Source organism: Lissotriton vulgaris, chromosome 12 (assembly GCF_964263255.1).
Source record: "Lissotriton vulgaris chromosome 12, aLisVul1.2, whole genome shotgun sequence".
NCBI classification, from domain to species: Eukaryota; Metazoa; Chordata; class Amphibia; order Caudata; family Salamandridae; genus Lissotriton; species Lissotriton vulgaris.
This window is the reverse complement of record NC_141700.1, coordinates 738,071,234-738,215,412: the sequence shown is the minus strand read 5'-3', so window position 1 is coordinate 738,215,412 and position 144,179 is coordinate 738,071,234. Positions and strand designations below refer to the sequence as shown.

At 44.2% G+C, this 144,179-nt stretch overlaps 1 protein-coding gene across 1 annotated transcript; it reads right to left on the bottom strand.

Moving 5' to 3' along the window:
• Positions 1-44,144: 44,144 nt before the first annotated feature.
• LOC147678462 (vomeronasal type-2 receptor 26-like) lies at positions 44,145-106,868 on the bottom strand. The gene is made up of 5 exons (XM_086946583.1): positions 106,611-106,868; positions 105,741-105,848; positions 103,820-104,047; positions 94,189-94,312; positions 44,145-45,040 (listed from the first exon to the last, which is right to left on the bottom strand). Exons 1-5 carry the CDS (start codon positions 106,866-106,868, stop codon positions 44,145-44,147), a joined length of 1,614 nt encoding a protein of 537 aa, XP_086802709.1.
• Between the last annotated feature and the right edge of the window lie 37,311 nt (positions 106,869-144,179).

Genomic DNA, 144,179 nt, shown 5'->3' with positions numbered 1-144,179 from the left:
TCTGTAGAAGTGAACTATTTCATTAAGTAAGATTGACAGACTCCTCATTTTTACAAAATCCAGATGTTGACATGGATTGGAAACGCTGTAGTGCTGAGAAGTGTTATCACCTGCATAAGAATCAAGTATTTTTAGTCGATAGAGCGACAGATTAATATTCTGACAATAAAACTGCTTGGCACGAAACATGTTGTTTCATAACATAAGTCTTACCAGATGAAGGGTTGGAGAAGAAAAATCTTATTTTTTCGAACACCAATTTAAATTCTTATTTTAAATCTAACCGGTGTAGATGATGAAGACTTATCCCAGTTCAAAACTGCAGATATGGACTTCTTGCTCTCCAGCTCGGTGGAAGTCTCCTCTGACCCTTTGTTATAAATCTACTTATTCTGATGCAGACTATTTTCCAGAGAATGTTAAAAATACTTATTTTAGCAAATTCACAAGAAGGATAAGCGGATTAAGCTCAAATTTGAAAGAAACATTTATAACTAAGGATGAGAGTAAAATTGGGTGATATGGTTGCAGTGATTGGGCTGGCCCAACTGAACACCTTTATAGCCTGCTGTCACAGTTTAATCTCTAAGCACGGTAAACATTATGGCAAAAAAGGTTCTGTCAAGATTATCTAGTTCAAACATCATTAAGGAGAAGGGTTACCCTGCCCATTTGGGAAGAGGCAGAGAACGAACCTGGGTCTCTAAGAAAGAAGTTGTATTGCTTGGAAAAAAGGAAGGAGCTCAGTCGAATCAGACCCGCGTGATGGAAAGGGAAGGCATCGCCCCCAAAAAGTAAGGAAATTGTCTGTGAAGCTTAGGCAGGCGAAATCGAAAATTAGATATGCCTCAAAGAGGAGTCGCTCTTCTCAGCTCTGGAACAGGGAGAAAGGGTAACCATCTGCCTAGAGGTTAGGAGGAAGAGCTCACCTAGATATTGTGTTTTAATCTTCCAACTGCATCAAAAAGGAAGTCAAACTTGCACCCCTTAAACCACTTTAGACTCCTAATCATATTTCAAAATGGTTACATCATTAAGAGATAGGTCAGCTTAACACATGTATTGTGGGGGTTAGTATGGTGAAAGGACAAAGGGCCTGATCACAAATTTGGCAGTGTGGGAGCAGGGCTGCACGCCACCCCCAAACTTGACCGCCTGACAGATTTAAAAGCTTTCAGGTTGTCTGGCCGGCGGTGCCTTTGGGAAAGGCACCGCAATGGGAATGTCAAACCAAGTTCCTGCATGGCATGGACTGATTTTACGTGGCCTTCCCAGGTATAATTGGTGGTTGACGTGTTCAATATGATCATATGAGCTTCAAAGAAACTGCCTATTAGTCTGCTCAAAATTTTTACATACCCCAAACTAAAGTTTGAGGAACTGGAAAAGCTTGATGTGTTCAATCTGCAATGCTTTTTCCCTTCAGTCCTGTTTAGATGCAGGTGATTCTAATTTAAAGATATCTCTTTCTAATTGATTACCTCAAAGGGCATATGAATTGCTATAAGATCCCTATGGCCACCCAACACTACAGTAATTGGATCAGGCAGAAGTAATCAGGTATTGAACACTGGGGTTCACGGTTCGATCCTGTATGTCTGGTTAGCACCTTGTGACTACAATAGCTCGCTTAATCTTCCTAACGGCACAATCGCTGGGACACCTCGCCTGATGTAGCTGTGCACTTTGCAAGTGCTGATACCTTAACATTTGGTTTGATAAACCCAATATGAACCATTCAGTTCCTCTTCCATCCGGGAAGAGGCACTGAATCTGCCCTCCTTGCCATCTGGGATGACCTAAAGAATACAGTTGACCGCAACAGGGTTGCTGCGCTACTCCTCTTGGACCTCACAGCTGCCTTTGACAAGGTTGGCTGACACAAATACCCAACCTCCTCCACGAAATTTGGGACAATGGCATTAGCCATAGTGCTAGGAGATTTGACGTTTAATTCTGGCTTTACCACTTTTCCAAAATATGCTGAGTGTGAACTCTATTAAAAGTCTGGGAAGGTTCCACAGCACAGTGGCATTTGCTTGGTGAGAGTAGTCCCGGATCTCACCATGGAACCACTCATACCCCCGTTGTCTAATGAGCAAGATGGGAACTATGAAAACAAATGGAATGTTATTGTTAATTATTTGCAGCCTACCCATGTGACAAATTTTGCGCTCTTAGGCAATCACTTTCTCAACATATTTTTCCACCCAGTTCTTTTACAGAGATATGCAAAACTTAAATCGCACTAAACATTGGTAGTAATTTTTTGATAAGAAAACAAGACCATAACCCAACAATAGTTTGATTTTACCCATGGGTAGAGAACACTCAGTCACATAGACCACTCACTAAAACGTGGGGTTGTGAGAACATTATGAATCTAGAAACAAGAAGTCATGCACTGTGGTGGTATTACGCCTGGTTCACCGAATTGGTTTATGCTAGTCAAACCATATCCTTCCTGTTACATCTGGCACCCTTGGTGTGGTTTTCCCCAAATGTTTTACCTTCATTCCTCCTATTTCGCTGAATTAGTTTTGGTTGGCTCTAGAACTCTGTAAACTTTCCACTGCTAAAATGCTTGTAAGCATGGTAAAACTGTCTTACACCCAAATGGCACTTTTTAATTTAATAGCAAATCCCTAGTAAAGTTACCGTATACCCATGGCTGGTCGGTTATATGCAAAGAGTGGGCCTGCAGCACTTATTGAGCCACCCATTTATGTTACCCTTTAAAATATGGCTCAGCTCTGCCATAGCAGCCTGTATGTGCAGTTTCAAACTGCCAATATAAACATTGTGCCAGGCCAAAACCACCCTCCTTTTTAACACCATCATGAACTCAGCCATCACCCAGCAGCAATTGATTGTTTAACACCTTGGCTGCTATGGCTTTTCCCCTCCTGTGCTGGGAGGCTTTGAAACCCATTGTTCATGACGAGCTCAGCTCGTCATAAGCACAGCTCCACTGTGCCTCATGACGAGCTGAGCTCGTCATGAGCAGCGAAGGGGTTAATGCATATGTCACTCTTAGGTAGACCCTAAACATCCTAGAAGGCAAGAAGTGTTGTATTTAAAAAGGTGGATATATATTTTTACGTTTTACGTGCCCAGGTAGTGAAAAATTTCCAAATCCATTGTTCACTATTTCAAAGCCAACCTCTCCCATAGGATAAAATTGGATTACCTAATTATATTTAATAAGTGGTTTATTTTGTTTTGGAGCAGGTAGGAATGCCTTGTTTGGTGTCTGCATAATTGTAATTTGAAATCCTCTTCAACGGTAAATTCATATTTTAGGTCACAACTCTTAAAATGCCAGTTTTAGAAAGTTTTTATATCAAAGGGGGTATGGCCCTAAATGGCAACTAGAAAGAGCCTACTATTAGAAAAACAAAGAGAATCTAGTCATCACATTCATGTTATGCTATTATCATATGGAAACCCAAGAAACAATCATTTGGTTTGGAGTATTTATCTACTCAATTATTCATAATTGTTTAATTGAGCATAGTTATTCACATATGTTCAGAACAGGGGAGACCTCACAATTCAAACAGTGAATGTTCATTAACACAATTGACAAAAAACAGTTGATGAGAAAACATTACAATGCACATGACCATACATAAACCTTAAAACCAGTCATGGTTTCAAAAAATAAAGAAACCTTAAGACCCTTAATGTGGCGCTGTATGTAAGAAAATGCACCATCTTTTCACTTTCTTAAGTAAACGTTTGGAGTGACATTTGGCACCGCACATGCGCGTGGTCTGTTTTCTGGCGCACATAGCCATAGTTGCAGCGCACAGAGACCCTCCACTGCCGCACACAGAGGAAAAAAATTAGAGGGAACATTGGCCACAAGAGGGTGGAAATGGCTAAAAGGAGGGAAGAAGTGACAAATGCACAAGAGAGACATGAAGGACTAATGAGGGGGAAGAACAAACTGATTGTGAGGGTTAAAGTGAAAACTAGGGGTCAAAAGCGAAATATGTGTGTGGGAGTTGAGGCTGCTTTGCAAAGACTAACATAAGGAAAGAGTAGAAGTGAAATGGCAAGGACTAAGGGGATTTAAAAAGAGGGGTGGGTGTGCTTGAGGGTGCTGTTGTAATGGGCAGACCAGGTAATGGAAGAGGTGCGAGTCTTTATTAGTAAAAGCTGATATACTTATTAAACACAGACATAGGATGTTCAGACATATACTTGCAAAATGCATGATGGGCGTTTTTCCCTCAGTAATGTGTGTAGACTAGCAAGGCTTTACTTGGCAGGCAGTTTATAGTGAGCCAACACGTCTTAATAGACCCCATCGATATTGCCGTCAACAACTATAACACACTTGGTATCGTACTGCGTATTATTTTTGCATGAAGGTTTTGTTTGCCTCCTGCATAAAAGTTTAATATTTGTGGCTGTTTGTTTGCAAGTAATTTACTAGGGAAAACGAATACTTCGGTGTTTCTGTTGCTTCACCATATTATGGTTATTTAAATGAGAAGCACAAATACTGTGTCGAATAAGCAATTTGCATAATTTTTGTCTTCGAGCCTGCACAAGAAGCGTACCTTTTTGACTCATGTTTTTTTAGCATTTCACAAAGAATGTATCTGATGCAAGTTCACTTGTGAAGCAATTGCCGATGGTTTTCTTTTAAGTTTACTCTCCCATACTTCCAAGCTTTGACTTAACACACATGCCCGAGCTCAAACGACAACTGGTTGCGGTGGGAACCCAGCTCCGTAACTGACAAATAGGTAAACCGAAGAGCAGCCTGCTGAGCAGTGGCATCAAAAGGGTGTATGTAGCCTACCCCTGCAGACCACCTTCTGATATTTACACAAGAGTTCCATGTATGTAATTTTTTGTTTTACCGGCTTCTGGCCAGCGCCTCAGGAGGTTAATAGATCCTTGCAGTTCCTCCTCCTCCTCATTCCTGGCCGCTGTCAGCCTGAAAGTGGTAAAGAATTATTTAAGGTCACCAGGGCAAGACTCTGCTGTGCCCATGTCTTAAATCGTCTCTGGATGCAGTGGGACGGAGGGCTTCCTCCTGCCTCCCCCTCGCAGTCTGGCAGGGGGATTGGGGAAATCTGGCTAATTGAAAGGACATGCTGGGCTGTCCCCACGCGGCTGTCGGCAGATTGTGTGCTTTTGTTTCAAGTATTCTTGTTAATCGCAGTTCCTGACGGCACTGCAATTAACATAAATACTTAAACAAAAGCACACAATCTGCCGACAGCCGCACTCTACATTCAAAAGAAGAAATAAGTGCCCTCCATAACAACACAGGCTGCGGCAACACTTACCTGCCGCTCCCTCATCTTCTATGGACGTTAGTGTATTCGGTAGCTCTCACCAACCTGGAAACAACATTTTTTCGCGCCGCTTGCTTTTTAAAAGTAAGCGGTGCGAACGCTCTCACGGAATGTGCTGTGTGTGCGCGCTCCACACACAGCACTGCGCGCTCCGGTAAACAGATGTGCGCGCGTGCACATGCGCGCAGCTTATTGGGAACAGTGCCGGCGACACATGGTGCCACTAACTGTCTGCAACACAAGCCGATCCCACATGTGTAACTGTGTCCTGAGTCCTAAATGGCAGTGACCCTAAGTCCGTGGCAGCGACCACAGCACCACACTCCCTTCGGTCAGTGAGGCATATTTCGATATGCAAGGCCGGCGACACGTAGTCCCACTAACTCTCTTTAACACAAGCCGATCCCACATGTGTAACTGTGTCCTGAGTCCTCAATTGCAGCGACACCAACTTCGGTGCAGCGACCACATCACCTCACTCCCTCAATCAGTGAGGCATATTTCAATATATACAAGGACGGTGACACGTAGCCCCACTAACCCTCTTTAACTCAAGCTGATCCCACATGTGTAACTGTGGCCGGAGTCCTGAATTGCAGTGACCCCAACTTTGTGGCAGCGACCACAGCACTTCACTCCCTTCGAGCCACCAATGTATGCACCTGACTGTGGGCCCTTCCTCATCGCTTCCTCTGGCCTACCCTATGGTCAGCAGAGCTTACAATTCAGATAGAGTCTTAATTCCACATGACACAGTCCAGAAGGCAACACACATTACTCCAAGTGAGGCCGTTCACACCAAGCACCATCACAGACTCATACAGTCTCAATGCTTCTGGTGTCACTAACCCTATTTAACAAGAAGCAAACCCACATGTGTAACTGTGTCCTGAGTCCTGAACTGCATTGACCCCAACTTCATGGCAGCGACTACAGCACCAGACTTCCTTTAATCTTATTTGTTGTTCTTTCTTTAAAACATTTTTTATATGTAAATCTATACATGACTAAGATTCTTCTTTCTCCAACCGCACAAGGACACTTCCGGGCCCAAGAACGTTGTTGGGGGTATGTTGGTAATCTAGGGAGAGGGAGCATCAAAGGGGTATCACTCACAGAAATAACTCCGATATCTTTTCACAAATGCCTCGGACAAAAGCCAGCTGACGGACTGAATCACAAAATGTTTTTTCAATACTTATATAGTGTGAGTTATCAACAGTTGGGACCCAGGCTCGCAGAGGGACAGCTGCGGCCCATCCGCTCGACTCCCAGATGCAGTACTATGAGCCGTCCGCGTCATTGTGTCTATCCCTGCCCTGTTCTGTCGTATGCCACGCCACGCCACTCTGATTACGTTCCGACATTAGTCCCACATAGCTACCTGTCGCAAGCGTACTCGCTGTTGGTGTGAAGGTCAGTGGTCTAGTTTTCAAAATCTCATGGCCACTCCTTGAGGGCAGGTTTGCACACACACCACACCCATCCGGCACATGCGGCACAAGCCATGTGACCACGCAAATATAATAGATCGACAACATCACATCCTTTATTGACGGTGCTGACTAGCTGGCAAATGCTCCACGGGTCTCAACCATAAAGAGTCCCTGGAAAGTTGCACAGAAGGTTAGTCGCACCCTCAGCTGTATGGCCATCAGCGGCCTACCATCCCCTTGGTGCGGACTTCATATGCATGAGGGTACTGCCACCTCAAACTCATGTGGCCATCAGGATCCTACCACCACATGGCACAAACTTGAGTTCCACAGGCTTAGCGGCACCAAACCCTGAGGTGGTCTCTGCCATTGATGACTCAGGACTCAGCAACATGTCTCACATCTGGTGGGCGGCGGGGAAGCTGAAGTGGTCTCCACCATTCAGGACTTAGCATCATCTGTCACATCCGCGGAACAGCTAATATGGTCTCCGCCATTCAGGACTCAGGACTCAGAGACATCTATTAAGACCTGACACAGAATCTCATGTGGTCTTGGCCATTCAGGACTCAGGACTCACCAACACATCTGAGATCGGCGAGTATCTGATGTGGTCTCCGCCATTCATGACTCAGGACTCAGCAACACATCTGAGATCGGCAGGGTTTTGACGGGCACGAGGAGTCCACCCACTGCTGCACACTCCGCCAGCATCAGGTAATTATTCGCTCATGGATGCGCAGACGCGACAGTCTGTCTCTCTCTCTCTCTCTCTCTCTCTCTCTCACTTCCCTCTCTTCTCTCTCTCTCTCTCTGACTTTCTTCATTCCTTTCCTTCAATCTCTCTCTCCCTTCTACCTTTCTCACTCCCTTTCTTTCCTTCCCTCTCTTTTTCTCTCTGGCTAGTTTTTCCTTCTCTGTTTCTCTCGCTCAGTCCTTTGATATGAGCATTACACACGTCCTTATTTTGTGCTTTATTTTTCAGGCTCTGTCGTCGACATTCATGGTTCCCACAGGAGTCTTCCACCTTGTTTTTTTCTATTATGTTTGTTAAATTTCCTTTATTGGTTTATTTTTATATATCTAATGATACAAAAATAAAATTTTAAAATAGTTTATGGTTTATAAAAAAAAAAGTTTTACAAAAAAAAATTATTAACCTTTTCGGTTGTTTTCTTAACTGCTGTGTGACTCTTTCTTGTTCTTATTACTGTTATTTTCTGGTATCCACCATGGTGTTAAATTTTGGACACTTATCACAGGAATACTGGTGATCTCTGCAGTTTGCACCAACATTTGAATACTGTGTTAGATTTATCTCAACTTTAGTTGCATTAAAGTGCTGATAATGAAATGCAGAGTAGCCATGCCCATGCAAAAAGACACGAGGTGCACCTTTGCGATTTATTCTAAATACTAAAATCCTGTATTGAATTGCACTGATTTTACAGTGTACAGACAATATCAATGGAGAAATCTCATTGTATTTATATTGATTAGGAATAGTGCGTCAGGTGCTGGATCTTGACGGGATACACTGCCCAGTTCGTATATTGTTCTGCACACGAAAAAATGACATCACAACTTTCACAACTGCAATGCGAAATTAATTCCGACGATAACCCACGTTACCACCAGGAATTGTACACCTGCTTTCTGCTGGTGTTAAGCAGGACGACTACCTGCAGCATGAAAGGAAACACAGCCAAGAGCCACAGCAGAAAACCCACAGGTGCCAGGGAGTCAATGAGCATGGTACAGGGATACCCATGAGGGCCACAAGACTAATCGCAACAACCCCAGGACCACCAACGCCCCCCAAATCCACATCTGAGCAAGTGTGTCCATGTGGTTTTTGTGTTAGCATGATAGGCACGGGCACTGCAACATCACAGTGTGCTGTCTTCACCTGACGTTACCATGTCACCTCAGCGTTGGCAGTGACCCTGGACATGAAGCTACGCACGCATCCTCCTGCAAGCACAACACCCGTGTGCTGGTCTGGCCTACACAGGTCTGCGCAGGGGTGTGCCTATTCGGCAAGGGAAACGGGGTGTCTCGTACATGTCCGTGTGCAGGAAGTATGGTAAGTGTGTCTCTGTGTTCTGGTGTTGCCTGCCACAAGGCTCCAGCAGTAGATGTGGTAAAGTGGCATGCACAACCTCCAAACAACTCTGTCATGGTGTAGTTGGAATGCAGCAGGACATGGGCAAATAGGCATTACAATGGTGTGCCGTACAAGTGCACAGGATACAACAGCACACCGTACAAAAGTGTGGGGGCTCATGGGAAGGAGGAGCAGCTGTTTGGCAACTCAACACACAGTGAACCAGCCCATATGCCACGTGCTCGGCATCTCATCCTTGATGACCACGGTCGCACATATCTCGCAACACCCACAACCAGCCTTTGTACACAACATGTATGAATGCAGCGTGGTTTTCACTTCTATGCTTGTTCAGTGGTGTGATGTGGCCGGATTGTGTGACTTATGCGCCTTGTTCGTGTCTTTCATTTTGGCCATTGTTTGTCTATACTTGTGCTGTACTTGATTGTACATGTGTGACATTGTGCCTATCTCCAATGTCCCCCCACTCCCTGCTTCTTTCTCTTCCTGCTGCTTTTGTTTCTATAATTTTTCTCCTCCACACATAAATACATGTAAAGAACAAATTAGAATACGTCCTTGATTCTTTTACGTTTCAAAACTTATCTCTATTAGTTTCTTTTTATTTTCCCATCTAAACAGTTTTTTTCATATTCAGCGACACATCGAAGCCAGCAGAGCAACGTATTGTATCAACACACTTTCTAGAACATTCTACAACATGTGCAGGTTAAAAGTTAATCAATTATTTTAAACCTAACAATATTTGTTTGCAACATTTTCTCAAACATTTAACCGCACGTGCAGGTTAAAAGTTCACGATTGTTTTAAGTATGAACAGTGCCTTCCAAATGCAAGTGCAGGTTTGGTTGAGTTAAGCAAATTTTATGCTATAATATAAACTCCACGTTCAAACTTCTTTTTCTTAACCAAACACAAACAAATGTGCACCCTACAGGTAACGGCAACTCCCGGACCCACTCCAGTAACAGTTCATGGAACACTTACGTGAGTACAGAGGTTAGAAGTTCACCACACTATGTTGCTAATGGCGTTTAACTTTTTATTCTTTTGAATTAGAAATCTAAGTGGTAGTTATACACTCTGGTAAAGATCTGGTGGAGAACTAGCCTCAGAATTATACTTTAAAGTATAAATATCATTTCTATTGTGGGCTGCTACCCCCACACAAAAAAAAGACGTATGTACTTTTTTTATTAACTTTTATTGAAACAATAAATAACTGGAAGTATAACTAAATGATAACAATACAATAAATATGAAAAATTGGTAAAACAGAAAGAGGGTAACGTAACTATCCATGTCTGGTGAAAATGGAGCTCAAAACGGGCGAATACATCGCCCGAAAAAATAAGGGAGGCTTCCTCAGGGTGGGAAAAACCGAACCTCACAAATATAAACTATAATTCACAAAGTAAAACCAGATCACGGGTGGGGAGCAAACTAGGGGAAAAAAAATGTTCTCTGAAATTGAACCAAAAGGAGTTTTTCGGGAGCAACAATACTCACATCAACTTAAAACAATGCCCAAATGCCCAAATGTACAAGCAATTACCAAGAATATAAATAAATAAATGGAGACAAACCAGAAAAAAATCAAGATCCTCTCATGGAACGTCAATGGTCTCAGAACAATTAACAGAAGGAGAAGAATACTTGAATACTTGAAAGAAATTGAGAGTGAAATAATTATATTACAAGAGACACACCTCCTAAGCTCGGAATGGGATAAAATATTAAAAAATCTAAATTGGGTGGACGCTTGTGTATGCACTAACCAGGATTGCAATATTAAAGGAGTAGCAATTATCTTTAAAAAATCTTTAAAAGCTAAGATCGAATATAAGGTAGTGGATAATAGGGGAGATGGGTTGTGACTAAAGTAAGAATAAATGATAATACACTTTCTATAGTCGGATACTACGGTCCCAACCTAGATGACCCGACGCCACTTAAAACACTCTACTCTGAGCTGCTATCAATTTCTGCTCCTATAATACTAGGGGGAGACTATAATATTATTCTTGATCCTAAAATGGACAGATCTCCCCCCAGTAAATATGTTAACCTACCCAAGATGAGGGAATGGTTAGACAACTACAAAAAAGATTTAAACTTGATTGACATGTGGAAAACAAAAGGAGACAACAGACACCCATTTACATTTCACAAAAAAAAATTGGGACATAAATCTAGAATTGATTTCATCCTATTAAATAGAAGTTTACAGGAAAAAGTCGCAAGGATTGAACATCTACCTGCGCACTTATCTGACCACTCTGCAGTACACCTAACCTTTCTATTGACAAACAAGAAAACACTACCTAAATGGACAGTTGATCGGACTCTACTGACCAACCCGCAAGTTACTGACAAATTAATAACTACCTCCGCAAACTTTTTTGAGGACAACAAGGTAGGCACGACAAAAAAACAACTTGGGACGCCTATAAATCAGTCATCAGGGGGAAAATACTAACCTTGGGGGCTCATAGGTCCAAAGTTAAAAAGCAGGAGATTAAAACTATGGAGAGCGACATTAAACTGGGGAAAAACAAATAGCGTTAGCAAACACACGATAACTAAAATCTACACTAGAAAATAAAAGTCAACTACTAAAAGAAAATTTGTTTGATTACTTAGAGAATATAGTGAGAAAAAAGTGGGAAGCCAGCAAACTATCAAACCATGAGTACGGAGAAGGATGTGGGAAAATGCTGGCGTGGAGAACCAAAATAGACCAAACAGGAAATCAAATAACCTGCATTCAAAACCCCGATCAACCTACACCAAGCTTTGACGATCTCACAATAAAACAACAATTCACAACCTTTTTCTCTAACTTATACAAAGAAGATTTAAGATCTACAAAAGAACAGTCCTCTAACTATCTAGACTCCATACTACTACCAACATTGACGGAGGAAGAGAAAAATAATTTAAATAGCGAAATCTGCACGGAAGAAGTGAGAGCTGCCATAAAAGATCTGAAAAAAGGCAAAGCTGCTGGCCCCGACGCTCTTCCGAACGAATTTTACAGAACAGTAAAGGAATCAGTAGTGGATCAGCTAACAGATTTAATGAACGCAATATACATTAATCCAGAAAAAATCCCCGACTCATGGAATGAAGCGATAATCAGTATCATTCTAAAACCTGGTAAAAATCTGAAACTCTGCGAATCCTACAGACCCATTTCACTGCTGAATTGCGATTATAAAATCTTCATGCAAGTTATAACAAGGAGGCTAGCTACTGTAATTCCAAAATTGATTAATAATGATCAGAAGGGCTTCATAAAAGGAAGACAAATACACAAAATTACACATGAGTTGTTCGCGTCTATAAATATAGCCATCAACGAAAAAAAAACCCTCACCATAATCACCTTCAACGCAGCCAAAGCGTTTGACAGAGTCAATTGGACCTTTCTAAATCAAGTCATAAACAAATACAATCTAGGAAAAAACCTTGGTCATATGGTAGGGGAAATATACAAAATTCCGAAAGCAAAAATTTTAGTCAAAGGAAACCTAACCAATAATATTGAGATACAAAGAGGGACAAGACAGGGGTGCCCACTGACTCCACTTCTTTTTAATATTTATATTGAACCACTTGCATGCATGCTGAGAAGTCATCCACAAATAACGCCTTTTAAACATCAAAACTGGGAAAAAAAAGTTGCACTATATGCAGATGATCTGATGGTATTCACAGATAACTTCGAAAATTCTAAAGAGGCAATAGAAGATACAATACTAAACTTTGGTAAAGTATCAGGTTACTTAACAAACCAAACAAAAACGGAAGCCATGAGTTGGAACTCACATCCCATTACTCCATATAACAGGAATACAATAAAATACCTAGGAATTAATCTCGTTAAAGAACTGGAGAAAGTCGCCCAACTAAATTTGGACAGAGTCCTTAAAGACTCAAGGAGACTACTCAAAGTATGGAAAGGCCTACCATTGACTTTCCTGGGAAAATACAACATCATAAAAATGCTAATTTTACCGAAATTTACATACCTATTCAACACCATCCCGTTAGAATTCAAGAAAAACGAGCTAAAGAAAATCCAAGGGGAAATATCCAGTTTTATATGGTCATCCAAGAGTATAAGATTCTCTGGGAATAAACTAAGGAGGAAAAAAGAGCATGGAGGTATTGCCAGCCCGGATCTATTTGAATACTACAGAGCGTTTCAATTTAAAAACATGGGACCTCTATTAGGAAAATACACTTCCTACCCGGTCTTTCTACAGAGTATGACAGGCAAACTTGATCACTTTCTGTTTAAATTTGGCCACCCAAAATTTTTCAAAAAAATAAAACTAAAGATTATACTCAACGCTGCAAAATTATGGTACCAAATTAGAAACACAGTAAAGATACCATACTATAGCTCCTCAGCTCCAATTTGGAACTCTCCAGGCACACCAGATTGTTTAAACAACTCCCTGGCCACACCACTAAAAACGGTACAAAAGGGGGGTGGTGATGGACGGAGCATCTGAATCAATCAAACACTCACACCCAGTCAATGATCTGGGTGTAATCCATCACCGTTCTTTAGCCCACTCTGCCACCCCAGTTCAGACATGGCTATATGCAAATCAGTCTGACCCTGTGCCTCATGGGAACAGTCCAGCCCGAACTGCTAAGCCATGTCTTCCCTGGACCGGAAACAAGCTTCCGAGGACCGGTTTCTGGCATTCCAGCCGTCTTCAGCCAGGCTTGCTTGAATCCAGTGGCAAAGTGAGCAAGGGACTCACGTCTGAGCACACCCTGCCACACTTATGGCGGCCAAAAGCGGTACAAAAGGGGGTGGTGAGTCCAGCCCAGGCAGTTCGGGCTGGACTGTTCCCATGAGACACAGGGTCAGACTGATTTACATATAGCCATGTCTGAACTGGGGTGGCAGAGTGGTCTAAAGAACGGTGATGGATTAAACCCAGATCTTTTGACTGGGTGTGAGTGTTTGATTGATTCAGATGCTCCGTCCATCACCACCCCCTTTTGTAACACCACTAAAAACGGCAAAAATTGAATACTGGGGACAACTGCTGGTAGAGAATTGTATAATTACATGGGACCAAATATCCTTAATCACTAACTATTCTCTATCAAAATTTAAATATTACCAACTGACCAGGTGGGCCAAATCCCTAACAGAAACAATAACAGGCAATGAAGATCTAGAAAGGGAAATGACCAAAACCACACCAATAAAACAAGAAATATCCAGGTGGTATTGGGCTTTCATAATGGCCGGCGAAGAAGAGTGCATGGTCCCTGAAACAATATGGAAGAAGGAAATGCTGGGAATCGACTTACAACTTATTAGGCAAAAATGTTTTGAAAATTGCTGGTCTGCAATAAAACCAGCAAACCTGAAAAGAAATCACTTGTTCACAGTCCATAGGTCATACTGGACTCCAAAAAAACTATCAAAATTCAAAGGAGCAACTAAAAAATCGTGTCCGAAGTGCGGAATGGAGAAAGCAGATGATATACACATGTTTCAAAAATGTCCTTCACTCTCCTCCTTCTGGCAGGAAGCTGGTAAGACGATTAACATGGTATTGGGAACCCAAATCAAAGTAAGTACTATTTTAATTATTTTTGGGATTCATCTTACTAATGATATAGAATTGAGAAAACTGTCCAAAAAACAAGAAAAACTCTTATTTATGTTAATATTGCTAGCTAGGAGAGAGATCTGCTTAAATTGGATCAAACCAATCCCTCCCACACATACAAACTGGCTGAATTCTATTATAAAAACTAACAAACTAGACAGGAAAGGGAAAGCAAGCAAGAAATCAGAATTCTGGCCAATATGGGAATACTATATTCAAACAACTAATTAACATCCTCAGCATGGTCTCCGAATCCAAAATCCAATGATTAATGCGATAACAATAATTCAAGCGGAAATCATTTCCGCCGAGTAGCCGAGTGGGCTATCTCCTCCATTACCAAAACAGAATTATTGGAAATGACAAAGGAAAAGGAGAAACCTGTTTGGAAACGAAACCCAAAAAGGGATACTCCCCGATCAGATAAGGATTATGGGGCAGTGACGGTACAAAACGTTGAAACAAAGGTCTCCCGAAACTCCTTATACATAAGCTTCGCAAAATGAGGATTAAAAAAAAAAATACAATAAATAACTAGAACCATAACTTTAACAAAACAATATAACAAACAACATATAATATGGACTCCAATAGAAGTAGTGTAGTTAATCTGCAAAACAAAAAAGAAAATTAGTGTTTAAAATTAGATTGATGTGACTAAATGAGGTCACAAATTACAAGTCAAGGTAACACTTGACAATATTTTCTATTTTTTTAATGTGTGCAGTGTACCTGATAGATTTCACTTATGTTATAGGTTTGCATTCAAACAGTGTTTGCATAGAAGTGCCTAGTGCATCATATTTATATTACAGATGAACAGGTCTTTAAAATGATTCACAGATGAGACAGAATTAGGTGAGAGATGAAGTCATTATGCAGGACAATATTTTTTAGGGCTTAATTACAAAACTCTTGTGCCACTTTTGTGTTACTTTTCTCATGTTCAAAGTGGTGCAAAAGGGGCGCAAGGAGTTTGTAAATAAGCTCTTTTATTTTGAATGCATTTAATTGGAAGTATTGAATATCTAGGCCGCTCTGCTTACCTTGTGTAAACACTGTGGCCAACAGAGTTCACAACTTAGAACTTCGCTTTGGCTTGTTACTTGCTGGATATGCAAGACTGCTTTCAAGAGGATACCCCAATAAAGAGTACTGGTGTGGAACTGCAAGTATGCAGAAGGACTTGCAGACTAAGAATCCGGTCAAGTTTGGAAGGGAAGAGTTAAGGATATTGACAGAAACTCCTTCTGCATCATGAGAAGGCCCAAGTACCAGTGGAGCAACTCCGTCAACCTCCACTGCACAGCCTAATATTCGTCCCCAATTTAGAACCCTTTAAGAGAGAAAGTAAGAAGGTTGGGAGCTTTGTATGCCATCCTAATACCTAATCATCCATTAGTTATAAAGAGATCCACCCTGTATCAGACACATCCATACAAGTGTGAATTGGAGATTATCTGATATCAAAAACCCCTCAAGTAATTATATCTGTTACTTTTTAACTTCGTCGACTACTCATATTGAGAGTATGTACCTTAACGTTAACCGTTAAAAATGTGTGAATCTCCATGGTTCAGACAACTAATAAATGCCATATTTGAGACATAGGTGTAATGAGCTGGAAGAGGAGGATATACTTTTTTTCAACCTCAGCAATTTGCTGCTGATTTATGTAACATTCTGAAAACCGAAAAAAGAGTTATAAATGTATATGTTCAACAGAGAAAGTTCCAAAATCGCAAACGCTCTCAGAAATTAACACACCACGCCAGGCTTCACAATCCAAGTGTGTTTATTCACACCTACAACATGTTTCGGCTTGAGGACAAGCCTTGTTCACGTAAGTGCTGTTGTGTGCAAAGAGTGTTAATAAAGATACAATGTAAGGACATAGACAAAGGACATGGTTCCGACATCTTAGTGGCAGACATCTTGGAATAGTGAAAATTGCAAAAATACTTATGCACAGAATGTTAACATTTCATTCAAAATTACGACATGATTGAGTATATATGCATTAAATCAGGCACATGAGGTCAAAGAAGAGTGAAATGACTCAAAGGAAAGAGGTGATACCTGGATGAATCCTCAGTTTACCAAGCAATATAAATCATCATGTTGGCCAGTAAATAGATAAAATACCTTACAGCGTCAAAATCAAGGAAAATCCTACTAGCCAGATGTCAATGAAGTCTTATGTTGTCCCATATCTTGTAACAATTGCCCGACTGGGCATGCTCAGTGCAGTGATGTGATGTAACCGTAGAGACAAAAGGACTAAAAACGAGCCGTATAAGTGAAAGTGATATCATGGCCCTGTTCACCAACAGTGATCCTATTAAAAGATATATATAAAGCCAAGTTTGAAAAAATACACTGCAAAGAAACATTTCATAAATGTATACACACCATGAATAAACAGCTCAAAAACATTAAAAGTATGATGAAGAAAATACTGATTGTAAGTACAAAGCAAATTCATTAATGACAATACCTCGAAAGGGATTACGATTTGCAATTGCGCTGTCTAAAGGGAGAGAAGAGGGTATACAGAAGTGCCTTTGAGTAAAGAGTGCTTAGCAGTAAGGTTCTTTGAGATGAACTGCCAGCTCCTCATCCTGGTTCAGGCCCCCGGGCGTCTTGCACTGGAATTTAATGATATATTTTGATTCATTCTGTCTTAGTCTCAACACTCTGTTTCCACCCCTGGGGTTCCTGTCAATCTGTTACAAAATTAAAAAGCTTAACAAAGCAGGGTTGGAAAAATGTTTATCACGAAAGTGCCTCGCCACAGGATATTTCTCATCATTATGTGCAATGGCACGATAATGTTCCAGGATGCGTTTTTTGGCATGAGCAGTTGTGTTGCCAATGTACCAAAGCCTGCAAGGACACACAATAACATAAACCATGTACATGGTACCACAGGTGAGAAATTAGGTTATCTGTCTCTCAACTCCATTGTATTCAGCTTTCTTGACGTGTGTGCTGTTCTTGCAGGCCTTGCAGTGGCCGCACGGAAAAAATCCCTCAAGGCCCAGGCCTTTGGTGGTCGGATAGATGGTAATGTCACTACGCACACATAGGTCTCTGATGTGTTTTTTTTTTCCATATGTGGCACTGGGTTTATCAGGAATGAATTCTCCTATGACATTATCACTTTTTAATATGTCCCAGTTCTTACCCAGTATTTTGTGTACCTGTCGTGCCTCGGTGTTGTATGTAAGAATGAGACGTGTACTGTTCTCATTGTTCTCATCATTATCAGATATTTTATTTTCCAGTGTGGAGCTCCTGGGAATGGTATCTGCTCTGACTTTCACTTTTTTCAAAACCCATGCCGGATATCCTCTGCTCCTAAATTGTTCCAGCATTTCAGTACTTTCGTGCTGATAACCTTCATCGGTGTTACAGTTTCTCCTTGCCCTTAGCAACTCACCAAATGGAATGGTCCACTTCAGGGTCTCATGGTGGCTGCTAAGGGCATGGAGAATACTGTTACCAGCAGTGGTTTTTCTGAAAAGCGAGGTGTGGATTAGATTGTTCCTGATGTCAATTCGGACATCAAGGTACTCTGCCATGACCTTACTGATGTTACTAGTGAGAACAATATTATAATTGTTGATGTTCAAAAGGTCAATGAAAATATTGGCTTCTTCCTCTGTTCCGCTCCACACCACAAAAAGGTCATCAATATAACGCCACCAAGTGGCAACTTGACCTAGATGTTCCGACCACAATGGGTCCATGAAGATCTTCTGCTCCCAGTACCCCATAAAGAGGTTCGCAAAACTGGGTGCAAAACATGAACCCATTGCAGTCCCGGTCTCCTGTTTGTAAATCGTGCCATCGAAAAGGAAAAAATTGTTCAGAAGACAGAATTCTACCATCTCCAATAACATCTTGCTATGCTCTTTAAAGCGAAGGGGACGTGCATCCAGGAAATGTTTGCATGCTTCCAGGCCCTGTTGGTGGTCAATGATGGTATAAATGGCCTGGACGTCCATAGTAAGGAGATGGCACTCATCATCCCACTTCAGATTTTGTAATTTGATAAGGAAATCTTTTGTGTCCTTTATGTAGCTGGGCAGATTGTGGACCCAGTCACGTAAATAGTGATCTACATATTTGGACACATATTCTGAAACACATCCTCTTGAAGACACGATAGGTCTTCCCGGAGGGTTGTCTCTGCTCTTATGGAGCTTGGGAAACAAGTAGAGGACAGGGAGAATCGTGTGATCGATTTTTAAATACCTATATTTCTCCCACTCAAGAATGCCTCTATCTTTCCAAGTGTTAAGTTTTTCCCAAAGTGTAGTGATGCTGTTGTTGTACATCTCATAGGTGGTGGGAGTATAGAATTTAGAATTGTCTAACTGCCGATGGGCCTCCGCTACATATTGGTCTCTGTCTAGGATAACGATATTACCGCCTTTGTCTGCGGGGCGGATCACAATGCTGTCATCTTCCATGAGAGATTTTAAAGAATTCTTTTGAGCAACTGACGGGTTGTTATTGTGGTGGCTTTGTTTTCTCTTTTTATGTCTGTATTTACAAAGATGTTTACTGGCACAATCATGGAAGGTATCTATGGCATCGTGTGGCATGATAGGAATGAAAGTCGATTTGGGCTTAAAACCTGATGCCGCATTGCTATCTGTCATAAAGGCGGAGGAATTGAGTGTTGCCCATGGAAACTACCCCCCCCCCTCCATTAGGGAATCGTTGATGTCAACATTTTTCATATCACTCCTACGTTCTAATTGCAGTATGTTGATAAGGGAATCTACCTCACTTATCATAAAGTTGTCAGCAGGATTGTCGGGACGTGTTTTAGATTTGTTTGTTCCCCCTGTTATTTTTAGTTTTAGGCCACTTTTTGAGCTTGAGCTTGCGGACAAATCTAAATAGGTCGATCCTTGACTCACTATAATTAAAAGACATAGAGGGACAAAAAGAGAGTCCTAGACTGAGTGTCCTTTTTTCAGTGTCATTCATTGTCCTGGCTGATAAATTAATGGTTGTTTTATTTACCAGATCTGGATACATTATTGTCCTCTTTTGGAGGGCATGTTCATATTTCCCATGTTGCCCCTTGTGTTGCCTCTTTTGCCACCTCTGTAGGAGCCTCTTTCCCCGGTTCCTACGTTTCCTCGTCCTCTCGCTCGTCCATGTCCTCTTGGTGTGCTGGGAGATTGTGCCGGAGTCTCCTTGTTCGTCTGTATGTCCAAGATTAATTTTAATGTACATTAAAACATTTGTCCTCAATAGGGTTGGGGTTAAAAAGCAATCATCAGAGGTTATATTTGGCAAGCAAAATAGGAAATAGCATTGCATTATACAAATGGTAGGCGGTGATTGGTCACTCACTTCATTTACAAACTCCTGGCCTTGATCTGATAGCATATGGAGAGCAGTCAGTGAATCTGGTATGTCGAGTGGTTACCACCATCTGGGATAGTGCATGGGCAGGAATAAACAGTTTGTGGCAACCAGTACGTCTCATGGTTGAGATATCTGTATAATAAGATAGAACAGGGGACAAATCAAGTTTAAGGTCATTAAAAAACTTGGAGAGCGTTGTAAAATACAACATTGGTCAATTGATTACATGTGAACTGCATGGGGAGGAAGCAGCATGTGGCGCACTACTTAAACGGGAAAAACTGCATTGCATTAAGTTGAAAAGCATGTAGCACACTGTTGCGGGAACGGCCACGTGGCGCATGGCAAATTAAAGAAACGTGGCAAGATTAAGTGATTTGCGCAGAACTAAGGAAAGCATATCAAGTTTAACATTATTAAAAAACATGGAAAGCATTGTAAAATACAACATTGGTCAATCAATTACATGTGAACTGCATGGGGAGGAAGCAGCACGTGGTGCACTACTTACAAAATTAAAGGCAGCAGGATTAAGTGACTTGCCTAGAAACATCACCTATGAAGGCAAGTTATTAGATATACAAGACCTGAAAACCATGCTAAAATACACTATTGCCGAAAACATTACTTTTGCAATGCATGGGGCACATAACGCACTACTTACACCAGAAAAACTACATCGCATTAACTTGAACAGTACGTAGCACGCTGATGCGGGAAGGGCCACGTGGCGCTTGGCAAATTAAAGAAACGTAGCAGGATTAAATGATTTGCACAGAACAAAGGATAAGAAATCAAGTTTAACGTTATTAAAAAACATGGAGAGCATGCTAAAATACAACACTGGACAATCGATTACATGTTCACTGCATGGGGAGGAAGCAGCACGTGGTGCACTACTTACAACATTGAAGGGGGCAGGATTAAGTGACTTGCTCAGAAACAAAAGTTACAAAGTCAACTTTAACAATATAAAAAATTAGGAAAGTGTGTTTAAAAACAACCTTGTCAAATCGAACAAAAATGTGCATTTACCCGGTATTTAAAGATCATTTGGATTAATTAATTTAATTATTCTTAAAAAAGTGGTCACCTACGAAGAAGTGGATATGAACACTATCAATGGCTGTGACTGCGGAATAGGAAAAGTTCAAAGGTTGGCAGGTTATAAATGCTTTGCAGAAGGATGATTGGTTGAGCATGATTTCACTGGGTGTGAGAGCTGTGATTGGGCATGTTGTATTTGAGCATGAGCAAATAAAATGAAATACGTAAGGGGTACGTAGCCAGATGGTGGGACGTATTGTATGCATGCGTAACATCAATACGCATGCGCTCCCACAAACATGCATGCGCAAAGTGAAGGCAACTCCTAGGGGGTCCATACACAGATGGACTTCGGATGTCGATAGAACACTGGCTCCCGCGGGAGATTGGGAGCCGGTGGGACAGTGGGTGAATTGAAGACCCTCGCACGGTCCCTAACGGTGACGGCCATAATAAATAAATAAAAAAGGCTTTCCCTGAGGAATGGGGTCCCCGGGGCCTTAAAGTGGCTTCAGTAGGAGGGCTATGCAGCCCTCCTCCATAAAATAATAATATATAATTAGCCATGCCCCGGGAGGTGGGGACCTCGGTGCCCGGAATTGGCAACAATAAGGGGGCCACGGGCCCCATTCTCGTTAAAAAAATTGAATATGGATACTCCGCTTATTGTCATTGTACCATAAGCGCAGCCTTCTGATCACGCACTGAATGCTAATTGGCTGTCAAGTGCTTGTCAACATTCAAAATTTGAAACTGTTGGCAGCCATTTTATGTCTCGGTACAAGGGAGGCTAAAGAAGCGTTTGAAATGTGACTTTAAAATGTGAAAAGTGGGACGGTAGACACACCCTGACCCTCTAGATCTGCTCAGGAGGTTCTACAAGGACCCCCTTGGCCCCCCATTTTTTATTTTTTTGGGGTAAAATCGTGAGGTGCGCATATGATCCGCGCATTCTATGGATATAAAAAAAAAAAAAGAGGCGTGGGCTTCTGTGCGTCTTTGGTAATTTTCATTCTTTCAACTGTTTAGAGGTGATGCAGCAGTGCTGGATTCAGGATCCACCCCTGAGTAAGAAAAAGCAATAATAACACTATATACCTGCTAAGTGAATTCCCTTTCATAGGCTGAGATTGACTGGTTTCAGTTGCAAATTCTTCTAAGTGTGCAGTTTTCGAACTTTAAAATATTCACCTTAAGTGATCCGAAGAACGAATTCCGATTTATTCATTTGTTATCAGGAGAGAAACCAGTGCTGCATCTTTTAGCCCAGCTATGACCCTGAAAAGTAGTTCCAAGCATACTGACAAGTAACTTGTGTTTCCTTCTATAGGAATCCCATTCCTATAAAAAAATGAATACATTTAGATTTGCGGGTCAGGCTCTAGGGGATGGGATCCAGGGCCCCAAAAGAATAAAAAAGAAGGGGGCCACACAATGTAATGTAATTTAAAAAATAATATATATAAAAATAAATAGTTTAAAAAAAATGTGTAAATCAGTATAAAAAGAAATATAAGAATAAATATATTTAAAAATTGTCACATACAAAACCTTTCAAATTCACTGAAAAAACCATAGGTTTCAGACATGTTATAGTTAGGAATTAGCATTTAAAAAACCTTAGAAATTCACTAAAAAAAATAGGTTTTAGGGGTGTTATAGTTATAGCTACACATTTCACTCATATAAAACCATTGAAATTCCCCCGTTATAGTTAGTTGTACTAACTATAAATTGCGCGCCTACAATCCACTGCTGAAGATGTCACATATTACATCATTCATGACATGGTCAGTGACATCACTGATGACATCTCAAATGACATCACTGATGACATCATCCATGTGAGAAGCTGATACACCTGATCACACAGTAGTATAATCTTTTAACAAACATTATAAAATATGGAGTATCATGTTTGAAACCAGTGAAACACCAATACAAGTTTCTAAAAACCCACTCAGTGATTCCTACATCTACACACACATCTAAACAATTACGTATACATTCAGTCATACATGCTAAAAAAGATCAATAGAAACCTATTAAATATACTTATACACCTACATCAACATTACACACCAGAACACATCCTATTCACTTCTGCAGATATCCTACTCACATATGCAAACAATTGAACATACTTATATTTACTAAGCTACACTCTTACACAAACGCCACTTTATTTATTCATATAGTTAGAAAGTCATACTTAGTGTGTTATAAAATCACTATTACAAGTATACAGTTATCCATACATCAATCATATAATCACTGAGTCTTAGTTATACTTATTTATATATAACAACTGTCACATACACTGCCTTTTGCATTTCTAGTTTGTTGGACATGTATAATTGAGAAATATATTTACTCATCACCACACCTATAAAGAGATTCACTCACCCAAACAACTGTTTCCACATAGTCTTAACCTCCTATACCTACTAAATCAAGTATTTACACATCTTTCGACAGTCACACACTTCCCACCCAACCACACACACATTCATTCACTATCCCTTACAAATAATCACTTAACTAATTAATAACTAATATAGACTTACACGTAGCTAGTAACCAACTTATGTAATAAATTACACAACAAGAGATAGAGTGATACAGGTATTCACACAGTTTAATCACTATCCTATATATTTAGTGAGACACTTTAGATTGGTCACTTAGACAGTCATTCACATTGCTACTAAATCCTTCATTCAGACACTCTTTATCACTGGTGCTATAGTCCCACTAATGATTCAGAAAAGGGGGTGGTGATGAACAGAGCGTCTGAATTAAGCAGACCACTCTTACCCAGTCCAAAGATCAGGGCTTGATCCATCACCGTTTTTTAGCTCACTGCACCATCCCAGCTCAGAACCTGGCTACATGCAAATTAGTCTGACCCTGGCCCAGTGCATCATGGGAACAGGGCAGACCAAACTACCAAGCCAATTCTTATACTGGGAAGGAAACAAGCTTCCGGGGACCAGTTTCTGGCATTTCAGCCATCTTCGGCCCGGCTTGCTTGAATCCTGATGATGCAATGAGCAAGGGACTCACATCTGAGTATACCCTTCCACGCTTATGGTGGACAAAATCGTTTCAGAAAAGGGGATGGTGATGAACAGAGTGTCTGAATTAAGCAGACCACTCTTACCCAGTCCAAAGATCAGAGCTTGATCCATCACCGTTTTTTTAGCTCACTGCACCATCCCAGCTCAGAACCTGGCTACATGCAAATTAGTCTGACCCTGGCCCAGTGCATCATGGGAACAGGGCAGACCAAACTACCAAGCCAATTCTTATACTGGGAAGGAAACAAGCTTCCGGGGACCGGTTTCTGGCATTTCAGCCGTCTTCGGCCCGGCTTGCTTGAATCCTGATGGTATTGCAAACAAAACAGGTGATGGACAGAATGTGGATCAATGTCACACATTCATCCCAGTCAAAAGATCTGGGCCCAAATCCATCATTTTTTTGCACTCCACACCACCCTGGGTTAGACAATGGCGATATGCAAATCAGCTCTGACCCTGTGCCCCATGGGAACAGTCCAGTCCGAACTACAAAAGCCATGTCCTTCCCAGAACGGAATCAAGCATCCGAGGACCGGACCGGTTTCGAGGTAACACCTCTCATCAGCCCGGCTAGCTTGACTCCAGTGGTGTGGAGTGCCGGGGACCCACGTCTGAGCATCCCCAGCGCACTTATGGCGGTATTGCAAACAAAACAGGTGATGGACCGAATGTGGATCAATGTCACACATTCATCCCAGTCAAAAGATCTGGGCCCAAATCCATCGTTTTTTTGCACTCCACACCACCCTGGGTTAGACAATGGCGATATGCAAATCAGCTCTGACCCTGTGCCCCATGGGAACAGTCCAGTCCGAACTACAAAAGCCATGTCCTTCCCAGAACGGAATCAAGCATCCGAGGACCGGACCGGTTTCGAGGTAACACCTCTCATCAGCCCGGCTAGCTTGACTCCAGTGGTGTGGAGTGCCTGGGACCCACGTCTGAGCATCCCCAGCGCACTTATGGCGGTATTGCAAACAAAACAGGTGATGGACCGAATGTGGATCAATGTCACACATTCATCCCAGTCAAAAGATCTGGGCCCAAATCCATCGTTTTTTTGCACTCCACACCACCCTGGGTTAGACAATGGCGATATGCAAATCAGCTCTGACCCTGTGCCCCATGGGAACAGTCCAGTCCGAACTACAAAAGCCATGTCCTTCCCAGAACGGAATCAAGCAACGGACTGGACTGTTCCCATGGGGCACAGGGTCAGAGCTGATTTGCATATCGCCATTGTATAACCCAGGGTGGTGTGGAGTGCAAAAAAACGATGGATTTGGGCCCAGATCTTTTGACTGGGATGAATGTGTGACATTGATCCACATTCGGTCCATCACCTGTTTTGTTTGAATCCTGATGGTGCAATGAGCAAGGGACTCACATCTGAGTATACCCTTCCACGCTTATGGTGGACAAAAACGATTCAGAAAAGGGGGTGGTGATGAACAGAGTGTCTGAATTAAGCAGACCACTCTTACCCAGTCCAAAGATCAGGGCTTGATCCATCACCGTTTTTTTAGCTCACTGCACCATCCCAGCTCAGAACCTGGCTACATGCAAATTAGTCTGACCCTGGCCCAGTGCATCATGGGAACAGGGCAGACCAAACTACCAAGCCAATTCTTATACTGGGAAGGAAGCAAGCTTCCAGGGACCGGTTTCTGGCATTTCACCCGTCTTTGGCCCGGCTTGCTTGAATCCTGATGGTGCAATGAGCAAGGGACTCACATCTGAGTATACCCTTCCATGCTTATGGTGGACAAAAACGATTCAGAAAAGGGGGTGGTGATGAACAGAGTGTCTGAATTAAGCAGACCACTCTTACCCAGTCCAAAGATCAGGGCTTGATCCATCACCGTTTTTTAGCTCACTGCACCATCCCAGCTCAGAACTTGGCTACATGCAAATTAGTCTGACCCTGGCCCAGTGCATCATGGGAACAGGGCAGACCAAACTACCTAGCCAATTCTTATACTGGGAAGGAAACAAGCTTCCGGGTGATGCAGTGAGCTAAATAACGGTGATGGATCCAGCCCTGATCTCTTGACTGGGTAAGAGTGGTCTGCTTAATTCAGACACTCTGTAAATCACCACCCCCTTTTTGAATCGTTTTTGGCCACCACAAGTGTGGCAGGGTATACTCAGACATTAGTCCCTTGCTCACTGCACCACCAGGATTCAAGCAAGCCGGGCCGACGACGGCTGAAATGCCAGAAACCGGTCCCCGGAAGCTTGTCTCCTTTCCGGTGAAGAATTGGCTTGGTAGTTTGGTCTGCCCTGTTCCCATGAGGCGCTGGGTCTGACTAATTTGCATATAGCCAGGTTCTGAACTGGGGTGATGCAGTGAGCTAAATAACGGTGATGGATCAAGCCCTGATCTCTTGACTGGGTAAGAGTGGTCTGCTTAATTCAGACACTCTGTTCATCACCACCCCCTTTTTGAATCGTTTTTGGCCACCACAAGTGTGGCAGGGTATACTCAGACATGAGTCCCTTGCTCACTGCACCACCAGGATTCAAGCAAGCCGGGCCGACGACGGCTGAAATGCCAGAAACCGGTCCCCGGAAGCTTGTCTCCTTTCCGGTGAAGAATTGGCTTGGTAGTTTGGTCTGCCCTGTTCCCATGAGGCACTGGGTCAGACTAATTTGCATATAGCCAGGTTCTGAACTGGGGTGATGCAGTGAGCTAAATAACGGTGATGGATCAAGCCCTGATCTCTTGACTGGGTAAGAGTGGTCTGCTTAATTCAGACACTCTGTTCATCACCACCCCCTTTTTGAATAGTCACTCTAATGAGCAGTGGGGCCTTCTTGTGGCCAGGCATGCCGCAAATATCGCGAAGAAAGAGTTGCCTCCAGGCAAGAAGGCCACACACGGCAGGATTGAATCTTTTTATTTTGAGGATGACGAAAGCGTGCAGACTGGCGCTCCTCACACAAGTAACTGAGCCAAACATGTTTCAGGCGTGGTCTCACCCTTGTTCACTGGCAAAGGAAACTGGGGTTTTGTTTGGGTGGACTACAAGGACCAATATTCACACATACGCCCATTAGGGCGGGGATATTCTGTGAGTAGCTCACCTGTGCAGCTGTTTCCTTTACCAGTGAACATGGAAGACATCATGTACCATATCCGATATATATATATATATATATATATATATATATATATATATATATATACGGTCCGTGATCAAGCAACAGTGAGTTGCGAAACGCGTTGGTGTTGTGCGATGCATGCTGCTTCCTGATAAATAAACCGTGACGATTTGGGAAAGAATTCCTGTGTTGAGTGCTGACTTGCGCTATCGGCTGATAGCTTTTGGTGAATTTATGAAAGCGGGGCTCTGCTTTGAAGTCGGCACCGGTGGATGAGCGCCATTGGACTACAAGTTGTTTTGAGCCATACCTGTGGATATATATATATATATATATATATATATATATATATATATATATATATATATATATATATATATATATATATATATATATATATATATATATATATATATATATATATATATATATATTACCTACTGGCGGTCGCCAGTAGGTATATATAGTTAGGATTTTTTCTCTATGGGATTTTTGAAAATTCTATGTCTAATAACGTTGGCGTTTGTGGACGGAATTGGCTGAAATTTTCAGGAAAATGGAACATTTTGTTTCTGAGCAGCCCCTGACAATTTGGGGGGGGGTTTCATCAAGGGGGGGCTGAGAAAAAGGGGGGTCCCAAACACGTTTTTTCCATGTTAATTTCCATAGGGCGGTTGGCCTCACTTTTAGCTCGAACGGCTGAATGGATTTGCCCGAAACTTGGCAAAATTGTAGGGACTGTTAGCCCGATGTGCCTTTGCTAGGTCTCAATATATGTGCTCCAGTGGATTTTGAGTAATTTAGGTTCAAAAAAATATATATATCTGGGCGGAGCCTAACCACACATCTGATCTGATTGGCTGTCAGCACTTCATCCAAGAAGTGTTGGCAGCCATCTTGGGACCAATATACATGATAGCACCTCATTAAAAAGCATTGTAGTTAATAGAGGGTTTTAGGACTTTAGTTACATTATAAATCATTTGTTGATGGTACCATACTCGTTTTAGGAATTGTGGTGGGTTCTAAGGTGATTTTACCATGTGAAAAAACCTTCTGCTGTGATATCATGAATATTGTTTGAAAGAAAACTAATATCTCATGATTTTCCCACAGTGGTTTGGAAGGGGATCTATAAGCTAAACTGAAAGCATATTTTCTGTAAATTCACATTATCTTTCTCAGTCATGTGAAAATGAAGTCTGACATTCTCAGTAAAACATGTACATCCAACAAGGACAGAGACTGTCAGTTGATTCCTTTGTGCTCTACTGCAGCCTCCTAAAGTGTTCTAAAAAACAACTAGAGCGCTAACAGTCCTACGTATTACAAAGGTATAGCACACCTGGAGCCATCGTGATGGGAATAAAGTGGTAACTCTTAAAACATTTAATTTAAAAAGGAACAAAATGAGGGGGTATATTATGCAATAGAAGGTATTATTAGTGCTGCAGAAAGAAAAATTAGGGCACATTTTGAGTGACTTTTCAAATCCTCTTCTATTTCATTAAAAAATTCTGACATACAGTCTCCCAAGATGGCCACCAGAGACAAAAGAGCCTAAATGTAGCCCAAATATCACCCAGATGTACCCCAAGTATAGCCCAATGACAGAATGTCCCAGAGTGTTCTAAAGAAGAACTAGAGCGCTAACAGTCTTACTTATGACAAAAGTATGGCACACCAGAAGCCATCTTGATTGGAATGAAGTGGTAAGTCTGAAAACACTCAATTTAAAAAGGAACAACATGAGGGGGTTAATTTTGCCATAGAAAGTATGATTAGTGCTTCAGAAAGAAAAATTAGGGATCATTTTGAGTGACTTCTCAAATCCTCTTCTATTTCATTAAAAAAATTCTGACATGCAGACTGAAACATGCACTTTGAATACCAGCAGCAGACGTCCCTGGTGAGCAGTAGCTTTACTACAGTGATCTAATGTGCAACTAGAGTGCTAACATTCAGAATTCATGGCAAATGTGTGACACATCTGAATGCCTTCTTGATGGAACCAAAGTAAACAAGCATTTAAAATGCAATAGATCTCGCCCTCGTTTAAGTTAAAGCCATTCTGTTTGTAATGAGGTGGCTTTTTAGCTTTGCTTTTATTAGTGTTTTTTCAACTTTCATGTAAATAACATGCATCGGTATGCATATAAGTATATGTATGCATGCATTTATGTTTGTATTTATATAGATATACAGATGATATATGTTTATATATGTATGTATATATATATATTCACTGAAAAAAACATAGGTTATAGACCATATATAGTTAGGAATTAGCATTTACAAAACCTTGAAAATTCACTGAAAAAACCATGGGTTATAGACCATATATAGTTAGGAATTAGCATTTACAAAACCTTGAAAATTCACTGAAAAAACCATAGGTTATAGACCATATATAGTTAGGAATTCGCATTTACAAAACCTTATTTTACTCACACAAAACCATTGAAATTCCATATATAGTTAGTTGCACTAACTATATATCGCGCACCCGCAATCCACTGCTGATGATGTCACATATTACATCATTCATGACATGGTCAGTGACATCACTGATGACATCACTGATGACATCTCAAATGACATCACTGATGACATCACTGATGACAACATCCAGTGACTGTATGTTTCTGTAAAGTTAAAATATGTCTTACATATTGAAGAATGAGTGGATGTATAAGTGTCTGGATGAAGGATTTAGTAGGTGCATGACTGACTGTATGAGTGAGTCTGCTTAAAAACCATGCTTATTTTAGGAAATTTATTTATAGTATAAACTTGCAGTTTTTATCTTTAAATGCATTGAAATGAATTTTAATTGTATGTACGCTTTTTAAGATATTGTTTATATGTCGAAATAAAGCCTTTTTGACTTTGACTTTGACTTTGTATGAGTGAGTGATTAAATGTGTCTCACTGAGTGCATGGGTTAGTGACTAAACTGTCTTAATTTGTGCATCATTATGTCTGTTGTTCTGTAAACTGTTGCATGTGTTGATAAGTAGCTATATGAGTAACTATATGGGTTATTGATTGGTTGCCCAAGTATTTGTATGGGAGACTGAGTGTATGTGTGGGTGGCTGGGAGGTGTATGACTCTGTGCATAGATGTGTGAGCAGTTGATTCACTAGATGTATGGTTTCAAAAGTGCATGTGGAAACAGCTGTATGGGCGGTTGACTGTGTGCATGAGTGTATTGGTGAGTGAATGGATATCTCAGTGCTACATGTCAAAGTAAGTACATATGTAAAACACAGTACATGTGAGAGTTGACATATATAAATAACTGTGCATAAGAGCCAGTGAATGTGTGAGTGGCTGTATGGATCATTGTGAACTTGTATCAGGGATTGTATAAGAGAGTAAATATGTGTTAGTATATGTTTGAATTAGTAAAGTTTGTATAACTGTATAGTTGAGGAAATGGAGGTGTGATTGATTCTTTGCATGACTGACTAGGTGTGTGAGTAACTCCATGGATGAGTGACAGTCTGTGAGTGTCTGTTTACACTGATTGTATCTAAGGTTATATTAGAGTCTGAAGAGGTTCATCGTATTATCACATGAATGATATCATCAGTGATGTGATCAGTAATGTCAAATGAGATGTCATCAGTGATGTCATCAGTGATGTCATTTGAGATGTCATCAGTGATGTCATTTGAGATGTCATCAGTGATGTCATCAGTGATGTCACTGACCATGTCATGAATGATGTAATATGTGACATCATCAGCAGTGGATTGCGGGTGCGCGATATATAGTTAGTGCAACTAACTATATATGGAATTTCAATGGTTTTGTGTGAGTAAAATAAGGTTTTGTAAATGCGAATTCCTAACTATATATGGTCTATAACCTATGGTTTTTTCAGTGAATATATATATATATATATATATGCATGTGTGTGTGTGTGTGTATATTTATATATGTGTGCATATATATATATATATATATCGTCAAAACGCAAGAAACATAGCTTCTAACACACATTCACTTTCTACTCAGCAACAGCCTTAAATTCTATGATGACTGCTCAAAGTTTTCTTTAGCTCGTTATCCTGCCTACCCTGTAATGTGTGTATTATTTAAAAATCATTTTTATTCCTGTTTTTAACCTTTGCATTTGCTGCTTTGATATATATTTTATTGACTTTCTTTAACCTGCCTGCTGCTTTGTTTTTGTATTTCCTCAGCTTTTGCCCAGGTCTGCCGTGGCTGCTGTGCTGTTTGTGTGGAGGGTTTAGGAGCTTGCAGATGCACCCACTTCGTGGGTCACCCTCACCTCCGGTGCTGGAGTGGTCTACCCACTCAAAGGAACACCCTTTAAATTAGATGGCTGAGTGGATGAGCAGCAGATAGTTGGCTAGACGCCGCTCTGTTTGTTTAGCTTGTTTCCCTCTTGCACTTGCCCATCTTGTATTGTTTGTATAATTGTTTAATCGTTTATATTCCTTTTTTAACCTTCGTATTTACTGGTTTGATATTTATTTTATTTACTTTCTCTAGCCTACCTGCTACTTTGTATTTGTATCTCCCTCAGCTCTTGCCCTGGTCTGCCGCTGCTGCTGTGTCATTTATGTGGACGGTTGAGGAGCATGAAGCTGCACCCACTTCAGGGGTCGTGCTCACTTCCAGTGCTGGAGCGGTCTAGCTGCTTAAAGGACACCCTTTAAATTAGATGGCTGAGTAGATGCACCTAAGGCAAGCACTTCTGTGCCCGTTCGCATCCGTCCGGGGCCAGGGGCCAGAAACCCTGGTCCTTTGCAGCCAGGGATTAGATCTTATACCCCCACATTTCTGTTTGGCTTAAGGCCAACACTTAAAACACACTGTCAAAAATTTATCCTGGACATTCTACCTTTTCAATGCAAATCTTACAACTTTGTTTGCTCCTTGACCACCTATCCTATGGATGCTAAGTTGGCTACTTCTTTGATTGAGTTGCAGGCTAGGGACAATGAGCATGAGGTCTATTCAAGTCACTGGGCTGAGTACTCCCCGTCACTGCACTATCTTTGTTTTAACCTGAGCTGCCGTTGTCTCCCCAAGCACCAGGTACACTTATTTACCTTTCTTTGTGACGCCAATCCGGATACATTATTCCTTACAAAAACCTAGTTGCATGAAGGCTCCCTACCTGATATAATTACAGCGATTGTCGCAAATTTCTCCCTTATGAGGTTAAAAAGACCTCATAGAATTGGTGGAGGTATTGCCATAATTTTTAAAAAGGTCTTTAAATGCAAAATTGAGGATCTCCAGATCTCCCCCCACATCTCTCAAACAGCCAACTTCACACTGCTTGCGATAATAATCTCCATCTTGAGGACACTAACAACAACCTAGCCTCAGCTTTTATCGATGATCTAGGCATTTTAGCACTCCTCAATTCTGCACCCACTCGCATCATGGGGCACCTTCTGGACCCCATTTTATTTAAATTAAAAGTCCTGACAATCATCCCCCCTCTTCAACTTTGTTGGTCGGATCACTTTCAATCAATCAATCAATCAATCATAGCACTTGTATAGCGCACTACTCACCCGGAGGGGTCTCAAGGCGCTTGGGGAAAGGGTCCGCTACTGCTCGAACAGCCTGGTCTTGAGTTGTCTTCTGAAGGCGAGATGGTCCTGGGTCAGCCGAAGGTGGATGGGGAGGGAGTTCCATGTCTTGGCCGCCAGGTAGGAGAAGGATCTGCCTCCGGCGGTGGCTCTCTGGATGCGTGGTACGGCGGCGAGGGCGAGGCTGGTAAACCGTAGCTGGTGGGTGGGCGTATAGAAGGTCAGGCGGTCGTTGAGGTATTTGGGGCCCAGGTCGTGGAGAGACTTGTGTGCGTGGGTGAGGAGCCGGAACGTGATCCTCTTGTTGACGGGGAGCCAGTGCAGGTCTCTCAGGTGTCCGGAGATGTGGCTGCATCGGGGGAAGTCCAGGAGGAGTCGGGCGGAGGCGTTCTGGATATGTGGGAAGCTTTTCTGTAGCTTGGCTGTGGTTCCGGCGTAAAGGGTGTTTCTGTAGTCAAGTCGGCTGGTAATGAGTGCCTGGGTGACCGTCTTCCTGGTTTCAGTCGGGATCCATCGGAAGATCTTGGGAAGCATGCGTAGAGTGTGAAAGCATGAAGAGGAGACGGTGTTGACTTGTCTGGTCATCGAGAGTGAGGAGTCCAGGATGAAGCCCAGGTTGCATGCGTGGTCTGTTGGCTTGGGAGTAGTGCCCAGGGCGGGGGGCCACCAGGAGTCATCCCAGGCGGAGGGCGATGGTCCCAGGATGAGGACTTCCGTCTTGTCTGAGTTCAGTTTCTGGCGGCTGTTCTTCATCCACTCGGCGACGTCTTTCATCACTTTGTGTAGGTGGGTTCTGGCGGTGTCGGGGTCTCTGGTGAGGGAGAGGATCAGCTGGGTGTCGTCGGCGTAGGAGATGATGTTGAGGTTGTATTGGCGTGCAATGGCTGCGAGGGGGCTCATGTAGACTTGAAGAGGGTGGGGCTGAGTGATGATCCTTGTGGTACGCCGCAGATAACTTCGGTGGCCTCGGATCGAAACAGGGGGAGGCGGACTCTCTGTGTTCTTCCGGCGAGGAACGAGATGGTCTACTCCAGTGCCTTCTCTTGGATGCCGATGTTGCTGAGGCGTCGAACTAGGGTGCGATGGCAGACATTGTCGAACGCTGCAGAGAGGTCCAGGAGGATGAGTGCTGCTGTTTCCCCGTTGTCGAGCAGGGCTCTGATGTCGTCGGTGGCTGCGATGAGGGCGGTCTCGGTGCTGTGGTTGGCTCTGAAACCGGACTGCGAGGGGTCGAGGGATCCGTTCGTCTCGAGGAAGGCGGCAAGCTGTCTGTTGACGATCTTCTCGATGACCTTAGCAGGAAAAGGGAGGAGCGAGATGGGGCGGATGTTTTTGAGGTCGGTGGGGTCCGCTGTAGGTTTCTTCAGTAGGGCGCTGAGCTCGGCATGCTTCCAGCTCTCCGGGAAGGTGACGGTAATGAAGGAGGTGTTGATGATGTTCCGGAGTTGGGGTGCGATGGTGGAGTCGGCCTTGTTGAAGACGTGGTGGGGGCAGGGGTCGGTTGGAGATCCGGAGTGGATGGTGTTCATCGCGCGGGCTATGTCTTCGGTGGTCACCATGGTCCAGGTGCGTAGGGTGGTGGTGGGGGGCGTTGGTTCGACGGTTGGGTGCGTGGGTGGTTCGCCGAAGCTGTTGTGGATGTGGGCGATCTTGCGGTGGAAGAACAAGGCGAGGGAGTCACAGAGATCTTGAGACGGAGCGATGTCGTTGTTGCTGGTGCTGGGGTTGGAGAACTCCTTGACGATGCTGAAGAGTTCCTTGCTGTCATTGGCGTTGTTGTCCAGTCGTTCCTTCAGTGATTTCTTCTTGGTGGTGTGGATGAGCTGGTGGTGCTTGCGAGAGGCGCGTTTGAGGGTGGTCCTGTTGTCAGTGGTCTGGTAGCGGAGCCAGGCTTTCTCGAGGGCGCGGCAGGTCTTCTTGGAGTCCTTGAGTTCGTCGGTGAACCAGGATGCCTTCTTGCTTCTAGGTCTGCTGGGAGGGTTCTTCAGTGGTGTGAGGTCGTCAGCGCAGGCGGTCAGCCACAGCGTGAAGTTGTGGGCTGCTTCGTTGGGGTCCGTTGTGCTGGCTGGTGGGTTCTGGCTGAGGGAGGTGGTGAGCTGCTCGGCGGTGATCTTGCTCCAGCTTCTGTGGGGAGCCTGTTGCGGGTGGTGGTGGGCCGTGGTTCTTCTGAAGCTGAAGTGGACGCAGCTGTGGTCGGTCCAGTGGAGTCCGGTGGAGTGGCTGAAGGTGATGTGCTTGCTGGATGAGAAGACGGGATCAAGCGTGTGGCCGGCGTAGTAGGTGGGGGTGTTGACCAGTTGTTTGAGTCCGAGGTTGGCGAGGTTGTCCAGCAGAGCGGCGGTGTTGTGGTCCTTGTTGTTCTCCAGGTGGAAGTTGAGGTCCCCAAGGAGGATGTAGTCAGCGGAGCGGAGGGCGTGCGGGCTGATGAAGTCCGTGATGTCTTCGCTGAATTGTGTGTGCGGTCCCGGGGGTCTGTAGATGAGGGTGCCTTTGCGGGTGGTCCTTGGGTCGGTGTGAATCTGGAAGTGGAGGTGCTCGGCAGCGGCGAAGGTGTCGTTGGAGTCGGTTGTGATGCGGATGGTGTCCCTGTGGACGATGGCGATGCCTCCTCCGGTCTGGTTGACGCGGTCCCTCCTGATGATCTTGTACCCGTCTGGGATGGCGATGGCGATGTCGGGGGCTGAGGAGACGTTCATCCAGGTTTCCATGAGGAAGGCGACGTCTGGTGATGTTGCGTCGAGGAGGTTCCAGAGTTCAACGGCGTGTCTGTGGACAGAGCGGGTGTTGAGCAGGATGCACTTCAGGTGGTTGCTGCTGGTGCTTGGCTTGGCGGGTGCGGTGCCGGTTCGGAGGAAGGTGAACTTGCAGGCCTTGCAGGTGAAGGGTCCGTGGAAGCGTCTCGGGGTGGCCCGGCAGCAGGCGGGGTTCCGGCTGGCATTGAGTGCGTTGAGGGTGGCGGCATCGTAGGTCCGTCGGGTGGGCTGGCAACGGCGGGGGCCAGGGGTTCTGGTGCTGGGCGTGGGCCAGTCGTGGACGGGCACAGACGGGCTTGCCTTTGGCGCACAATCGGCATGCCCGCTGCGCGTGACCGCTGCACGTTCGCGTGGGCGTCATAAGTGAGGAGCCGAGAGGGAGGAGCAGCTGGGTGGCGGGAGCTGGGCGGCGAAGGGGCGGGGGGGGCGGGGCCGCAGGGAGTCAGCGGCGGGAAAGGAGGTCGGAGGGCAGCTCAGCGGCGGCTGGGTCGTCCTGGAAACGAGAAAAACTGGGAGAAGAGGAGATAAAAATCGAAGGGCTAATCACAAAGGCAGGCAAGATACACAAGGCAGGCAAAACACACCGGGTAGGCAAATCGAAGCTGAAGCAGAGAAACGAGGAGAAGAGGAGATAAAAATCGAAGGGCTAATCACACAGGCAGGCAAGATAAACAAGGCAGGCAAAACACACAAGGCAGGCAAATCGAAGCTGAAGCAGTGGTGTGTGGGGGCAACCTCGCCTGGTTAGAGGCTCAGCGGTCGCCCCCACACACCACTGCTTTGCTGTACCTTTCAGAATTAGGGTCCCCTCTGACCCCATCTCTCAGCCTGTTTCGAAATCCTAAGCCAGGAAGTGGTCTAAACTTAACATTTCAGAGTTAATTGAGCAGCTTCTTAAAACGAAGCCCAAACTTATCTCTCAGTCTGACTCGGACCAAATTTCTGTTGATCAATTGCGTACTGAGTATATTGACACCTTCTTGCCACCAACTTCAAAGCTGCTGTGTAGAACCCACCCTCCTGCTCCCTGGTTTACTAATATCCTTAGATTAGGAAAGAAACAATGTTAAATCCTAGAAAGAAAGTGGAGGAAACTTTGGGGCAGATTTATGAGGCCGTTGCGCCTCTTTGCGCCGCAATTGCGTCACTTTATTTGACGCAACTGCGGCGCAAACAATGCCCCCTATTTACAACGTGACGCATCTAGGAGATGCGTCACGTTGTAAAGCACTGCGCCATAAGGAGGCGTTCCTGCGCAGGGGGGGGGGCGTTCCTGCACAGGAACGCCTCCTGAAAGTGGCTGAGTGAAATCTATGAGATTTCACTCAGTCACTTTCAGGGCAATGCTGCGTCAAAACCCTGCGCCTGCTTGAAGCAGGCGTAGGTCTTGACGCAGCATTGTGCACATGGTGTACCCCCGAGCCTTGCTGGAGCTGCGTCGCAACTCCAGCAATACGCCACATTTCCGGCCACATTTCCGGCACAGATGCGTCACGCATCTGGGCCGTTTTTGCACCATGGTGCGCCGCATTATAAATGCGGCGCACCATGGGTGCCGTAGCTGTGGCGCACGTTAACTGGCGCATCCCTCAGGATGCGCCAGTTAACATAAATCTGCCCCTTTATGCAGAGAAGGCCAAGTCAGAGTATGTGGTGACACTAATAAGATATCATGCATTTTATAAATCAGCACATGCCAAGTACTTTACAGAAAAGATTGGCAGATCTCAACACTGTCAGAAGACTCTCTTTAAGGTAGTAAAGGAACTTTCGGATGCTAGTAACATCATGTCTCTGCCTTCTCTTTCACAAAACCATTGCGATGAGTTGGCCAGTTTGCGTTTGACGTACACCTGAGTGTTTTTTCAAAGGAGAAGGATGGCGAGGAGCAGGAAGGAGAGCAGCCAGGCAGAGGAGGAGTCAGCCATGCAGGTAATTGCCTTCTTTTTAAATTGGGAGGGGGAGGGAGCATATTTCCACAGAGTTTTTTTCAAACTACTTGGAAATAGGCGTAGAGGTACTACACCTGCTACGCCCAGGGTTAATTGTGACACGTTATGTTCCTACACATCTGCTGAGATCTTCTAGCTTCACGCTGTTCGCCAAGCCTAGGTTTTGACTAACCAGCATGAAAGGACATTCTTTTGCCTACCTAGGTCCTAAGTTGTGGGATTGTCTCCCAGCCACTCTTAGTAACTGTAATTTCTTACTTGCTTTTCATAAAAAAATCTGAAGACGTAGCTTTTCTAGATGTCTGGTGGGGGGGTCACTGTTATCTGCCGGTCACTGTTATCTGCCTCGATCCTGCACCGGGAAACCCATCAGGTTCCTGCATGGACTATAAGTCTGTCAAATAAAATAAATAAATAAATAAGTTGCTTAGCTCAGTCAGGCAACAGAATTTTCTCCACCGGAAAGCAAACAATCATACAATCACACATACTTATGTATTGAAGAAATTAGAAAAACACTAGAAATCCAACTTCTTGCTTTGTCATTGGCCAAAATTAAATTCCTCTTTTGTTTAACTGATGGAAATGTAGCTTCTAATGGTTGTACACTGCAAGACAATCCTCAGTAGACAGCTCTGGGTGTTTATTGGATGTTGCCTTCACTTATTGTATTAGTTGTACCATAGAAAATGAAGCTTTTGCACAGTTTTGCTCTTTGGAGAAGTGGAAGACGCATTATATTCACAAGGAAGATTTGACAGCCCATCATCTCATTCAATTCACGGCTCAAGGTAAAACATGAGCAATTAAATAAAACAGTATTATATTTTACTTACATTATATCATAATATGTGTAATTAAATAAATGTGTTAATGAAAAAAGAAAGTAAAAGTAAAAAATCCCTGGGACAGTGTATACTCTCGGACAGCACTAGATAAATGCTGTTGTGATCAATACTCTATGAGAAGCTAGACCAGCACTGGCTATGGTATGCTGATTCCACCCTGATCAAGGAGTTATCATATAAACAACCTTAAGAGGGCTGCAAAAGAGCACTTGGATAACCACAGCCAACTTCCATTGATTGTTGCAGCATCACGTGGCTGATGTTTAATGTGAGTGACATTGGAAACACACGTGATGCAGGTATTACAGGGTCCTTATACCGCTCTGTTCTCTCTCCTTACCCCCTCTTCTGTATTGCGCTCTGCTTCATGTTTCTCCACAGTCACTTTATGTCTCTTCCCCACCTAGTGATTTCCAATTCCCATAAAGCATTTGATAGCACACATTCTGAAATCCAGTGGGTCAATGTAATATTTTTTTGTGTGGAATGTGAGGTGGTTGTGTACCAACTAGTGTTTCTCTTTTGTTCCGCTTTTGTGGTATATTGATACCAGTGTATAAACATGCGTAAATGTACTGTATAGAAAGCTAAGAGCTCATGGTTGCAACCCCAGGGCTTCTAACTCATCTGGAGATAGGAAATATGTAGCGGTTTACTGCACATTTACAACCATTTTGAGTACAGCTGAAGCATTTAGTTGAAGCACCAGACTATTTTGTGTTCAGAGTTCTGATCTTTCTCCCACCTGCTGCTCTTTTCCATGCCTTGTGGACGTCCCCTCCAGCTGTACAAGCATCCCACGGTCCTTCTTACCATTCACTCTTTCTGACCAATCATGGACACCATGACCTTTGTGGTGTTAGAACGGTTGCCGTGTATTTACATAAGCTGGTACATTAATCATCAAGCTGGCATTGATCATTAATAAACTTAGCTCTTTGCTTATTCTACATTAAAATGTCAAGCATTTAGTTCATAACTGGTCCTACAATGTATACTCTTATCTTTATTGCATATTAATAACCAACATTCTCATAACCTGCACTGCATCATCCTTAAACTCATCTGTCTTTTTAAATGGTTGTTATAAATCACTGTTTGTCAACTACCTTGACAGCTCTCCATGTCAATTACTTGGAATAGCAGGTCACAGCTTCGAGGGTTCCCTTGCAACTGAATATATGATGTTCGTGGCCCTGTTTCCATGCCTGGTCTGCAAGTGCCGTGTCTGACCAGCGATGACCATTTCTTACCCCATTTGTTTGCCCTCAAGTGTCTCTGCCATGAGGCATCCCAAGGACAATTTGGGCATTTGCCGGGCAATTCGGGCATTTGCCGGGCAATTGTCCTTCTATGTCCTTGTGAGAAGATATTTATTTTTAAATCTTGTAGCTTCCTCCGCTTGTCTCCTTGCAGCTGTGAAGTGTGTGTTATCTGGTGTGGGTGGGTGGGATCAACTCTTCCACCACAAGGCAATAATGATGCTGGTCACCTAGCCTGGTCGCTTTTTTGCTGGGCTTGTGGCCACGCCCCTTGACCCGGATTGGGGCATTTTAAAAAAATGAGTGGTCACTCTGCCGAACACTCATTTTTGGTGCGCTTTTCCTGCCTTGCCGCTGCCGTGCCCACTTGGGTGCTGCCAATGGGGCACGGGCCTAGCCACTGTCCCTTTAGGTTCAGCTGCACCTCCTGGTTCTAGGTTACTTCCCACCAGTGCATTCCCATTTACTCAGAAAGGCTGCTGCTGCAGTATGAAGTGCTAGACCGGATAAAAGACCAGAACATGTATTATTTAAAATGTGAATTTATATTTGAAGTTGTATAAACAGTGCTTTTCATACAGGGATATCCTAGGGCCTGATGACGAGTGACCTGGATTGAGGATCAAGATACATCGCTCTAGGTAAAATCCAATATCCTTGGATTTGTAATTGACATAGTGAGATAAGTTGTTCCAATTACAAGTTCTTCCCTTTGAATCTTTCCCCTTGAGATTTACCTGTGGATTTTGGTGCTTTTTTCTGCACTGCACTGTTAAGTACCGGGTATTTTTTCCCCGTAAATTTTGGCAAATTTGACTTGCTGAAATTTGCAAGGGGAAACTGCAAGGAGTTACTCGAGAATTGCAATATTTTGATAAGGTGCCCAAATCCAGTGCTTAATGTGTGCAAGTGGATACCAGCAAGCATTTTGTGGATTTGGGACTTTACATCAAACTGCCTTGAAATATTAGATTGTAAATCATTCTATTGCCACCCTAAAGAGAAGTGTACAACTGCCTTTACAGCAACTGTACTTGTGCTTTCAGTGTCAGAAAATATCTGAAAAATATTTTTAGTACACAAAATCATTCAAATCTGAACAAGTTTACAATATTTTGTATGTCCCTGGTCTATGGAAGGTAAAATGTCCTATCCCTGTCCTCACATTTACGTTTTCTCGCTGATTGTCTGTATTCATAAGAATGACTTGGTAGTGGAAATGTCTACTTACATCAATTGTTTATTGTTTTGTCATTAGGATCAGGAATTAGTGCCTACGGAAAGTGTTTGTTTATGTGCTAAGGGTATACTATGAAAACAACTTCATAAAATTTACTAATACATAAGTCACCAATTTACTAAAACACGTCAATCAACAATGAACTCTATAAAACTCCACTGCATGGCTACATCACTCAAAAGCTGATACATGTATTACTGTACTCAGAATCCGTCCGCCCCTCTGTTAAGTGTAGCACCAATGTCCATTTGTAATATTGTAGAAAGTAAAGTGTTTGTGTGATGCTATTTTAAAGCCCTAGTGCAAAATATTTATCTTTTGATTTAGATTCGAATTTAGCTTGGGCTCTGAAAATACCTGGATAATATCTACAATGTCCAGAATATTAGACTCTATGGGTTTTTATCAAAGCCTAATTAATAAAAGAATGAGTGCCAGTACCCAAAGATCTGCTCCGGAGCGATATTGAAAATTAGCTCCCCGAAAAGCAAGGCCATTCAGTGTCGAATTGATCAGTGTTGAATTCACCTCAGGACTCTTTAATCCACTTCCAGACACTCCCTGCCTCTTTATCTCACTCTTGCCGGTCCCTGCTTTCTCCCCTTGTGCCAGTTTTTCCATCTTTCTCTTACTTTTTCTGTTTGTGAGTTTTACTCATCTTGCTCGCTGTCATAACTGAGGAGGAAAAATAAATGCTGGTCCCCAAAATTTAACAAATGAATCACTGTTTTTCAAAAAGAAATGCTAGATTTACTGTAGTTCCCTGTAATTGCCAAAATATGGTTTTGTTTAATCTCGATGCAGGGCTTTACTGTAAAAAATTACAGTATGTTTTGCTGTACTGTGTTATGCAATGTTACTTCACGGAATGTTTTTTCATGGCATATAATGTTATGCTGTTCATCACGCACTTGTGAGTTTCTTTTTATCTCTGCCGAAATGAGGAGTAACAAAAAGAACCCCTAAGTGTATAAAGTCAGGGGCATATTATCAAGGACCGGTGTTAAAATTATCGCCGTTTTATCGGCAGGAAACTGCAGATAAAACGGCGATAATGGGCTTGATAATACGCCCTTATTTATTCCCATAGAAGCCCATGTTCTGATGTTAACAACTGGACAGGAGTAATGTTGACAAACGTGCTCAAACTAAGCCAATGGCATCAGAGACTTTCCACAAATGATGGATAGTCTAGGATCTCGTTCCTGGCTGCTGCGACTAGATGCTTCTGAAGAGTTTGCTGTAGAATGGTCCCCTGGCCATGTATCAGATGAGAAGGAGTGTATGGTTGTTAGACTTGGCATCTTTTGGCGTGTTTCCCCTGAGTTGTTTGCCTTCTGACCTCCCGGTTTTGACTCTGTTTTTCTGGCATAGCGTTTCTGCACACTTTTCTTACTTTCAGATCCAGAATGAGAACACACTTATCTACTGAAATAACTTCTTAGGAAACTAAAAAAATTATCAAACATGCACGACCCTCAGTGAGGGACCCTTCTTTTAGTTACTATTAATAATTAGCTCATGGCTGGTAAATAGCGTTCCCCGGAAGGAGACTTGCAGAAATTCCAAGAAGCCAGGTGCAACACGATTGTAGAGGGCAGAGTGGCAGGCAATCAGAGGGAAAGTCAATTATTGGCACAAATGTATCTGCAAGGTAACCTCTGCCCCACCTTATGCTTCATTGACCTCTGTATGCTGGATTGTGCTCCGGTTGCGGTCTCCAGTTGTTGCTCATATTAGGTGAACAATACCACAAAAGCGGACTTTATTGACCTTAAAGGTGATCATATTTAAAGAGTATAGGGAATAATAGGCACATTAGTGGTTTTGACCTTCAAGGGAATACTTATGAAGCACTACATTGATGACTAGACCATTTATTTAAAACCTTGATAGCAGTGCCAATATGTCTATGTATATATTCTCAAATTATGCTTTATTAGTACTGACTTCTCTCTCCACTTTTTTCCCCTTTCCAAAGGGCTCTGTTTACTTGTCCCATGGCACTCAACCTTTTCAACAATTTCCCCACGTATCAAAATATTAAGTATGTGCCATAAGGTTAGCGTTGTGTTTAACACATAAGGTGATTTAAGAGATATATGATTTAAACTCTGAGGGGCAGATTTACAATTACTGGCGCATCACTGCATATCGGTAGGGATGTGCCAGTAAATGTGCGCCGCAGCTCCGCCACCCTGTTTGACCCGCATTTACAATGCGGCGCACCATGGGGCAAAAACATCACAGATGCATGACGCATCTGTGCTGTAAAAGCGGCGCATTGCTGGAGTTACGTCGCAAGCGCGACGCAGCTCCAGCAATGCTCTGGGGGGCTCCATCTCCACAATACTGCGTCAATCTTTACGCCTGCTTCAAGCAGGCGCAGGGTTTTCACGCAGCATGGGCCCAAAAGTGACTGAGTGAAATCTTGTAGATTTCACTCAGCCACTTTTGGGAGGCGTTCCTGTGCTGGAACGCCCCCCCGCAATGGAACGCCTCCTACTGGGAGATGCGTCACGTTGGAAATACCCCGCACCATGGCACATCTTTTGCACCGCCGCTGCATCACAAAAGTGACGCAATGGCGGCGTAAAAGAGGCGCATGGGGCTTGTAAATCTTCAGAAGAGTTTCAATGGCGTCTCACTATTAGGGCTTCCGGTTTTATGGTATGTTTTGACATTTCCATCGTTATTTATCCATGTTTATTTTTTTCTCATTTTATTGTATTTATCAATATTTATTTTGTGCTCAGTGTAAACAATGAAGCTGTAATATGTATTTTTCCATGTTTGTTTAACTGACAAATGTTTACCTAATTTTGGATATCTAATGAGTTTTAGCTATTTACAGTACAATTTAGCCATCTGAAATCATTTGCATTGTAGAATCCCTAAACAGCTGTACTGCTGCAATAATTTAACCTTCACATGAATATTTTGTATTACCTCCCCTGCCTGTCAGTCTGCGCAGCTATTGACCTAGCCACATGAGTGTGACAGTAGTGTGAATCATTACCCTCAAAAATATTTTCACATTTTTTCCATGTTTAAAAAAATACAGACAGAAAAATAGATTGTTTTCTGTATCTATTTATCCAGACAAGTCAGTAAAAACAGAAAACAGAGAGCCTGACTCATATTCCTTGAGTCTTGATGAAAAGAAAAGCTTGTAGAGACATCTAACACAGCATTTTTTATCATTACAAAGGTAGATATTCTCTAAGGGCACTCAACTTCACATTCTCTTTAAATTGTCTTTAAAGCATGTGTACAAGACAATACATAGTAAAATTACACTATGTTAGATATAACGTTTCCTTAATTGTGTTTATCTTTCCATTACTCAATTTTTATTTCCCTAGAAGATGTTCTCTGGTATTCAATTCAGGCCGCAGCAATATTATGTAGCACTTTGGTAAAAAGATGCAAACAACTATTCCAGCACAAGAAGAGATTATGCCAAAGACCTCCACCGCCACCATGTATTTTCCTTGTGTACTCAGATAGCCTGGGATAAAGGACAACCACACACTTAGGAACACCAGCATACTGAATGTAATCCACTTGGCCTCATTGAAACTGTCGGGCAAATTTCGTGCCAGAAAGGCCACCACAAAGCTAATGAAAGCCAAAAGACCCATGTATCCCAGCATGCACCACATGGCAATCGGAGAACATTCATTGCACTGCAAGATGATGGTGTCTATCTTCATTTTCATGTTCTTTTCTGGGAAAGGTGGGCAAAGGACAAGCCAGGTGGCACAGATGAGCACTTGAATGACTGTACAAACTGAGACAGTAACCATGGGAACACGAGGGCCCAGCCACTTCCTCATTTTACTTCCTGGCTTTGTGGCATTGAATGCAATGACAACCATAATTGTTTTTGCCAAAATGCATGATACACAGAGAGCAAACAAGATTCCAAAAGCAGTTTGACGCAGTAAACAGGATGCTGGTTGAGGTTCTCCAATAAAGAGTAAAGAGCAAAGAAAGCTCAACACAAGAGACACCAAGAGAAGGTAAGTGAGATTCCTGTTGTTGGCTTTCACAATTGGAGTGTCCTGAAATTTGATGAAGATGATCAACAATATTAATGTTATGAAGGCGCAGAGTATGACGGTAACAGAGAGAGTTGCTCCTACAGTATCAGTGTAGGATAGAACCTCTAATCTCTTTGGTACACAATCACTTCGTTTCTCATTGGGCCACTGGTCATTTGGACATGGCCAACACTTACTGGAATCTGTAAGATAAGACGCACATTTTAGAAATAAATAATGCATACAAGAACATAGACTGATCAAGGTGTTAGATACCATAATTATAATGATGGAGTCACATAGAGAGTGCCTAAACGTACACTTGTTGAGACTTTCTTTCAACAGCGCTTCTTTCCTCATCAACATCTCTTAATTGGCACCCACTCTAATGATACCTTCTAACCAACAAGAGCTCAGTTTGATTGGCGGATTCCTTACTTTTAAGAAGTTCAAATGAAAAGGTGTCCACTGTAGCATCAACATGTGCACATATACCTTGTCCTGCACAGCTGGCAACACTGTGTGCATTTCACTCAGTTATCTAGGTTGGGCCACACATGCCAGAAATCTCCCAAAAGGCCAATAACCTGCACAAGTTAGATTGAATAGAGACAGGGCAAGGCCTAGATTAATTTGCCACAAATCCCTATGAAGAGTGTGACAGCAAGGCGTGTGGTGGCTGGGATACACTGGCAACGTGAAACTAGGCATTCACAAAGGGTAGAACTGTCATTGCAGATTCATATGAGAAGAATTAGAAGAAAGTAACATTGCCTAAGAAAGTAGTATTTGTAAGGTTCACCCTTTCAGTAATTGCCATTAATTATTTGTCATTCTCCACATTTGTTTTATTTTTCCCTTCCCTATTCTCCTCATGTTAGGATTTAATCCTGCTTCCCCAGTGGGGGTCATTGTTCTAACCAATGTTTGCTTTCGAGCAGGATATGCATACTTCTCCCATTTGCTGGGGTATTTATTGTAAACAGATAATCTAAACTAATTTCATGTTTGATTTTAGTAATCCCTTTATAGTTATGATGTGCAAACTGTGGAATCTGGCGTAGATCATGCTTGACAATATCAATCTATAAATTCCAATCAATTTTCTCTCAAGATGCAGCTATATGTTTACTATCCAAAATTGCCTAGTTTCCTCATAAAAATGTTTCCTCTGTGAAAATGTGTCCTTCATAAATGTTGGAGCTTTATTCTCTACCTCTTCTCTTTAAACACCTGAGTTCACTTCTCTTCTGTTGCAATTTATTTGTTGTGTTCATATACATCCATTTAGTATTCTCATCACCTTTCAACTATGATATGCAGTCAATCACAAAGTGTGTGACTTCTGTCACATACACACAAAGATCCTGATTAGGATGTCAGTCGGAAACAAAACCACCAGACTTCTTGTCGGATTTGGTTCGGACTGACTCGCAGTCAGCGGTTCTGACCGACTGGTTATGATGCTTCGGAACACTATTTGGAAGGACTCCAATTGACTTTAATGGGAGCCTGTGTTCTGACTAACAACACAGGCTCCGATGGGGAAAATGGATGGCTGCTGAAAACCTTGCACCCTGTTGCGGGCACCCCATGGTTACCACCACACTGTGCATAGTTTTACACGGGGGTCCCTTGGGTACCCCCTCGACCCAAAACCGGAGGACTCAGGATGAAAGGGGGTCTGCTAGGGGCCCCCAAAGTCAGTTTCTGACAGCCTTTTTGTGTATGATAGACAGAGTCGGAAAGGCTGTCAGAATCCAACATTGTAATTGGTCGGTCTGTATGAATCTGCTTCAAGTGACTCAGATTCTCTGAGTGCCGGTCGGAACTGATTCCGAATGACCTAACGGTTTCCCTTCTGACCGCAAGCATCTTAATCGGTTGGTCAGAATTGTTTCCGACCGAGTTGGTCAGGAGGTTCCGACACTGTCTAGGAGAATCCGACTGTCAGTTGGAGGCTTTCTGACCGACTTCGTAATCAGGCCATTAATGTTCAAAGTTATTGCTTGGCCACCCAGGGACAAATGATTAAGAACGTTGCTGTAGGAAATTTGTTTTCCACATTAATTTTGCCTGGACATCTGGCATTTGAGTTCTTGAGTAGATGTGGTTTGTTGATCTGGCACTAGCTACATGTGCTCTGCTTGAAATTCAAAAATATCCTAGCTGTTAGCATGCCATATTTGAAATTTTGGAATGTCCATTGCAATTAGGTAGAGCTGCATAAAGTTCAAATAAATATTGCATGGTTGAAGAAGCTATTTTCCCACTTACATTTAAACATGTTTGAACACTAGGCTCTGACTATCATGGATTAAAAGAAGGATAAACAAAAACATTAAAATGACCATCGTATGTTAGGAAATGCTACAAACTTCAAGTATTAATATTAGGGCTAATGCAAATAATAAAATAACATATCCTGATTATCTACAGCCTCTGATTGGCTTTTATGGTATGTAATCTTGCCTGCCTGAATGTTAGCAACAGTGAGAGTGAAGGGATAATCCAACATTTCTAGCTAACACCCTTCCCTTCACACCTGAGTGCCAGTACAACATCCAGTCCACATTGAGAATAATTCGATCAACAATCTGCCTTCAACTACCAACCTAAAGCACGGCTTTGCAAAGCCAACATTTCTCACCTTTTACACGTGGGTGCAGAGCTACTGGCTTTAGCAACACTTGTTTGATTTGGGTTAGTTTATGGCCAAAGCCATTCAAGGATGGCCTCCTGCGTTTGTGCATGCTTGTGAATGCATCTGCATTTATCTTGGAATGTTTTTATTGAAGTATAAAGCAATTACATGATGGGCGTGTGTGCATATGCACATATGTGAACATACTGGTGACCATATTAGGATCTATCACCCCTGCAGCTTACAGGCCCCCCCCCCAAACTAATTTTTGCAAGTAAGAAAAGGTTATAAAAAAAGAAGCAGGGGCCAAAGAAGAGAAGGAAAGAGACATGGAATCAGCCAACAGCAGTGTTGAACTGAAGTAGGAATGATCAAGGAAAGCCATACACTTTCAAGAGTGCTAAAAGGCAGAAGGAAACAATTGTGACCTGATGTCAACAGTGGAAGGATGCAACATATCCAATCAGAAGGATGATAAAGAATCTATGTTCCAGTGGTGGGACAAAACAATAATAGAGAGTAAATCCATGGAATGAGGTACATTGAACTGGGCTAGACAATAACGCCATTCATTAATGACTAAGAGGCAGACACAAATCCCAATCTGTTTTATTTTATTGTAAACAGCAAACAGCTAAAGCTCTCTGTAGGCAAGACCTAGAAATGTCTGCAGGAATATCTAATTTTGCACACCATGAACACATGGGCTGCTGAAAGGAAGGCAACATTCTTGGTCTCTTCATGTGGAATTTTCATACAAAGAATATAAAAGGAGCCACACACAGGAGAGAATGGAAGTAAACTGGCCCAGGAGGGGTGCAGATTTCTGTTGATCCTGGGAAGTCAGAGTTGGACCATGGTTTAGGGGAGTTTTAAGGGAGGGACGTGGACAGAGGTGAGATTATCTTTTTTTGCTGTAATGCACAACTTTCTTGATTAACTGACGCAGTAAAGCATAGTTCTCTAAATAGAACTAGGACGATATTGAAAATAGAAAGCACACAAAACTCAAGGTGTTAATTGGATGAGTAAAGGGGTTTCACCAAAACTAACCCTGTATAACCACTCTTGGAGAGAGAGCACTCCCTAGACCAGACAATGACAAGACATTTTCCCTGCATGCTGCTTCACTGATAAAATGCATACTTGAGAAAGCCTTGACTTTAGATTTGAATGTCTAGAACTATAGCTTTTCTCCTGGTCTTGGGGCGCTAGACATTTGCTGATCCCCAAGGATAGAGGGGGCCATATCCGATCCAGAGCAGCCAGCCCACATACAAAACTCAGAAGTAATCAAACAAGAAATAAAAAAAATGAAACTGTATTACAAACAACTGCCATTGAATAGCAATATCTCACTAAAACTCTAATGGGCATATTAGCACGGAACCTCGTTAAAATGATCACAGTTTTAGCAGCAGGAAACTGCAGCTAAAACGCGGTAATGGGCTTGCTAATATGCGTTACATGAATTCTATAACGCATATTAGCAAGCCCATTATCGCCGTTTTAGCAGCAGTTTCCTGCCGCTAAAACGACGATAATTTTAACGAGGTTTCTTGCTAATATGCCCCTAAGGACCGTATTTATAGAACAGCAGACGGGATGCTCTATCAAAAACATGGCGGATGTCCTGTATGCCATATTACAAGTGTATTATATGGTACATTGCTTACGGGATATCCTTCATGTTTTGATGGAGTATCCCGTCTGCTCTACTCTAAATATGGCCCTTTGAGGTTTAGTGAGATATGGCTGTTTAATACCAGTAGTTTGTAATAAGTTTAATTTTTTTATTTCTTGTTTTATTACTTCTGTGTCCTGTCTGCCATATTACAAGTGCATTATAGCCTTTGTCACTTGGAATGCTGCTGGCGGAATATGGAGTAGCCTGTCAGCCAAACTCTAAATAATGCCATAGAAATAATCCAATTTTTTCCACATAGCTGTTAAGCTCAGTGATATTTCCAATCCTTACCACTGTCATGCATTTCTCCACATAAGCCTCAGCGGTTCTCCACATCTAGCTTGATGTTTTTGTGATTTGTTCTAGCTCTCATACACTCAGACTGAAATTGTACAAACCATACTGTATGATCCTTCCACGCACATTCAAATGGAATTGTTAGTGTACTGTTAAGGCACCTTCTGCTTATGTAAATGTTCACATGTAAATGTGTGTATAACTGCCACCTGTTTATTGGTGGTACGTAAAGCTTTCCATTAACCTCAAGAATTATTTTTACTAAAATTACATGTTGTCATGTGAAATATAGATCCATCATTTTATGCTAAATATTAACCTTGAATTGCATCAACCTCAATTTTTGACACACGCAAGTATTTCATGGAAGAAACAAAAGCACTGCAAACAGTCACTCGTGTTCTGTTGCTTCAGTGCCTTTGCAGTACATCGTTACCTTAACCGCATCGCTGCTGCGGCGATCTTTGGGCTGCGCGGCAATTTTTAAAATCCTGTGTTACATTACGAGCTCAGCTCGTCATCAGCACACGCCACCCGTGGGTGATGACGAGCTGAGCTCGTCATCAGCATCGAAGGGGTTAAATAACACATTCATGGTATATTTTTACAGCAAATGGTGCGTAATTACACAAAGTTGCATAATGGTATAATTTTGTGGATGTCACATAAGAAGTGTATCACAAAATTCACTATGTGAATTACACCTGTATAATGTACATTTTACCCAGGCCTAGAGCTTTCATGACGATGTGGACTTGGAACTGGTGGATAACCTACTTCAATTAATTGGGTTAAGGTGCAAGTTTGGACTGGGAATGCAAACCGGCCCCGGCAATTGAGTCGGACCTGCAACGGGGATGGGGGGTTGGTAGGGGGGTACGAGTGGAAAACTCTGCAGCTGCTTTTGATACAGGGGGCAGATAAACCAGCCCCCAGCAACAAACCTGGCAACCCACCAGGAAAATGCCCAATACCCCCAATGGCCTATCCAGCCCTGTTAAGGAGTCTGGCATCTATTCAGACTCCTGTATGAAATCATATCAGGAAGTCCTTGCTTCATTAATTTTCTCATTCAGATTCACTTTCTGCTCAAACCTATCTCCAGTCAGTATCTCACTTGACTTTTTTTTTACACAAAGTCAATAAGTATGCCCTTGTGAGAAAAGTCCCATGTGAAAAGAGCTAATCACATTTTAAGCTAAAAGACACATGTAACTTAATTATACAAATGTTCTCAGAATTTTACAAGAAAACCATATTCTATTTTGCTCACTTTAGACCAAATTTCAAGTTGCTCTATACCTGAGAAACGATTTTACAATCACAGTGAGGCACATTTGCACCAGTACAATCCAATATGCGAGGAAGTACCGTATGGGACCAATTTGTTTCATTGTAAAGGAACATGCAATTTCCAGTTCCAAGGGATTTTATCCCTTATATTTGACTGTCACCATGCCCAATCCTTGTACACAATCTTTTTTTGAAAGCAGTAACACTACAGGAGCCTAGATGGAGTGTGGTTTAATGATAGGATGCAATTCACAGGACATGCACTCATCTGATAAATTTGATAAATGATATGAAACCTTTGTTGGGCTTTTTAGGCAAAACTAAGAAATAAACCTCAAAGTTGTTTCCAATGACTAGAGTGTACTCCATCCAAAAACGAACTTTACATGCCTCCCATGGCCATATTCACAATTCTACGGTGTAGTTTCTTATCATAGGCAGAAGAGTAACTAAGTGCATTTGTGCATGTTCGTGCCTGATGAGTCAGGCATTTGTAATTAAAGATGCATATGCTTCTTCTTTGGAAATTTAGTGTGGTTGATTGTTGGATGAATACACGTGTATAAATGTATGAATGGGCAACAGGCAGTGCATTGGTGTCCACATTCAAGTCTTTGGGAAGAGGGTATTCTCCACTCCTTCCTCGCTGCTCACTTACCCACTCATGTATCCACAATCACCAATATTCATCCACACACATAATCACCTTGTTGAGTAACTAGCACATTCAACCTCTCCCATAAATCAGCCTGGCCTTTTCCTAATGAAAAGCCAGAACTGTTGGCTTCACCAATGCTCTATGTAGACAGACATAAACTGGTTCTTTATGAAAGCACCACTGTTTAAGCTTTAAAAACATTATCTTTGCACTCCTTGAAAGATTTTGACCTAAATTTACAAGCATGTCACAGACCACAGCCAGCATCTAATGATGCTGATGTGCACATTTCGTGACAGGGAAGGAGTAGGAAATCACCATATCTGCTAAGATATGGCCCTGTCTTGTTCTCTTCCCTGCACTGGCACACAATAATGCTACTGATCACCATGCACACTCCTTTGCACCATAAGGAAAGGGTGTGTGCATGATGTCTAGCATAGGTTTTGCACAGGAAGGTACCATTCCAGAACAAAATACTATTCCTACAAAAACTTGAAATCTTGCAATCGGATGTGTTCCTTACAGGGGAGCACAGATGCAAAGTTAAAAAGTTAAGAGAAATTCAAGGGTTGGAATTAGCAAATAAAATGTCAATGAATACCATGACATATGCTGGTCCAACAACTAAAATACTAATAAATGCAGTTTCAACGTATGCTATAACCTGTGCCCACATAACAATGTCAATACCCTTAAATGCAGTGTCAATATATCCAACACTCCATGCCTGAACAACAGTGCCGATATCGGCAGCAAAGATGCCAGTGTATGCCATAATACATGCACGAATGACAATGTTGTTACCAGTAAATACAATGTGGATGTACGTTATGATCTAGACATACATAACTATGTCAATATTAGTAAAGGCAATATCGATGTACGCTACAACAACTGCACAATGTTGAGAATGTTGATGAAAAACGATACCAGTGACTGTCATATTACTTTCAGGAGTTCGAATGAACTCATATCATTGATTTAAGATTTACCCAAGGTGACCTCCCCATCAACCCCAAGTCAGAGAAATATGGTCAGGCAGGTCCTGCAATGCACACCCACACCTATTGCAATGACAGGTCTTAGGGTGGGGTCTCTCTTAACCTATAGACAAATGCATGCCCATGGAAAGCCATGATCGATCCCACAAATAGATAGTTGCACCACAAAAAGGTCTATGGGAATTGGCTCCAATGAAACACCTTTGGCCAAAGCCTCACTCTCCCCATAAATCCCAAAAAGTTAATCACCACATAAAGATAGGAACTTTCAGCCAACCAGAACATGACATGCACACCACACATAGCGAGCATGTGCTCCTTATGCCAGACATCTGGACACATACACAGAGGCCCACACTAGCTCTCTCCGAGGTTGAGAACCATCTTTGTCCTTATCAGATTCCCAAACTTATCAATTTATGACTTAGATGCTTTTTCAGGAAGGCAAATACTATTTTTTTGTACCTCATAAGATGCTTATAGCTTGAGCCAAAACTCTATACACCGAGAGACTTTCCTCAGACGTATTCTGTCGAGACTCTCCCAGATGCTGCATTTAATTAAACCAACATTGCTCCTGTTTTGCCAAATGCCTCTTGTCTTTTCATTACGTTAAGGTAAATTCATATCCCAGCAACATTTTCGTGAGGCAGCCAGGCAAAATTGGTTAAACAAGCCCGACTGCTGCCGAAGGACTAGGACCCCTGCCCGAACGGATTCACATCTGTGCAAACAAGATGGGTGATCAGACGCCATAACTGATTAAAAGTTTGGCTGAGTCCACAGGCTGGGGTTCGTCCGGAGGCCGCCCTCACAAGGCTAAGAGACTACATTTACCCTTAGTTCCAGCATGTGGTGCATGGCAAACTAGAACAAGCGCGTAGATAATTTTTTCCTAGTTAGCACGCTAGAGAAAGGTGAAGGTAGCTAAAGATAGGCTTGACAACACAGTACACCCCTGACACTTGGTGCAATATAGGGTTACTTTTTAGCTTGAACAGTTAAGCAATGCATACCAGGGATGTATGACGTTACAACGCAGGCTATTACAACGCCTGCCTTTACAACGCGGTTTTTACATCGCAATCCATTACAACGCATAGCGCTTTGGGGTGCTGGATAGTGAAAAGTTTAATTTACTATTCCAACACCTGTCCCCGTGGACACTAGGGAAGGTGTTGGATAGTAAATTAAACTTATTCCCTATCCTAGAGCGCCCCCCAGCGCAATGCGTTGTTATGGTTTGCGTTGTAATGACCGCGTTGTAATGGTAGTGCGTTGTAAAAGTTTAGTTGTAAAGGTTGTTCACCCATAACAGTACACCCCGATCCTTGGTGTGTTATATAGGGTCACCATCTCAATTTTATTTTTTAGTCAAATTGGTATTCCTTATTTTCCGGAGTTTCTCAACACTGGAAGGATTTAAAAAAAGTGAAAAGGTGGATTTTTGCGCTTGGCTGCTCGGCGTCAGGCAGTTAGTATGCACTATCCCTATGTGTAATATAGGGTGCAATTCGAAATGTTAGGGACAAGTCAGACTTTGGTGAAGTAAGGCATAGCTTGTTTCTGGTCACAGAGGGCCTAAAGTTGTCAAGTTATTCCTCTTTCCTCACAAAGTGCTGAGATCTTTGTCCACTGAGCTGAAAGGGACAGACTATCAGGCACACTTAGCTCTGCGTAGTACACAGAGCATTCCCTCTCTCTGGCTGTGGGCGCTAGGAGGGGGTTAAGATTTTTCGACAAAGTAATGTTTTTTACTGTCAACCTTTTACTTTCTTAGTCTCATTTCCATTTTTCCATTTTATGCATATATTGATGTTGTGGTGCTGTTATATTTTACAAAATGCTGAATGTTTAAATGATATGTCATGTTAAGTAAGTCTATGCTTTATGAAGTAACCATCAAAACCCATCTTTTCCAATAATCCGTTTTCTTTGTGCACCTTCACTTTGCACCCTGGTCAGTTCGCAGCGCCGGGACGCCCCTTGGCTGGGGCAGCCGCGCGCTATATAAATTCTCATAACATAACATAACATAACATTGTATCCAGATAAGAATTCAACGTTTGCCAGTTTACTGCTAAAACTCAACTCGTACTGCAGTGAATGATGTTACAGGGGGTTACTATTTGATTGCATTTATCTTTGTCTAATGTTAAATGTCCTTTTTCCTGTTGCATCGATCGTTATAAAGCTTGTAATCAGTAGATTGACTTAGTAAACACCACGTGTACACTGTTCCCGAAAAATTTGCGTAGAATTTGCAATTATTTAAAGAATCTCGAGACAATACAAATTTGCAAAATGCTTAAAACAATTTCCCCGATCCATTATGGAGACTCCACTAAGCCACATGCAATCAATCAATCAATCAATCAATGGCATTTATAAAGCGCACTACATACCCGTAGGGTCTCAAGGCGCTGGGGGTGGGGGGGGTGCCGCTACTGCTCGAACAGCCAGGTCTTCAGCTTCTTCCTGAAGGAGAGGTGGTCTTGGGTCAGGCGCAGGTCGGTCGGGAGGGAGTTCCAGGTCTTGGCGGCCAGGTAGGAGAAGGACCTTCCTCCTGTAGTCGCTCTTCGGATGCGGGGGACGGCGGCGAGGGCGTGGTTGGCTGATCGGAGGTGGCGTTTGGGAGCGTAGAAGTTGATTCGGCTGTTGAGGTAGCTCGGGCCTTGGTCGTGTAGGGCTTTGTGTGCGTGGGTGAGGAGGCGGAAGGTGATTCTTTTGTTGACGGGGAGCCAGTGAAGGTCTCTCAGATGTCCGGAGATGTGGCTGGTTCGTGGGATGTCGAGGATGAGTCTGGCTGAGGCGTTCTGGATCCGCTGGAGTCTCTTCTGGAGCTTGGCGGTGGTACCGGCGTAGAGGGCGTTGCCGTAGTCCAGTCGGCTAGTGACGAGGGCCTGGGTGACGGTCTTCCTGGTCTCGGTGGGGATCCACCAGAAGATCTTCCGTAGCATGCGTAGGATGTTGAAGCACGCCGAGGAAACGTTGTTGACTTGCCTGGTCATGGAGAGGGAGGAGTCCAGGATGAAGCCCAGGTTGCGTGCATGGTCTGTCGGTTTGGGTGCGGTGCCCAGGGCGGGAGGCCACCAGGAGTCGTCCTAGGCGGAGGGTGAGGAGCCCAGGATGAGGACCTCCGTCTTGTCCGAGTTCAGTTTCAGGCGGCTGGTCGTCATCCACTCGGCTACCTCTTTCATCCCTTCGTGCAGGTTGGCTCTGGCGGCGGCGGGGTCGTTGGTCAGGTAGAGGATCAGCTGGGTGTCGTCGGCGTAGGAGATTATGTTGAGGTTGTGTTGGCGTGCGATGGCCGCGAGGGGGCTCATGTAGACGTTGAAGAGGGTGGGGCTCAGAGAGGATCCTTGAGGGACGCCGCAGATGACTTTGGTGGCTTCTGACTTGTACGGTGGTAGGCGGACTCTCTGTGTTCTTCCGTCGAGGAAGGAGATGATCCATTCCAGCGCCTTGTCCTGGATTCCGACGTTGCTGAGGCGCTGTACTAGGGTGCGGTGGCAGACAGTGTCGAATGCCGCGGAGAGGTCGAGGAGGATGAGGGCCGCTGTTTCTCCGTTGTCCATCAGGGCTCGGATGTCATCGGTGGCGGCGATGAGGGCGGTCTCGGTGCTGTGATTGGCTCGGAAGCCGGACTGTGAGGGGTCGAGGGATCCATTCGACTCGAGGAAGGCGGCCATCTGCTTGTTGACGGTCTTCTTGATGACTTTGGCTGGAAACGGGAGGAGCGAGATGGGGCGGTAATTCTTGAGTTCGGTGGGATCCGCTGTGGGTTTCTTGAGTAGAGCGCTGAGTTCGGCGTGCTTCCAGCTCTCAGGGAAGGTGGCGGTGTCGAAGGATGTGTTGATGATGTCTCGCAGGTGGGGTGCGATGACAGCGTCAGCCTTGTTGAAGACGTGGTGAGGGCAGGGGTCGGTCGGTGATCCGGAGTGGAAGGAGTTCATCGTGAGGATGGTGTCTTCGGTGCTGATCGGGGTCCAGGCGTGGAGGGTGGTGGTGGGGGGTGGTTGTTCGGTCTTGGTGTGCGTTGGTTGGTTGTTGAAGCTGTTGTGTATGTCCGCGATCTTGTTGTGGAAGTATGAAGCGAGGGAGTTGCAGAGGTCTTGCGATGGGGTGATGTCGTTGTTTCCTGCGCTGGGGTTGGATAGCTCTTTCACGATGTTGAAGAGTTCCTTGCAGTTGTGTGCGTTGTTGTCCAGCCGGTCCTTGAATGCAGTTTTCTTGGCGGCGCGGATCAGCTGGTGGTGCTTCCGGGTGGCCAGCTTGAAGGTGGTCCTGTTGTCCGGTGTAGGTTCCCTTCTCCAGACTTTCTCGAGGGCTCGGCAGTTCTTCTTGGAGCTCTTGAGTTCGTCGGTGAACCACGGGGCTTTCTTGCTGCCGGGTCTGCTGGGCGGGGTCCTCAGCGGGGCGAGTTCGTCCGCGCAGGTGCTGATCCACTTCGTGAGGTTGTCGGCGGCCTGGCTGGGGTTCGCTGAGCTGGCAGGAGGGTGCTGGCTCAGGGAGGTGGCGAGCTGGTCTGCTGTGATCTTGTTCCAGCTTCTGCGGGTGGCCTGTTGCTGGTGGTGGTGGGTCGTCGTTCTCTTGAAGGTGAAGTGGATGCAGCTGTGGTCCGTCCATTGCAGCTCTGTGGCGTGGCTGAAGTCGATGTCTGTGCTGGAAGAGAAGACTGCGTCGAGTGTGTGTCCGGCGAGGTGGGTGGGGGTGGACACCAGCTGCTTGAGTCCAAGATTGGCGAGGTTGTCGAGCAGGGTGCTGGTGTTGCGGTCGTTGTTGTTCTCCAGGTGGAAGTTGAGGTCCCCCAGGAGGATGTAGTCGGCGGAGGGGAGGGCATGCGGGCTGACGAAGTCGGCGATGTCCTCGCTGAATTGTGTGCGTGGTCCCGGGGGTCGGTAGATCAGGGTGCCTCTGAGGGTGGTGTTCGGGTCGGTGTGGATCTGGAAATGCAGGTGTTCGGCGGTGGTCAGGGTGTTGTCGGTGCTGGTCGTGAGACGGATGGTGTTCCTGTGGATGATGGCGATGCCTCCTCCCATCTGGTTGGCGTTGCGGTCCCTCCGGACGATCTTGTAGCCCTCTGGGATAGCGATGGCGATGTCGGGAGCTGAAGAGGCGTTCATCCAGGTCTCTGTGAGGAAGGCAACGTCTGGGGCTGTGGCGTCTAGGAGGTTCCAGAGTTCGATGGCGTGTCTGTGGACAGAGCGGGTGTTGAGCAGGATGCACTTGAGGTGGGTGCTGCTGGTGTTCGACTTGGCGGGTGCTGGTGCGAGGCAGGTCCGGATGCAGGAGAATTTGCAGGCGTGGCAGCTGAAAGGTCCGTGGGTGCGTCGTGGTGTGGCTTGGTGGCATTCTGGGAGTCGGCCGGTGTTGAGTGCGATGAGGGTGGCGGCGGAGTACGTCAGGCGGGTAGGTCGGGGTCTTCTTGGGCCAGGGGTCCTGGCGCTGGTCGCGATCCGGTCGCGGACGGGCGCAGACGGGCTTACCTTTCGCGCCTTCGGCGCACAAACGGCGCGCCCGCTGCGCGTGACCGCTGCGCGTTCGCACGGTCGCCATATAAGGCGAAGTGCGCGGGTGGGCGGAGCAGCTGGGAGGCGGGAGCGGGGAGGGAACAGAAGGAAAAAGGGGCGGGGTCTGCGGTGGTGGCGGGAAGCGGGGAGCGGGGAGGGAAGACGGAGGGCGGCGAGGTAGGCGGGCAAACAGGAAGGAAAACGCTGACACGGCAACAAAATAACAATAACAATACAAATGGAGATTAAGACGCTAACACGGGCACAAAAATAGAAAACAGGCACAAATGGAGGTCAAAACAAGGCCAAAACAACCAACAGCAGAGTCAGCCGGCAGCCGGCAGCGAGGCAGGCAGCGGGGCAGAGGGCAAGGCAATGGGGCACACGCAGCAGCTGGTGGCCGTGCGGCGCGGGGGTGTCCCACAATCAAGGTTCCCCACCCAGGCTATGTAATTAGAGAAACACTGCAGCGAGTGGCCTGTCCATACCAAAGCCCACGCATTTCCCTGGCCCGAGGTGGCAACTTTCAACATCAACACCATAGAGCATTCAAAGACTCAAATACAGACCAGGTATATGGAAAATAAGAAGGCTAAGAGGGGGCCCTACTAGATCTGTGGAGCATTTTCAAGGGGGACACAGCCTACCAGAATATCCAGAGCCCATGAGTAACCTCTCCCACCATCCACTGGGAGGGACCTGCTCTGGCAGATGCCAGCCATCCCAATCGCTGCTGCCCTGGGTTACTCTAATGCACAGGTTCAGGAGGCTGCTGGACCTTCCCAGGGGAAGGAAGCCGTTCAGCAGGGAAGAAGAAAACAGGTCCCACCAGCCCAGATGTAGTTAGCCCTGGCTCAGTCTAGTACCTAGCCCCCTCAGGGCTCAGCCTCTCACCCACCGGTTGCGACCTATCAGGTCCAGACTGAACAGGTATCACATACTCCAGAATGTCCTACTGGGTGCCATAAGGTCAGAGAGAGGATTGTGGACCTCCTGGAAGGTTATTCAACCCATGGAAGGGTAGAAAGGAGTGCCAGTTGTGCAAGGTCTGACTCTACAGGGGGAGGCACTGGTTACACTCCATCCAGGCAGGCCTATGGCATGAAGGACAGATCAGGGAGTGAGGTTGAGACCAAGATATTGCCTAGAAGAACAGCACGTAGCACTGAGAGAAGGAGGCATTACAGGTGGGAGTTAGAGGAAAGGCAAGAGTTAAGGTTGTAAAGAGATAGCTCTTGCCTGGGAAAAACAGAAAGGAGGGGAAACAACTCCAACTTCCAGGGATGAAACAGGAGCTAGGTCTTGGGCCCCACATAGCAATGAGCCCAGGGATGAGATGGGAGAAAGGCTCCTAACCGAGTCACACACATCACCGGGCTGTCAATGTAGGAGAGGGGCGGACCCAGAAATAAGTAGCCAGGAAAGCCTGACAGGGACACAATTGAGAGACAGAATGAGCAGCATGGCACCTTTATGCATGCATGAGGAGAGTGACAACAAGGACGTCCGCCGCTCACCCAAAGGTGCTGGTCAGTCAGACTAACCCCTAGAGAGATAGTGGCCAGAGAAGAGGACAAGGTATTTCCATGACCTTTTTGTCATCTGCTGGTCTGCAGGACTGAAAGGTAGGGCCACCAGTATGATTGGCCGTGGCCAGAGGAGGCATCCTTTGAACTCGAAGCCTTGGCCATTGCATAGTCTGCTCAGAAGCCTCATTGGGGTGAGACGGACACAGGGTTCTCCCGAACCCTCAGTCATGTGTCAACACTGAGCATGACAGGGCTGCATTTAACTCATTCAGACACCTGATCAGGACAGCCCTAAGGGAGATTTTCCCAGATCACTCAGACATAGAAGGACTGATGGCAGAGAGCTAAGGCCTGGGAAGACAGTGATTGAATACCTACACAGGATGAGAGAATGAAAGGGGCAAAAGAAAGGACAACCCCCAAAGACACTGGTCCCCAGATTGTATTCTTCTACAACATCCTCAGACCAGATTGGATAGTGTAGTAGGGCTGGACACCAAATCTTGGGGGGAAATACAGGCCCAAATACTACACTATTACCGGACAAAATAGGAGAAAGACAGGACAGGGAGAAGAAGGAGCAGGCACAGACAGACACCGGCAAACAGGTCCAACATAAGCTGAAAAAGACTGCCTTTGAAGGGGCCACGTCAGCTGCGAATGTCCAGATGGCACCTGTCTCATAGGGAACTCCGCTTGTGGACTCCAGGGGGGCATCCACCCAGTCCTAGTAGCCGAGGTCAGAGAGGCTGGATCCAAGCAAGCCTCATAGGTGCCACTATTATCACAGAATGTCCCACAATGCTAACCGGTGCAATCTAAAAATGTACCACCATCACAATGGGATAGAAATGTGAAAGCCCCCACAAAGCATACAACCCCAAAACCAAGCTCATAGCAATGCTCAGGCATCAACTAATCAGCTTCAAGTAAATCAGGCTGCAGCCTCCCCACCAGATGGTTGACTGAGCACAGGGAAATCGCTCCAACAGATTCAGCAGGGACCGGACCCACAGCCGCGGCAAGGTGGGGTGTCAGGGGTGGCAGTTCCCTAACCCAATCACAGGGTACAAACATGCCAAAAGTCCAAAACAATCTCCCCAAAGCCCTATCCCCTTCACACCACTCCCAGTCACATTTCCTTTCCTACCACTATAGTCAGCACTCAGGATGACTATGCTATGTAGACTGGGATTCTATACTAGACTTTGCCATCCTGGCTCCTGCAGTGGGCCGAGGGCCCCCACTGCTCCTGATCCCCCAGGGAAGTGATGACTTACCATGCCCCCAAGGGGAGGACAGGCTGAAGCAGGAGCAGGGGCAGGGAGAGACCCCAGCCTGCGCATGAGAACATGCACCCAGGACCGCTCATTCAAGTCAAACATTGGGCGTATTATGTAAGTCTCAACAACCTCAGGGTTTACTGCTAAATGGAGCCCCTCTGGCTGAAAAACACTGCAAACAAACTCAGTTCCAGCCATTTCCCTGCAAGTTCCTACGGGGGTCCAAACATGACCTTTGAACCACCTTGTTAAAATTAGACAACCCTAAAAACACAGGTAAACCCAACCGGGACTCACACAGAACAGCCCAAAGACTCTCCATCCTTCCAAAAGACTGGGGTAACCCAGCCTACTTAGAGAAAAGCCTCAATCCACGCCATGTGCAGCGACCCAGGGATGTGCACGTGTCAACGGCAACATTAGCCCAAAATTCAAGCATCCACTTTCCCTCACAATTGCACGCAGCATATTCAGACAAAAAGACACCCTTGGCCCGATGAAAACATCGCACCTTTAAGGAAGCAGCCCACAGGGGAAAAAACTCCCATCACCTTAGATAGGAGAGGGGTGAACTCAAAATACAAAGAGCATTAAAACAGATAAAAACTCACCATTCCCCTAAAATCCTAGCACCTCTTTAAACAGTTTCAAAACTCACCATCCTCCTACAAACTTAGAACTCCCTTTTCAGTACCCCATTAGGATACATTTGCTCACAGTTAAACCATTGAGCACATTGTTAAAATGTAAGATATTTCTCAGACAACTGCCTAATAATGCTTTTTTCCGAGCTGTCCTGCAAACTGCAGCTCACAAGAGCTGAAAGTGAACCAATACTGCTGTGGCCTACCATTCCTTCTATCAAAGCTTTGAAAAAAACGTTCTTTCACAAGGTCAATTGCTCAAGTAACAGAGAGAGCCAATTGACTTTTGCAACAACACTTTGAAAGACGCGTTTTGCACTGCACCAAGACAAGACACCTCTGGGCGCCAACACTACAGACACCTCACCCGAAGATGTCCCTCCAGCAAGCAAATGTTTTTTAAGTTAGTTTTTTTTCTATTTCTGTACATGCTCTGTTTAGCCGGGGAATTCTTGAGCCACTCTGGAACTAGATGTATGCATAATCTCATAAAGTCTATTTCTACATTCTTGCAACACATGCAGAGAGGTGCTAGGATTCCTCGCGCACCATACAGCGCGCTCCTACACAACACCTGGTACCAACACATGACAGCCTTACGCACTCAAGCTACTAACAAGTCTTGTTATATATATTCACTGATACCCCACGACGTAGGCGCAGACAGGCTTCACCTATCCCAGAAGGTAGCCCCTGAAAGAGCAAAATTTCTCGTCCATCTCTACCAATGTAGGATCAGGGCTAAGATCCAACCCAACAGAGTAGAACCCCAAAGGACAATAGTAAACATCAGCCAATATGAGAGCAACCCCACAGTACTGCATCTTTTCACTGAGCCTTGCGACATCCAATCCAAGGTAGACAGGATGCACAGAAGGGGTATCATAGGGGAGGACACTGTTTGGCCCAGGACTTTGCAGATAAGACATTCCTGGTGGTAGCAAGACCACAGCACCAGTGCACAAATATGTCCATTCCAGCCTCAGTCAGCGGTCCCTTAACATCCTTAGGGCCAACTTCTCTAATGACAAGCGGACCCCAGAGATGGAATTTCAGTGCAGGGCCACTCACCTCAATCACGCTGGGGTAAATGAGTCTCATAGTAGGGGATCCAAAGCTAGCATAGACACCTCATGCCAGAAAACCTGGGATATAGACACATGGTTAGAGGGGAAGAGTCAACCCCCAATTGTACAGAAACCTACACTGTACTCTTAATGTTTCAGAGGCAAGGGAACCATACCGTTGGACAATAATGAAAACTGTGTTGTGATACTGCACATACCGGACCTGCAATGCGGCTCCTCTACATTGATGAATTTCTACTGGTAATGCTGTGAGCTTGCCTACACCAAGCTTGTCCTCAGATGTCGCCCCCTCTGCACCCTTATGACCAAACACACCCCGACCCTGGTCATTCCTGGAGAAGAACTGTCTCTGTTGTCTCAAAATCCATTACAGAAGAAAATAACTCTGTTGCATCAGGCTCGAAGGAGCAGAACTGCTGACTATTCTGGCTGGGCTCAGTCCAAGGACATACCAGAAGAATTTAAACTGTTCACATAGACTCAAGTAAACACCGAAGGTTCAATACCCTTTTCAACATGCAAACAAAAGCAACCACCGGCTGGCTGCAAATAACCGGAAGCCACCGCCGGCCCCGAGGATGCGGAAAAACCGCAGCGGACTGACCAAAGACCCACCGCCACATTAGGATGGCTGGTGGGTCCTGGTTTCTGTCCGCAGCTTTTCCGCCGTGGTCGGGTTACAACCGCGGCGGAAAAGCTCTAATATGGGGACGGTGTCTCTCAGACTCAGGCTTTTTCTGCACCTTAATTTAAAATTGGAGCACTTTAAATGGTACGTGTCCGTTGGCTTTTTTCCTGGCTGGAGTTGGTCCAGAGCACGAGGAAGGTAACGGTGTGTTTGATATATATATATATATATATATATATATATATATATATATATATATATATATATATATATATATATATATATATATATATATATATAATTCTTTAAACAAATACAGAAATGTTATAGTTAGGGAAGCACACAGGTTACTTTAGGGCATGAGTTATTGTTTCTATTGTTTCTTGAGATAACTCTAAGATAACTGCTGAATTTCTATGGTTTTGTGTGTGTGAATCCTGACCAGCTGGTAGTTATAGTTAGGACCATGTTTCTATATATAAAAGCATTGCTTATAAAAGCATTGTTTTGACTTGCCTATATCTTTGACGCTGTTCGACAAATATTCACAAACTTCTCCTAAAAAGTGTTGAAGTGAGTATTGATGTGCATGGAAAGTTTTGGTGTGATCCGTTATGTGGGGCTAAGAAAAAGGGGGAGGGTAAAAAATACGATTCTCCATCGTAATTACCAAAGGAGCTTTGACCATGAATGCAGCCTGAACTGCTGGACAAAATTACAACAAATTTGGCAGCAAAGTAGATTTTGGTTCACAGATCACGCTTTCAGTTATCTGCTGTAAATGTTGAGAAATTTAAGGTAAAGCAAACAAGGATACCTTGGCAGAGTCTAAGCACACATCTCATTGTTGAAATAATCTTGCTGCAAAAACATGAGCCTCGAATCAGCGGCAACTTTAAAAAAAATACAAACTGCGGGCTCCAGTGCTTCTTTTAAATACAGTCGACAGGCGGGCCAAGGCTCATTGATTCCTGGAGACCACCTCCCAGGGCTATATTGATGAAAAGGAGAGGGGTGCACGAGGGCCCCCTCCATGGCATTCATAAGCCCTGGTGACCACCACCTGCCCAGGGCTAAAGGCCATGCGGACCACTCTGAGCCTCCAGGACCACCACCATCCTGGGGCTAAATAACACCAAATGGGGGCTCCATGGACCCCCCCCCCCCCCGGCCCTGGGACACCCTTGGGACATAGCTGTTTGCTCTGATTTGGTAGGAGCATTGACAGCTCCCACCAATTCAAAGCAAACACAAACTCTGCTCTCAGTAAGTAAGAGTTGTGAAACTACTCCAGTGTGCTGAGAGCAATGTTTTCATCTGTTTCGCTACCCGCTGTCAAGCAGGCAGGGAAACAGACAAAAGATTTGCTCTGACAGACATGAAGTTTCACGTTTAGCAGTACCCTGTCTGTGAGAGCAATGTTAGCTACCGCAGGAGGCAGGGGGCCGATTTGGCACGCCGGGACCTTGAGGCTCCCTTTCTGGTCCCAGGGGGAAAAGACGGGAAAGAGGTGAAATAAAGGTCAGAAACAAGCAGAAACAAGCAGATAAAGGTCAGCAATGAGCAGAAAAAGAAATATTGATAGGTGGCCCAGTGGACCACCCTGAGTCCCAGGGACCACCACCTACCCAGGGCTAATTAACACCAAAGGGGGGCCTTGTGGACCCCCAGGCCCTGGGACACCACCTCCCTGGGCCAAATATTTTTAAAAAATGGAAGCAAGGCCGCACAGCCCCACTCCTGGAGCTAATAATGGCCCTGGAAACCACCACCCACCAGGGCCAGCTCCCTCCTTGTCCCGGGGTGCCCACCCTTGGGACATAGCTGTTTGCTTTGACTTGGTGGGAGCTTTGACAGCTCCCACCAAGTCAGAGCAAACACAAACTCCGCTCTCAGCAAGTGAGAGCTGTGAAACTACCCTGGCTTGCTGAGAGAAGTATTTTAATCTGTTTTTCGTCCGCTGTCATACAGGCAGGGAAACAGATAAAGGATTTATCGGACAGACATGAAGTTGTACCTCAGGAGAAATGAGCAGAATAAAGGTCAGAAAGGAGAAGAAAAAAGCAAAATAAAGGTCAGCAATGAGCAGAAAGAGGTAAAATAAAAATCAGAAACGAGCCGAAAGCCGAAAAATAAACATCAGAAAGCAGCAGAAATAAGTGAGCAGAAGGAGGCGGAAGAAAGGTCAGCAACAAGGAGAAAGAGGCAAAATAAAGAAGTGAAACATGCAGAAAGGCAGAATGAAGGTCAGGAAGGAGCAGAAAGAGGAAAAAATCAAATTGAGGAAGCAGCAGAAAGAGGCAAAATAAAGGTTGAAAAACAAGCAGAAAGAGCAGAATAGGGTCAGCTTCAAGCAGAAAGAGGCATGATAAAGGTGAGAAACTAGCAGAAGGATGCAAAATAAAGGTCATAAATAAGCAGAAATAGGCAAAATAAAGGTCCGAAACAAGCAGAAAGAGGCAAAATAAATATCCGAAATGAGCAGAAAGTGGAAAAATACAGGTCAGAAACTAGCAGAAAAAGGAAAAATAAAGGTCAGCAACGAGCAGACAGAGGCAAAATAATGGTCACAATTGAGCAGAAAAAAGCATCCATCTAAGGTTGGGTGGTAAATTTTGCTTTGCCACTCCACGCTCTGCTTGGAATGTAGAGTTTAGCAGAAAATCTGCCAATTGCCGGTGGCGAGAGTTTATCGGCATGCTCTCCCCTAGACTTCATCCCACAACCTGTAGAGGCCCGTGAGGCATGTTTACAGAGTGGTTGAGAAAGGGGGCGAGCCCTCTTATGAGGTCTCAGCATTCCCCTATGGTGGACTTACATGTGGCATCAATAGGAGTTCTGGGCCCCCAATGACTCGCAACAGCCAATATGACTCCATTCCCCAACCAGTAGTGTGCCAGGAGCCCCTTTGCAGAGTAGTTGAGAAAAGGGGCGAGGCCTCTGATGAGGTTTCAGCAATCTTACTGTAGGAGACTTACTTGTGGCAATAGTAGGGGTTATTATCCCACAATGACGCTCAGCAGCGAAGGGATCTTCATCCCCAACCAGTAGTGCACCAGCAGGCCCCTTTGCAGAGTTGTGAAGAAAGGGGCGGGCCATTGAAGATGTATCAGCAATCCTGCTGTGGGGGACTTATGTGTGGCAACAATAGGGGTTCTTGTCTTGGCCCCCTATGACCCTCAGCAGACAAGGGGAGTTCATCCCCCAACCAGTAGTGCACCTGGGGGCATGCTTGCAGAGTGATTGAGAAAGGGGGTGGGCTCCAACAAGGTCTGAGCAGTCCTAGTGAAAGTGATGGGATATAAATACAATGAATACGTTATTGGCCTAATATATACAATATAACCTCATAACAGCACGTTAGCATTGCATTATTCACATAGTATTATTAAAGTTAGGAGCGATTCACTTTAGTGTTGCCTAAACTTATCGGTATGAACGGAGCCATCTTGTTTCGTTTCTGTGTCTCCAATGCTGTTTCCCTGAAATCACATGATTAGGCTTTTTGCACGAAACCACTATGGCAGATCCAGCTGTCTGCTCCACTCGTTAGTTTGTAGCTCAGGGAAACCCAAGGTCACACCTGCCCTTTTTGTGGGATGCACACATTCTAGCAGAGCCCGTTCCTGCACCCCCCTGAGCTACAGATATAAAGGGAGGCACCTTACTGACCTGCCCCCGGAATAGCTTAGGCCCAGCTACTAGCAATCAATTGTGCCTTATATGGGTCTTCCTGCTGGCTCACTGACAAGTTGTATCTTTCCTAGTAAGGTGACATCGTGCTATGTGTGAAACGTATATATGGTTTGCTCTGCTTGTGTGTAAGCAGTCTCCTCTGCGCACCTCTGAGGGTCGTGTAGACTGAGTCTCCCCTGTCAGGGCCTGTATCATCAGAATAAACGATTGAACCTTCTCCATTGCCGACTGACTTATTATTTATGAATAAGGTATATGGGCTATTGGTGAGTATAGTCCATTAGTATAATTATTGGTTCCTTCAGTTGGCGACTCCGCCGGGATTCCGCGATGGGATCGTCCCCTCCTGTACACAAGAGTAGAAGGGACAGGGAGGAGTTATGACCGAGTGGGTGGACGGAAAAAGAATCCTGATTTGAAACACCCGTTTGTGGTACGAAAACAAGAAATTCCACTCTTGAGCCCAGTATCCCTCCCAGCTGCTGAAGACCCTCCGCCGGAGTCCTACGGGCTTAACCCGAGAGAAGAACAGACTGTGCGGGTCTGTCTAGGAGTCGGCAGTGGAGAATTCGCAATCGACCTGAGTGCACCAGGTGAGTGAATCTCTGATTGTATTGGATGAGAAACACTTGGAAGAAGTGTCTCCTCTGTAGCGGTTAACTGCATTCTGAAGGTGGCCGGAGAAGCCGGACCTCAAGGGAATCTGAGGGTCTGACTTTGTGGGGAAGTGGCTGCGCGGGTAGATGCCTCACGGACTTGTTTGGTGAAAACTTGAGACCACACCTGGTGCCTTAGCGGTGTAGTGAGTTACTCGCTCGGCCGAATCCTCGTCGGGAAAGCCCTGGGAGCAACTGGGTAAGCAAGGGTTCTGGAGCTACGTGCCCAGACGCCCGTCCCAACCAGAACAGGACCATGGGATGGCCTGTAAGAGGGTTCGTGGTTCGCCTACCAGGTGATCTCAGAACAGTCTAGCGACTGTTCCTTTTGTTGGTGAATTTTGTTGGTCTGGAATTCTGTTGAATCGGTTCCCCGAACAGGAGTCGACGGGCTCTGTTCGTTCTGCAGACATGTAATTTGCATAGAACACGTATCCAGTACTGAAAAATTTCTTGCCTTGCGACGCTTTACAGCACTTTATTGCGAGAAAATAGAAGAATATGAGAGTGTGAGTGGTGAAGAGGACGCGTCCGAATGTGAATGGTTTTTGGAATATATGAGTAGAATTGTGTGAACATTACAATAATGTCTTGTTTTAGTAAAATATGTTTTGGGTGCTGCTGTCAGCGAAATAAATGTCTGGAAGAAAAACAGCCTGCCTCTCCCGACGGCGGCCCCAGTTTTGATATGTATGTGAAACACGGTCTTACACCGATTTTGTTTAATACAATTTTACACCAAAGATAATTCCGATTTGCAATGGCCTCTAACGGGGTCGTTTGATGAGAAAAAGATTAATTACATCCAAAACAATCTGTTTATGAAGAAAAGCCGCTAGTTGATGTTTGACTCCTTGAACCTATGGTTGAAGGAGGCAAAACGACGACGGATAAGAAAAGAGAAATTGGGAAAGCTTAAATTAGGACATGATAAAGGGAAGGTGGTAGAAAATATCGCACAAATGGATAGGCAGTTCCGTTTAGAGACGGACAAAAGTTATATGTCTCGACCAGAGACAGGAGATAAAATAGAGGATTTATTAGAAGCCTGACCACCCCCTCCTTATGCCCCACAGGGATTGTACCCAGCTGTGCCTTTGTTACGGGCGGGCCAAATTGGAGCAGCATCGGCTGCGGGAGCACCTTTAACGGCTGCCACGGCCCCTGCTGACAGATCAATATGAAGTGCGTTACTTCCCCCTCCCACTCTCCGACCAACTACCTCGCCTTTGATATCCCTACAGCTGGACGCGGCTGTCCCCTCCCCTTAGCACCCTGTATTTCTCTCCCCTCCGACTCAAGCCGCTATAGATCCCCGATACATGGCTTGTCTAGATACCACACCCAAACGCCTTAGACCGGACTTGAGTGATCAGCGAGTCTATACTAGGTCGTCATTGGGTATGGAAGAAAGGAAGGCCATAGTGATTCAGGCATCCCAATGGATGCGGAACGCCATTTACACCTTGGAGGCCATTTGGAGCACCATGAAAGATTTTGAACCAGTTGCGTAGTCATTTCACTATGGGAGCAGTGTTTTGAGGAAGGAATACCTTCTCAAATACTGCATGATATAAGAGATCGAGCTTTTAAATTCCAATTACAGGCTGATGAAGTATATCATAACGTCGAAACTCTGGTGCATTATGGCGAACAAATGCACCGAAAGTGTGCCGATTGGGGAGCGCAGCACCCCATGAGAGAGGCGCATCCCCTCTTTTATCTTGAACTACCTGAATTAAAGGATGCCGGTGGCCAAGTGATTAGGGCTCGTGTGGACGCTAGGCTTCAGGAACAATGGGTTTATACCCCTTGGAAACGAAGCGAGGTCCTTACTCTAAAAGCCCAGCTCCCCGACCCCCGTAAAAATCCCACTGCTTACTATAAGGAATTGACTGAGGCCGCCAATTCCGCTATCATGACAATACCCGATATTGAGCTGTTCTTTGCCCTTTTGATCCCGGTAGACATTTGGAGAAAAATACATGACACAGGCCATGCCCCCGAGTTGGGAGGGACATGAGACCAATTAAAAACATGGGACAAGGAACGAAAGGCTGGAGAGAAACCTAGAGACGAGGAACTAGCAGTACCGGCTAAGATTATTACATATATGCAAACTCTCCTCCCTCCTAGAAAAGTTGATTGGGACAAACTGACAGCCTGTAGACAGAAGAAGGATGAAAGTGTGTCAGATTTCTTTACCAGGTTTGAGAAAGTCTTTATACGGTTATTTGTGAATAGGTTTGTTACAAATTTGCTTCCCGAAGTTATGTGCCGTCTGCAAGCAGCCAAGAGCACGTGGACCACGGCTGCCCCGTCAGTGATTCTCAGTATGGCCCAATATTATGAACATCGAGAGAATGAAAGTAAAGAAAAGTCAGAAAAGAAGACTAAGGGCCCGATGTAGGTGGCCAATATCGGTCGGAAACGGCCGAATTCGGCCGTTTCCGACCGGTATTTGGCCTTTTGAGATGTAGGGGACCTTTTTTTGTCTGAATCGGTATTTTACCAATTCGGTAAAATTACCGAATTTGAAAAATACCGAATCGGTAAGTTTACCGAGTTTTAAAATTCGGGATGTAGGTGGGACTACTTTCAGTCCCACAGGCCCTTCAGATTCGGTATTTTAACACCCAATCCAATTGGGTGTTAAAATAACGAATCCAGGTGTGCATGCACATGTGTGCATGCACACCTATGCCATGTGACAGACAGACATGCCCTTAGGGCATGTCTGTGTGCCACATGGCACACAAGCCAGTATTGGGGGTGCTAGAGGGTGTCAAAGTGACACCCCCTGCACCCTTGCAGAAATCGGTAATTACCGAATCGGTAAATACCGATTCGGTAATGCACATTGATTCCTATGGGCTTCAAGGCCCATAGGAATCAATGGAGGATACCGATTTGGTATTTACAGAATCGGTAAATACCGAATCTTACAGATTCGGTATTTACCGATTCTGAAATACCCACATCTCCCCCCCTCCAATTTACCACTTCTTAAATACCGAATCGGTATGATTCGGTATTTAAGAAGTGGTAAATTGGAGTTTACCTACATCGGGCCCTAAGGACTTGAAGACTAGCGTTCTGTTGCAGCAGGTTAGCAGAGAACAGAACTCAGGACGGGGAGGGCGTGGCTCATTCCAGAGGGGTGCAATGGCAGGAAGAGGTGGAGGAGGTCCCCCGAAGATTGGTATAAATCAATGTTCCTATTGCAAACAGGAAGGGCACTGGAAGGCAGATTGCCCTCTGTGGCTGGCAAAGTATAGGGGCAACAGAGGACGAGGAAGGGGTCAGGGGAATATGGACCGAAATAGTATGAGACGAGAAGAGATGCACCATGAGGATTCTTGGAAAAATTACTTTGACAACCCCCAAGCCAGACAGTACTACAACGAAAATTATAGGGGTGATGGGTACGAAGGACAGGATTATGCATGAGACAGCCAAGGACAGAGCGGGGGACACTTTACAGTACCAGTTGACCAGGAGGGACCTTATGTACAAGGGGAACTGTTGGGAACCTCAGGAAAATTTCTAGTGGATACTGGGGCAATGAATAGCTCAGTTGCCCATACACTGGTCCCAGGGGCTGCTCTGTCTGGCCAAAATAACATATCAGTATGATTCTCTGGAATCCCTGTGGTAAACCCCGTTTCTAAACCTCTGCCCTTCACTGTAGGTCCCATTTCTATACATTCACCTTTTCTGTTAACTTCGAATTGTGGAGAAAACCTTTTGGGTCTGGACATTTTGAAAAAGTTACATGCACAAATTTATTGTTCCCTGATGGTGTCTATTTGTCAATGCAGAAACCACCCCCGAATGCAGCCCAATATTTTGCCAAAAATGAAAGCCTCCACCCTGAATTCTCTACGATTCCTCAGACACTGTGGGCTACAGGAGATGTTGGTCTGTTAAGAATAGCCCCTGTGTCAATAACCTTGAAACCTAATGTCCAGCTGCCCCGCATTCCGCAGTATATAACTTCACCAGAAGGTGAACAGGCCTTGTTGCACATTATTCGTGACCTCATCCAGAAGGGGGTAGTGGAGGAGACAGCTGCTAATGTTTGTAACAGCCCGATTTTACAGATTTTGAAGAAGACACCAATTGACGGTTCCCCGGATTACAAAAATACATATCGTTTTGTAATTGACCTTAGAGAGGTCAACAAAATTGTGGTCCCGCAATATCCGGTAGTACCTGATATAACTGCTATTCTGACAATGATTCCTCCTACAGCTCAGTATTTTTCAGTAATTGATTTAAAGAATGCCTTCTTTGGTCTTCCAATTCATCCTGATAGCAGACATATCTTCGGATTCTCATTGGCTGGCCGAAGCTTCAGATTTACTCGCGCCCCTCAAGGCTATACAGAGAGTCCTAGTATTTACAGCCAAGCCTTGAAAGCAGTCCTCGATTAACTAATTTTGCCAGCTGGGAATACGATCATCCAGTATGTGGATGATATATTGGTGGCCTCCGATACGAAGGAGGGCTGGAAAGAGGCCACGGTTAAATTGTTACAACATTTGGCTAAAAAGGGTAATAAAGTGTCCCTTTCTAAATTTCAGTATTGTAGACAGGAAGTGACCTACCTCGGCCACTTACTGTCGAAAGCCGGGAGACGACTGACTCCAGAGCAATATCTGTAATAACTAACATGTCTGTCCCTCGTACTCAACGTGATGTTCGTGCTTTTCTTGGCATTACCTCTTACTGTCGCCAGTGGATTCCTAACTATTCACTTCTCTCTAAACCCTTGTTGCATTTGACAACCAAGGATGTGCATGAACCCTTACCCTGGACGGATTAATGTCAAGAAGTTTTTGATTCTTTAAAGTCTGCTCTTTGTTCTGCACCTGTCTTGGGTACTCCGGAGGTGGACGGTTGTTCACTTTCAGTGTTAACACAGGGTTTTGGTGGGAAACAAAGACCCTGTGCATTCTTTTCATCAGTCTTGGATAGTGTTGCACGAGCCCTCCCAAGCTACCTGAGGGCCATGGCTGCAGTAGCGGTGGCCATCCGGCAAACAGAGAGAATAGTTTTGAGTACAGACCTCACAGTCATGGTACCGCATGCTGTGGATATCCTTTTGAACAGAACTAAGACCCAGCACCTTACAAGTGCTAGATAGACAGGGTACGAGTCAACCTTGTTTGCACCCCATATCACAATCAAAAGATGTGCCACTCTGAACCCAGCCACACTACTACCCCTCCCTTCAAACGATGAAAAGGACGACGTCCATGATTGTATATTTAGAACAGAAGAAGAAAAGAAGGGACGCGTAGATCTTACTGACATCCCTTTATCTGAACCTCAAGGGGAGTTGTATGTGGATGGCTCTTGTTTTAAGTTACCAGATGGCACTGCGACAGCTGCTTATGCTGTCACGACATTAAAGACAGTGGTGGAGACGGCAAGGATTTCCCATCACTCAGCCCAGGCAGCTGAACTAATAGCCTTGTTAAGAGCATGTGAATTGAGGGAAGGGCTGAGGGTGAACATTTTTACGGACAGCCAGTATGCCTTTGGCGTTGCCCATAGTTTTGGGAGACTGTGGAGGGAGAGGGGTTTCTTTACCACACATGGCCAGAAAATTCAACATGGCCCCTTAATTGACCGATTGTTATTTGCTATGACATTACCAGACAAAGTGGCCATCATTAAGTGCAGCGCCCATAAAAAAGTTGTTAATTCCACTGGAAAGGGAAACGCCTTTGCTGACTCAGTAGCAAAAGAAACAGCCCAGACTAAAATGAACCCCATGTTCCCTAGTACATCGGCCCGGTGGGTAGCAGAAACATCCCTGTTTGACAATACTATTGAAAGTGTAAGAGAACTGCAGAAGGAAGCAACAATAGATGAAGTACAGAGATGGGAACAGGAAGTAGGAAAACTAGATAAGAATGATTGTTGGATAGATCTATCTGAAAAACAGCGATGGTTACTGCCCAATGCATTAGTATATGCTGTAGTGACAATGGCCCATGGTCCAGCCCACATAGGCGTGAAGGGTATTTGTGCCGTATTAGATCCAGTATGGAACAACCCAAACATTTCCAAAACTGCAGCACATATAGTGAAATATTGCCCGATGTGTTTACGCCACAATCCTGGAGGTAGAGAATCTGTTTTGAGTGGAAATTTTGCCCCACCGTCCTTGCCCTTTGAGGTAATACAAATTGATTACATTCAGATGGAAAGGGTAAATAATATAAAATATGTATTAGTGGTGGTATGTTCTTTTAGCAAATGGGTTGAAGCCTACCCTACTAAAGAAGCCACTGCAGTTGCAATTGCCAAAGCTCTGGTTAAAGAATACCTGCCCCGATATTGTTTGCCCCGTGTCATATGGTCCGACAACAGGCCTCATTTTAATGCCCGGCTAGTACAGAGAGTTTGTAAAGGATTGCAGATAAAACAGAAGTTCCATGCCGCCAGACATCCCCAGTCGGCTGGATTAGTTGAAAAATATAATGGCACACTGAAATTAAAAATGGCTAAAATCTCTGAGAGCACTGGATTAAATTGGCGTGATGCACTCCCATTGGCACTATTGTCTCTAAGAACCACTCCTCACACTAGAACTGGATTGTCTCCTTAGGAGGTGATCTTTGGCAGACCTGCCAATGTGTGGGGAGTCCCCAGACCCCGATCTTTTAGGGATATTGATTACCATTTGATGACAGACTACCTGTACGCCTTGACTAAAGATTTGCGTTCAATTCATCAACAGGTATCGGACACATTGCAGCCACTACCGGAGGGTCCTGGACATTGATTGAAACCTGGCCAGTGGGTACTGGTGAAGAACTACCAACCGAAATAGAGTTTGGAGCCCAGGTGGTCGGAGCCCTATCAGATCCTCCTGGCCACGAGAACGACGGTGAAAGTGTATGGAATTAAGCACTGGATCCATTCAGTCTTCTAAAACGCCTGCCGCTGCCTTTGCCGTTTGATCTACAAAACCGAGAAGGAATTCCGAGCCAGGAAGGAGAGCTGATTCAAAGCTTCATGCCTTTTTCAGACGCCCAAGAAGTAGGGCAACCGCATGAGGTGTTGCACACAGGTGAAAGTATCCAGGGGCAGAGCAAGCACAAGACGCGGAAACCTTTCCACGTGTTGCTCGGGACCAGTGAGCCCCAGTGTCCCCTGTTGAAGCGACAGCTTTTCAGCAATTAGGAATCCTGAACAAGCTAGAAACCAAGTGTAAAAAACAAACACGTTTTTTTCTGAATTACTACACAAGTTGTGTAAGAAACCAATCTGTTGTATGTTATGTTTGTCCTGACGAATGCTCCGTAGACTGGGCAGTATGGAGCAGAAACATGTTGACTTTGTCTAATTTATGGTATAAAAAGATCCAATACCTTGACCTCAAGTTATACCGAGAACACTTTTAATAACATAACCTCACCTTTTCTATTAAAATTCATTGGTGGTGAAGTTTTTGTTTTTTAGATTCTTTACCTAAGTTTGCGTTTTGGGGTGCCCCCCGATTTTATCTCTGGACACTACTACCGAAACCAGGGGTTGCCTCTGGATGAGGCTGGCATATAGCACGTCTTTGGACACCCAATGATAATGCTGTAACGCGAGTGTGGGGCGGATAAAAGAAATACACCGCACTTCAGACACTGCGTTTATGAGGGTGATTCATCTTAACCTACAGTTAAGTAGTTAAAAGTGTCCATACTCCTCCATGACGATTGCTTGAAAGTGAGACAGCTCAACCAGTGGAGGCTGTCATTTCCGAGGCACCACAAGTTTTAAACGCATCAGATGCCCTTGCAGCTGAATTGTTTTCTGACCAGGAGCAACCTGGCCATTGTAAATACGACCTGCGGCCCCAAAAACAGCGCGGTACCCCAGCTTCCAATGGTAGGAGCTAGACAGAGACTTGAGTTGAGGAACGTCGGATAGAATTACTGGGGTACTGAGCGAGACACTGGCTGAACCCATTGAGAGCTTGGAACATTGTGCTAAATAGCTCTGTTCAGAAAGAAAGACTGAGTTATGGGCCGCGGTCGTACTACTGGAATATAAAGCTTGTTCTTTTCGATGAACAATAGGAGTCTGCCTGTGAGGCTCTAACGGACACAGGGAGAAGATCCCTCAGTGGAAAGAAGAACCCTCTGGTGGTGTGCGTGCTTTGTGGATACAAAGAGTAGTTTATGGACTTTTAGAGAGGATCCGAGTTAGAAATTGGACTTATAGAGAGCATGTTACCTTTTGCCCGATTTGTCATGGAGGATGAAAGACCAATTGCCCCTCGGCGGTATATTGATAATACGCAATCGTTTTCTGGATGGACCACCAGAGTGAAGGTGGCATTCGTGGCTTTTATTGTTGTAATTACGGTAATTTTAATGTGTGTATTTGTGTATCTAGAATTTCAGCACCCAGTACAGAAACTGCAAGGGACTACCCCTGCCCCAGAAGGACATCTCTTTTATTCCTTACCCCCACGTTAGGCTAGACACAGAGAAACTTATGCAAAAAATGTTTTTATTGAAATGTTACATCAGACCCATAGCACTACCAACAAGACAAATTTGTGGGTCTGTGGGTTACTTCCGTCAATAATGCATCAACATGAACTGTTCATCTCCTTGCCCTTATCCCACGTAGCTAGCTGTGAAGCCTGGTTCCAAATATTGTCATTAATGTATTCTCACTATGTAGCTGAACCTAAGATATATACTGAAAAAGATTATGAGGCTATCCTGAAATATATAGAGCGACACCAAGGATTTGATGCTGAAGGGAAAGAAGGAGAGGGATCCTTGGACCCAAATGCTTGTATGAATGTATACACTGAATATGAAAATGCTACCTGGTTACGAGAGAAAATGCAGGATTTTGAACTTTTCAACTCCACCATGTATTTTCAGAATTTTAAGGAACGGAATGTCACTAATGACAAAGCTTTGCCAATTCCCATTATAAATAGTACTTCCCCCTTTTGCATACAGGGACGAGGTCATGTTACGGTAGGAAACAGTAGATGTAATTACACTTACACCTTGCATACATTCAGTACTCCTCCTGTGATTACTCCCCCTAACATATATTTTGTGTGCGGTGAAAACGCATATACTTGGCTTCCCAGGGGATGGGCAGGGCGGTGTTTCCTCTCATTCCTCTACCCCCCAGTTTATATTGCCCCGTCTGACTATCACAAGACACATTAGTTAGTTAGACGAGAGAATGTATCTAACCGGAGTATTAGGAGTTTTGATACTGATAGTACTGATCAGACTGACACCTCCTTGCAACAGTTTGAAGATATTTCCAAAGGTCTCACTCCCTTTTGGGGACCCATTTTCAATAGCCGTAGTATAAGATGCCTGTCGAGAATAGTGGAAAATGTGGTTCAGACCACAACTGGGATTCTGACCAACATTACTGTTGAGCTTCAGGCTACGAGGCTTGTTTCGCTCCAAAACCAAATGGTTCTTGATGTCATCCTAGCAGATAGGGGTGGAGCCTGTTGCGTGATTGGCAGCTCTTGTTGTGTTTTCATTCCTGATTCGGCCCCTACCATACAAATTGCCATTCAGAAACTTCACCGGTCAGCTAGTGAAGCACTTGTCGACAATGGTACGTGGTCCCTTAGGGGATGGTTCTGGGGTCTTTTATCTACCTGGGGTTGGAAGATATTTATGATTCTTGCTGGAGCCTTTGGAGTCATATTTACTTGCTGCCTATGTCTCCATTGTGGCCCGGCCTGTTGTTCCTTCTGTGCGGCCAAGATAACAACTGCCTTGACCGTCTCCCGACAGGCCAAAGTCAACAAGCAGATGATTCAAAAAGAGGTCTCAGACCTTATGCAGTTCGATGAGGGTGTGTTTGTAGAATAGAACTAGTTATATTGGCTATAGTAGGCCAAAAGGGTCGTCTGATGGGATACAAAACCAATGAATACATGTTATTGGCCTAATATATACAATATAACCTTATAACCGCACGTTAGAATTGCATTATTCACATAGTATTATTAAAGTTAGGAGCGATTCACTTTAGTGTTGCCTAAACCTATTGGTATGACCGGAGCCATCTTGTTTCGTTTCTCTGTCTCCAATGCTGTTTCCCTGAAATCACGTGATTAGGCTTTCTGCACGAAACCACTATGGCAGATCTAGCTGTCTGCTCCCCTCGTTAGTTTGTAGCTCAGGGAAACCCAAGGTCACACCTGCCCTTTTTGTGGGATGCGCACATTCTAGCAGAGCCCGTTCCTGCACTCCCTGAGCTACAGATAGAAAGGGAGGCACCTTACTGACCTGCCCCTGGAATAGCTTAGGCCCAGCTACTAGCAATCAATTGTGCCTTATATGGGTCTTCCTGCTGGCTCACTGACAAGTTGTATCTTTCCTAGTGAGGTGACATCGTGCTATATGTGAAACGTATATATGCTTTGCTCTGCTTGTGTGTAAGCAGTCTCCTCTGGGCACCTCCGAGGGTTGTGTAGACTGAGGCTCCCCTGTCAGGGCCTGTATCTGCAGAATAAATGATTGAACCTTCTCCATTGCCTACTGACTTATTTATGAATAAGGTATATGGGCTATTGGTGAGTATAGTCCATTAGTATAATTATTGGTTCCTTCAAAAGGGACTTACTTGTGGCAACAAAAGGGGCCTCTTTGCCCCCGATGACCCTCAGCATCCAAGAGGAGGTCATTCCCAACCAGTGGTGCGCAAGGAGGCTCATTTGCAGAGTGGTTGAGAAAGGGGACATGGCCTGCGGCGAAGTTTCATCAATATTCAAAGAAGTCAGCCACATTTGATTTTTCGGTGACTCTGCAGAATTCCACGGAGTGAAACCCGGAAGCTCTGCCCAGACATACAGAAAATGAGCTGACCCCACTCAGGCACTCATGTACCCACTCACAGAACAACTTAGACACTTTTGTAGTTACTCACAGACCCATTCACTCATGCATCCACTATCAGACGATCCCAGATGCATACACCCACTCACAGACAGTCAGAGACTCATGCACCCACTTATGGATGCACTCATACTCTCTCACCCACTCACAGATCTACTCAGAGACTCAAGCATTGACTCATAGACCCTCTCAAAGACTCACAGACCCCGTCACAGGCCCACTCAGACACTCATACCCACTTGCATCGCCACTTATGCTCTCTTGCAACCACTTACATACCTACTCAGATACTGATACAACCACTGAGACACTCATGCACTCGCTCACACACTCTGAGGGTCATTAGGATGGCGGGCGGACTTTGCCCGCCCGCCATCCTCATGGTAATAGGGACCGCCCGCCATAAGGGCGGGGGTCCCGTGGGGGGTATTAGGATATGCCCGCCACAGTGGCGGGAACATCCTGTATTTTTAGCATTGTGGCGGGTGGTGCTCTCTGCACCGCCCGCCACAATGCTAAAAATGCATTTCAGCATTTGCATTTACAAAGCGGCAGGCACCGCGCGGTGCCTGCCGCTTTGTAAATGCAAATGAAGGGTGGTACCACAGGTACCCCCCCCCCGTATTCACCCCCCTACTCTCCTTCACTCTGGGGGCCCCCACAGGGCCCCCAGAGTGAAGTCCGCCCGCCTTTCCGTGGCGGCATTGCCACCATGTGAACCCTTTTCCGCCCCGGCCGCAAGGCGATGGGGCAGAAAAGTGGCGGGCGATGTTTGCCTCTGCTGCGGTCCCCCCGCCATTGTAATGTGGCGGGGGGAAAAGGGTGGGGGGTGGACATTTATGTCGGCCGGATCGCCACTGCCACCATGGCAGTGGCGATCCGCCCGACATCGTAATGGACCCCTCAGTGTCAAAGGTTAGTGGTTATAGATGGGAAATAACATTTTAAAAAAACTTTAAAATTCACTTAAAATGGTCAAAAGTGACAGTTGCATTAAATTAGGAAGTCAAATTTTTAAAAAACATAGAAATTCACTGAAAAAAACAAAGATTACGAGGACCTTATAGTTAGGCTCTGATTTAACAGGTTCCAATCCAATGAAATTCAGTAGTTACAGTTACCTGAGCTAACTATACCTTACGCCCCCGCTATGCACTATTTACCACTTAACATATTACATGAAACATGACATGGTCAGTGACATTACTGAAGACATCTCAAATGACATCATCCATAGAACCACTTACATACCCACTGATACCCCATATATCTTCTCATACACCCACTCACGCACCCACGCAACCACTCACATACCTATTCATGTGCCACTCACACAACCACTCACTCACTCATAGCGACTGATCATACTACTAGTCAATCACCATTCATCCACTTACATACCCACTCACTCCCCCATGCAGTCTCTGTAGAATGTTGGCTCTCTATATAGTGTGCTAAAATTAAGTACACTTTGTTGAGAGTCCATTGGATCCCTCACTGGTAAACAGGGGTTAAAGTAGATAAACTAATGCTCATTTTCTGGGCGAGCAGTTAGGCTTATCAGAGGGTAGTGCTAAGCATTTCCGGTACTCACAGAGAAAATACATGAGACACACCCTCAAGAATAGATCCAAGGCCAAATTATAAAAATACTATTGATTTTTATGTATGTTTTAAGAACAAGAACTTTGACCTATACGATTTTAAGCGTTTGAAAAATATGTCACTTTTGTGCGCAGTTACGCACCATTGAAATCAAAGGGGAAAAGTAGAAAAATGCATATAAAATCAGGCAATACTTTCATGAACTTCACCTTCTCTTTTTTGGTCGACAGCAGGACCAGGTCCAAAGTTCAAGCAGCAGAAGATGGGGAGTGTACCGTATTTGACTGGTAGTGGGGTGCTGAAGATGTCGGTATCTGGTGAGCTATGACGAAGGGGGGCAACTGGGCAGGCACTGCACAGGATGACTTAGTGGTAAGTCTGGTGGGTCCCTCTGGAAGGAGGAGGTTGCAAGGGTTGCAGGTCCAAGAGAGCATGGCTGAGTCATCATTGTTGGTGCCAGTGGGGCGGGGAGCAGAGCATATAGGTCAGCCAGGCTTTGTGCTTCAAGATGTCCTCGCAGCCATGAGTAGGCAAATTAGAGAGGAGTTATAGATACAGCAGAGCCGCTCAGGATGTGGGTCTCTGGAATCTTGAATATAAGCAAGAGAGAGAGGAACAGAAAGGCTAGTTCCCTTCCTTGAAGAATATATATACAGTCAAGAAGAACTACCTAATGTTAAGAACTGTGTGGTCTGTCAGGGAAAGAAAAACATTTTCTTATGAAGGCCCTCACCGACCAACGTAGTTGGTGGCATGCTTTATCGTGGGCTACCACCCGGTGGCACCGAGAGTGCCCCGGGTGTTCTTAACATTAGCGAGTTCTTCTAAATTGCATACATTTCTGGATTCTTGACATCCCTCAATGGGGGCTAGCTTCGGGTATCATTGGAGTCCCTAGGGTATTCTTCATCTTGCTGTCTGCTGTAGGGGTTCCAGTACCCCGGATATTGGTATGGTGCGCCTCTGTTAGGTCTTGGTGTCTCCTAACTTGGTGGGGTGACAGATCTGATATGTACTGGAGTTGGATGCCTGGGATGTAATACTTACAGTCCATAATTATACCTGGTGTCCACTTTGATGTAGTAGAAGGTTCTACAGGATTCCACCACTAAAGGTTCCCATAATTTCCAGACTTTCTGTCCTGGCCTTGATTGTCTGAGGTCACAATGAACTAGTGTCAAGCCCATTGTGAGACAGCCCAGGTAGGGCCTTTGTGATGTGCTCCTATCCCTCATTAACTGCGAGTAGTCAATTCAGCCAAAACCAAGCATCTCTTTGTCTCACTGTCTAGGAGCAATACCAATACACAAGCCCCTAATGTCAACCATGCCCAGTCATGTGACTCAGGATACAGGCATCAGACAACAAATGGTTGGGACAAAAAATGGCAACTTTCTATAAGTGTTTTTTTCATAATTGTGATTAGAAATTAGACTTTATTAATAAAGAGGGCTTTTAATTACAAATCTTTACCCAACAAACTTGACCTGTCGAACTGATACCAATTGAAACCTATCACTTGTTAAATGTAATAAGGTAATTAAATGTTATCTTATTGGAGAGGTAGGCATTGCAATAGGGGAAGAAGAGTTTTATTGCATGATTTAAAAAGTAGTAAAAAACGTATTTTGGAGCAAAACTTAAAAGTACCTGTCCCAATTTTTAAAAACACTGAATTCTTGTAGCCCTTGCTGACGCCGTACCGACTCACCTTGAGCGTACCACGGACCCTTTTAGATCTTCGTCGACCCCTGACAGCTCGCACGGACCCGCCCGCCTTTCTCCCGCGACCCGCCAGCTCTGATTCCAGCTAGAGCGGGGCTGCCGAGAGGAGACCGGCGAGGGGCGAACTTCATTTCCCAGAAGCCCTTGCTGGGGTCCGTGTCACCTGGGAGCGCCAGGCGGCGCATAAAAAGCGCATCAGCCCCATCGAGTGGGGGAATCCTTGTAGCCCTTGCTGACGTCGTACCGACTCGCCTTGAGCATACCACGGACCCTTTTAGATCTTCGTCGACCCCTGACAGCTCGCACGGACCCACCCGCCTGTCTCCCGTGGCCCGCCAGCTATGATTCCAGCTAGAGCGGGGCCGCCGAGAGGAGACCGGCGAGGGGCGAACTTCATTTCCCAGAAGCCCTTGCTGGGGTCCGTGTCACCGGGGAGCGCCAGGCGGCGCATAAAAAGCGCATAAGCCCCATCGAGTGGGGGAATCCTTGTAGCCCTTGCTGACGCCGTACCGACTCGCCTTGAGCGTACCACGGACCCTTTTAGATCTTCGTCGACCCATGACAGCTCGCATGGACCCGCCCGCCTGTCTCCCGCGGCCCGCCAGCTCTAATTCCAGCTTGAGCGGGGCCGCCGAGAGGAGACCGGCGAGGGGCGAACTTCATTTCCTAGAAGCCCTTGCAGGGGTCCGTGTCACCGGGGAGCGCCAGGCGGCGCATAAAAAGCGCATCAGCCCCATCGAGTGGGGGAATCCTTGTAGCCCTTGCTGACGCCGTACCGACTCGCCTTGAGCGTACCACGGACCCTTTTAGATCTTCGTCGACCCCTGACAGCTCGCACGGACCCGCCCGCCTGTCTCCCGAGGCCCGCCAGCTCTGATTCCAGCTAGAGCGGGTCCGCCGAGAGAAGACCGGCGAGGGGCGAACTTCATTTCCCAGAAGCCCTTGCTGGGGTCCGTGTCACCGGGGAGCGCCAGGCGGCGCATAAAAAGCGCATCAGCCCCATCGAGTGGGGGAATCCTTGTAGCCCTTGCTGACGCCGTACCGACTCGCCTTGAGCATACCACGGACCCTTTTAGATCTTCGTCGACCCCTGACAGCTCGCACGGACCCGCCCGCCTGTCTCCCGCGGCCCTCCAGCTCTGATTCCAGCTAGAGCGGGGCCACCGAGAGGAGACCGGCGAGGCGAACTTCATTTCCCAGAAGCCCTTGCTGGGGTCCGTGTCACCGGGGAGCGCCAGGCGGCGCATAAAAAGCGCATCAGCCCCATCGAGTGGGGGAATCCTTGTAGCCCTTGCTGACGCCGTACCGACTCGCCTTGAGCGTACCACGGACCCTTTTAGATCTTCGTTGACCCCTGACAGCTCGCACGGACCCGCCCGCCTGTCTCCCGCCGCCCGCAAGCTCTGATTCCAGCTAGAGCGGGGCCGCCGAAAGGAGACCGGCGAGGGGCGAACTTCATTTCCCAGAAGCCCTTGCTGGGGTCCGTGTCACCGGGGAGCGCCAGGCGGCGCATAAAAAGCGCATCAGCCCCGTCTCAAGGGACGCCGGGGCGAAGCCCGGGCAAAGGGCGGGCCCGTTTAAGCCCGTTCAAGACCGGGTAAGACTGGACTGGGCCATGTTATGTACAATTGTTATCTTAATCGTACTGTCTAACCCCATTGTGTAATCAGTTCCACCCTACTGCCTCCCACACTGTTCGATAACGACGATCCCACTTTGCACGAGGTTTCTTCTTACCTCTTCCGTGGTGAAATGTCTTCCACAAGAGGCTCAAGAAGTAAAACTGCGCAGAATTTAGCCCAAATAACAGGTCCTATAGACTTATTCATCACCAGAACCAACGAGGTGATTAATCAAAGCATATCTCTGTTGGAGCGGAGGGTATCGCAAGAGCTGGAAATAGCAAGGAGGTCCTCTTTAGGGCCTCTAGCTTCCGCCCAAACTCCAACACAGTCAAGGCCAACTACCTCTCCTGCAAGCCAAAATGAAACCGTGGCAGAGATCTTTTCCGTCCCTGTTACGGTTGATTTGTCTGCCTCGCTGTCGCTTGATTCACTCTTATGCGATGACTTAGAAAAAACACCAGATCTATCTCAATGTCAATAACACGTCGTGTCATCGGAAATAAAGGAAAAAGGGAAAAGGGAAGGCGCAATAGCTAAACAGAAAAAGAAGACAAAGAAGACAATGGTGAATAAATCCAATCCTATTCAACCAATACTCTTAGCAAACTCTCAGCCCCCGGATGTAAATCACCTCGCACAGTGTTCACAAAATGATATCAACACTCCTGTGATTAATATTCAGGAAATTCCGGGTAGCATGCGAACAGCCGGGGGTACCTGTGATATATGTGCCTCCAACGCCCACCTATTAAATAGTATGGGGGAGCTTTTTAAATGCTATCTGCAACCAGTTGAAAAAAGCTTAATGCATATTGAAAAACAGTTAGCGAAGCTAAATACATTACCTTTTAACCAGAAAACCCTGGCTCCTGCGTTCTCAGGGGGGGCCAAATCCAAAGCCCCGGGTATTCCTCCTAAATTAGCCCAATCTGTTTCTAAAATCCCAGTTACAGAACCCATAAAACCTACAGACATACAAACCGGGCGGAAAAATGCACAAGACACTGCTGATTCCACTGTTGGGCTAGTAAAGGAAAAGCCCAACACCATCCAAGACAGCTCTAAGTCCACTCCAGGTATAACCAAGGACCCTGCAGGGTTAGCCAAGCAAAATCCTATATTACATCCTTCTTCTAAAGTGCCGGCTACACAACCTAAGGGAGAAGAGAACAAGAAGGGAGTAAGGTTCAGGTGGCCTGTTCATCTTCCCCCCGAGGCAACGCCCTATACAGTTATCCTTACGGGGGTACCTGAGCTGATGGAAAATACGGAGGAACCTCCGTGGTCTCTTCGCAATAAGGTCCTTCAGTGGTTAGGTACAAATAGACCTCTCCAATCTCCATATACTAGTAGAATTACATCAGTGCGAAGAGTAGTATGGATTGAGGATTAAAAAAAAAACATACAGGGCGACTGCATTATAGTCAGCTGTGGTGATTCCACCACGGTGGATTATATTTGCTCCTGGCCCGATCTGGAAAAAAAGGGGGGGATTGATGCTTATCGTCTCTCCTTCTTCTACCCTCCAACGAACTCATACAACAACGCAGATTTCCAATACTGGGAGGAGGGTGAGGATTGGTCTTGGAACCAAGTAGGTCACTGGAATGGAAATAGACATAGATCGAGACACTGGGAACCTAGGCCTTGGCTGCCAAGGAGAAACCAGTACAACTTGGATGGATGGAAGGGCCTCCCCCTGAGAAATAGGTATGATTGCCTGGACATGGTTGATTGACCATCAGGGTACTCATCAAGGGTGAATAAGGAGTGTAGTACCCTGTCCACTACTTTAACCTTAGGCAATAAACCTGAGTTGTGTCATTCAAAACAGCCCCTTAATGGTTCAACCGAGACTACGACAAACTTTGATCCTTTCTGTACATCATCTATTGAACTATCTGTTACCTCAACACAAGAAAAAATAAACAAAGGTCCGTTAGACCCGACAGGGCACAACAAAGTTAATAGTGTGAGCCCACAACACTCTGAAATAGTTCTGTCATCAACATTGAGGAAACCTAATTTGGCCTTGACCTCATGGAACGTCGCGGGCCTTCATAAGAAAGTGAATGATCAGGTATTTCTATCTTTTGTAAGGAAACACGACATCGTTTGCCTTCAAGAGTGTTGGGATCAGGAGGAGTTGCACCTAGAGGGCTATACCACCATATTTACGCCATCTACGCAGGGTAATCGAGGCAGGGGATCTGGTGGGCTTTGTACATACGTTTCTAACCTGGTGAAAGTTACAGTGAAGAAAATAGTAGGGGAAGGGGTAAATGATAGAATGTGCAGATCCCTGCAAGGCCTTTCTGTTGCTGGCGAGGGGATTAATCTCCTTCTGATTAACTTTTATAATAACATCGGGAAAGAAGAACCAAAAGCTACAATAGAGGACCTTATCAACCTACTAAATTTGGGAGCAGGAAAAGCGGATTGCATCCTTATCATGGGCGACTTCAATTGCCATTTATGTCCCCATAGTGGTGCGGGCATTTGTGGCATAACTGATCTTAAGGGCGAACCGACCACACATTTTGCCCACTCCACTTTTGGTACCATGTTAAATCACCTCATGCATGAATGGGACCTAGGATTTGCGAATGAACTCTGCGAGCCTGTGGTTGACTTCCAAACAACTTTCCATGGGCACTGGTCTGGGACCATCATTGATTTCATGCTGATATCGAACAATAGACAGGGACATGTTCAGGGCTTTGATACTGAAAATCTAGCAATTAGTGATAATTTCCCAATTAGTATCAGTTTGCATAATGCCTGGCAGGATGGTCATGCTTTGAGCCTTCCCGAGAAATTATACTGTCACTCTATCTCACTTTCCAAAAGAAATGGTTACGCTGTGAAGTGGGCGAAAGTTGATTCTAGTAACTTTCTAAAAGAAGTAATCATAAAAGATCAGGAGCACTTTATGATGTGCTTGGAACAAGATCCTTCTCCGGAGAAGGTTAAACTAGCCTACAGTAAGATAGCGGTCACCATAAAGGAAAAACTGTTTAGGAAATGGAAAGAGAGAGAAACGACCAAACTGAACCGTTGGTTCAACTCTGCCTGCACTAGAGCTCATACTTCTTTATTGACGGCTCTAAAGACACTTCCTAGGGATGTTAATCTAGTTAGAGAAGCAAGATCAGCGTATAAACAGGCCCTAACTAATAGGAAAAATGATCTCAAACAGCACGCATGGGAAGCACTAATTAGAGCTAGCGCCCTTCGTGATAACATTTCCTTCTGGAGAGAAGTTAACGCCCCATTCTTTGTAGGAAGCAGGACTGACTCTCTCGAAATCGTGATACCCGAGGACGATTGGGTCAATTATTTCACGGGCCTATATAAAAAAGATGATTTATTTGAGACTAATCACTGTGAATTTCCTGCAAATAATTCTATCGACCCACACCCAGAGACATCTTGTCATTTAGACAAGTTTCCTTTGAATATAGTTTTTACGTCTACAGAAGTCGAGCAGGCCATTTGTGAAAGCGCAAATTTAAAAGCCCCGGGCCCAGATGGAATTCCCATCGACATATTTAAAGATAGTCTGGACCTCTGGGCTCCGCTTCTCACAAATGTCCTGAATGCCTACAGCCAAGTAGGTTTTCCTGTTACGTGGCAAGAAGCCATTGTAATCCCAATTTTTAAAAAAGGTGAGAGACAGGATCCTAAATGCTATAGGCCCATCTCCCTGCTCGACTCTCTGATGAAAGTAGCAGGGAGAGTATTATTGACTAGATTACAAACCTGGGCTAATGAAGAGAGGGTTCTTTCAAAATTTCTGTATGGTTTCAAGAGAGGTTTGGGTACAGTCGAGCACGGCTTGAACCTGGCCCTTATAACCAGCAAATATACCATGGCGAAAAAAGGCAATTTGTTTATAACATTTGTCGATCTAAGCTCGGCTTTTGACTGCCTAGATCACAAATTGCTATGGTCAACACTAACGAAGTTAGGTCTAGATCCCCCTATTATGAATTTTATTAAGGAACTATATAGAGTCGCAGGAGCAATGGTTCGCTACGGCAGAAATGGTGAATGTACTAGGAAATTCCCTATAGATAAGGGGGTTAGGCAAGGTTGTATACTTGCACCCTTTCTTTTTAATCTTTATATTAACGAAGTGGCAGACTTTTTAACCAATTTAGAAGTTGATTACCCCAAAATAAATGGCTCGCCGGTTCCAATACTTTATATGCCGATGACGCCGCAATCATATCGCGAACCCAGATGGGCCTTCAAAAGGCGCTAACTGGTTTCTCAACTTTTATGGGGTCTAGAGGTTTGAAGATCAACGTAGGTAAAACTTTTACCATGTGTTGTACCTCTAAAAAAAAAACCTAATATAGGCCGCAGAACCTTTGTTAATCAGTCTAAGATAAGCTTAACTAAAACTTTCTCATATTTAGGCATCACATTCAATAATAGAGGAACTTGGACAACAGCGATAGCTACACGTAACCTGGCCTTTTCCCGTACTATTGGAGCAGTAAAACAATTTGCCAAACGCCTGGGTGGGAAACCCACTGACACTTTGATTAAAATCCATGCAGCTAAATGCGTATCGACTGCAACCTATGGCGCTGGCATATGGGGGACGGCCGATTGCTCACAAATCCAACTAACAGAAAATGCCTTTCTCAGATATTTGTTAGCCGTTCCAAGATCTGTTTCCACTACCATCTGTCATAAAGAATTAAACCGTATGCATATTACAGATCTGATAAAGGTTACACCAGTTATGCTGTGGCATAAGATTTGGTCCTCAGATGAGACGGGTTTCAGCAGGGACGTGATCCAGGACTGCTTGAAACAATCAGCGGCTAAGAAGATTATTTGGCTGCAATACATTAAAAACTTTATGAACTCCATTGGGCACCCCGAATTCTTCACAACCCCGAGTACATGTTCTTCAATTTTTAAAAGATTCTTGTCTCGAACTGTTGGAAGACAGAAGGTGGTACCTGGATGGTAAGAAGTCAACAATCATTTCCCATCGCCGCATTTTATATGGTCCAGGCCTACATCCGTATCTGGCTCTGGAAATCCCCAGTTATACAAGATTACTCTTAACTAGGATGAGAACAGACTGCTTTTTTAGGATGGTAACATTCCCTACTCCAAATGACTGGTCTGTGTTATTGATAAAATGTCCATGTGATGACGTTTCGACTCAGTCAAATATCCATAGCATTTTTTTCTGTAAATATTATGAGTGGGGGAGAAAGAGATTTTTGTTACCACTATTAAGGCTGTGGGGCTTGCGTCAATGCAGACCTGCTCTAATTAGGCTGTATATGTTACCCGATGAACTTACTGTGAATACAGCTGCCAATTATCTGAAATACGTGGTCAGAACTAGAGGCTCCATGATTTAATGTAAAAGTTGGAATTTATATATATGTAGCTAATAGCATACTTAATTAATTGAGTTCCTCAGATTGCCTTTTTATAAAGTGTATATAAACGTTTTTAATATTTTTTAATGTTTTCTCCTGCCGTAATATAGATAGATTCAACTGTATCAGGGTAGGAATTTTTATTGTGCTTTTATGGTCTTTTAATAATACCGAATAAAGCTATCTTGACTTGAATACACTGCATCCAGCATTCTGGGCTGTGTAGGGATAGCCTTAGGGGTGAAGTATGTATTAAAAAAGGAAGCTTTGCGAGGTTGAAATGGCTGTTTAAAACTGCACAAACAGCCTGCACTGGCAAGACATGTTTAGAAGGGTTCTTAAGAGGATGACACAACCAGTTCTGCAGGACCACTAGCAGCATTTAATTAACAGGCTCTGGCTACATGCAGTACCAGTTTACTAGGGACTAATAAGTAAACTAGATTGCCAATTGGGTATAAGGCAATTCTACCTTGTGTATGGGAAAGAGTACAAACGCCTTAGCACAGGTTAGCAGTGGTAAAGTGCACAGAGTATTAAGCCAACAGAAATGAGAACAGCAAAAATAGGGGGTCTGAAGGCAATAGGTTTGGGGAATGCCCACCATAAGGCTCACAGATCTAACATGGAGATTAAGGAGTCCATATGGCAGTAGCGATCCGCCCGCGAAAAACCTCTGCCCGCTCTCCATTTACCCCCGCCACATTATCATGGCGGGGGGACCGCAGAGTCGACCGGGCGGAAAAGGTGCTAACATGGTGGCGGTGTCTGGAAGACCCAACCAACCATATTAGCATGTCTGCTGGGTTGTGCCTTTCCGTGGCGGCAACTAAGGCAGGTGGTTTTCGCCATTGGGGGCCTGTAGCGGGCCCTCTTGGATTCAGGGGGGTGGGGGGTGCACATGGGGGGTAACCAGTTCCATGCATAACATGGCAGGCACCGTGCTGTGCCTGTCATGTTGTGCATGGAAGTGCACGCCATGCCTTCCTGGCATTGTGGCAGGCGGTGCTGAGTGCACCGCCTGCCACAATGTCAGGAATGCAGGATGCGCCCGCCACTGTGGCAGGCGCATCCTAATAGCAGGCAAGGGACCTCCGCAGCATCGGGGGGCGGTCCCATTCCCCAAAAGGATGGCCCCATCCTAATGACCCCCTTAGCACTTTGTCCTTGTATCATATAATGTGGCCAAGTGGAGAAAGTCGGACAGTGACCTATTTGTGACTTAGGCAGTGAACTGCAAATGTAGGCGTATTTACAATAACATTTTGTGAAATTGAGAGGATGCTTGCCTTAAAGTAGGTTTGCTAGAGCAATTTGGAAGACCCATCTTAAGAAAATAAATAAAAGAAAGAATAATTAAATTTGTGAACTCCCCTATAAACAGAGCTATGGGTGTTACATTTTAAAATAAACAACATATTAATAAGTAATTAACAAAAAATATTAATAATAAATACCAAAACAATTAAATAAATATGTAGTTAAATAACATTAAATTACTTCCCACCCTATATAAATTAATTACCAAATAATAATGAATTAAAAATTATTAATAATCAATACCAATTAATAAAAATTGAAATGTACTTAATTATAATAACATTCTTCCCACCCTATTCCCCTATAAACCCACTACACATAACAAATAACACATTTAATGTAATTGTCAATGAATCAATTAATAAAAAATAATTATGAATTAATAATTATTTACCAATACATAATTGTTATTTATTCATAATGAATATAATTATAAAGTAATCAACTAATAGAAATGCATTAGATAATTAAGAATAAATTAATAATCAATAAAAATACATACAAAATATCAATTAATTAATTATAGGGGAACCCAATTCCCCTATAAACCTACAACCCGCTCTGATACTAAAACGCAAATTTACTTTAAAAAAATTACTAATTTCTAAACATTTAATACATATATTTAAAAATAATTCAAAAACTTTACAAAATGTTTTACAAATATACATATAAAATACATATTAAAATACAAAACACTAATATAAATATTGATATTATTAACAACGATATTTTTGCAAATGATATTACTTACTTCGATATTACTTACTTCAATATAAAAATACGATAAGGTCGATTTTCTGGTCACCGATATCCTTGACTTCGATATTCTGTTCCTACGATATTTAAAACTCGATATTAGTGTAGGTCAAAAATAAAAAATCAATATTATGTCTGCATACCATAATAAAATTGGTATCAATTTAAAGCACTACTGTAATCAGAAAGGTGGCCTAAACAAGGGCCATCAGAAATAGAGCCTCTGTATATGCAGAGCCTGTTAATATACAAAGATCTGATATCTATATAGAGATGGTGTGATTTGAATCTAGTAATAAGAAAGGTGGCAAACTTTGACTCAGTATGATTCCTGGCATAATGAGAAAAGGCTTTCATCAGAGCTATTTTGTATCTTCACTGCACCTCCGATACAAAATGGGATGATGGACGGAGCGTTTGAGCAAATCAAACAATCACCCCCAGTCAAATGATCTGGGTTTAATCCATCACCATTCTTTAGCTCACTCAGCCACCCCAGTTCAGACATGGCCATATGCAAATCAGTCTGACCCTGTGCCTCATGGGAACAGTCCAGCCCGAACTGCCAAGCCATGTCTTCCGTGGACCAGAAACAAGCATCCTGGGACCGGTTTCGGATTCATAATCCTCATCAGCCAGGCTATCTTGAATCCAGTGGCCAAGTGAGCAAGGGACTCACGTCTGAGCATACCCTGCCAACTTAGGGCGAACAAAGCGATACAAAAGGGGATGGTGGACGGAGCATTTGAGCAAATCAAACACTCACCCCCAGTCAACTGATCTGGGTTTAATCCATCACTATTCTTTAGCTCACTCAGCCACCCCAGTGCAGACATGGCCATATGCAAATCAGCCTGACCCTGTGCCTCATGGGAACAGTCCAGCCCGAACTGTCAAGCCATGTCTTCCCTGGACCGGAGGCTCCTAAGGAATCCTCAGGTCACGGGTGCTCAGAAGCATCCAATCTAAAAATAACGAGGCAGACACAATATCTGTCAGAGAACAGGATAGCGATAGAAGAGTTGACAAAGGCCAAGGAAGGGCGAGGCCCATTGCATCCAAGGGGTACTTACCGATAGAGGCGGTTTAGGCTTGGCAACCCGTCCAACGATATCCGAACGTGAGACAGCAACAAGAACGTACAGATGGATGAAAAGATATATAAAGGCCACCCAATTAGCGTAATCAAATCAGAGAGATCATAGGACGTGGGTGACGGGAAGGGATCCTAAGTAAGATCGGTGCAATAGTTAAAGAGTAATGAGTTAAGGGGTCCTCTCAAAAGAGCAGAACAAAGGAAAAAATGGAAAACAACAAAGGATTAGCTGGTAGAGACAGAGTGTATGGAGTCCCTGATTTGCAACTGTGTTATTTGGCAGCACAATGCAGCTTTGCGCAAGCATGGTACAATCCAGATGCCAGGATTCCGTTCCTGTGTACGGGAATCAGATTTTGTTCTTCCGGACACCTTGGCTACCGTACTGCCCATGGGAATCCCCGAAGACCCCAAAGATATTACAAACACACAGTCTCTATACTCCTCTGCTCTTCCACTCCCTAACGCCAAAATTACCCATCACTGGTGAACGGCTAGTGCAGAAGACTTGTACTAAATTTAACATCGCAAAAATGGGTGATGTATATCCTGAGGGCCTTGACCCAGATGACGAGACTTTATTTCCTGACATTACATTCATGGACCAGTTTCTCCTAATGAGACTACGCTCCGCATTGCAGGCAAGGCTTCCGGAGTATCCACTAGAGTCTGCATCTTTCCCTCCACTCACAATAGTGATAGGCAGTAGCAGGGGGGTCCATCTCATATCCCACCTCTACAGAGCATGTGCCGACATCATGACAGTCAACGATGACAAGATTTGCAGCGCCTGGGAGGCAGACTTGGGTGATCCAATAATGGACGAACAGTGGGCGGCCTGTTGTGCAGTTACAAAATCTGTTTCCCTTAATAGTCGCCACAAATTGATCCATTTAAAAAATGTTCACAAGATGTACATCACTCCAGCTAAAACACATAGGATAGACCCAACTAGGTTACATTGTTGTCAGAGATGCAACTCCCCATACGCCGATTTGGCGCATCTTGCTGGACATGCCCAGGCATCCATGTTTTTTGGACAGGTATTCGCAAGACAATAAGCAGTATGATAGAGATACCAATGGAACCTTTTCCAGAGATTGCCCTTTTAGGCTATGTAGTCCAATTTCCACATAAAGTTTGCAGGTTTGTTGCTATTTGTTTATTGTAGGCTAATAGAGAAATCGCCATACAATGAGGCGGTAGGCATACACCTACGATCAAGAACTGGCTCCCCAGATGGGCATCTTGCTCCATGAAGAATGAGTTATATGCCAATACTATCCCTCCCTCCTCAAGACCTGAATATATATGGGGCCCCTTCAGAGCCTTCCTGGCTGCACAGCAACAAGATCCCCCACCCAGCAGGAACAGGGTATAGTCCCGACAGGTGTAGGCTAGAATGGCACAGAATATGCTCCACTCATGACACTCATATATTATACGGTTTGTCGAGCTCAGATGTTATTCTACAATGAGATACAGGGGTGAGAGGACTATCATTGGTGTGTTGATTGATAAGAGAAGCAACAGCATGCTTGAGACTAGAACTACTTACATTGTACATCATAGAATTCAGTGCATTGCTGTTATCTTTACGAAAATGCTAAATAAAGTTTTTTTGTTTTTTTAAATGATGAAATTTCAAATATAGCTCTTATTTTTGTTTGCCTTGTGTGTTCGCTGTGGACTACTTTCTCTGTTCATCTCCTAATACTGAACTTTAAATGATTTTGTTCTAAACCACAGTTCAAATGTTTAAAAAAATATATAAATATATGCATATAGATAGATATATGTATATAGATAGATGATGGATGGACAGATAGATAGATAGATAGATAGATAGATAGATAGATAGATAGATAGATAGATAGATAGATAGATAGATAGATAGATAGATAGATAGATAGATAGATAGATAGAATAGTATAGTTAAGGCTTCTGACCAGGGGATTTTTTAACATTATGCACCTAATAATTCTCTATAATTTGGCATGTTTCTTCTATTGCAATATGTTTCTTATGTGCCCATTAAAACACAGATACACCGAATCATAATAAAATTGCCACCTTATTGTGCAAATGTGCTTCATATTTTCGGTAACGTATGCACATTTCGTGGTGTCCATGCAACATATGAAAGCGAATACCTGAAGCGGACTGATAGAACAGCCCACTCTCTCTCTGTGGTTCCTATTTCAAAGAATTGATGGAATGAGATCTAAACAGTTTTAAAGCTGTTTTTAGCCAGAGCTACAAAAGAGAAATTCCTACCTCTTTCTTTTGACACCTCTCCTTCTGAGCATGGGAGGCAGTCATAGCAGCAGACTGGCCGCCCTCTCCGTCCCGCCTTGTAATAACCAGGAATGCAGCTTTCACTACAAGCAGAACGAGGAGCCTGAGGGTGAGAAGAAAGGCAGATAAATATTGTGTAGGTTTTATTGGTATGCAGTTCTACACATCTGAAACTTTGCAATGTAAAATCCTCAAATCCATGACTGAAGAAACTCATTCACTTTATCTACCATCTAGTTGCTGAGGGGACAGAAAGGTCACTCCCTTTCTTGTGCATCATGTGTTAAGCATTTGACCCTGTGACGTTAATCAGTGGGAATGACACTTTAATTAATTAGACTTTATTGCTTGATTTAAAAAAACCTTTGCAAGTTACAAAAAATAAAAGTATTTAAAAGTGTACATATGTAAAAAAAGGAATGCAAATTCCAGTCCAGTATAAATAAAAGTAGCAAATATTATGCTGATGGAAGGTCACTTGGATCGATCACATCACAAACTCTTTTTTCTGCTTGATCCAAGAACCTGACCAGGGCACAATTTAGTTCGGTGTTCCGGGGATCAAAGCATGCCAGAACTGCTGCCCTGCATGATCTCACCATATTTTTGTTCCAAAGTTTCCAGTGGGAATGACACAGACAAAAGAAGATCCAGCCTGGGCCCAATTTACAGAACTAATTCCCTATGTAGACGTTGCTTACATGCTAAAAACAGACAGCATTCATAAAAGGTGATGTTACACTTGTTAAACGATTAATGACACAAGGATTCTTGAGTGAAATGAATACTCTCAGAAGTGTAAGCTTACATTCCAGGGTGGGCGTTACACCAGTGGTAAACACAAATAGGTGCCAGCGCTCTTGTCAGGGGGCAGCTTGCACCAGCCCATTTCTCCTGTTAGCACCACCTAAAACAGAACCAACTTCTAACCAAAAAATCAGGACAAAGGATGTTGCGTAATGGCTAGAGCTGCTGACTTCAAAACCGGGGAACCAGGTTCGAGTCTTGGCGTCAGCTCAACATTCTGTGATTCTGAGATAATCATTTAGTCTCCCAGTGTCTACAATAAATTAATGTGTCCTTAACTGGTGCTCATGAAAAGTGCTGGTGTTGATGCGTAAGTGCCGGTGCTGTGCACCGGAAACCACTGGTTGAAATTAAGCATTGACGAACACTCACAAACCTTGTAAATACTCACAAATGTACTTGGTTGTGCGATGTTCCCAAACCTTGTCATCATGCACCCCCCCCCCTAGAAATGGTTGCCAATTTACTCCTGTAAAGTGTAAGATATACTCTCTTTGCAGGCTGGAAATGGGCAGAAAATAACCCTAACAATGTTAGGCAGCTGAAGGGCAGGGCTTCCTCCATGTAGAAAAATATGTTTTTCTATTGCATTTATAGAAAGTCTTTTCCACATGAGTTATATTACTAGGAGCGGCCGGCACAGACGGGGGGCAGTTGGGAAGAGTGCATGCTGGGCAGGGGCTGGTTCGGAGCACAGCCAGGGAATGGGAGCCTGGGCATGTTCTCCACCCAGGCTGTGATGCAGCCTGGGTGTAGAATGTGCAAAGTGGTTATGAATATTTGGCCGGCTGGCCAAACGTTATTGCGCACTTACGGAGTGCAAACCACTCCTCCCCTGCTCTGTCAGCAGAGCCGCCCCAACACTGAATAATACATTACTTACAATTTTGCATTTCAAAATCCATTCCCTTGCATAAAGATATGAAATGAAAATCATTTCCGAGGAGCACTCTTGTATCCATACCGAACCCTATGTAACTCCACAATATTTGCACCACTGTGAAAACCATACTTTCTAGCCAAGTAAAACAGCACATTGGGGGCTAGATGTAGGTAGGAAAGATTTACCGATTTTAAATTACCGAATTTTACCGATTCGGTAATTTAAAATCGGTAAATCTATGGGTCCGACATGTAGGTATTCCAGATGTGCTGGAATACCGAATCGCATGAATTCGGTATTTACCGATTCGGTAAATACCGAATCGGTAATGCCCATTCATTCCTATGGGCTTTGAAGCCCATAGGAATGAATGGGCATTACCGATTCGGTATCCGAATCGGTAAATACCGATTCACACAAGGGTGCAGGGGGTGTCACTTTGACACCCTCTGGCACCCCCAAAACAGGCACGGGTGCCATGTGGCAGGCAGACCTGCCCTAAGGGCAGGTCTGCCTGTCACATGGCATAGGTGTGCATGCACACATGTGCATGCACACCGGAATCGGTATTTTACCATCAAATTGGATTTGATGGTAAAATACCGATTCGTTAAGGCTCCTGGGACTCTGAAGAGTCCCAGCTACATATGGGTGGCTCCGAATCGGTACATTTACCGATTACTTATTTTACCGAATCGGTAAAATTACCGAATTGGTAATTTTACCGATTCGGTAAAATAAGGCCCCCTACATACCATTCGCCTATTTACCGATCGGTAACGGCCGAAAATACTGATTTTCGGCCATTACCGACCGACCTACATCGGTCCCTAGGTCACTTCTCTAGGGCATAAACACACCCAGATATTGGAAACCAAAAAAACATAAAAACACAGAAGTCACAAAATGTGTTTGCACAGTTTTTAGTTTACAGAGATGTGTGCCTCTGGGCATGTGAACACATCGATTATGGACACTGACTCCTAATTGTGACATATTGAAATGTCGAGGTCAAGATTTGGCTATACGAGACACAAGCAGTGTGCAATTTGTAAAATAATAGGTGTTGGGACCCACAGTTCGACTTAGAAGCGCACAATCAAATGTCGGAGAACTGAATTCCAAGGATGCATTGTTCTGATTCAACCTCATGTCTTTTTCATCTACCACATACACTTCCTTTCCCTTCATCTCACTGTTTTATGTTCTTTTTCATCCCTGCTTTATTTATTTGTGATTTTATTTTGTCTCTCTCTTCCTCCTTCTTTTCCCTTCTTTGTTTTTCTCTCTTTTGCTGTAGGTCAAAGTCTGGTGAGGGCAAATACATGCTGGACCCGACCCTAAAAGTGTGTGCTAGTGTGGCACACATGCAACCACTGGATCAAAGTAATCACTGGACAAAAGGAAAACCCTAGACATTTTGACAAAAAGGGGTATTGTTTACAAAGCTTGATGAAGCAAGAAAATATCAGCCCCTGCAGCTCCAAGAACATAATTGAGAGAGTGGCACATACATTTCTTGTATTTACAAGCTTCACTTATGTCAACATATTTTGTTTTGATACAGTGCAGCCCCATAGCTACTGGAATTTTTCTAGTCTTTCTTTACAGAACTGCTTACTAAATCAAATGCTTATAAGCACTATATTTAGGACATTTTACTATGAAATTAATCAATTAAAAAACACTTTGTGGTAGACCAACCCAACACTTTCATTGAGGAAGCCTAGCTCACTCAATGCCCTAGGCCTCACATAACAATATTTTTTAATGTATGCTTTATCTCACAGCCATATCCTGGAAGCAGCTGTGATATCAAATATGGATGTTCCTTCTGTGGGACCAGTAGGCCAGAAGCAGGCACTACAGCACTTTCAATTGAAGCTTCTTAGCAATGCTGCAGAAGACAGGCTAACTCCTACTCCCAGCCCCAGCAAAGATGCTAGAGGCGCATCTCAATGCGCACCTTGCCGCTTTCGTTGAGAGCTTGGAATGTCTCGATTCCTCTCAACATGGCTTCAGGAGGGAACACAGCACTGAGTCAGCCCTCACCATAGTATTGGATAATATCCGCACTCGCGTTGATGAGGCCAGACCACCCTCCTGATCCTCCTAGATCTAACAGCGGCCTTTGATACCCTCTCTCCCTCAGTATTAACATCTCGGCTGAGGGAGATTGGGGTGCGTGGTGCAGCCCTGGATCTACTCACGTCTTTCCTCACCCACCGAGTGCAAAGAGTGAAGCTGGGGGAGTACCTATCTCCATCCCTTCCTGTGCAATGTGGGGTCCCCCGGGGTCGGCCCTTAGTCCGACCCTATTTAACATCTACGTGACCCCACTTGCCAGGCTTATCAGATCTTATGTGATGGAGATAGTTTCCTATGCGGACGACACCCAGATCCTTGTCTCTCTCCCAGGCTAGCGTTCCGACTGCCTCCAATTTTAGATCTTGTATGGAGGCAGTCGGTCAATGGATGATCCTAAACTCGCTTAAATTAAACGGAGAGAAGACGGAGGTGATGGTGTTCGGAGGGAAAGAGGACGTATGGTCATCCTGCTGGTGGCCTGACTCATTAGGAGCCTGTCCCACCCCCACCTCCTCCGCAAAAAATCTGGGGGTTATGATTGACCCTGCCCTAGATATGGGTAAGCAGGTCAGCCGAACCATCTCCACCTGCTGGGGCATTATCCATGTCTTGAGGAGGATTAGGCATTACTTATCCTTACAGGCAAGGAAACAGCTTGCTGTTGCCCTTATCGGCTCCAGAATGGACTACTGTAATGCGCTGTATGCGGGCATGAATAAGAGCCTACTGCAGCGCTTACAGGTAGTCCAGAATGCCACTGCTAGGTTTGTTTTGGATCTTCCTAGGCGCACCTCAGCCACAGCGGCCAGAAAGCTGCTACATTGGCTTCCTGTCGAGGCTCGCATTCACTTTAAGACCCTATGCATGACATACAGGGCTTTGGCCAGAAACAGTCCCACTGGTGTAGGATCTATCTTGTCCGGCTACACTCCCGCTAGGGATCTGCGGTCCTCTGGCAGACTCCTGCTATCTGCCCCCCGTTTCAGGAGAGTGAAATGGGTGGCAGGCCCTTCTCCACTCTGGCGCCCAAGTGGTGGAATGCTCTCCCTCTGGAAATAAGATCCCTACCTACTCTTCAGGCATTCAAAAGGGCTTTAAAAACACACCTTTTTGTGCAAGCGTATCTGCAGTGATGTAGCGATTTCTCTTTTGATCTGTTTTGTTAGGCGCCTTGATGCCTTCGGGTTATTGTTTGCGCGTTATAAATTTTATTCATTCATTCATTCATTCTAGACGGTGGATATTGGGAGGACTGGAGCTTGAAGATGAAGGGTACAATGGCAGAATCAGTCTTCCAACCTTCAGAGGTTGATATCTTTAGTACCATGAACGTGGTAGTAGTTAACCCCTTAAGCGATGCCGTCGGCCAACGGTCGTCACGTGCACTACCTTGCCAGTGCTGCGCACGACCGTTGGCCAACGCGGCCCCACCGGTTATTCGAACGTTCAGCACTGGGCGCTGAACGTTCGACGCTCTAAACGGGTTAAACTATAGGGATAATGTAAATGCATAATAATAATTTGTGAATGTACCCTATGTATGAGCTGCAGATCATATATTAATTGCACTGAATGCTGGTTTTGAAATGGTTTAAAAATTCAACCTACAGTTGTTTGCTAAATTCAGAGAAAGGTCTTGGGGTGGTTTATCAGAAGTAAGGCAATCAGAAGTGAGTTGCAAACCCATGAGCAGATCCTAAATATCCTATGTTGTTGCCCAAGAATCTGCAAGTTAAACTTTCTCCAATTTTGCATTGTTAAACATTAATAAATTGTTAATCTCTATTTTTTAGACTATTAAGCTTTTGGCTCACAGATCGCGATACCAAAGGATTTACAATCATTTGTGAAAAGTCATAAAAACTATGATATATTGGCCTCCATTACCACCACATTTTATCTCGGAGAAAACAGGAGCAGATTACACAAGCATTGGAAAGTCAATAGCTCTGCCTTTTATTTGAAAAAACATGCAATCATAGTCTTACACGAATGCTGTGGTGTTATCAAGGGTAGAAGTGGTGTAATTATGGTGTCGCTAATAGGTGCAACAGTATCGGTGGTAATGATAGCATTAGATGTCGAGATAATGATAGCAACAGTAACCGTGATGGTGGCAATGCTGGTGATGATCATTGTAATGGTTGTGGTGGCAACTAAGGAGAAAAATTCAAGAAGAGGACGGAAGACTAAGGAGCTAGAGGTAGCAGGAAGTTATCCCTCCCAGCACAGAAATAATCCTGACCTCAATGCAGGCATCCTTGAATTTTGGCCAAGGGTGTCTGCATTAGGGCTAGGGAGCCATAAGTGTGCCAGCGCCTGAAGAGAGCAGGAGCCTACCATATCTCAGTAGTTATAGCACATCTTTTCTATCTCTATTTCCTGCAACTCAGCACAGCAAGGTCCCTTCCTGCTTGTAATGCGTGAAAGAATAGTAAATCAGGCCCTGTATGTTTAATTTTAGGAGCTAGTACCAAATGTTAAAGCTATTAGTTGCCAGTCCTATAATTTACACTTATAAGATATCCTAGAAAGAAAATCAAAAGAAACCCCAATGGTTTTATCTTTAGTAATAGCATACTTGAATATTCAAGGTTTCATCATGACTGTATGTGTCTTTTATCCACATCAAATTGTGAGCCTTTCCTTAGTTTGAATTAGACCTATGACAGAGAAACCAAGGGACAGGTGGCAAAGTGAAAAGAGCATGAATAGTTATTTTTTTTATTCGATTTTACCTGATTCTGATTCTGGTTATCACCCAACCATGTCATAAGGGTAATCCTGCTTACCTAGACAACAGGCAGTCAGCAATGCTGGTCCTGCTGCACTCAAGGGCAGCCTTTGATACCATCTATCAGCCATTTTAATACAAAGGCTTGAAGAGATTGGAGTAGGAGTTAAATTCCTAAACTGGCTAAAAAAACTTTCTAAAATACTGTGCCAGCAATGTCCAAATTGAATTTATAGTATCCAGCAGCTCAGAGGCTGACAAAGGAGTCCCTCAGGGATCAACAAGTAGTCCCATCATATTTAACTTATATGTGGCTCCCCAGCTAGGGTAATCAGGTCATATGGTTTTGAAGGAATCTCATATACAGACAAACACCCAGCTAATCGTCTCCTTGGGACCGAATCCGGAAGAAACAAGTACATGATTTATCAACTGTATGTCTCATACATCCAACTGGATGCATACCAAATATTTACAACTCAATGCATGCAAGATTGAAGTGATTCTATTTGGCAAAGCACAACTATCCTGGTCAAATTCACGGTGGCCCACCAGCATGGGTCCTTGCCCCACATCAAAATTGGTGCGAAATCTCAGGATTATAATAGATGACAAGATATCCATGAAGGACCATGTAAATCAGACCCTGGACACATGGTATGGCACCATGTGAATACTGCGAAAGATCTCCAATGGATACCATTAGAAGCCAGGAAAACGTGGGTTCATGGTCTAATAATTAGCCGACTAGATTATGGCAATGCACTAATGGCCTCCATTCATTAAGACCTATATACCAGACTCCAGGTATTGCAGAACACTGCAGCCAGACTAGTTCTGAATCTTTCTCTCCGATCCCCTTTCGGGACCTACCCTGATATCACTGCACTGGCTTCCAATCAGAGAGTGGGGAAACAACCTTTACAACGCAACTTTTACAACGCACTACCATTACAACAAACCTTTTACACCGCAACATCCATTACAACGCATGCATTTACAGCGCAACCATTACAACGCATGACACTACAACGCACACCACTACAACGCATGTCATTACAACGCAGTCATTACAACGCATACCATTACAACCCATAGCATTACAGCACATAGTACCCTTACACTATCCAAAACTTACCCTACTGTTGCATCCCCTGAAGTTAGAATAGTAATTTTTACCCCTACACTATCCAACACTAACCGTACTGTTGCACCGCCTGGAGTTAGAATAGTAATTTTAACCCCTACACTATCCAACACTTACCCTACTGTTGCACCCCCTGGAGTTAGAATAGTAATTTTTACCCCTACACTATCCAATACTTACCTTACATGCAATGTCATGTTATGCGTTGTAATGGTATGCGTTGTAAAGGTAGTATGCGATGTAATGGAATGCGTTGTAAAGGTAGTTTTTAAAAAAATTTTGTAAATGCATGCGTTGTAATGGAATGCGTTGTAATGGATGTTGCGTTGTAAAAAATGCGTTGTAAAGGTAGGCATTGTAAAAGTATGCGTTGTAACGTCATACATCCCAGAGAGTGGGGCCAAGCTGTTCATCATAGAAACTCAAGTGGTACTCACCAAGTAAAAACCTTACACCTCTGAAAGTTTGAACCGCCAGAAATGGTGATAGGTCTTTCTCTCACCTGGCCTCTCAAAACTGGAATATGCTGCCAACAAATATTTTTGTCATCTCAGACCATAAACAGTTTAAAAAGAAGATAAAAGCCTGGCTATTCTAAACCCAGTTCTCCATGTCGTCGGACCCCCTACTTTGATGGCCTCGCGATAGCGCCATGAGACCCCTCGGAGTGATATGTGTGCCTAACAAATGCCCATTACATAACATAACATAATCAGATAAAAATTCTAAACTTAATATATGAGGTTAGACACGTAACATGTTCTTCATTGCACTCATAATAATAGGTTGAACAAGATGATACAGGGTGATGGAACCCAAATAATACAAGAGTGTGTGGTGAAAATGCAAAAGCAAATATGTATTGCAAACACAAATATAATCTAAAAATATCCTGATTAGACAAGATTTAGCTAATTTACATTACTGCCATATATTGGAAGCAAAACGGTTGAGCTAGTGTCTGCGGACAGAAAGAGGGGAAATAGCATTATGCTCCACTGTTAGCCTAGTTCTCAGCAGGTATAAGGTCCAGTTTAACTCAAGTATGGCCCAATTTAGGGCTCGATTATGATGTCGGTCAGAGTTGCATTGGATGGACACCGTCACAGTCTTGTGACCGACCGACCTCTGGTTGGCGGTCCTAATAACACAATCACAATTTGGACGTGGCACAAGCTCCTGTAGAAAAATGGGAGCTCCTGTTAACCTGCACCGCGTGGCAGGAACCTCAAGGTGTCTGCTACACGGTGGAGGGATTAACAAGGTGGCAGCCATAGGTGGCCCTTCGGCCCCCAACTAGATGTCTCAGGGAGATGGGGCCTTGCTAACTGCCCCCAAACTCCCTTTCCAACAGGCTTTCCATGTTGAAAAGCTCAGCATAGAAAGCCTGTGGTAAACCAAGCATTGTAATCTAAACAGAAGAAAGGTCGTCCATTGGGATTATGTGCCGGTCTCTGACTGGCAGATGGGCTCCTTGAACCCATCCGAATCCAGCAGGAATGACCGTCTGGTTTCAGTTTTGACCGCCTGCATTGTAAAGCGGCAGTCGGAACTGAAACCCAGATGAGGCCCTTAGTGTATCAACTTGTTTCAGCCCAAGTAAAAATCTGCCAGGATCTTATAACGTAACTAATGTTCACAATGGGTGCATACAACAAACACATACAATGGCATTCTAAACTTAGTACAAATGATATTTGCATACATTTCCATAAATGAAAAACACAAAGGCAATGATTTAAGGAAATAAGCAAAGTAATTCTTCCAAATACTAAATAAAAACCTACAATGATAAAACATAAAATAAAAATAGGAGTAATTTATAAAAACACAAGCACAGAAATGCTAGGTAAATATCATCTAAAAATATTGGCAATACTATGCGATCAACGTGAAAGTCCATTATATAAAAACACTGATAATTGTACAACAATTCTAAATGTCGCCATACCTCTTTCCCTTGCCTGGCCCATGATAACGCACTGCTGTTGATATAGAGCTCTTGTCCCTTTTGCTGCCTTGTATCAAATGATCCAACACTCTCATAGTGGATGGTACCATTAAGCCCGCGCTGCCAGTTGATGATGTCATAGGCTGCAGGAGGGTTGCCATATTCATCGAAGAATATCTCTTCCCCCATCTTGTTTTTGAAGCGTAAGCCTTTCATGTAATGGAAGAGCTGGATATATAAATGTACACATTGCTAAATCATGACCCATCCTGAGAACACCTTGGTTAGCCATACACACAAGACTCTTGTTGACCAGCCAGAAACATCAGCACTTGAACCTCATCACAATACTACTGGCATAATTTGACTTATTAAAACAATTGCTACATTCATTTGGAGACCAATCACATGTATGAAACTTAGACCAAAAGCATTTGTAAATCCCATATAGCCCATTTCCTGAAGGTAAGCCTAGCCATCTCTTTGGTATCCAACTTCATGTAGGCACCGGCATTCTGCCCAAGTCAACTCCTATTTACTAAGTGATCATTCTCTTAAAGAATCTGTAGTAGGCCTGGGAGAAATTTTGTTATTCCGGAGTAACCATACTAATGTTACTAATTGCGCAGTAGTCTTGTGTTGTGAAAGTAAGCAATTACACCAGCTTGAGTAATTAAGAGTAATGTGTGGTCAAAATCCTGCAGGAGGTGCATAGAAACAACGAACCTGAGAGAACAGGTCCTGGCTACTGCTGTTCGTGTCCTGCAGCATTAAGTATTATATTTTATTTGCACAATATGCACCCCCTTGCCTATTTCGATGGTGAGGGTGTATTTTGCACTAAGAAAATAGCGCTAAGTGCTGGATTACACACACATTATTCCAAGTCATTTATTGCGAGAAAATTACTCCAGTTATGCCCACAGCTAATTTGTAGCACATGCATTAACCAATATATAAGACTTCGGAGTAAGTTTTCTCAGTCATCCCATCACTATTATCACTCTCTGTAGTATCTCCCTCTGAAGAATCTGTGCTTCCAAGCTTTTGTTCTGCCACTAACTCTCTACAGGATCACTGAACCAATTCAAGGCATGCTAAATATTTCTTGCTATTACATGAACAAGTTGGGGAAGTACGCCTCGCCTGAGACTCTTGGTTGCAGACAATTTGCAAAGAAACATACCTGCCATGGCTTAAAATCCAAAAGCTTCCCACAAGTTTTAAGGGTAAAAGGTCCATAGCCCGGCACACAAGATAGAATGCTCTTTAGGGCATATGCCACAGAGTAAACAGCATTATAAATCATATAGAAAAATCGTGGATCTGGCTCATTTTCAAGTTTTGCTTTGAATTTTTCAAGTTTCTCTTCACCCGTGCAAATGACAGTGTCATCCTCAAATTGAATATTTGTCACAGTCAAATTGGATTCAGGACTGAGCCAGAGACATCCCATTGCCAATTCCCAGAATTGTTGAACAAATCTGTCCTTTGGGTAGTTTGAAGGATGAATTTTTAGGAGGAAATCTTTGAATACTGGGATTATCTCCTCTTCGACAGTCAAACCGACAGTGTCACTCAATACATTGGCAAATTCGCTACGTATTAGCCTGGGGCCAGTCGCCCACCCTTCACTAGCAATCCACACCTTGTTTCTGATGTTTTGTCGGGACAATGCTCTTATTATTGGGAGCAAAATGTAGCCTGAACAAAAAGCAAGAATAACATTGGCTGAAGATTTTGCAATAGTCTCCACAATGATACTGGTTTTTATGGTTGAAGGTTCAATAGGTATTGATTCATGAAAGGCAAAGCAAACTCCATATACCAGGAGCTGCTCCTTGAGCCGCTGAGAACCTAATCTTCCGTAGTCATCATCATTTGAAACAATGCCCACCCAGGTCCAACCAAAGTGCACCACCAGCTTTGCCAATCCTTGGGCTAGGCTGTCATCACTTGGGATTGTTCGGAAGAAGGAAGGGAACTCATACTTGTTGCTGAGTAAAGGACTGGTTGAATCATAACTGATCTAAAAATGAGAGATGAAGCCATGATTATTTTATTATATTGATTTCATTAATTGTTTTTATTCGCAGAACAGACCATATTAGAAAACAATATGTACAATTTACAAATAAAAAAATGGGTTGTATGAGTCCTGAAACTCAACAGATAAAGTCTTAAAGTAGAAGTAAACCAACAGCTTACAAGTGGCATACAAGGCCATTTCTAAACAGGTTTATTAAGTGGGTGAGATTACAATTCTTTTATGAATTTAAACTTGTAGATGCAAGTAATGAAAAGAAATTGAACTATGACAATTCACAACGCAGTGTAGGAAGTAATGAGAAGTTGATAAAGCCTTTCATATGACTGGATCTTGAGTTCTCTATTTAGGACTGATAACTAGTGTAGTATGCCTAAGCTGGATATTTGTCTTATATTGGGATAAACCTGACTTTGGTATTAAGACTAAATGTAAATTCCTCAGTTGGTTCTGAGTCTTAAATGGCGGTACACCTAACTTATGTAGTCTCTCCTCTATAAATGTGATCACAGTCCTATATTTAAGTGAAGATTGTATGGCAGAAAAAAGGTTTGAGTATTTCTCAGCAGTCTTAGTTTCTTGCATCTTATTCACGCAAACTGTGTTTGTCTTTCTAAAGTAACTCAGGAATGCAATTCCTGTCTGTCCTGACTTTTGAGTCGTCTCAAGTAAATAGAAATAATTACTGCTGTGAAATAGCAAAGGCGTTTCTTGAAGCTGCCACATTACACTCACACGTCTTACCTGTGGGTATCTGTAAAGTCCTAACAGTCTGGCGATAGACATTGAGATGGTGGAACTGGACTCGCCAATAATGGCGGTGAGCGGTGAAGGACTTTTGCATCTGTAGTTCAGGGTGGGTCTCCCTTGTCCTGTCAACATCTGCAGGGTGCCCTCGATTGCCTTCTTGTCTGAAGAACATGTGTCAAATACCCGAATACCCAGGGTGAGGTTTGGAAGGATAGTCTGCTCACGGTTTATTTCATCAATGGCAAATACCATGGCTTGAACATAACCATAAGTTGTAACACTGAAACTGGAGAGAAAGTAAAAGAGAGGGCTTGTATAAGTGCGGATGTATTTTCTATTGAGACCTATCCCGACTGGCCTCCTGAGTTGAACATATTACTATCACTTTGCCCTTTGTTAGAGGTGCCTCATGCTCAGAAGCAGCACTTAATGCCATGCGAACCAATGGCAGCCATTATGTAACCTCCCGTGAGAGTCAGTCAGCAGTAGGAAAGAGACTTGCAATTAGTAGTAGTAGCAATACTTCATTCGGTTGTCATAAAGCAAATAAATATACACCCACAATAAAAATCACAGAAAAAAAATAAAATAGAACATGAAAACAGCAAATATACAGTATTAATTCAATTCATACTTAATCTCGACCCTTAAAAAAATAATAATATTATGATTTTGTCCTAATATTTAGTATTGGCTGTGCGAAACATCATCTCTAGTTTCATAACAGAGTGATACATCGATAGCAGTATCCGAGGTGATTTTAAGACATTAGCACAACCGCGACAGCATGAGGTAGATTACTACAAATTGACCCCTAATGGGGTCAGTGCAAATTACAGCCACCAATCATGTGCTACTGACAGAAAATACAAATGCAATATCCTACCAAACATTAACATCTTTAAAAAAAAGTAAAATATTAAAAATATTTAAAAAATTCAAATGACTATAAAGGAAAAAATCACGTGAAAAGTGTGCAAAAACACTAAATAACTGCTTTTAAAACTTTGCTTCTGTTGTGCCAAATTGACTGTAAAACATACTCACTGCAAATACGATTTTGGGAGAGTTGTTGCTTTTTAAATTCCTAAAGGCTACCAAGTGTCTAATTGTTCCCATGTCTCGGCATATTGGGGGAATCCATTTGCAGCAGGAATTGTGTAACTTGGGGCAAAAGATTCCGATCCGGTAAAAAGCGCTCCGAATAGCCGTTCGGAGCGTTTTTTCCCGTACGAATCGTAGCCGTAACCGTCCCCGTACGAACTACGTAGTACGATCCACATCCAATGCAGCTATCCGTACGAATAGTACCAGGAACCGTACAAATAGAATTCCCCTATGAATCGCCCTCGGAACCCGCTGTACGCGACGTTCGTACGGTTCGCGGCTGCTTTGTATGACCCGGCAAGTACAATTCGTGTAGGATATGCTCCGTACGACCCTTTTTCTACGGGAGCTGGAAAGTGCTGTAAAAGCTGAGTTCGCCCCGAAACAGGTACGGAATGGCCCCCCCGGGTGTAGTATCTACCCCCATGATCGCAGGGGGACAGCGCATACCCCGGCGATCATGGGAGTTACGTACCGTACCCCTCAATCTCGGAGTGTACGCGCCATACTCCATGTTCGCTGGGTGTACGGTGCGTATACCTTTCGATCGCGGGGTACGGCACGTACCCCCCATGATCGCAGGGGTATGCGCCGTACCCCTGTGATCATGGGGGGTAAGCATGTATGTGATTGTGCGCTTTTCCGTACGAATCGCCCTTACCTGACGTGGACCGTACGAATCGCATCCTGAATTCCGGGACCGGATCGTACTCGTCGGGTCGTACGGCTGTGTACGAGTTGTGCGGTTCAGCCTTGCAATACGTACGGATCGCGATGATTCGGACGGATTTACGGAATGCGGATCGTACTACGCGACTCGGACGGATGGGTACGATTCGTACGGAAAGGGCTCCGGATACGATTCGTACGGCGGAATTTTTTGCTGGATCGGAATCGACCCCATATCTCATTCGCATCACTCAGGCCATACGCTGGGCATATGTTAGAATCTTGTTCCTAGCGCCATTTGTGAGTAAACTATCTTATTGGGAGGGTCCCAAGATGAAAGCGTATATACAGACTCTTGGCTAAAGGAGATAATATTGAATCTAGGAATTGCTCAAAGAGTGGAAAAGGCTTAAAGTCTAAAAGGAAATTGGTCAAGGAACCATTTAAGCTCTTTATTATATAGTCATCAATGATGTAAGTCCAATAGGGTAATTTCAATGTGCTGAGGTCTGCTTTGCAAATTGCAGTTGGCTCTGCCCAATATCATTGTAAAGCTAATTTCCCCAGGCAAACACAAACAAATTTAAGCCATGGAAGGGTCCTAGCCCCCGGGATGTTTGGTAAATCTGTAAGAGAGTACTTATAATATTTTAGCTCAGGTGTAGTCCAGAGGCAGACCCAATACACTAATGCTTTTAGTACGACCAAATGCAGCAATTCTTTTCAGTCCGATGTCAAACTATACTGGGATATGGGTGAGCTGGTTGGAACAGAAAGCAACTTCCTAATAAAGTTGTTTTCAACTGAAGATAAATAATGGAAGTTGATACAAACCCAGAACTCAGTACCATAGAATGCTGCACCCTGTGCCTTGGCATGATACATTTTAAGGACTGGCGATACTGCAACTGTTGTTGTTTGCTTGGGCAATCTAACAATAGCATTACGTCTTTGTTTGATTACAAGAGTGCTTTTGTTCGGTTGTCCCGACAACTTAAAATTCTCCATAGATGGAACCCCTAGGTAATCTAGGCTATGTACCTTTTCTAAAATCTGTCTGCCAACATGAATGTTTGAGATATCGCGCATTCCTTTTCCAAACACCATATATTTAGTCTTGTTTACATTTAATTCCAACCCCCTAGAACTCCGAAAACCTAGGATTTTATCAATTAAAATGCGAAGCCCCATAGGCGTCTTAGAACAGACTTTCTATTAATTATCAGTCATAATTGTTGAGCTCATAATGATGTATCTTTACTACTGATGGCTAATCAAGTTAGCTGTTGCTTCTGAGAGACATACCTGTTAGGAAATGGTACTAAAAATGATCTGGTACATTTAGTGAGTGCACTACATATGTAACCTCAAATGCTTGTTCCTAACTTAAAGGCATTTCAATGAACAAGGAATCCAGTTGCAGGTGTTTTTAATTAGAAAATTGTATTGCAGAGCTTATGGTCTGAAAACCAGTTATTTGCATAACCCCTTCTCTCTGCTTCTCCCCACAAGCAGCTCTTTACTGAGCGTCCCTCCAGATCAGCTATTATTGACTGAGGGATAATCTTGCTATATGGCCCTCTGCAAGGCTGTTTCCTTTACTTTGCATCTAGAGGCAAAGACTCATTTTTGTTGGGAAATCATTTCCAATGATTTGGTTTAGTGTCTGAGCACCAGAGCAATATTTCTGAAAATGGCCTCTGTGTTTGTGAAGCCCCCTCCTGTTCCTTCCATAAGACGTTTAACAAACTAAATTGACAGGTTGTCACATGACCCCACCTCCTCTGAGAGCTATTTAACATGGCCCCTTTTTGTCCATGTTAGTTTTCTGAAGGGCCAGTCCCGCAACACCTCTTCAAATTGGAAGAAAACATGTTCTGCACCATCTAGAGCACAACTCCTCCCTATTGCCCACAACCTCTACCTTATAACTCCATCCCTGATATTCCTCTTGCCCACGTGGCTCTTGAGCAAGGAGTGGATGACACTAGAAGACCGAGAATTTGATACTGAAACAGTGGGGCACAGAAAACGAGACACTTGAAACATTGACAGGAAGATGTACATTCTGACAGGGGTACCCAGACAGTGGAATGGCACTCACAGACACTTGGGGCCTGATTCACAATGATAATCTTTCACTTTTGTGTAAATGTACATTTTTTGTTTGTATTCCGTAACTACAAGTTAATAGTAAGTTTATGACTACTGAGATTCTGGATTCTAGTGGAGAACTCAACACATAAAAGATAGAACATGTATATCTGAAATTTAAGGCTGACCAGCTGTGCAGTGCTTAGCTCTGGCCTTCCGTACAGTGGAGTTCATTCTATTTTTTAAAAGCATCCAGTCCCCTGTAGCTCATGTGGAGGGAGATTCACAATGAAGTGCTTTAATCCTTTTTACAGTCACAATCAAAAAGGGTAGTTCTTGGCCAGTTTAGGGTGCCTGTGGATTCCCTGAGGTGTCCTCATTGTCTCAAGTGCTTTTAAGTTTCCAGTGCTCTTTGGTATATGGTTCCCTAATTCAATATCTTGTGACATCCAAGTTGTATATCAAATTATCACACGATATCACTATCATGCAAAAGAGTCAAGAATGACAAGCAAATGTTGAAATTTGAATGCAGGACATCTTTCTACAATTAAATAAGACCACAACAGAATGTATTCCATTCAGTGTTAGTAGTCACCATGAGAGGGCCTCTTTCACCGTGCCAGTGCTAGTATGGCAGTCAGTTATGGGAGATAATAGAAAATATTGTGTTCCAGGTGAATGCTGATATGATGCTTTGCACCCAGATGCGGTCTGCTACCCCTAATGCATTCCACTGTTGTTTTCTATGTTCAGACTTAGTCACTTTTTTGGAAGTTGAAAATCTCTGGCAAGACAGGCCACAATGCTGTAGTCGACAAAAATCTCCAGCAGGAGAAGGCAGGATGCTGTAGCTGATAAGAGTTCTAGGAAGCCAGATACCCCTTTGGTGAAGGGTGGATGAACAGGATTTGCTGTTGCGGAGAATAATGTAGCAGGAGCTAGCACGAAGTCAGGCCAACCAGCAATTCTTCTTGGGCGGATAGACAAGCAGGTTGGTTTCAGTCAGTCAGTCAGTCAGTCAATCACTTTTATTCGATTTTGAAAAAATCATAAAAAGACACAGGATACATTTCAAAAGTTACACATACAGAAAAATTAAATAACACAGGGAAAATATTTACACAATATATACATAATGATTCATAATTCATAACATCAGAATGTAAAGTGACATGGGCGCAAACGATTCCTATATACAATAGAATTTTTTTTAAAAAGTACATTAAAATATTTAAAACATCACTATATCTATTTTCTTATGAGGGTTAGATTTTTAGAACAGTTGCATTTAAAAATTTTTGTTTATAATCAATCCATTATTACTTTTTCTGCGCTTCTTATTAATGCGTACTCCTGCTACTAGAAAATTTGCAACATGAAAAGTGACGCGTGCATTGTGCAAAAGTTGCAGGAATAAGAGGGCTGGCCTCACTTGTAGGAAGCGGGCCTCTCTAAGGATGGGGACAAGATATTTCCTTCTGATTTCATCATAGTGATCACAGAACATAATAAAATGTAAAGTGTCCTGGGGTGAAAAATTATCACAATCACAAGGTTTAGTGTTTTCAGGGGTCTCCCATCTATAATATGAGCCCAATAAAAAATGAATTAAATTCAAACGAAATCTAATTAAAAGAAAGCGGTGGAATGAGTTATTTACAAATATCAGGTAGGGTTCTGGGCCTGGGACGGTTTTCAGTGTGAAATTCCTTCTCACAGTAAATTTCTTAAGTTCAGTTTCCTCTCGCTCTAAAATAAAAAGGTTCATCAGTGAGTCCTTAACTGTTTTAACATCCTCTTTCATTATACTTAGGCTGTTCGGAATTCGGTTAAAACCGACTCTCAACGACAATACACCTCCGGATGAAAATCAGGTGACCCGGTTTAAACCGAGTGTCACTGATTTTCATAGCTGACGTGGGGGGAGAGGAGCTGTTGTGGTCTGCCGTCTGTTTAATTGCGGCCAGCCGCACCAGAGTACTTCACGGTCTTTAAAAAGACCATTCACTTAATGAGGCTTTGTTGTTCTGTTGCCCCTTCTCAGAGTCCCTGGGGGCTCTGTTGAGCCTCAGAGTGTGTGCAGGCGAGAGGAACAGCCGCCTCCACAGAGAGAACGCGGTCGGGCGCCCCTCCCCTCACTGCCCCATAATCTCTTCCATTAATACGAAAGAGGAGTGAAGTCCTGTCCTTTGAAGCTGGCCGAACACCCCGAGGGAGTGGAGACTCCCCTCCCCAGGAGCCGGCGCCTGGGCAGCCGAGGCCCGCAGGGCGTCACTGTGGACACGAACACCAGCTCTGTGGCGGAGAAAGCAGCGCTCGGGGATGTGGGAGACGGAGAGCAGAGCGTGGGAAATTGGAGCGAGGGCACTCTGGCGTCTGTGGAGGAAGAGGTGGAAACCCAGCGCGCACAAGAATGGTGCAAGCAAAAGGAAACCCAAAGTCCTGAAAAAGCCTGTGGCAGAGGCGGAGCCAAGCATGGGCTGACTGCTGTGACTTAGAAGGAGACATTCACCCTTTCTCTGCCCACACTTCCTGTGATTCAGAGCTACACACTGCTCCTGGCATAAACAAGTCCACCTATCTGGTGTGTGATGCTTCTGATGCCTTCCTGTGCACATGGGCACCCGGATTGATGTCCTTCATGAGTAGGATTAACCCTCTTATAGAGGTGCGAAAAAGTGCCAGTACTAACTGGTGATATGCATAAATATTTGTGTATTAAACGCTCTTCCATTAATAAAAATCTCACCTGTGCACACCATATGTGTACTTCACATGGACACCTCTAATTGCTGATCTCCACCTCCAATCTTTAGAATCAGTGGCTCTCAAGCGGTTTTACTATCCAAGTATTGCTTAATGTGAAACAGGGGCAGCTTTAGACATCACTAGCTCTCCCACAGTTCAATCTACCTATTCTCTGACTGTTTATCGGCAGGTCTGTGGCAATCATCTTATCAGATACTCCAATTGTTGAGAAGAAAGCAGGGGTGGCTGTTGAACTTTGGAAGTGGTGGGGCATAGCCTCAGAGTGTGTGCAGGCGAGAGGAACAGCCTCCCCCACAGAGAGAACGCGGGCCCCCCTCCCCTCGCTTCCCCATATTCTCTTCTATTAATAAAAATATCACCTGCAGTAACGTGCTGCTGTGATGCACGGTAGATTGCAGGGTTCGGCCTCCCCCCTCCCCCGCCTCCCCCTTCCTCCCCCTACCTCCCCCCTCCCCCGCTAACCCCCTCCCTCCGGGGAGTTACTTTGGCAGCTGCACCAGGGAGCTTGAAGACACCTATTGGGCTCAAACGGGATTCAGTCCCCCCCCCCTCCCACCTCCTTCCCCCCTCCTAGTGTGTCAGCCCGGGCTGAGCAGCCTCCAGGGCAGACACGTTTTTGATGTGCCAGCCGCACCGGAGTACTTCACAGGTCTTTAAGACCATTGACTTGTTAATGAGCCTCCAGTGACTTTCCACAAGAGGTGGCTGGGGGCGTGCCAAAGCCCTCATTCATCAGGATGTGTCAGTGTCCATGTGATTGTGCTCTGTGCAGATGTCTCTCGTTTTGGAGGTCGGCTCGCATTTCCATCACAGCTCGGAAGGAAGGATTGAAAAGAGAATAGGAGGGGAGGGGAGCTGTATGAGAGGAAACTGGGGTTGAGGGAGATGCATGTGTCTGTGAGAAAGTGGGTGCATTCTGTGACATCACTCTACACTCGGCACTGTGACTTCTCATTTATTTCAGTGACTTCATCACTCACTCTGTCTCCTTTAAGGTGATTTTTTTTCTCTTGCATTCATTCATTCATTCTTTCTTTTTCTTCCTTTAACCTTCTTTATTTCTTTTCCTATTCTTTCCTTCTTTCTATCGCCTGCTTCGCTCACCCTTGCTTCCTTTCTCTTCTCGTGTTTCAGTTACTCTTTCTCTGTCTCCCTTTGATCTCGTGTTTCTTCCCGACTCCCATCTTTATTTCACTTCCCAATATTAGTTGAAAGATAAGCATGTTATGGCAGAACAGGTGCATGATCCGTGTAGCAGTTACAAGACGCATTGAGTCACGCCCTTTTGTGCTTGTCTGTACGTGACACGCATCTCACGCTGTGTTCGTGTGCAGAGGTTGCACGGTACATACATCTTGGCTGGGGTTGGTAGCGGACCAGCAGTGTCTGGAAAGGGGGCTTTGGCACATAATGCCTTAGGATCAAATGCACATTCATTCAGCTGTTTCGGAGCGCCTTGCTTCACAGCGCACTGCTGTATGGGCTGTCTCGCCGGCGCTTAAACACTTTTCTGCTGTAGCGCCCAGAGGCGAGTGCAGCTCTATTAGGGATATAGCGGCTGTTCTTGGGAGCAGCGAGTTGTCCCTGCACGGCCGATGTGTGACTGCCTCTACCCCATGGTGGCAGGATGCTCCAGAGTCAGTACTGTGAAGGGTCTCCTTGTTAATTCCCTCCTCCCAGAGCTCACTCTCTCACCACAATCTAATGGTAGAAGGATACTCAGGACTGCCATTTATTGCAGTATTGTACTTCTACTTGTATTGTGTACTCTTTTGTAACATGCACACATGTCACTTTTTCCTCCGGTAACGTAGCGTTTGCTACCTCTTGTATTTTGTTTGCTCACATTTGTCACCATTGCCTCATGTAACGTAACATTTGCTTTTGTAACATGCTCACTTGTCATTTTCTCGTCATGTATCACTACTGTTCCTTTTGCGTTCTGACACCTTCGGGTAAAGTCTGCGCTATATAAGACCGCATAATATAAAAAATAAAATAAAAATAAAAAAGTGTGAGGGGATGTTGGAGGGAGGGGAGGGCAGGAGAGGAGGGAACAACAATAAGCAGTGAAGGATGAAACTAACTGCACAGAAGTTTGGTGTTCTTAGGTGGGGGGGGGGGCAGCCAGGCTGCAACTGTTCATTATACCACCAAGGATTAAACGTGCAAGGAGTGAAGGGCGCTCCTTCAAATTCCTAGCCCCTAAACTCTGAAATGCTTCCCCTCTCTCTCCGAGGGACCTATAAAACCATCTTAAGGCCATCCAGAGAACGCAGAAATGGTCTCTCTAAGCTAAGGGGGAGCAGAGACCTATAGACGATTGCACTGTGATGTGCATGTTTTTTTAAATTCTGTAGCACAGATTGTTTTCCACGCTACAGGAGAACATACCTACAAGGTTAACACAAGGCTGGTAGCACCATGCTATGGTTGACTCTTCCATAAACCTTGAAAATAACAGCAGCAGAGGATGTAGTCTAATGGTTAGGGCGGTGGACCTCAAATCTGGCGAACGGGGTTCGAGTCTCGGCAATGACACTCAACATCCTGTGATTCTGGCCTAATCACGCAATCTACCCATCCCTAACAAAAATCAATGTGCCCTTGTGTAACACAACAGGTGCTCATGTGAAGCACTTTAATACTTTCAGATCGAGTTAGCACTATATAAATCTGAGGGGGAAAAAATAGCAGTGAAAATCAGCCTAGCTTTACTCATAGCCGTGCCATCATGCTATGTGATTTGTGAGGAGTGCCCAAAACCATGAACATGTCACCAAGCTCTCACTTTCTTCAAATGACAACACATTGATTCTAAATGAGCTAACTGCCTGCCTTGCCTACAACGCCCAACACCCCCAGAAATCTCTAATTTCCAAAAAGTTCTCTCTGTACCCAGTTCAAGAGGTGTGCCTTGCACAGAGCCTCCCTTTTCAGGCAAATTTCTGAAAGTGCTGACTTAACCTTCGACTTGTAAAAATGCATGTGGACCTCATATACACTGTACATAGACTGTCTATATACTATGCATCAATGAAGAAAGCAAGCAATAATAAAAGCAAAGCGTTCCATAAACACCGGTAAAACACCGTTTCAGTTGTTTTTTATGGCGCGAAAATGAGTAACCACTGAAAAGCACTGTTTTTGGGAGGTATTGAAATCACTGGAAAACACTGAAAAAACACCACCAGAATTTACCAAAAATAGAAACTGAAAACAGGAAAGCCTAATTATACTCATAGGTGAATTGAAAAGGTCAATGCGTCCCACCTTTGATAACATATTTTTTACATACAACATCCAGGGGATCTTGAGAACTCCATCCAAATTTAAGCAATCTTCTAGAATTTTATGATTTAAAGAAATCTCTTCATTTAACCAGGTTTTTAACCATGTAATAACCGGGGCAGATTTTATTCTGTCAGAGACGTACCCAACCCCCAATTCTGAGTGAGTGGAAAAAGTGGGGGTGGACTGGGGAACAGAAAGCAATGATCTTAAAAACCTGTTTTCTGCCCTCTGAATGGGGACAGGCTCTATGTATCCCCAGATTGAAGCCCCGTAATTGGCAATTGCGATGCTCTTGGCATTATATACTTTGAGGATCGCACTCGTCGGTCTTGAACCCAGTTTTCTTGCAAAATTCAGGATGGCTCCTGTCGATCTGCTTAGTGCATTGGATTTGGCCATGAGTTGGGGGCCCCACGTACCTTTGTCATCAAATAGTACGCCCAGGTAGGTGAAGGAGGGAACCATCTGAACCTCCTTTCCTGTACAGACCATGGTTATTGGCTTCCTCCTTATCCCTCTTAGTCCCATGATCATGACGTAGGATTTTTGTGTATTCACTTTTAGGTCTAGTGAGGTCATGAATTCCCCAAAGGAGGCCAAAAGTTTGTTCAGGGCAACACCGGTTCTAGCCAGGAGGACCGCGTCATCCGCGTACAGGAGTACTGGAATGTTAGTCTCTCCTGCACGCGGGACGTCGGCGCCCAGGGCAGAGAGGACCGGCTCCAGGGTGTTTATGTACAAAGTGAAGAGGAGAGGGGCGAGGATACATCCCTGCCTCACTTCTCTCTCCGAGCTAAAGGGTTTTGTGCACCTACCGTCCATAGTCACTCTAACTGTGGCCTCCAGCCCCTGGTGTAAGTCAGCCAAAAAGTCCACTAGCGATTTGTCAATTCCTATCTCCAGAAGGACCCCCCACAGCCTTGACCTGTTAACCAGGTCAAAGGCTGAGGAGAGATCCATAAAAGCCATATATAGCACTCCCTTTTTGACTAAGGTGTATTTAGAAGTTATCAGGTACAGGTTTAAACACTGATCCAATGTGCGTCTTTTGGCCCTGAAGCCATATTGGGCATTCGAAAGAATTCCCCTGCCCTCCAGCCAAGATGTTAATCTCCCCAAAATGACTCTGCCCAAGATTTTAACCGCAGAGTCAATGAGGGAGATAGGCCTGTAACAGGCAGGGTCACTCTTGAGGCCTTTTTTAAAAATGGGTATGATGATAGAGGTAGCCCAAGACTGGGATCATGCCTGTTCTAGCTGCATTAAACACATTTTTCAAAACCTTTGACCAAAATGTGGGTGCGGCTTTGTACAAATCGGCCGGGACCCCGTCAGGTCCCGGGGCCTTGTTTATAGATGTCTTGTTTATTGCATCCTCTATCTCTTCTATTAGAAAAGCTTCCATTGGGTCAGTGTTAGAGTGGTCAAGCCCCTCCTGTGATGGACTGGATTCGGTATGTTTATAGATATTACCAAAATGGGATAGCCACTGATCGTCAGGGATGACACACTCTACTGGGTGGCTATCTCCTTCCGAGAAGTATGAATGATTAATAACTTCCCAGAATTTGGAGCTATCCCGGAGGACCTCCGGGGATTGAAGGTCCAACCAGGCCTGCTCTTTGATGTCCTTCTTCCTTTTCCAAATGGTCTGTTTGTACTCTTTCCTTAGTTGGATAACTTTAACCTTGTTTCTTGGTGTCTCTTTGAGGGCATATAATAAGTTAGTGTGGGCCTTTGAACAGTTAGAGTCAAACCAACGTTTAATAACCGGTCTCCCCCTTTTTGTTTTAAGGGTTAAGTCCTTGTTAATTTTTTGGCATAGTGTATCAAAAGCCTGTACGATGTTGCTATTAGTTGATAGGGGGTCTAAGCAAACACCGACTTCCCTTTCAGCTTTAGTTAGAACTTTCTGTAAGAAAGCAATTGGTGTCACATCAGACCATTTCAGCCTTCTCCCTTTACATGTTGATGTTAAATTTGTCACCGATTGTGTCCCTGGTTCGTTAGAATCTTTAAAATCAATGAATCCTACTTGCGACACCTCTAATGCCACAGGGTTGTGATCGCTAAAAATAGAGTCCTCGACTCTATAACTTAAGATATAGTTCAAAATAAAGGATGAAATAAAAATAAAATCTATAATTGAGCCTGTGTCATTCCCTTTGTATGTCGGTGGTCTCGGCCCTAGCGGACAACAACTAGACTCATATAAATTATGGGTGGCCAAAAGATTTTCCAAGCCCTCCCCTCCTTTTGTGTGTTCAAAGTGTGTTGAGAGAGCATTGGGTGGGCCATCCTTGTCAATGACCTTACAATTCATACTACAGGGATGAATATTAAAATCTCCTGACAATATAATCTCATAACCATGTTTGCTTAACTTATAGTTTTCCAGAAATTCATCAAGTAGCAACAAAACTTGGTTATTATGAACAAATTCAGGAGAATTATAAAAATTAATCAACAGAATAGTAAGTGAATTTGACATTGTTAACTCTACAACCAAGAAATGCGGGGAGCAAGGTAATAACTGTTTGGCTTTCCCTTTCAAATTAAGTGAAATGAAAGTGGATAGGCCACCTTTTGCTCTACCTGAAGTACTCGGTGTAGCTAAGGTATTAAAACGCATAAATCCATCTACCTCAAATTTGTTATCAATGTCCCATGTTTCTTGTAAGGAGATGATATCAAAAGATGAGATAAAACTTAGCCAGTTTTCATCCTCAGCCTTCGATCTTAATCCTGCAATGTTCCAGCTAAGGATCTTACAGGTCTTCCCGTTAAACTCACTAAGTGTCTGATTGGTGACATTTGACTTCTCTAGTCAAACCAAGTCTTCCGTTGTTGACAAAGGCGCAAAAACGGTTAGACAAGGGGATACTTTCTCTATGTGCATTAATCAGTTGTGATTTCATTTCAGTGAATCGGGTGACCTGCTGGTTAATAGATACTAAAGGTCTAGCCTTCGGTTGCATTACAAATTCACAAGGTCCTAGGGTTGAGCTATGTTTCCCCCCAGATGACTTATGTTTGGAAAAATTGGTTTTCTGGGCCCCCCTCGGTGGATAAAAGTAACCCAGAGGTAGTGGTCTGATGTCATTATTAATTGTGGGTGAACCATCCCAGAATAGTTTATCAGCCACTCCTTTGTCTGAGAAGTTGAGAACAATACAATCTCCTTTGATACTCTTATTACCATGTCCGACCCACCCCACCCTTCTGGCCATGATGATATAAGGAGTAAGGGTGGGCGTAAAATCCGTTTCGCGGGCGAATTTGCGGATTTTCCGCGATTTCGCGATCCGCGAATCTCGCGAAATCGCGGTAAAATCCGCGAATCAGCGGGGACACATTTTCAGCCAAGCAAGGGTTACAGCAGCAGGTGCAAAAGTTGAATCTAATTTCTTTGTAACCTTTTACGAAAGGGTTACAAACAAATTAACTTCAACTTGGACACCTGCTGCTAATTGCTTCCTGGCGCCTCGTTACCTACTTGCAACTATTCTCTGACCTTGCTCTGCCCCTTGAAGCAGGGTCAGAGAATAGTTACAAGTAGGCAACGAGGCACCTGTCCAAGGAATTAAACCTCATCAGGAAGCACTTACAGATATATAAAACAGGAAGAAGGGAGAGGATGGCAAATACACCCATTTTTAGTTGTCAGGAGGGGTTAAACTAAAAGAGACCTTTACAGCGCAATTTTCATATGCATTTTGCTAAAAATAAAAAGCTGTATGTTCTGTAGGGGCAACTCAGGAATCTGGCCCTTTCTCTCGTTCTCTCTCTCCCTCTCTCTTTCCCTCTCTTTCTCTCTCTTTCTATCTATCTATCTATCTATCTATCTATCTATCTATCTATCTATCTCTCTCTCCCTCTCCCATAAACGACTGCATGGGTAACTTCGCTATGCAAGCGGCTCGCGAAGACGCAAAAATCCCCGCGAACACGCAAAAAACCCCGCAAACACGCAAAAAACCCCGCGAACACGCAAAAAACAAAAATTCGCACAAATTTGCGAATTTTGCGGATCGCGAATTCGCAAATCCGCAAATTCGCGGATCGCAAATTCGCAAAATTTGCCCATGCTTAATAAGGAGTAATATCTAAATCACCGCTTGAGTATTGCTTGCACCATCCTTTAGATTTATCTAAGAGGTCTATGGTAGACTCTCTCTCCTTATAAGTCAATGGTGGAACTCCGCATATAACTGCTACATACGGGGCTGCTTGAGGAGGAAGGTGCAGTCTGGCGGCGTTGGTTGAGGTGTCGTTGAACAAACTATTATGGCTTGTTAGGGAGTTTCCCTGTGCAGTAGTCTGAGAGGTAACACCACCACTTGGCACAGTATCTGTAGCTAGCAAAGCCGATGGTGGTTGGTCCGTGGTGTGTTTAGATTTTGTACTGGATGGACTAATTTTAGTTGTATTACAGTCCATTAATTCAGCAGTGTTAGGAATATTGGATGTAGCCTTAATAATATCATTTGACACCTGCTCTTTAGCCCTAAAGTCATTTATAAATGTATCAATTCTCTCGCACCTTTTTAGCAGTCCTGTCAAACAGCTGTTTAGGCAGTCCACGATATCTTTCCCAATTTCTTCTAGTATTGGCTCAAGGCGAGCAGTGACCATATCCCCCAATTTGTCCCCCAGTATTAAACAGATGTCTTTAACGAGATCCTGGTGGTTTGAGATAGGGGTGCCTTTCTTTCCAGTTTTTCTAACTTTCTTTCTGGGACTGTTAGGAGTCAACGGCCGACCCATCTCCCCATTATCAGTTTTGTGCTCTACTAAGTCTATTGTGTTTGGGTTGTTGGGTGGCAAGCTCACCTCCTGCGAGCTCACCACTGTGGGGTGTTGGGAGTGCTCGTTGTCAATGACAGTCGAGTTTGAAGCTTTACCCAATTCTAATTCTTTCTCGGCGTTGGCGATTTTCTGATTTATTGCTCCTACCGCCGATGTGAGATAAGAGATGATAGTGTCCGCCTTACGTGGCACTTTAGCTTCTTTTGCCCCCTGTCCCTCAGGACCCAAGTATTTGCGCTTACCCATTTGCTGATCCAAGGGGGGTGGCCCGTCCCGGCCTCTTCTGGCCCCTGACGGCCACAGACGGCCCCGCCCTTGTCCCGGGCTTCTCCCGGCCGCTCCCGCGCGCGACTCGCGGGGCGAGAGGGGGTGTCAGGCTTTTACTGGCGCCTCCGGGCGCTCTTTGCGCGTCACGGGCGCGCTGCCGCCCCAGAGGCTGCTGGGGAGTGTGGTCCGTTGCCTCTGGATGCCTCCTGCAACCTCCTGGCGTGTTGTGCTGCCGCCGTTCCCCTCACTGCACTGCCCGTTGGCAAAGGAGTCAGGTATGCTGCTCGGTGTTCCCCCCTGGGCTCCCGGGGGGTCAGGCTTTTACTGGCGCCTCCGGGCGCTCTTTGCGCGTCACGGGCGCGCTGCCGCCCCAGAGGCTGCTGGGGAGTGTGGTCCGTTGCCTCTGGACGCCTCCTGCAGCCTCCTGGCGTGTTGTGCTGCCGCCGTTCCCCTCACGGCACTGCCCGTTGGCAAAGGAGTCAGGTATGCTGCTCGGTCTTCCCTTGGTTCTCAGTGACGTTTTTTAGCCAAAAACTTTCTAAGTCTAAAGTTATGGATTTTGGCTATCTGGGCACCTTCAGCACCACCACCAAAGGTCCCGGATAGAAGAGGCACAACATGGGGTTCTACAACTCATTCAGGCTGGGCCCAGGTACGGGTTCAAGATGGTGGGAGCATGTTAAATGCCTGTCGCTCTGAACAGGAGGCCAGCAAATTAGCCCTTGGTATCCCTCTGGTAGTCTTGGTTTCATGTGAAAAAGCGGGGCTCAAGCAGCAAGGCAGGTGTTAGATCTGTCATTCTTAGGGTAGTTTTCCCCCAACATTTTTCCTGCTTACGTCCAATTTTTACTGTATCATTTTGTAAGGACTCTGAACATGTTACCACTGCTAACTAGTGCTAAAGTGCATGTGCTGCTCCTCTAAAGATGGTGATGTTGGTGTGTACATGATTTGCATATTTTGTTTACTTATAAGTCCCTTGTAAAGTGGTATACTATATACTGAGGGCCTGTGATCTAAATGTTGCTAGTGGGCTTGCAACACTGGTTGTGCCACCCACACATTAGCCTTTCAAACCTGTCACAAGCCTGCCATTGCAAAAGCCTGTGTGTGCAGCTTACTTCCACTTCGCATTTAAAACCACTTGCAGAGCCTTAAACTCCTCTTTCATTATGCGTACATCACTCCTATAGTAGGCCTTAGGTAGCCCTAGAGGCAGGTTGTTTTGTAACTATAAGAACTATAAGATAGGACATGTACCTATATGTTTTACATGTCCTGTGTGGCCCACTTCTCTCGGAGGCTACCATTGGGAATTCCTTATACCATTTTTAAGCTGCAATTCCTGATCATAAAGGAGTGGCTGCGTCATGTTTCATATCTTTGGAATGGTAATGCTAAACCCACTTTACTGGTAAAGTTGGATTTAAAATTACTGTTTTAGAAATGTCACTTTTAGAAAGTGCAGAACACAAAACAATGAACCCGGCTCTGTACTACTGTACACTCCTACTACTCATGGAGTAACAAAATGTTATTGTGAATTGTATATACGTGAAAGTTCATGTGTGAATTTGATAAGTCTATGCTTCTTTTTCAGTTTAAAAATTGTTTTGATTAACTTTTAAAGAAAAAGGAATGGTCTAATAAAATAAAAATTTCATTCGGACAGATAAAAGAGTTGACTGTTCGTTACTCCATGAGTAGTAGGAGTGTGCGGTAGTACAGAGCCAGGTTCATTGTTTTGTGTTCTGAATTTTGAATAGCCCTACCTGGCCCCGGTCTTTTGGGCTTAACCCCTATAGGTTTTTGCACTTTTAGAAAGTGTACATTTCTCAGCTCTTACTGCTCTGTGTGCCTTGTAGCCTGTCTCCAATACACATCTGGGATGGCTGACAGCTAAACATTGTGCATTCCCGCTAGACAGCGACAAACGAAGGAATGGTGGGTGTGACAGAGAACTCGTCTGCATTGATCTACATGTTGTTAGTTCTTACTGGGCAGGAAAAGGGAGTAGGAGCTGACACTTACTGAATGAATATGCAGTGTTCTGTGTCCCACACAAAGGGCTGATTACACTCCACAGATATCCTGGTGGACAGGTCTCAGATGAAAGGATACCTGTGTACTTCAAGAGCTTGCTTTGAAGTCACCCCCACTTCAAAGGCATATTTGGGTATAAGTACTGGGGCTCTGTACCTATCAGGACTGTACACAACTGAACCTATGAAGAAAACTGCCAGGAATAAAGACTGCTGTGCTTCAAGGATTGTCACTTTACCTGACTGCTGCTCTGAAGGAACTACTTTCTGCTTTGCTGAACTGCCCTGCTTCCTGCTGCTCTCTGCCCTGCTAAGGACAAAGACTGTACCCATCTCCCTTGAACCCAGAGAGACTCCAAGCGCTTGCTGGCCTGCCCCCTGTTCTGCTGCTGTTGTTGGACTTTGCCATCTGTGAGTCCTAACCTGTCTGAGGTGCAAATCTAGTCCTTGGCCCTGGAACAGGGTTCTGCAGCGATGAGTTTGTGACAGTCAGAATTAAAGCAGTGCCCTTTGATGGTGTTGCAAAGCCACCTGTATCGTGAGGAGTTTGTCGCCGACGCGGGACCCAAATGTGAGGCTCAACAATGATGCATCGACCCCAGTGCATGAATTGAATCCGACGCATTGAATGAACGAATGAATAAATGCATTTATAAAGTGCAGCGTTCACTCTGAGTAGCATCTTGGCGCCGGCAGAAACATGGAAGTCTGAGGTGAGAAGATTAGGGAGCACAGAAGGATGTAGGAATCAGATGAGAGATAGCACTGTGTGATTTGGGGCAGCAAAAATCCAGGGTTTTAGGAGTTTCTTAAATATAGGTTCAAACTGCGCAAATCTCAGCTGAGTGGGCAATCTATTCCATGCTTTTGTTTCTAGGACTGCCATTGACTTTCCCCCTCTGGATGTCAGGCGGAAGAGGGGGTGCTGGAAGGTTTTTTAAAGTTGACCGCAAGATCTGTTGAGTGATATAAGGTCTGATTCTGGACCTTAGGTATTTGGGTCCCGTTGACCTCATGGCCTTGAAGATAATTACTAGGATTTTAAGAGAATCCTTTTATGTATGGGCAGCCAATGGAGTGTTTTAAGTTCTGCTTCAGACGAGGACCCCCTAGGTAGTTTTAATACCAGCAGGTCTGCTGCATTTTGGACTGTCTGTAGTCTTTTTAGAACTGTCTTTTTTGCTCCTGCGTATAGGCCGTTGCAGTAATACAAACATGACACGATTAGTGCTGCTGGCAGTGACCGGGAGTAGATCAATAAATATTTGGAGTGTTCTTATCAAGTGGAAGCAGGTGCCTGCCACAGCGAGGGGTTGCTAGTTGAAGGATAGTGCAGAATCAAAACTGATCTCTATATTTCTCACAGTGTCAACTGTGTTAGGAGGTGGAGCCGTACTCGTTTGCCACCACTGGTTGGGCATGAAGAGGTTGGATTTACCAAGCAGCATGATTTTCGTTTTTTTTTACTGTTACATTTGAGGTGTCTTGATTTCATCCAAATCATGACTGCTATTAGACAGTGCTGGAAGTTTTCTTCAGCTGCTGTGGAGTTTTTGACAAGGGTGAGGATTAGCTGGGTGTCGTCTGGGTACGAGACAGCCTCGATATCAAAGGAAGCAATCAGGGTAAGCAGTGGTATCATGTAAAGATTAAAAAGAGTTGTACTCAAGGCCAAGCCCTGTGGTACTCCTGATGGCAACTGTTTTTCTGTTGAGTTGTAGCTGCCTAAAGTTACTATTTGTTGCCTGTTTTCCAGAAAAGATATTAGCCAGGCCAGCGCCTTATGGGTGTTACAACTATCCACTAGCCTGTCTCCCAAAATGTCATGGAAAACAGTATCGAATGCGACCTATAAGTCCAACAGAATAGAAAAAGGCATCTTTTCCTTGATCTAGGCCAAACTCTAAGGTTTCTTTGTTATGAAGCAGCACTGATTCTGTTGAGTGACCTAGCCTAAAACCTGATTGCTTGGGGTGTAGGCTATTGGCTTCCTGCAGAAAGTAAATAAGTTGCGTGTTGACTAGTTTCTCTTCTATTTTACTCAGACATGGTAGCAGCGAGATGGGTCTGAAATCAGAGAGAGTGGTCGGTTATGATAATTTCTTGTTTTGGAGGGGTTTAACAACAGCAATTTTCCAATTATCAGGAACTATTGCTAGCTTGAAGGAGAAGTTGAATATTTGGTTGATGGTAGGGTTTATGATGTCATCGAACGCATGTAGGATTTTTGGGGGCAGGGATCAAGAGGGGAACCTGATTTGCAGGAGAGAACAGCTTGCTGGGACTGTTCAAGGCTAGTGAAGTTGGATTATCTGACCACTAGGGAGCTCACGCTTTTGCCCAGGGTATCTAGAAACTTGAAACTGGAACCTGGTGGTCTATAGATCAAGACCACAGCGAAGGACATTGAGCTATTCGGTTGGAGACTGAAACCAAGGCTTTCTGCCTCTTTTAGTTCTGCAATAGTAAATATGGAACACTTCAGTGTGTTCCTGTATATTATTGCTAGCCCCCCCTCTTTCCCCAATTCTATCTTGTCTGGATATGGTATATTCTGATGGGAGTTGTCAACTCTTGCTCCATCCAAGGTACTTTTTTTAGCAGATTCTATATGGGTTCTATAGCCAACCTACCCTCCATTCCAATCAGCCTGAACTTTTGTTTAACACTGGTCTAGCATGACCTCAAACAACCTTTTAGCGCTATTGACTTATAAGCACTATTTATAGTTTATTCATTAAAAATTCATAACGTGGAGCTACTTTTGGGATTTTTGTAATTTGATCTTGTTTTATACATAAAATCATTCTCTATTTTTCTAAACCTAGGTGTAGTCTTTTGTGGTGTTTATATTATGTACTTTGTGTGTGTTGAGCAAGCACGTTACACACTGCCTCTAAAAGTAAGTCTGCCTGCTCTATGACAAGCTACCAAAGGGTGAGCACAGGTTAATTTAAATTGTGTATCTGACATATCCTGACTTGTATTATGGACTCCACTTGGACATGGCGTATAACTCTGCCAACTAGAGACAACTTTTCTAACAGAGGTCATCTGAGGGTTTAAAGCAGGCTCCATGTAGGAAAAATGTCCTTGCAGGTACAGAAAAATATTCTTGTGGAGTACGCAGCAGCCCACAGAAGCAGGCAGTGCTCCAAGAGTCCTACCACATGTCAAGAGAATGAACTGATGAATGGGTCTGATGGCCCAATTTTCATACCTGGTCCCTTCTTTTTTTTTTTTTTTAAACATCTTTTCATTAGGCACTTAAGAAAGCAAAACAGGGTTTTCTACCACAATGGGCATGTTTAGATACAACAGGTGTAAATAGTACTCTTAAACTATGAACTGGTCATTTGATTGTACTACAATGCAATCCTAGTCTGGTGGAAGTAGGACGTCCTATTAACAATATTTCCAAACCTGGAGGACAGTCCCACTGGGGCGGTACAAGGACCACCTCTATAAACATTCCATTTGCCCCAAATATTTTCACTTTTTATAGGGAAACCTCTATTTTCATACACCACCCTCTCTGCAATCATGCAACACACCATATCTCAATTCCAATCACTGAGGCACGGGCCATTTCTGGCCCTCATTGAGGGGCTATATTTTGTTTGGTGATTATTATGGCTATGGTCACCTAGGCTTGTTTCATGCGATTCATATATGTGGCATCCCCGAGGATAGGAAGACACCATTTTGCAGAAGGTGTGAAAGTTCTCCCACATACTAGGCTCATACAAGTTATCACAGACTTCCAGTAGTTCTGAACCCCTGGGCACTCCCAGATGACATTGGACAAGGATCCCTGCCCACCTACATCCTCTACAATTGAAATCTAGTGCTCTGCCTATCTTTACCATGGTGGTGCAGGACAAATTAGATCTATGGAGTACTTTTAGTTGCACCAATTGATACCTTGCTTTGATAGCTACTTCCCTGGGGGAGGCCATGGCTTCTGGCCAATCTTCATCTGCCAGATCGCCTAGGTCTACTTCTCAGTGGTGGCATTAAGGGAAAAGCATGTCTGGGATTTATACATGTTTTATTGGTAAGGGAGAAATGATATACTAGGACTTTTTAGCAATCTCTCTTCCAATGGTGAAGGCTCTGGAAGCACCTCTCCCCGAGGGATGGTTGTCTGGAGTGCATGACAAACTTGCAGTTAATGGAAGATCTCCGCAGTCGCCAATTCATAGTCAGTCTGTAGTCCATTGACTGGGACTACTCTGCCATTGGAACAAAGATCACCCACCTTAGAAATACAATTTAGGTTCCATTTATAGAATCCTGGTATGCCACCCAGTCTCTCAGAATCCCAAAGTGGAGTAGTTTGGGACATTGTTCCCCCAACCCAATTCCTTGAGTGCTGCATGCCAAATTTGAACTTTGAGGGCAGTTTGCCCTGTAAGGGTCAGTCATTTTGGGTGGGTATAAAATACCTGCTCCCTTTTTTGAAGTAGGAGACTTTTTTAAAGTTTTCTCTTTGAAGCACCTAGAATTTCCTGACTCCCCTGCTCCGGCTCAAAGGTGACTGCAGGTCCAATGCAGGGTGACAAGCCCTTTGTGTGAAGGTAGAGCACAGCCTTTTCAGTTCGGCTGTGTCTAGATTCCCCTCATCCTGCCAGCAGATGGCTCATTCAGACCGCCTAATCCTTCTATAGTTTTACTTTCTGGGAGCAATTCATAATGTCTAACTGCAATCTACACTCAGTCATGTGACCTAGGAGAGGCACCAAATGGCTAAGGACAGGAAAATGGCACTTTTCTGAAAGTGGTATTTTCAAAATTGCAATTTAAAATCTGACTTTACCATTAAAGAGTATTTTATTTTCCTAGATATCAAACATGAAATGCCTATCTGTCTCCAGTTAACAGTTAGCACTTATTAAATGGAATAAGGCAACCACATGTCTTATTATGGGTTACCTTATTCACATCTTATGGCGTCCAAATTGATATAAAATGATCACAAGATATTACCGTCATGCATAACCTTCAGGAACAACTAGCGGATGTTGACATTTTTAAAATCCTCATGGGACAGGTAGTCCACCCAGTTGTAAAAACTGAATTTGGGCGATTTTCACTACCATGGCATGTAAAACTTAAAAGTACATGCCCAACTTTATCATTACAATGCAACCAGTCATGTGGGATACCTAGGACCTAGCTTAGGTGTCAACTAAAGGGGAGTTTAAGGCTTGGCAAAGGTATTGCCAAGTCCAGTTTTCAGGTAAAAATCCCATTCATGCTGCAATGGCAGGCATGGGTCATGTTTAATGGTGCTACATACGTGGGTGGTACAATACATGCTGCAGTCCCACTAGAAGCATTTAATTTACAGGCTATGGATATAGAGTATACCACTCTCCATAGGACTTACAAGCCAACATGCCAATCAGGTGTAAATCACAGTGACCATGTTTAGGGGAATGAGCACAATCACTTTAGCACTGGTTAGCAGTGGTAAAGTGCACAGATTCCTAAGGCCAACAAAATGAATTTCAGCAAATTTGGAGGGAAACAGAAAAAATGTTTAGGGTAATACCACCCTAAGGCTTGCATGCCTTATATTAGACAACTACAGTTCTACTAGTTTAAGAGAGATATTTATTTCATCTAGGCTGCATTGTGGGTAAATGTGGCTTGCACTTGCCCCTAGCTATATAGTGAACAAAAAAACCTTCACAAGCCTGCTACAGACCTAAGGGGATCACACGATGTCTTATTGTAATTCACAAGTGAAGCTCAAAACCAGAGGCAGCCAGAGCCTTGATACTGTATACTCCCTTTTTTCAAATGTCCTTTATCTTCCTCATATATTAAAGAAGACACTGTCCTTGTCTGACTGAAAGAAAGGGATAGAAGGAGACTTATTCCAAGTGACTGTTGATGTTTGGTGTCAAAAGTGCATTATGGGTGGCAAGCACGGTATAAGAGTTCTCACTTTAAGTTTATTCATTCAGTGACACTCTGCCTCAGGGCATCAAGTCATAGACACCTGGGCAATGTGCGAGTCTCCTCAAACTAACCTAAATCAGCACCCATTGAATATAAATGTGGTTAAGGGACGGTTGAATGATTTCAACCATCCATGGGTTGTTCTATGTATGATGACCCCCAATGATAGTGCACTAGATTCACTGAAAGCACTAACAAAAAATGCTGGGGAAGGTTGCAAGTCTGGCTTTCCTCACATGGCTCTCAACATAGATAAGCAATGGGTGAGAAGATAACACAACTACAAACGTGGAGGCCCTAAAACGAGGCTTGAACTACAGTGAAGTCCAGGATCAGCAGAAACCACCCTCTTAATCTTAACATCAAACAGCATCATGAAAGACCCACAAAGAAAAACCAAGGTAATGCACAGGAAAGCAAAACATTGGAGTATACATTCCACATTTACACTGGTTTTTGGGCATCAAAGGACCAGACCCCATATATAGGGTTCCTGTGAAGAATGAGTTAACCAATAGATGTTTTTCTGCTAGATGATACCTCTAACAATTGCAAAAATACAAACACATGCATGAGGCTCCACACCACATGAAGCCCATACTTTACAACACTCATGACACAGAGTACCTCATACTAGTGTTGGGTAGTTGAATAAGACAGACAACAGCACCAAGAGACACAGACTACAATGATAGGCTCCTCCATACAGAAACCTACATCAGAAAAAACACAATACTGACTTAATTTACATGGGTCTCAGTGGCGGCCATAAGAACCTATACCTATATGGTGTTCTTTCCATGAACCAACCTCCTAGCTGCAACTAGGTAGTACTCTCATACTCGCAGACAACCAACAGCATGAACAAGGCACATATATTAAGTATAGTACAGTACATGTAAACATCCACTGTAGAGCAACCCACCAAAACAATAATAATGTACTGTTGTTATTCCTGAAAGGATGTGACATTACAGCCTGAGTTGCTGACTTTTGGAACAGGGGAACGAGGTTTGAGTCTTGGCATTGGCTCAACATTCAGTGATTCTAGGCAAATCACTTCATCTTCATGAGCTTAAAAAATGAGTTTTTCCTTGTGTAATTCCATTCATGTTCAAGTAAAGAGCTCCAACATCTTCGGGTTGAGTTTTTGCACTCTCCATACCCTAATATAACCTTTGATACACCCACTCTAAAATACAGACTACCATTTTCGAAACCATAGACACACCAAATACCAGTTACTACATACCCACTCACTTATTCCTAGGTCTACACACACATCCACTCATTCACCCATACAGTCACCCATACAGTCACACATACATGCAGTCACTCATCAATACAGCAGTATCATATGCACTCATACACCTACACAGACACTCACACACCACCACTCATCCATAGAGTTACTCACATACCAAGTCAGTCATGCAAAGAATCACACTACCATTTACTCCCCTATACAGTTATATACACCACGTCACTCATTCATACAGATACTAACACATACTTACTCTCCTATACAATCACTGACACAAGCACACACTCATCTATACATCGACTCTCACAATCACTCACTCTCATATAGTCACGTATACACTCCAACAGTCACATATACTGCCTTTCACATATGTAGTTACTCACACATACACCACTGAAACATCCATTCACAAACAAACACAGCCATATTCACACTCACTCACCCATACAGCCCTTCGCAGATGCACTCATGAACCCATACACCCACTAAATGACCCACGCACTCATGCATGCAGGGTAGCAGATAACCAATCAATAACCCATATAGACATGCATGCACCTATTCAACCCATGGAGCCACTTACACACCAATTGACAGACTGATACAGACATTCACATTGATGAGTCACGCACCCATACATTTACCCACACGCATATAATCACTCACTTATACAGTCAGTCACACACTGACTGAATATTATATATATATATATATATATATATATATATATATATATATATATATATATCACATTCGTAAACTTTTTAGAAACCCTCACAGTCACTGGATGATGTCATCACCAGTGGTGTAATTTGAGAAGTCATGAGTGATGTCACTGACCATGTCATGAGTGATGTCGTCATCAGCAGTGCATTGCGGTGGCGCGAGTTATAGTTAGCTCAACTAACTATAATGGCCGAATTTCTCTGGTTTTGTATGAGTGAAATATAAGCCTACCTATAACGTCCTTGAAACCTGTGTTTTTTTCAGTGGATTTCTTAGGTTTTTTATGCTAATCCCTAACTATAACGTACCTGAAACCTATGTTTTTTCTGTGAATTTCTAAGGTTCTTTTAAAGGCTAATTTCTACCTATGCCTACATAGGTAGGACATGTGCAGAAAGAGGAAGAAATGGGCAGGAAGAAGCCAGAGACGTCAGAAAGAGGCATGAGATGTGCAGAAAAAAGAAGAAATGTACAGAAAGAAGCAGGAGTGATGCAGAAAGATGCTACAGAGAAACAGAAAGAGGAAGAAAGGTAGAAAAAGAAGCAAGAGATGTGCAGAAAGAACCAACAAAGGTGCAGAAAGAGGCAAGAGGGGTTTAGAAAGAGGCAAGAGAAGTGCAGAAGGAAGCAACAGAGGTGCGGAAAGAGGCAAGAAAAGTGCAGAAAGAGGCAAGAGAGTTGCAGAAACAGGCAAAAGAGGTGACGAAAGAGGACCCAAGGGTACAGTCAGAGGCAAGAGAGGTGCAGAAAGAACTAACCAAGGTGCAGAAAGAGGCAGGGGGGTGCAGAAATGTGCAAAAGAGTAGCAGACAGAAGAAAGAACAGTGCAGAAACAACCAACAGAGGTGCAAATAAAAGCAAGAAAGGTGTAGGAAGAGGCAAAATAAGTGCAGAGAAAAGAGGTGCTGAAAGAGGTGCGAGGGATGCAGAAAGAGACAAGAGAAGAATAGAAAGAAGCAACAGAGGTATAGAAAGAAGTAAGAGAAGTACAGAAAAAAGCAACAGAGTTGCAGAAAGAGGCAAGAGGGGTGCATAACGAGGCAAGAGAAGTACAGAAGGAAGCCACCGACATACAGAAAAAGGCAAGAGGGGTGAAGAAAGAAGCAAGACAGGTGTAGAAAGAAGCAAGAGAAGTGGTGAAAAAAGCAACAGATGTGCAGAAAGAGGCAAGTGGGGTGCAAAAGGAGGCTGGAGGCGTGCAGAATGAAGCAACACAGGTGCAGAAAGAGGCAAGAAAAGTGCAGAAACAGGCAAAAGAGGTGCGGAAAGAGGGAACAAGGTTGCATACAGAGACAAAACAGGTGCAGAAATAACTAACAGGGGTGCAGAAAGATGCATGAGGGGTACAGAAATGTGCACAAGACTAGCAGACAGACGCAAGAGATGAACAGAAAGAGGTAAGAGAGGTATACAAAAAGGGTGAAGAACTTTGAATGAGCGGTGCAGAAAGAAGCAAGAGAAGTGCAGGAAGAAGCAACAGAGGAGCAGAAAAGGGCAAGCGGAGTGCAGAAAGAGGCAAGAGAAATGCATTTCAAGCACCAGAGGTGCCGAAAGAGGCAAGAGAAGTACAGATATAAGCAAAAGAGGTGCAGAAAGAGGCAAGAGGGTGCAGCAAGAGGCAAGAGAGGAGCAGAAAGAGACAAGAGAGGTACAAACAGAGGCAAGAGAGTTGCAGAAACAGGCAACAGAGGTGCAGAAAGAAGCAAGACAAGTGCAGAAAGAAGCAACAGAGGTGCAGAAAGGGGCAAGAGGGGTGCAGAAATAGGCAAGAGAAGTGCAGAAAGAAGCAACAAAGGTGCTGAAAGGGGCAAGAGAAGTACAGAAAGAGACAAGATAGGCATGAAAGAGGGATCAGTGTGCCGCAAGAGGCAAGATACATGCAGGAAGAAGCAACAGAGGTACAGGAAGTGGCAAGAGATGTGCAGAAAAAGGAAGAAGGTGCAGAAAGAAGCAAGAGAAATACAAGAAAGGGGCGAGAGGCGCAAAAACAAGCAAAAGTGATTTGCACACCATTAGTACCAATTTAACACCCACATTTAGCAACAAGTAAGAGGTGACCATTCTAGGTTTGCAAAGGGCCTTCCACCACACTATAACACTTGTTGCTGCATTTTTGGTAATGTTTGATCTGTTTGAGCTAGAAACAAGTTTGTTTTGTTTAAGTCTGCAGATTATGAAGCAGATGATGGATTATGTGGCAAATGAGGAAAATATATAATAGTGCAAAGGTTGGTGCAGCCAGACAGTTGCATCATTCCAGTGTCCCTGCTCATACCTCCTACTAGGTCAGAAGTGCTCCTCAGTGGTTCCTTCTTTTTTGTCGCATAGAGGAAACAAGGAAGACTAAACCTGAGGTTACCACTCCACAACACAGACTACCATACCATATATTTACTCTCAATAACACATAATCCCACGCTAGATAATTCCTACAGACTAAATACCACATACTTTCTATCCACATTATTTCACTGCACAACATACCACATAATTTCACCACACACAACATACATCCACTCCATAAAACATTAGTAAAACACTTGTACATTTACAACAGCAATAGCTCTAACTCTTGCAAACGAGAGGCCTATTTCATTGCAAATGCTTCTTTAACTAGTAGTCGCATTTGCAGAGTGGTGGAGAAAGGAGGCTCGGCCTCTGACCATTGCTCAGGAATTCTGCTGCGTAGGACTTACAGGAGGTACCAGGAGGGCTTCTTGGCCCCCAAAGTCCCTCAGGAGTAAAGTGGACTTTATCCCCCAACAAATAGTGGGCCAGGAGGGGCGTTTGCAGAGTGGTGTAGAAAGAGGGCGTGTCCTCAGTAGACCTTTTAGCAATCCCAATAGCAATCCAACTATAACCTCCAGTAAGTCCCACAGAGCAGCACTGGTAAGTTCTCATAGCAGGCAACATCCCCCCCCCTTTGCCCACCAGTCTACAAACATGCTCCTTGGTGCGCTCTTGGAAGGGGATTGAAGTCCCCTTGCCTCCTGAGGGTCCTTAGTGGCCAACTAGCCTACTTGATATTTCCAGTAAGCCCCAGATAGTGGTGATAGGTTTCATTTTTTTATGCCTCGCCCACTTACATTTACATATATGAGTTAGCATAATGTGTCTAACTAATGAAATATTCATTTATTCATTTACGTTTGTATTCTCCATCTCATTATTCATTTATGCATGTGATGTTATTCAGTTTTCCTAGCTTAGCTTGTGTGCCACCATTTTGGGTGCTTCTCTCTGCGTGCGAGTCGCACTCGCTCATTCCCCCCTCCCGTAGGAATAGGAAAAACCCTGAATGCAGCAGTTTTCGTTTCTTAGCTAACTGTGGCCGAAACTAATAACAAAAATCTAATCAGTAATGATCTCATTTGCTGGAGATGCTGGACGTGGATGAGTGTTGGACGGATGTGTTAGACAAAAGACAATGGTTACTCCCGGATGCATATGTCCTCCTAGTGGTGACAATGGCTCATGGGCCAGCTCATATTAGTGCGAAAGGAATATGTAAACTACTAGACCCAGTGTGGAGTAATAAGAACATTTCCAAGATGGCAACCCACTTAGTGCAGCAGTGCATGGTTTGTTTAAGACATAATCCTGGAAGGGGAACACATGTCCCGGTTGGCAATTTTGCTCCTCCTTCTTTTCCTTTTGAAGTGATCCAAATGGATTATATTGAGATGGAGAGAGTCAATAACCTTAAGTACGTCCTGGTGGTGGTATGCTCCTTTAGTAGGTGGGTGGAGGCTTTCCCAATTAAGGATTGTATAGCTAGCTCAACAGCTAAGATGTTGATAAAGGAATATTTCTCTCACTACGGATTGCCCCGGGTGATCTGGAGTGACAATGGCACATCCTTTAATGCCAAATTGATGGAACAGATATGTAAGGGACTACAGATATCACAGAAATTTCATGCAGCACGACACCCCCAGGCTGCGGGTTTGGTAGAGAGGTTTAACAGGACTTTGAAGCTGAAAATGGCCAAGATACAAGAGAGTACAGGGTTACGTTGGCCGGATGCACTCCCCCTGGCTTTGCTTTCCACTAGAGTGACAGTCAATTCCACGACAGGCGTCTCACCTCACGAGGTCATTTTTGGCCGTCCGGCCAACGTGTGGGGTGTCCCTAGACCTAAATGTTTCTCAGAAATAGAATATCCTTTGTTGATAGATTACCTGAATGCTTTGACTAAAGATCTCAGCTCTGTTCATCAGCAGGTAGCAGACACCCTGAAGCCACGGCCGGAGGGGGAAGGACACACTATACAACCCGGGGACTGGGTTGTCGTCAAGAAGTACCAGTGAGGAGCCGGATCAAAAGGAGAAGAGGCCGGCTCTGATTGCCAGTGGTGAGGCCTCTCCTGATCACAGTGAGCAAACATCAGCGGATAACTCCCCCGCCATTGAGCCCCCCATTCTGTTCACAGATCCAGGGGTGCGAGGGAGCACTTGTTATAATCTGCGGCCCAGGAAGGGAAGAAAGGAGAAATGAGCACTGGAAGAAGGGCTGAGATAGGGACTTAGAAGAGAACAGTGCTGAAGAATAGTTAAGTATTAGGGACGGACTGCTGGAAGAGCCCTGGTGCACTGTCGAGACATTGTCAGATGGGACACTAGGACTGCGCCTGGGCCCGGATTAAGTGCTCCTGAGTTGCAAAAGCTGTGCAACTCTGTTGTGGGATTAGGGAATGAGCAATAGAAGCCTGCCTGTGAGGCTTTAATGGACACAGGGAGAAGATCCCTTCTGAGGGTGAAGAACCCCCTTGGCCGGCTTCGGTGTGCCTGTGAATGTTTGATTACTTTTTAGTTTAGTTTTGGACTTTTAGTTAGGGAATATGTACCCTTTTGGCCATCCCATTCCTGAGGAGGAGCAGCCTTTTGCAGCTCCTCGTAGACCAGAACCCGACTCTCCATGGCTCGCTCTGCCCCGAAAAGGAAAAATTGTGGCCATTGTGATATTCATCATTGTGTTTCTGATAATTCTTGGAATACTGTTTTTCTTAGATAAAGCCTATCCGGTTCATATGTTTATCCCTACCCCTTCTGCCCTTCCCGAGCACAATATGGTTACTGTTGATTATGGTGAACAATGTTTGCGAAAAGGTTACCGTGATAATGTTTTTATCAAGACTCTACATCATGCCCATGCCGTGTATAATGTGACAGATTGTTGGGTTTGTGGGTTGCTACCTTCTGCTGCCTATAAAAAGGATAGATTGCTGGCACTCCCTTTAACTCCTGTGAATAGTTGTGTGGGATGGTACACTTTAATTGGCATGGTGAAATTCTTTCAACAACCTGATTTTCTAGATCCTCGATTACCTAGTAGAGGATCTACTTTGACAATGCGAGTACGCCCTATGCCTACCCCTTCTCTTGGACAGTTGTTTACTGACGGACGTTTCGATCAGACATTTCTGGACACATGCTTGAAGAAAATGGGACGATTTGTGACTCCTAACGACACTGACAAAGTTAGGGAGAGTTTTCTACAGTTGAACTCTTCTCTGGCTTATAGACACCCTCCTGCGACAAATGGTAGTAGTCATTCTTTGGTGCCCCTGGCAGTTGTTGGGCCCTCATCATTCTTCTGTATCCTGGGGAGGGGCCCTATAAAGGTTGGGAACAGTTCTTGCAATGTGACTGCTTCGATCCGCTTGCTCCTTAGTCCTTCTTTGGTCACTCCCCCGAATATTTACTTCGTTTTTGGAGATAATGGATACCTGTGGTTGCCTGAGGGTTGGGGTGGGGTCGGCTATCTGGCTTACCTGCTTCCTCCTGTCTATGTAGCACCCTTAGACTATCAAAGACTCATCGTCGGCTTGCTATAATGCCTGGACAGCGTACAAGGAGAGCACTCCAAGTTGAGGATGTGGATCAGACTGATACTTCTTTACAACAATGGACAGATTTTTCTAAGGGTCTACTGCCGTTCTGGGGTCCCATATTTAACAGTAGGGCTATTCGGAGACTGTCAAGGGTGATGGAGAAAGTATTGAATACTGAGGCAGACCTTGCGGCTAATATGTCTGTCAAGATGCAGGCTATGAGATTATTTACAATTCAGAATAGGATGGTGCTTGAAGTCATTCTTGCTGATAGGGGTGGAGCCTGTCGCGTCATCGGGACGTTTTGCTGTGTGTATATTCCAGACTCGGCCCCCACTGTTAACAGAAACTTCATAGATTAGCGACTGAACTTCGTCAGGACACTGGTACTTGGTCACTACAGAAATGGCTGTGGGGCGTTTTCTCCTCTTGGGGCTGGAAGATTCTGATGGGTGTTGTAGGAGTAGTGGGTATATTGCTGACTTGTTGCCTCTGTGTTTATTGCCTTCCCCCTTGTTGCTCCATGTGTGCCAGTAATTTGCAATCTCCTAAAAGACCGACCCGCCAGTATCCTGTTTCTAATGACATGGAACTCCATGATATTCACTGGTTGATGCTTATTGATGATGATGTTTTTGATTGATATGTTTCCCCGTCACTAGCATGATGTGTAAAGACCTTATCTTTAGGCTAATAAAGGCTACGCTCATGTTAGCCACATAATGCTAAAAGGAGGGTCTGATGATAGGTTTAATTTTCCGATGCCCCGCCCACTTACATTTACATATATGAGTTAGCATAATGTGTCTAACTAATGATGTATTTATTTATGCATTTACGTTTGTATTCTCCATCTCATGATTCATTTATGTATGTGATGTTATTCAGTTTTCTTAGATTAGCTTGTTTGCCACCATTTTGGGTGCTTCTCTCTGCTTGCGAGTCGCACTCGCTCATTCCCCCCTCCTGTAGGAATAGGAAAACCCTGAAAGCAGCAGTTTTCATATCTTAGCTAACTGTGGCCGAAACTAATAACAAAAATCTAATCAGTAATGTTCTCATGTGCTGGAGATGCTGAGGCCCGGCTCCGCGGCCTTGAGCAGAGATAACCAAATGTTGCTATTGCAGGTGCAGATGCCTCTTGTGTGAAGCCAATGTTCACCCTCTCTGGGGTCCAGTACTTTTTCAGTATGGGCGTGTTCTACTTTGCTGTACCATGTTATAATGTATTGCTGTGATCAGATGAGGCAGTCCTCTCGGCGCACTCTTAGGGGTGAGGTCGGACAGGGCCCTCTCATATGGGAGTTTGTGGCCTAATAAAATACTTTGTTTATTCTTCTCCACTGTCCGGCTGACTTCTTACTTGGTAATTATAGGTGGGTGTGGTAAGTCACTCGGGTGGATTTGAGCCACGCTTATCAGAGGGATTGCTGAGAAGTGGACACAGGCCAGCCCCCCATTCTCCACCACTCTGTAAACATGCCTCCTGTTGTGCTCTTGGTAGGAGATGAAGTACCCTTACCTCATAAGGGTACCTGGGGGGCTCCTGTTATCTCTAGTTAACCCCACACAGCTGGATTACAAAGGATTGTCTGAGGGCACGCCCCCTTTTCACATCACTCTGCAAACGCACCTCCTGGCATACTGCTGCTCGGAGGATGAAGTACACTTTAGTCCTGATGTGCTCAGGACACAAGAAGACCTCAGCACCCCACCACCAGTGCGCCAAGAGCCACGTTTGCAGAGTAGTGTAAAAAGGGGTGTGGCCTTGGACCACCTCTCAACAATCCCACTGTGTGGGGCTTACTGGAGGTACCTGGTGAGCTAGTTGGCCCCAGGAACCCTCAGGAGGCAAGGATACTTAATCCCCCAACCCAGAATGCACCAGGAGGTGCGTTTGAAGAGTAATGCAGGGAGGGGGAGGTGCCTACGGTGAGAACCCGGCTTCTCTTTTCTTTTGTACGTTTTAAAAGGGGGCTGTGTGGCCCCCCTTCTCTTTGTGTTTTTTGGGCACTGAAGATCCCATCCCTAGGGCCTAAGCAATTTTTTTTATTTAAAGGGTTAGACTAATACATAACTGAATGATATTGTTAGCATTACAGCATTGTCAACGGAATCACGTGTATCACTTAAAGTCACTTAACAGCCTGGCAGCTGTGACTTATGTGGCTTATTAAATTTGCACGGACCATTTGCTATGTGAAGCCAATTCATAATGCCAATTGGAAACTAGCTGTTCCCTCCAGAGCATCTCATCTGTCTCCTTCCTAGCACTGGATTGCGGGTGTCTGCTTCTGTAATTAGTCTCATGTGCACTGTGTGTGGTAGCAGTTTGGGTGTTTTGTATTGCGATGATCACTGCCACGGCTGTCACCAGTTGGGCCCTTGCTTCAGAGTCTCTTCTAAACCTTCCTTTTCTGGAAGTGCTTAAGTTGCCTTGTGCCAGAAGCAAGTTTTGGATTTAGGTTTTGCATTCTGGTACTTGTAGTTCTGCATTTGTCATCTTAGATGGAAGGCTACAAAACCAGACTGCAATGACAAAAACAGCTTACGACTGACCATGTAAGGTTTCTTTATAAAGATCAAGTGAAGGATTCCATTGGTACATGAAGGGAAAATTAACCTTCTCCTTCATTGTGTTGATTTAGGTATGTTGTGGTTTTCATATTGGTAGCTCTCAGAGCAAGACTATGTTGCAGCACTGCTTATTTTCATTTATTTTTGGTTTTCAAATTTAACCTCTTAAGGGCTGTGCCTATACCAGCGGCCGACGGCACCACTACCTTGGGAGTGCTGCCGTCGGCCGTTGGACGTTCCATTTGCACCTGCGCAATGGAACGTTCAGCACTGGAGCTGGACGTTCCAAAGCAGCTAAGGTGATAATCTACTATGTGTGTGACAAGGTTGTCAGCGACACCATAGCAACACAAGAATTAAGGTGACTTTGGGAGTGGCACTTATTAGGTAGGTAGCCTCACATATTGCTGAGACAGTCCTGATGGTGCGCGAAGCCACAATCAAGTCTCTTTGTATTGCAGGGATACATGATGCTATGGGTTAGGCAGGTCATCTACAGTGGGAAAATATGGGGAACCTCCTTTTACTGATAAATGTATTCAATTTTCTGCCTGGGTCAACAACTACGTTTGCCATATTTTGCCTTTCATAGTGTCAGACACGAGATAAGACACTGTCACGCATTAGCACATTGTGAGCATGCAAATGTTCACCTAAGCAGAGAAGAAAGTCAGCAACCCTCTTTAGGAAAAAGCGCAACTCACTCTTGGCAGGAGACAGGCTGGACAACCTCAGAGAAATCAGTTCTGGCTCCTGGCCAGAAAGAGTACACAGGCACCACAGCTCCAATCATGAGGTCCCCTTCCTGTTGAAAGCCCGCCTCTTCCTGCCTGGGGAGTGAAATGTCATTAGGATTGACATAAACCAGAAGACTCTTCAAAAGAGAAATCAGCAGAATCCACATGCCGGCCAGTAATGATGTCCTGAGAGGAAGAAAAACATTATTTAAACAGGATTGCAAAGCTTTGATGCACCGACATAAACACTTGCACTTTCAAAATATACGAGATGTGTGATAATAATTTACTCTTGGTCAATACGAGCCCTGATAAACTCTCATACTATTTAAAGATGCACAAGTACAAGCACAGAATTTGGAGGAAAAAATGAACAGGGTCTCCAGTTTACTCTTTTTTGCCACAACCATTTTCACTTTTGACATATTTCCTGATGTTACACCTCCTTCACCTGACTGCCATATAATGTTTAATTAGTTAAAGGATTTCAATTGTCTGTTTCTTTCACAGTGTCTAATGCTGCATGAAATGGAAAGTACTGTTCCACTTTCTCAAATGCATATGTTTTTTAATTTTGAAAAGAAGTTTATTAAAGAAGGACGCAACATATTGCATACAACCATCTTAAGTGCATATGTTTAAAATCGAGCTTTTATACAAATATCTCTCCCAGTGCTAAGAGGTCTCCAGATGCACGCAATAATTAATATTTTCATTCATTTACTTGCTCATTCGGCCACGCATGACATATAATGTTCTTTCTATTTTGGCTCATGGGTTGTGACCCGGAAGCTGACGGCGCTTGACCCAGAAGTGGTTGCCAGTTGACGGTGTGACTGCCTGAGCAGAGATCAGTGATGAGTGGGACTCCCAACTGAAAAAGCAGCAGGGGGGAAATTCAGAAGCAGAGGGCAGAGGACCCTACCCTTTACTTATCCTACGCTTGCATCGTGCTTACCTCGATGTCTACTGCGAGCATTCTGTGCTTACTGTACAACTGGTGAGTCGTGGGTGGCAGAGACTGAGGCTAGATCCTCCGTGCCACCTGAACACGTGGAGGCGGCTAGCGTTAGGCCGGTGCAGCTTGCCTATCAGTGTGAGCCACCCCACCCCAATCCCTCTGCTTCTTTCACTACTGTGCTTTGCTGTGATTGCATTCCCCATCTCCACCCCCACCTGAATTCACCCCCCTTCCCCAAGTGTGTAGCACAGGTTGGGGGTTGAGTGGGGCAAGTATAGCAGCAAGGAGCTGGGCGACTGCAGCCTGAACTGTACGTTGACTAGGTTCCACCCGTCCCTACTGACCTAATCGATCCATCCAATCCATCAATGTCCACCAAGGTCCACTAAAGTCCACTGAAATTCCAATCCCGGAGTAGGGGAAGAGAGTGTGGTGAGTGCGGTGCTCCCTTGGGTCCGGTGCTTGTCTGCCCTCTCTGCAAGAACCGCACCAGCAGCAAGAGTAAAGGTAGAGTAGGAATAAGAATAAGATCCACTATCAACTGCTGAATCTCTACTTTCACTTTTACAACGTCTTGAAATAGTCCTGATACAGAGCAATAACCATAATTATCACAGATAAGGAAACAAAAAGTTAATAAAGCTGAGTTCATTTAAATATAGCAGCAGAACGGTCCTTAATTACAACAGACTTGACAAGAAGCAGTTGCGTAATAAATAAGAAAAGTTAGCGGGAAAAAAAGCAAACTGTGTCTAAACCACTAAGAGAGGAAAGAAAAATGAGGTCGGGAAGAACTAGAAAACAGGTGGCACACAAAAAAATAGTGACCAGGAAGTCCAACGAGGTTCTGGATACACCGAAAGAAATAGGCCAGGCCTCAATTGGCCTGTTAATATCGCCAGTATACTCGGTAATTGGTCAAATGATCGAAAGTAAAAGATGTACCTTTCTAAGGGATCCAACTACAGTTATTTACTCAGAAACAGGAGAAATGGATGGTTTGCCAAACCCATTGATACCACAAATGAAATCTACATTCAAAATCCATGACTCCAATACCAAGATTGAAAATATACAAAATAACAGTCAAAATATGGAAAAGGACCATTCAACTAGTCGTCGGCTACTGATTCAGGCACAGGTACATGCCACGGACTGCCCACATTCTACACTAAAATTTGTATCAAAAGCTGGACTACTTAAACTAATGTCAAAAGATGAAGACACAAAACAAATGGCCTTAAATACCTCTCAGGGCCAAAACGAGGAATTCAATAATTCATGGCACCATTCAATATCAATACCAAGCAATACAGACCTCTTACAGGCATTAGAGGTTACAACTATTAATCAATCAGATAATTAGATGGAAAATGCAAGGAATGCAACAATACAAGGCCATTCTAAGCTGATAATTGAAATATCCAGAACACTGGATATTTCAATATATTCTGAGACTAGGAAAAGGTTTAACCAGGAGGGAAATGAATTAAAACTTTTAACTCAAACACGTAAGTCCTAAAGTCCTAAGGAAATGAGAGCAATAGGAGAAAAAATAATGGAAAAAGTAAAGGATTAAGACGTAATCCTGCAGGTTCACACCAAGGATTATTCCGCGATAATAACAAAAGGGGAGATCTATTCAGCAGTGTTTACTTAGGTGTTAAAAGTTTTAGAACTATAAATAACTGCACTTAATATGCATTCGGACAAGCTTAATATACAGATCGATCTGATGAATATAACAGCTGCACACATCTCTGGAATAGATACAAAGTTAGTTAAACTGACAGATTTAATGACCAAGGAACAAGTTCTGAATACAGCAGCAAACAGTGAGTGTGCATGTGGTCCAATCCTGATTTAGTGGTGGCAGTGCTGCATGGTTTTACTGTACACCGGCTAGATAGACAGGGGAAAAAGGCGGGGGCCTGGCAATTATTACCCGGAGTATTTTTCCGGTTAGAATATCTCCCATATTCTCCAAAACATGTAAAGCCCTACATTTTGCTATTAAGATTACTCCCTCATATAATCTTAAAGAGGCACTTATTTATAGACCACCGGGTGCACGATCTGAATTTCTGTCCACCTTTATGTCGCTTAAGGAACCCCTTGCAATTGAGGATACCTTTATGGTCTTGGGAGACTTAAACTTCCATCTTGAAAAAACGGAAGATACTGAAACCTTATCACTTATGGCTGATCTTGAAACTCTAGGATTAACCCAGTTGGTAACAGCACCCACACATGAGGCTGGTTACACATTAGACAGCATTTTTTTCAATGTAAAAGAGATAACAGTATACGATATACTGCCCCTTACCTGGTCTGATCATTATGCCATCTTGAGTAATATATCCATTACCCAGGCTTATATACCTAGACAGGTTCCCTCAAATCAAGAACCTTTTAGAGTCCGGAATGACATTGACAATGCG

What these genes read in the sequence shown, in the direction of transcription:
- LOC147678462 (XM_086946583.1), bottom strand. Translation starts at nt 106,868, where the DNA reads ATGGTATTTGCCATTGATGAAATAAACCGTGAGCAGACTATCCTTCCA. An exon ending in GACTTTACAGATACCCACAG is followed by an intron (nt 105,849 to 106,610) that starts GTAAGACGTGTG and finishes TCTCATTTTTAG; the next exon opens with ATCAGTTATGATTCAACCAG. An exon ending in GGGCCAGGCAAGGGAAAGAG is followed by an intron (nt 94,313 to 103,819) that starts GTATGGCGACAT and finishes TCTCACCCTCAG; the next exon opens with GCTCCTCGTTCTGCTTGTAG.